The sequence below is a fragment of the Esox lucius genome, chromosome 14 (genome assembly GCF_011004845.1).
Source record: "Esox lucius isolate fEsoLuc1 chromosome 14, fEsoLuc1.pri, whole genome shotgun sequence".
Taxonomy (NCBI): Eukaryota; Metazoa; Chordata; class Actinopteri; order Esociformes; family Esocidae; genus Esox; species Esox lucius.
The window spans coordinates 24,839,284-24,963,798 of NC_047582.1; the positions used below are offsets into that span (position 1 = coordinate 24,839,284).

Here is a 124,515-nt window from a genome sequence, read left to right on the forward strand (position 1 = left end):
CATATAAATGGGCTATGGGGTAGGGTGGCAAGACGGAAGACTTTTCTTACAAAGAAAACATCCAAGGCTGGCTAAAGTCCGCAAAAACAAACATTAAGTTTCCCAAAAGCACGTGGGAAAATGCGTTATGGACTGATGAAACCAAGGTTGAACTTATTGGCCATAATTCCAAAAAGGTATGTTTTCACCCAAAGAACACCATACCCACATTGAAGCATGGTGGTGGCAGCATTATGCTTTTGGGCTGTTTTTCCTTCAGCTGGTACAGGTGCCTTAGTCAGGTTGGAGGGAATTCTGAACAGTTCCAAATACCAGGCAATTTTGGCACAAAACCTTCAGGCGTCCGTTAGAAAGCTGAAGAGCACGACAACTGCCCAAAGCACACATCCAAATCCACAAAAGCATGGCTTCACCAGAGGAAGATTAACGTTTTAGAATGGCCCAGCCAGAGCCCAGACCGGAATCCAATTGAACATCTGTGGGGTGATCTGCAGGAGATGTCCTCGCAATCTCAAAGATTTGGAGCGCTTTTGCAAAGAGGGCAAATATTTCCACGTCAAGATGTGGCATGCTAATAGATTTCTACCCAAAAAGACTGAGTGCTGTAATAAAATCCAAAGTTGGTTCAACAAAGTATTAGTTTAAGGGTGTGCACACTTATGCAACCAGGTTATTGTGAGTTTTTATTTTATGGTCATTATTTTTCTACAAAATTGTTGCGAGTGCCTGAGATATTCCCATTGAAACTTCCTCACAGGTCTATCAGTTTGCATTGACTTGGTGTCTCCTTGTACATATTTGCACACTCAATACTATCCCCCCCAACCACCTTGGCTAGTACTATCCTGGTCTCGTTGGGTAAGGGAAGAGGAGACAAGTCATGTTATTGTTTAAATTCAGTCTTGGAAATGTTAGAATTAAAGGGATACTGTTAGGAATCTAACTGCGCTCACCACTTCCCATAGCGTCCAGTCTCGAACCTTATGTCTTAAGAAAATCCCCTGAGACCAGCTTGTAAATAAAAAATACAAATTCAGATCAGATTAATCAACTAATAGAAGTAGTAATTAGAGACTTATCAAATATGAAAACTGTCATTTTTTTGGGAACCATCCACTCTGAGTGGTATCAGAGTATCTTCGCTTGTTAAGAGTATTAGTCACTATATCAGATGCTTACTCTGTACACTGATGTCGTTCTTCACCCAGCAGATCAGGCCACACCACATGAAAGGGGACTTTGGCCAATAACAGATACCTCCAACCTTTGTCACTATAAAATGATAGTCGAATTCCATGAAACAGATATAAAAATCTGTTAGGTAACGCAGTTGATCTATAGGTTATATTTATATGCACTGCAACATGTCAACAACAATATGTGATAACAGACTGAAGGGATTGGACATTGAGGTGGAAGCTAAAAGTTAGACCAAAATGTCTTGGCTTAGATGGAGCAAATTGCATTGAAGTGAATGTATGAAATCCGGTTTCTGTTGTTTTCATTGTTTTAGCTTTGGGGAAGTGATCCCAGCAGGGAATTCGGAAAACAGATCTGTCAGTTTTGGATAAACAGTAACATTCAAATTCAATGCGGTTTTTCAGACCCATTTTAACATGGTAGAACAAGACACAGCCCTGTCAAACAGACTGCTGAGACTACTCCCTGCCTGGAAACAACATGCGGACACAAGACCAGAGCCAGGCTCAGAGCTGGAGAAGGATTTGGGGAGAGAGCTCCCTGGTGGATCCCTTGACGATGCACAGAGAGTTGTGGCTAGCTCCAAGTGCTGTGGCTGAACAGCCCAGGGCTGCAGTCCAACCCCAGATTGTTAATCCCGCATTGGGGAACCATTCTCTTTTCTTCCTGGAGCTGTGCATTGCTCAACTGTCCCCGTCTGACCCACACGCCAATCAGTACAGCTGCAGTAAACAACAATACATCTCCACTTAAAAAACACTGAATAGAATTAAAGGAACACACAGTCCCAAGAGATCAATGGCTGAAGACTTGTTCTGGTTATATTTCCCATAATTGTACATATTAGGTTGGCCATCACTGTCTTTCTGCTTAGCCATCTTTGGGTCTGCAATTATTTTAAGACTCTCCTTGAGCTAACCTAAAACAAGCAGGATTCCTGGTTAGTAAGCCATCATAAAACCTAAGCAACATAGGCAAAACATTTTATTAGGTCAAAGAAGGGGTAATGTACTAAAAGCTTTTATTTGCACACCGGTTCAATCTGTACATTGCGTCCTTCGGCTTAGAGGTTGCTGTGGTCGGAACTTAAAGTACCGTCATTCTAAGGGTGAGATCAGCCAGCTGATGTGGCACACGTCTTGGTATGCCCAAGACATCGGAGGGGACTGCAAAACAAAATGACTTTCAGCCATATTAGGACCTCCCATATAGCTCAGTTGGTAGAGAATGGCCTTCACAATACCTTCCACACCCACACTAGCAGGCATAATACATTTATAGTCATCACATTTATCAGGTTTAGTGGTACCATAAGAATATCATAACACCATAACATTCATACCTACATCATAATCCCTATCTAAAGTGTTGCAATTCTAATGACCTTAGAAGTACAGGACACAACAATATAAACTCTAACGTAGTTCCGGGTCACAAGATTACACTGACTAGAGTTTAAGCAACAGCCAATAGTTGATAATTTCTATAGTAGCCTCATTAACAGAGTGTCTTATAGCTACCATGATCAAAATAGGCTAGAGGCACCCAACATTAAGACACCCTTGCCTGGGATAGGTAGTACTCCATGATTTATTTCATTGGATAGTGGTTCAAAGACTGTGCATTCAGGAAGTATTCAGACCCCTCCACATTGTTATGTTAGAGCTTTATTCTGAAAGGTGGATTCCAATCAAGTTTTATAAATATCTAGGATGATCAATGGAAACAAGATGCACCTGACCTCAAATTCAAGTGTCATAGCGAAGAGTCTGAATAGTCACCTGAACCGTGTGCTCTTTCAATTTCTTTAATTTACTACACAGGAAAAAAAAAAAGAAAAAATGTGCATGGTCATTGAGACATTTTGGGGAGGCTAATAAAGGAAAATCTATGTTAATGTAATCAATTTTAGAAAATTAGTGAAGAGGTCTGAATACTTTCGGAAATCCACTGTAATAGTGGGTGCCACTGTAATACTGCAAATGGTGTTTTACTGTGATCACCCCATACAGTGACTTAACCTACATAAAAATAGTATGGAAGTCATTCATTTTTGGATGCTGTATTTGATGACCAACTCTAGTGGTTCCAGAAATAATTTGTTGGGGCCCCCTGATTTAATTACTAGAGAATGCACTAAAAACACTAAATGTAATTTCCATGTCTGCAGTACTTAGAGTGATCAGAGAGGATCATGAAGCACTAAAATGGCAAACATTACCCAAGTTACCCTATTAATATGCTGAGAAAAAATAAAACTTACATTCACCATAAATGTTCAGTCGTCATTTGCTGTTTTTCCTCAGATGTTGAGAGTTCTATACATCCAGGATGAATAAAATATCCTGTCATTTGTTATAACAAACTACTATCATCACTGCCCAATCAGAGCAAAGGTTACACAAGCTGAAGTGACTAATCCCCTCATCAGATAGGCATTATTCTGCACTTTGAATTAGGACACTATTGATCAAAGTATACATTGTACAAATCAAAAATAGTTGCCCACTCCACAGTACTCCTTCAGCTGTGTCATGTTTGAGGGCATTCTTGCATTCGCTTAGAGCACCCTAACAGCATTTTGTCAGGACTTGCTTTTCTATTCTTTGTGGACCAGTGTTTCAGATAATGATCCATGTTTGGTTCAGGTTCAGCATTTTGACAGACAACCTCACATCCTCATGAATTTGGAATTAGGCATGTTGGCAGGTTGTCCAGGCTCTGATGCAGTTAAGCAGCCCCAAAGCCACCACCTCAATGCTTTACTGTTGTAATGAGGTTCTTCTGATCGAAGGCAGGATTTAGTTTTATGTTCTCATCCAAGTCAGGCACACACACACCTGACTATGTTGTTCAACTAACTTACACCACAACATGCATAAATATGGTACAGTGGGGAGAACAAGTATTTGATAACCTGCCGATTTTGCAGGTTTTCCAACTTACAAAGCATGTAGAGGTCTGTAATTTATATCATAGGTACTCCTCAACTGTGAGAGACGGAATCTAAAACTCCAACCTCTCCACAATGGCCAAGACCAGAGAGCTGTGTAAGGACATCAGGGACAAAATTGTAGACCTGCACAAGGCTGAGATGGGCTACAGGACAATAGGCAAGCAGCTTGGTGAGAAGGCAACAGTTGGCGCAATTATTAGAAAATGGAAGAAGTTCAAGATGACGGTCAATCCCCCTCGGTCTGGGGCTCCATGCAATATCTCACCTCGTGGGGCATCAAAGATCATGAGGAAGGTGAGGGATCACCTCAGATCTACACGGCAGGACCTGGTCAATGACCTAAAAAGAGCTGGGACCAAAGTCTCAAAGAAAACCATTAGTGACACACTATGCCGTCATGGATTAAAATACTGCAGTGCACGCAAGGTCCCCCTGCTCAAGCCAGCACATGTCCAGGCCCGTCTGAAGTTTGCCAATGACCATCTGGATGATCCAGAGGAGGAATGGGAGAAGGTCATGTGGTCTGATGAGACAAAAATGTAGCTTTCTGGTCTAAACTTCACTCGCTGTGTTTGGAGGAAGAAGGAGTACAACTCCAAGAACACCATCCCAACCGTGAAACATGGAGGTAGAAACATCATTCTTCGGCGATGCTTTTCTGCAAAGGGGACATGACGACTGCACCGTATTGAGGGGAGGATGGATGGGGCCATGTATCGCGAGATCTTGGCCAACAACCTCCTTCCCTCAGTAAGAACATTGAAGCTGGGTCGTGGCTGGGTCTTCCAGCATGACAACGATCCAAAACACACAGCCAGGGCAACTAAGGAGTGGCTCCATAAGAAGCATCTCAAGGTCCTGGAGTGGCCTAGCCAGTCTCCAGACTGGAACCCAATAGAAAATCTTTGGAGGGAGCTGAAAGCCCGTATTGCCCAGCGACAGCCCCAAAACCTGAAGGATCTGGAGTTTGTATGGAGGAGTGGGCCAAAATCCCTGCTGAAGTGTGTGCAAACCTAGTCAAGAACTACAGGAAACGTATGATCTCTAATTGCAAACAAAGGTTTCTATACCAAATATTAAGTTCTGCTTTTCTGATGTATCAAATAATTATGTCATGCAATAAAATGCTAAATAATTACTTAAAAATCATACAATGTGATATTCTGGATTTTTTTTTTATTACATACATCTACATGCTTTGTAAGTGGGAAAACCTGCAAATTTGGCAGTGTATCAAATACTTGTTCTCCCCACTGGTAGTTCATTTTCATAGAAATATAAATCTGCCAGTGGTTTTCCAAACAAGCACTAGGCAGTCTACCCAAATCTAGCTCGTGACTCCTGTTTTAACTGATGCATAGCCTATACACAGGGGACATGGGTGCACTTAGTGTGACAGGATAGGAGGTAGCATCAGGTACACACAGATATATAGAACACAACTCCATCTATAACACTGAAATAATGGAATACAATTTGTATTACTCCATCATGGACTAGATTTAAAAACACACCATCCTGACTGAAAATAAAAAATTATTACACCATCCTGACCGAATATAAACAAAAGCATGACACTTCCCATCGTTCTCTGTGCATCCTTTGTGGAAATACTGCACACTCAGTTGAAGTACATATTTATGTTTAGGTGTGGACAATTTAAGAGTGGCTAAGAGTGACAACATTGCCCCCAAAAAACAGCTGCACACCTGAAATTCACTTTGAACAGTAATTGGTGGTTATCTTAGAGATAAAGTGAGATGACTTAAATGTATGGGTTACATATCCTGTTGTTTACATACACCTACAGCAATCAGAAACATTCATTCAACCTATTTAGATAAGACACCTCACTTTTACTGCCATGATTGTAAACTAAAAACATACAATCTATACAGTACTCAGCTTCTACACACCAAATTACTAGTTGACTGGCAAAAAAAGGAGAACATCTAGTATAAGCTCAAGGCAAACAAATCAGAGATGTGTGTAAATGAAACTGTTTAGGGTTAAATGGTTAACTTGCTCCACACCTGAAAAGTCAGGTCAGTGTCTGTTGGTTGTCTGGTTAGACTCATTGGCAGGTTTACACAAAGGGCTTTCTGATTAATCACTTACATGATTAAATGGTTAAATTTAATTGTGTATCAATTTAAAAATAGGAGATAAATCTATTAGATTGCATGACCAATACACATCCTGTCAATTTAATTCTACATCTTCACTTCAGGATAGTGTTTTACTCACAGGGTGGATGTCTATGAAGAGTCCATGTTGATCCTCAGTAGGGTGGAGTCCCAGTACATAGTCCAGCAGCACAGGGTCAGCGTTGTAGAAGTGCGGGTGGGAGATGAACATGGGGGCGTCTATGATACAATAATACCACTGTCAATACAACAAGCATCTCAATCCACCACCACTGTAATCATCAACACCACCATCATCAAAAAAAACAACTACAACCATCATCGGTAACATTCGTGAGACTGGAGATCGAATCCAAATATGGTTCAGATGGACTCTCTGCGTGTTTTCTTTTTACCTTCTCCGGCACACGTGTATATAAAGAATACTTGGGTCGAAAAGGGTGCATGTAATCTATTTATGTGTGTTTGACAGTAGAACGTGTGCTCCACTCACTGGATCTGCAGCTGCTGACATTGAGAAGTCCAGACTGTCTACAAGGACAGAAGCCCTCGTTTGGCGCGTAGTCTGAGCCGTTGGCAAACATAGTCTTAGGAGCCACGTAACGATAGAGAGGAATTCCCGCCATTATTCCCTCACGTTGGTATATCAGTTCTAATGACCTGAAGACACACAGAAAGGCAGAGTGATGATGGGAGGGTCTCTATAAAAGGTGGGTGTGTGTGGGGTCAGGTTTAGCAGACCGACATTTGACCTTGTAAAAAGTAAAGTCTGGTAGACTTTATGATTGGGATTTGTGTTAGAATTTGGGGTTAGGTTTAGGCATTACAGATTAGACCAGCTTACATTTTGGCACATTGTTCTTTTCTGATCCACGAAAGAATAGAAATACAAACTATACTGTGTGTGTGTGTGTGTGTGTGTGTGTGTGTGTACCTGCAGGCGTCAGGACTGTAGAAGGGCAGTGTTGATTGTTTGGTCATGAAAGGAGGCCACATTTGTCCCGCTGTACCATTGATCATGTTACACTGAGGAGTCCTCCAATTAGTCAACTAGGGACCCAGAGACAGAAACAACCCAAGAGTTCACTCTACGTAAAATTGCAAAGAGTTTGGGGATCTCATCATCAAGGGTACATCAGAGAATCTGGAGGAATCGCTGTAGGCAAGGGACAAGGCTGAAAACCAATATTGGATGGACATCTTAAGGCCACTGCATGAAAAACAGACACGATCTGTAGTGGAAATCAATGCATGGGCTCAGGAACACTTCCAAAAACCATTGTCTGTGAACTCCATCCACATATGCAACTAAAAACTCTACCATGCAAAGAAGAAACCAGACAAGAACCAGAAACACGGTTGCCTTCTCTGGGTTCGAACTCATTTTACATGGACTGAGGCAAAGTGGAAAAACGTCCTGTGGTCTGACGAATAAAAATGTTTAATTTGTTTTGGGAATCATGGACACGGTTCTCTGCGCTAAAGAGAAGAGGGACCATCCAGCTTGTTATCTACACGCAATACAAAAGCCAGCATCCCTGATGGCATGGGTGATTTTCACTTCTGTGAAGGCACTATTAATGCCAAACAATTTATACAGGTATTGGAGCAACCTATGCTTCCATTCAGACAATGGGAAAGAAGGGAAGGCCTTGCTTGTATCAGCAAGACAATGCCAAACCAGTTCAACCAGCATTGGGCAGCGGGGTTGCATATTTAAACAGACATTAGGTTGTAGAGGCTGGGTAAAGAGGGCATACTGTATGACAGGGATGCCCAACCCTGTTCCTGGAGATCGAACATTCTGCTGATTTTCTTTCCAACCCTAACTTAACACACCTGACAGTAATAATTAACTGGACATCAAGCTAAATAAGGTTACTGGCAAATGTTGTTAGAGACAGTAGATCTCTAGGAACAGGGATGGACAGCCTTGCTGTATACAGTTGTATCTTATCTGGTTTTAGAAGTCTGAAGTTATTGTCAAAGAGAACATCCAATATGAATACAATACATAGAAATGTAGGTTTAATATTAGCTTTAATATTTGTCATTTAGTGGTATTCATTCCATTCAGGAATTATTCATAGATTTAAAAAAAAAACTAAAAATTTATGTTCTGATCAAAAAGCTAAAAATAGCTGTGAGTAGCCTAGCATTTGCAACTCACCTTCTACCTCCAACTAGCAAAACTGTACCAAGTCCCCTGACTTCTCACCTTGGTCAGGCCATTCCATGAGTCCACTTTGTGAATGAGATGTATGTTATCCTTCCCAGTGTGGATTGTGAACAGGCCAGTGTTGGAGTTGTTGAACTGAGGGGAGAAACGGGCAAAACCAGATTGTCAAAATGAACATACTGTTGCTCAGTCGCCAAATATATATAATCAATTATCAGACCAACAAAGTCCTGCCTCACTCATCGGAGCCAAACTTGTTTTTGGCAAAGAGAATATTTTGCATAAAGAGACAATTCAACACATTTAGCCATATATAACAGGCCATGTAAAATTCCATTTACTGTTTTGACTCCTGGATAAGCCAGCCGAATCATATTCGGTTGGTGCTAAATAAATACATTCAGTAGCCAGTTTATTACGTACACCCATCTAGTACTGGGTCTGAAACTCCCGACTTCAGAGCACTGATTCTGTAAGGAGCCTAAACATTTCAACAGAGATGTTAGTCCATGCTAGCGCAACAGTGTCATACAGCTGCTGCGGATCGGACGACGCTGGGTTCATGCTGCGAACAGCTCATTGCATCTCATCCCAAAAATGCCCTATTGGCCGTTTTGTGACAGGGCACATTACTCTGCTGGAAGTATCAATATGATAAAGGGATCATTGTAGCAATGAAAGGAAGCACCTGGTCAACAACAAATTTCAGATAAGCCGTGGGTTTCAAACAACCTTAGGCCCATTCCTTAGGCATCTGGTACCTTAGACACCAGGCAGGATACATCCATGCTGCCGCAGTCAGCATGACTTCTGAAGAACTGGGATTATTCAGACCAGGCAATCTTTTCCCACCCCTCAATTGAGTGCTAGTGATCACATGCCCAATGCAGTCATTTCTGATGGAATCCAGTGCAGTCAACTGCTGCAGTAGCCCATCTGTAACAAGGGCTGGTGAGATGTTTGTTTTGAGATAAGGTTCATCACACCACCGTCAGACAACATAGTGATTTGCCCGTTTGTGGCTCAACATTTAGCTTTCATGACTCTTGACATTATCCCTGGACCTCGTCCGACATGACTCACTTCCTGCAGCAGCAATCCTTTTATTTCAATGTGTCTGTGTACCAAATAAACATTCAGCGGCGTGTATATGCAAAAGAAAACTACAAAGAGGCCTGTCTAAGCTACAGGTAATGTCAACACAAAACGACCACTAGCATTCCAAAAAGCTTGTAGTCCCCCATCTAAAATGTCAGAACACCCTGATTATCCTCAGGTGGCCTGAATGGTTTCCAGAGACTTCCTTACGGAGAACTTGGCTACCCTCAAACTTGACCCCTCCTTCAGCCTGGCTTACCTCAGAGAAAAGGCCAAACTTGCCAGTGGAGGGCAGCATACCAGGGAGCCATTTATTGAGGAAGTCCACCAGCTTGCTGTCATAGCCCCACATCAACTCTCCAACAGACTTGGTGAGGAAGGGTCCCTCCTTAAAGGTCTTAAAAGTGGCACTGACCATCAGGCGCACGGCATAAGGCATGTTCTCCATCATCACTGCTGCTCCCTGTGAAAGGCGAGAGGGAGCCAGATAAGAGTCCTGTTCTTATTAGTGTGTTTGTGCAACAGTTTGAGTGTGTCTTACCAGCACCAACATGTTGGGGATGGTGACCACATCCGACTCGTTGCCCACTGACATGCTGGGCTCAAAGAAGTACCTCCTGTATTCCAGATATGACACTGTGTCGTTGGGGTGGAATGTAATGTTCTGCTTCTGAATCCGCTTCCTAAAAAAAAAAATTGAACTTATACCATGGCATGGTTGAATTTAACTGGCTAAAAGGGCATTCATTTCAAATGCAGACAGTAGGAAAGTAGATTGTTAATTAACTGTGTTTTATTCCTGTTCTAAAATACTGCATCCAGCATATCATACAGGCTACAGTTATAAAGCTAGATCAATAACCATGCAAACTAAAATTGGATACATTGTAAAAATGTATGCACTGATCCAAAAGTGGGATTGGAAATGTGTAGGATAGCAGGTAGAAATACGGATTCGGGTTTCGGTGACAGCTAGTGTTCATAATGAGCTGATGCAATAAAATAGATTGTTGGTTTGTCACATGCACTCAGTTCAGTATGGAATCTGTACTGACAATGGAAAAGTTGTACTGGTGCACCCCCACCTGTAAACCTGGTCCAACAAGGTAAAAGTCTAGCTGGCCAGCATTGATCTGAATGTCAAGAAATGATGCATGCCTGGTCAAATACTCCCACGTTTCATCGGCTGTTTGCTAGTTGAAAACAACAGCAAGCTTCCAGACTGGTTGCACATTTGCAATGAATCTCCCTTAATGCAGAGAACACTGTCCTGACGAGGCAGAAATGTGTCTGTGCCAGGCAAGCTCTTGCCTAATCATGATCATTGTTATGGATATGTCCTGATAACAGTAACCAGAACAGCCATTTATCAACCATGGTGCATGCAAAATAAACCTCCAACCCTTATGACTACCACATTTTTTTTTACATTTTCAAATCCTGTAAATATGTTTTGTTGTTCATCCCTTAATCACTAGTTAAAGATGCCTGGACATCCACTAATTGAGGAAAGCATGCTGAAAGAGGGGAAAGATGATATTATCTCTGCTAGCTGACAGTGATCAGTTTCCTAAGTTGCTTACATAGCTAAAATCAATTAAGACTGCATTCGCACACATGCTGTTGTTTCCAAACGACAATTCTTACATAATGCAAAAAAGCTATTCACCTCCACCCAACAATTATCCAGTCAGATTAACACCAATACGCCAGTTAAAGATGCCTTCCAGGATCTTTCATTTCAAGAAACCTCCCGTCTGTTGATTGCAAGTAGAAGACCAAAACAAAACCCATCATTCAGAAATAGAGGTCCTGTAACAGCCTCTGAAAAGCCAGTGTTCAGTCTGGTTGCACTAATGAGCATCTTGACAGAAGTGTATGATTCAACCCCAACATGGGATACATCAATTTATTGTTATTAGGTTTTCATTGAGATTTTCCAGCCGCACTCAAGCAACGTTGCAATTGAGCCAATCTAGTGAGCTCCTTCTGGAGCAAGGCATTTAATTGGGTTGACATATTGTAATGGGTCACTGATTCACACTGGCGCTCCAGCTCTTAAATACATTTGTTTAACACGTTTGGCCAGGCCGAGTGCAGCGTGGGCTGGTCTAATAGGCCAGCCCAAGCCCACGCCTTTTCCTAAACGTAACCTTCTTCTAAACGTGCCACTTTGTTTACCCTAACATGCTTTGTTTACCCTAACATTCCCCAAAACGTCCTAGCTAAAGTATTACACAGGGGGTCATGAAGGCCGACCTGTACACATAGGGTCCTCTCTGCTCCACCATGGGTTTCTCCCCCGCCAGGACTTCAGCGGGGTTGAGGACGTTGAAGAAGTAGACCGACATGAAGAAGGGGACAGGGACGTCCTTCCACATGCTGTAGGTCATTTCATTCTTAGGGTCGATCACCAAGTTCTGAAGAGAGAACAGTGATACAGTCTGAAAAATACTTCAATAGAAAAAGGAAATAAGACAATGCACTCCACGTTAGTGGCCTGTATGACAACGTGAAAAGAAAGCCAATGTGTTTTTTTTCCCTTTCACTAATCCATTCCGTGCAAATAGTCTTAAGTAATACTACTAGACTACATGACAAAGACCCTCACTTTTTATCCCACACTGAAGTCCACAGGTTGACATCAGAGTCAAACCCCCCCTGAATTTCACATACTGTGGTGACAGCATCATGTTGCGTAAGCTTGTCACCGGCAGAAACAAAGCTTAGGTTAGATCTCAAAGAAAAGCACACCTCAGTCTACTGAAAACCTAAACCTATGTGCCAAAGACAAAAATAAGTACGTTTTCAGGGGTGTGCCTGAAAGTTAGTCAGTTCTGACTTCAGATACAAGGCTGGAATATTGCTGTCCATCAATGATAACATTTACTGAGCTTGAGCCATCTTGAAAAAAACAAAGGATGTGAACCCCTAAAGTTGTGCAAAGGCATTAATAAATTGACTAGTATTCCCTCAATAATATAAACAGTTATACTCACCGTTTTTTGCTACATATACATGTTATATAGATGCCTGGCCTTTGTACAGACACAATATACATTAAAGTATTGACACCCTTGATTAATAATCAATAGGAAGCAAGCTATAACAATTCGTCTGCATTAATGGACTGCCATTTTCACTTCAAACCACAGGTTTTCAAAGAAGTCCAGAGACAGATGGACATTGCAAAGTATACATTTTCTGATTAACAATTTCTTTGTCAATTTCATTGTTAGGTTGGGTAACTGTCCAGCTGGAAGATCCACTTGAGGCCAAGTTTCAGCTTCCTTGTAGAGAACCAGGTTTTTGGCAATAAACAAAAACCGGCTTCACAAAGCTGTTCATCTTAACAATGGACCAGTGGAATCAAAACAGCTCCATACAGACTCATCAACGCTTTTCTTCAAATATAGATGTAGACAGGTGCACTAAGTGGCCACTTAGTATAATCTATTTAGGATCGGGCAGGTCACCCTTTTCCCTCCAACAAACTGAATTATTTGGTTCATGAATAATAATTTGGGTCATGAATAAGTGCTGTAAACACTCGTTAGGTATTTTCGTCCATGCTAACTCGATGGCATCATACCTACAGATTGATGCATGTAGTTCCTGCGCTGACATGTCTGGAAAAAGCGTGCTAATGCGAGTGCTTTGATACTTTGTTATAGACCCGGAGTGCACGGCCGCGCAGTTATTCAGTACGTATACTTCTCAATGTTGCCAAACGGACCTCACATTAAGGTTCTCTAAAAGGACTTTAGAGAACGTTTTGGGGAGATGTCTTTCAGAAAATTTCTACGAAACATAGCAAACGTAAAGCAAACTGAACTCCCCTCGAGGGTAGGGAACAGCTCATGTATTTTTTTTTATTTAACCGACCTGAAAGACCAGGTGAGTTGAATTTACGTTCACATTTGCTTCATCTATAAGGTGTCGCGCTTAGTTGGAAAAATATCCTGCAGTACTGCACATGTTTGCCTATCACTGGACTAATAAACAAATAATTTGCCTTAGACATAATGCTACAACGCAATAAATAACGTATAGACAAAAACGATAGCCTATGTTACTGAAATGTACCTTGAATATTATACTTACCTTTACTATTTGGTCGTCAATAATGATAGGTCCAACGAATACAAGAATGGTCCCAAAAACTACCATCAGAGTTCCAGCGACAAAAAGTCCGATGGTTATCTTGGATGTATTCATCGCTATAGGGAATAACTTGAACAGTGAGAGCAAATACGTTTGTACTGTAATCTTTCAATATAAGAGAGGCATTGTAACGGCTATGCCAAGTTTTCTGGCTTTCGTTTAAAGAGCTGCCTGGTTTGGTGAGAACGCGATAGAAATCTGAACAATTTAGACACACACCCCTAATTACCTGACAAGTGGTAAAGGACATGCCACTCGCCAAAATATGACCTCAAAGTCCAGTCCGGTTGATAAGAAAGGTCTCTCAAACAAGCCGAGATACAGCGGAGTCAGACCATCGTGTTTATATTGTTTAAGTCACGCCTCAATACACGCGGAGGCTGATGGGAGCTGTAGTCTATTTTTATTACCGTTCAGATGTCATAAGTCATAACACAGAGGCGGTGTCATCCTATTATAAGTGCATCGCCCGGGAGGAAACCTGATTTCTTTCTGATTACTCCATACCGTGTTCGCCAGGAATATGTAAAAGGGGCATCCACCTCATAAGGTCCAGACTAAAACATTTATTTGCTTAAATTTACAGCCTTGCAGAACACATCTGGGACCCCAATCTGTAACAAATCCTGTAATTTAAAATATATTGGACCAGCAATATTTTTAACCACCTTTTTGTGTTGCAATTGTTAAATATATTAGAAAGACAGATATCAGAGAAAGGATAACACCAACAATGTATGGAAATGTTTAACACTGGATGTGCCATTTATTATATTAATTATGTCTAATACCCATACAATGCAAAGTGTACCAGAGGCATACAAAGGGTGATTTCAATACCATGATCTAAAGCCCTGCCCCTCATCAGACTACAAATTATTAGTGTCATTTAGATTATTTAAGAAACATTAGTTTTCAGTTTGGTCTGCAATTTGAAACAATTTGACCGTGTGCGCAAGGCAGTGTGGAATACATGGCAGTGCAAAGCTGGCGTGAGAGGCACGGGAAAATAGACCGATCCCCTCTATAATACGCAAATTTGAAACGAATTTCGCTAGCAGGCGTTGGGCCATTGTCAATCAGAAAAGGTGTGTTCGTCCTATCCGCAGTATCGGTGTTTATAATAGCTAGTTAATATAATACGTAGTCATCAAATACACAAACGCTACTTTCTTCTTTTATATAATTATTTGTATTAATTGTTAATTAACCTAATTATCCCTTATCCTTACCTGTGCTCATAAAAAGTGGATTGACATCATAATATTGCTAGCCACATAAGCTAATTAATGTAACTTCCTTCCTTGATTACAAAAAACTCAACTTTTTCGGAACAAACACGCCTACAAGCGCCCAGCGAACAGCGAAACAAACGTAAATGCTAAACGCCAAGTGGACACGGCCGGTAGCCGGCCACCGTTTAACAAATGCTATTTCGTGACATATGGGTGTGTTCTAGGTGATAATGAGTACTAACCCTAATTGATTTTTAAGGAACGTTCAGCAGTGTCAAACCTAAGGTTGTCGTTAACACTGTTTTAATGTGCTGTTTTAGTTTTTTAATATTTTCTTGGTATTTGCTAAGGTGTCTGTCATACCAAAGATTTTGTGACAAAGACGGTAATAATCGTTTTTAGTTAATAAGCTACACTTAATGATCTGCTTATTTGATTGCTGCTTTTCAATGTACAGTACAGTTTGTTTTTCATGGCATTTTGTACTACCTCATGTGCGTGGTTGGTTTGATTAATTTGAGATAGATCCAATCGCATTCGTGTTTAACTTGACTCAACGCCCCATGCCCAGACAGTTTTAATTTCTGCTAATATCCATGTAGCGTTTAAATCTAAGTTCGATCTGATCAGGCGGCTTTGCAAGGCTACGTGTTTATGGCATGAGGGATGGATGAAATGAAATCAAACTGTTAGCTTGACCAGGCTTGATATTATCACCGCCCAAGGCGGGTAGAATTTGTCTGTGGCGTGTGACGCAGTCACTATTACCAGTCACTTTGTCGGGTGGCATTCCATCTATACACAGGGTTTTTCCAGCATACAAAACTCAAAAGGCGACAGTCTTCCCAAAATCTAGCACTACGTTCATACAGTCCTTTTGTTTTAGGCCTATTGCCTGGCGTGCCAGTGACTGACAGCGCAAACAAGGTAGACTATGATGTAGCATATCATATTCAACTTTAATTAAATGAAACGTAATTCCCAACAACAAAATTGTAGCTAGTGAAAATGCTAAGTGGCTAGTAACTATGGAAAACCAGTAACCACAGTGGCTGCATGGTGAGCAAAAGAAGTTGCAGTATGGTCTCCCAAGTGCTGCAGTATGGTCTCCCACGTGAGAGACATGGCAGCCATGGAAATACACAACCACTTCCTTTAACTGTGTCAACAGAGATTGCAGGTGTGAATAACTAGTTATAGACCCAGAGGTTTCTGTGCAACTCATGATTAAAGATAAATTGTGACAGCTTTATTGAAGGCTCAACTTTTGCCATTTGCCACCTGTGCTCCAATCTGGGCAGATTAACATTTTTTGTTGTTGTTGACAGTCACTAACCTGTCACTGACCCCACAACATGCCAACTGACATTATGATGACATCTAAGATAATTTAAAGCCACACGTGACCAGTGAACCAGGAGCAACCCAAGCCTTTGGGTGTATGTGTGTCTCAAGGCCGGTTTCACAGGCACAGATTTAGTTGTTTCTGGTTTTAACGCTACAACGATGTTGTAAAAAACTAAGGTGTTCAGCGTTATTACAGAGCAGTTATTACTGCTTGCTTTCTGGGTTTTATGCTAGGTATCGGTATACGCAACCCAGTTATTAGACTGTGACAAAAAAAAGACCAAACATTGACCTTTACGGAATAACAAATTAAGGTATTAAAAAACTAACTAAATGTACAACCACGAAAAAAAAAGTTATGAGCTGTTTAAATAGGCATATCAATCAATCATCAGTCAATCAACCAGTCAATCAAATTTATTTATAAAGCCCTTTTTACAACAACAGTTGTCACAAAGTGCTTTTACAGAAACACCCGGCCTTAAACCCCAACGAGCAAACAACAGTAGTGTTGAATTTCAGTGGCTAGGAAAAACTCCCTAAGAAGGCCAAATTTTAGGAAGAAACCTAGAGAGGACCCAGGCTCAGAGGGGTGACCAGTCCTCTTCTGGCTGTGCCGGGTGAGATATTAAGAGTCCAGTTGAAATAATGCATCTGGGCTAAATCCAGAGTCTGTTTAAATTTTGACTAGGTCAGAAGTATGACCACATGGACAAGGACAGGGAGAGCAACAGGCCCCCCAAACCAGGTACTCCGCAGGGTAAAACGGGAGGAGTTCAAAATGGGAGGAGACTGGGAAGATTCAGGAAATGCATTCCTCATATCAAGAATGATTTATAGTGGAGAAGGAGAACTTAGTGGGAAAGGAGAACTGACCCAATCCCCCAGCACAATAATATAGCAGCGTAAGACCTTGGGACTGAGATGGGGGTGTCCGGCGACACTGTGGCCCTACCCGGGAGAGACCCCGGACAGGGCCCAACCGGCAGGAAATCAATCCACCCACATTGCCAGGCATCAACCAAAGGGACACCCACCAACCGCAACCACCCTGAATGAGGGCCGAGTATTGCCAGCAGAGTACAGCCCAATTGCACAAGTGTGCAACAGAGAGACAACAACAAGCCAGTGACTCTTCTCCCGAAAGGCATTGGAGGGAGGGCATCCCAGTGGCGACGAGAGCCCACCTGGCAAGACAGCAAAGGTGGACAGTATCAAGCCTACTGGTCACCTTCACGCCCCCGGGCCAGGCTACACCTAATCATAAACCGTGCTGTAGAGATTAGTTTTTAGTAGACACTTGAAAGTTTGCACTGAGTTTGCATTTCTAACCTTAATTAGCAGATCATTCCACAGTAGTGGAGCTCTATGAGAAAAGGCCCTGCCTCTGGCTGTTTGTTCAGAAATTCTATTTTATTATTTTTTTTTGCATTTATTTTTTATATTGGGTACCTCTGTGCTTTTATTGTGTTATCTATTTATTTTGTTTTATCTTTTGTGCAGCACTTTGGAAACCTTGTGTTTGTTAAAATCGTACTATATAAATAGTGGATTGGATTGGATTCAAAGGCTTTTTGAAGAGGATCATTGGACTTTTCCATATTAATATTGAAATCGCCAAAAATTAGAATACTATTTGCCATGACTACAAGGTTAGACAAGAATTCTGGAAACTCATTGAGGAACATTGTGTATGGCCCGGGGGGCCTATAAATAGTAGCTATGTAAAACTATTTATCGGCCTGGTTAACTTTCATGAGTAAAACTTCAAAAGAATGAAAATCAGTGGTGTTTGAGGGTACATCTATATTTACTGTCATAAATATTAGCAACACCCCCTCCTTTTCGGGATGCACAAGGGATGTGATCTAGTATAGTATAGCCAGGAGTAGAGGCCTCATTTAAGGCAATGAATTCATCAGGCTTTACCCATGTTTCACATAAACAAATAACATCTAGTTTATGATCAGAGATTTTTTAATTTACTGCAACTGCCTTTGGAGCAAGGGATATAACATTTAGGAGTCCCATTTTGAGATGCGAGGTGATACAGTCATTTTTATTTTCATTTGTGATTGAGGTGGAGGAAGGCTTTATCTTAATAAGGTTGTTTTTGTTAGCACTACTTTGTTTAACGTTTCTCAGCCTGGAACTAGTCACCTTGGCAATAGGTAAAACTGTACTAACTACTCAGGCTATGCTATCGACAGACTCCACTATGCTAGCCGGCTGGCTAACAACCTGCGGCCTGACCTGCACCCTATCTCATGGTGAGGCTATAGGAGTGAGACTCCTGTCAATGTTCCTAGATTTAAAAAAAACATCCCACAACCATCACATATTTTCATAACTTTTGTCATTAACTATTGTCAATAACTAAGGTCAGTATTATGAGTAATGAGGATAAACACTGAAACGTGATATATTTTATACACTACATTTTAGCTATATTTCATGTGTGTCAACAGTGGCTGAGGTCCACATCCTTAGCCTGCTGGAGACCATTAAACAACAACAAGATCAGCTTGTGGCAAAGGTGAACTACCTCAGCAGCAGGCTGAACAGCAACCCGGGGCCAGATGTTGAGATGCCGGACAATATCCAGTTTCCCCTGGAACAATTGGAGGCAGTGGAGGCATTTGAAATGCTTTTAAAGGAACCTTCCAATGGCCCAGCTCGACAGAGAGTGGTGAGTTTTCTTACTTAATATGAATCTTGACATTAGGTTTATTGATTGTCCATGATGATTGCAAATATTCTTTTGAACAGCCCTGAACAGGCCTGTCCTGATCCGCATTTTAAACGCAAGTAAATGGAGTTTACCCACCGCTCAAATGTCAGAAATAGAGTTTATCCATCTGTTAAGAGTTTACCTCCAAATAGAATCTATGTAGGACCCTACCAAACATATAACATTACACAACCACACTGATTTATCCACATACAATTGTGCTCTGATCAAATAACCATTTAATACCACTGATATTGTTTGAACATTTTGGATGTCTTTTTTAAACATCCGATAGCGAAAGGTGCGACAAACCTTACCCTGATCACAAATTCATAGTTTACCCACCTCTTATTTTATAGTTTCTTTTTTTATTTAATCTCCTTAATACCTATCACTTACATTGTATTGTGTAAGCATACTTGGCTTTGGATGCCACATACCATAAACATATCTGTCTGTTTGATTACAGGTGCTGTGAGGAAAAACACAGTGACACGGTAAGCCACGGACGAAGAGGTCACCAAGCACGCAATCAGGTGGTTCAACCTGGCAGCGGATCGGGCAACGAGGAGACGTGTCCCGCCTCAAGCCACACAAACAGTGTAATAGGAGAAATAAGCAATAAACAATATTTTTATTGAACTTCTTGTCGTTCACCAGTTATTAATTTTCTGATATTTTAGCTGTGCATTTCATTGAAGTTTTAGCCTAATGGATAAAATATTTTATGTCTGCACCGACCTGGGCCTATAAAGCACTAAATTAGGTTTTGACCACAAAATGAATGTAAAGCAGCTTAGCCAACGTAGGCTACTTAACAAAAACAGAATAGGAAGAACTTATAACTTTCCATAAATGTAAATGACAATTTTATATTTCCATTGAGTAGTGATTACTTTTGTACAGTAAATTGATGTCTTGACTTGAACCTTTTCTGTTAGGCTTATTGACAATATTGTTAGGTTAAAAATACAAGGCAATGCTGATTTAAGATTAGTATGTATCAATGTATGTAACGAATCCGCACCGAAGGCGTATGTATGTATCAATTTGCCGCGGAGGAAAGGTTTTAATCGCGGATGCGGAGCAGATGCAGCGCGGAGCCGCGGTGGGTCCGCGATCCGCCTTCGTTGCGGATCCGTCACTGCTCGCAAGTGGACGCCGATACGGGTCCGCTTCGCTGGTCCGTTCCGGAAGCTGCAATACCTCCGAGGCGGATTTGCCGCGGAGTCCTTTTGCTGTGTGGGGAGCACCATTCCAGCTGGGATGGAGTCTGTCGCTCCTCAGGAGATCAGGCCTGGCCATATTTCTGGAGTGTATAAGGAGTGTGAAGAGGAACTGTATGGATGATGGTAAAATGTGTTAAGACCACTACATTCCTGTCTGGACTCCATTTTATGTTTCAATTTCATACATTTTCTTCAAACAAAACACAGACACCTACCCAATTTTGTGATATCTTTTAGAATCCTTCACACTATAGGACAAATCAGGCAACTGTATCAAAGTTGTGATTAAGACTGTCCTCATGTGATCTGAACAATAAGCCTTGACAAATGGATACTTTGCTGTCAGATGTGTTCTTAGTCATCTTGCTACTTTGATTAGTAACATACTATGCATTTGCAGGCTTTCTCCCCTTGGCTAATCATAATAACAAAACCGAACTACACGTTACTGTAGATATTCACAGCCTCACCACAGACTTGGTAAATGTAGGGCGATGAAAGGATTTCCTCTTTGTTAGGGGACACATGACCCTTCGTGTATGCATGGCAAATGAGTACCAGGAACTAGTAGTCCTACCACAGTCCCTCATCTGACTGGCCTGTGAAATTCTGCCTGCCCAATGCTGTTCTGCTTTAAGACATCAAAAACAAGCTTGTGCTGCATGATGGGGTGATCAACAGCTGGCATGGTTTCTGTCACATGCCTTCCTGTCCAAACCCTGATGAAATCAGGCCACGTCTCTGGATGACATCCTCTGACGTTCTTTTATGTGACCTTTTGTGAATAAGTCTCTGATTTACTCCAGATACGGATGATTCTGCACAGTAAATGTTTTCATTCTTGACACACTCCACCGGCTAGTTGAAGTGATGCTTTTTATCTAAAGGTCAAAGGAAAGTCAGATCTGCAGGCACGGTTTTCTCATGTCAACCATCAAAATTGATCCGTTAAAAGGGGCTAATTTCCATCCCTTCAGAGCCAACGGAGACATAGTGGTTCATTATGAAGTCCAGAGGCCACGTCCTTTATTAAGACAGGCGTACATCTACTCATTAAGCACACAATGTATAAAGAAATTCAATTTCTTACTGCCAAAAATACAATATAAATTATTTTAATAAATTAGCATTTCATTCAAACTCATCTCAGAATAGTGATGCCTAACTAGGATCAGTTTAGTTTTTAATATTGAAATGAATGGGAAGATCAGAACTCATACACAGCTGCCCACAATGCTGTTGGAATGAAGAGAGGACCAATCAAATCACACAAGGGACAAATATAGTAAAGGATTTCCAATGACCTTCAACAACGTATTGGTTTCAGATGAGAAATTATGTATTGGAATAAAGATGAGAATTTGTCAGCCAGACAAAGAAATGAAGTTCCTATAAACAGTTATGGATTATTTGCTTTGGGTTGGGAGAGAAAGACAAAAAAATATATAATTATACTCGGAAGTCAGGCTACAGTTATCAGTCATTGATCCGTACTTCATACACTACTGTATAAAAGTTTGGGGTCATATAGAAATGTTCTTGTTTTTGAAAGATTTTTTTTTTGTTCATGCCTAGAAGGCCAGCATCCTGGAGTCGCCTCTTCACTGTTGATATGAAGCTGCCAGTTGAGAACCTATGTATCCATTTCTCAAAGTATACACTAATATGTCCTCTTGCTCAGATACGTACCGGGGCCTCCCATTACTCATTCCATTCTGGTTAGAGCCAGTTTATGCTGTTTTGGAAAGCGAGTACTACGTATTACGTTGTATGAGATCTTCAGTTTCTTGGCAAATTCTCGCATGGAATAGCCTTAATTTCTCAGAACAAGAATAGACTGCTGAGTTTCAGAAAAGTCCTTTGATTCTGGCCATTTGGAGCCTGTTATCAAACCCACAAACGCTGGTGCTGAATATACTGAATTAGTCTAAAGGCCAGTTTTATTGTTTCTTTCATCAGCACAACAGTTTTCAGCAGTGCTAACATAATCGCTTTTCCTTGAAAAACAAAAAAGATGTGTAGAACCGGTTACATGAGCTGTTTAGGAAATCCCATGAGGTTAGCATAAAACTTGAGTCTGGAATTCAACGCTTATCGAACACATGTCACTAAAGTGCGACTGGCAATACTTAGGAAAACTACCTTCACCAGAACACGTAATGCAAATCCAGTGCAATTGATTAAAGGTAATGTTCCGCTTTTGACTGTATACTTTTTTTTATATTAACCAACTTTGTGTTTCCTTTATAAATTGCATCTTTCTACTTTACGTATTCGAAAACATGCACTCAACGACTATTCCTACTCATGTTGTCTACTAATCAGTAGGCCTTATCCCTGCACTCCACATTCCACTTCATTTCTTGTCCATAATGATTCTCTAATAGCTTCCAAGCTTTCACTTCCTCAACACAGCTGTTTTCCTTTTCTGAAAACATCACAAGATCTGTAAGTACCAAAATATCAATGAATTGCCCCATAAATATGTATAAATATGTATTTTTCTCTGTGCACAACATCACATGAAGATGGAGAAGTGCACTGCAGGGTACAAGGCTCTCAGCCAGTCCTGACTGCTTTCTCTAGCCAGTGTCAGAAGTGGCTCCAATCCGTCAAATTATACAGGCAACTGCAAAACAAGTAAATCGACAAGAAGTCGGAATGTTTTCAAACTCAAACACCTTTATTCCTATTGACATCAGAGCAATGGATGGAAGTAGATATGTTGAAGGAAGAATGCTTGCGGAAACATTGACATCATCATGACATAAAAAAATAAATACCTCCTGATGTGTTCAGAATTGGGGAGTCAGTTGAGAAATAAATAAAAGTTAATATTATAATTTTGCACTAGAGTTGAACTGGCGTCATGCATTTCCCTTGTTGACCACCCAGTCAAACTTGACCTTTGTTAACAAATAGAGACCAGAAGAAATTACCGGTTCATAGGCATTGGCTTAATCAGTTTAATATAACAACCAATCATGTCAGCACCTTATGCCAAATACCTAAGTAGAAGGTCACCTCCATAGAATTTTATGGTCACTTCCACTAAATTTCATTAAACCAATGATATCCAATGCTTATTCATGGATTGGACGTTGCGTCACAATACTGATCCGAACACCGGTTTTGGGACTGATGTCCAAATGAGTGTTCCACTTAATGCATCCTCAATGGGAACTTATCTAGACGGAGTCTAAAGTGCAGTAACTAAGGCACGAAAACACGATAGCATGTCTAAAGAAAACAAAGAATTAATGGCTAAACCATTATGTCACTAAATAGATTTTAGATGCAGTATAAAGTTAATTAACTAGATCACGATGAGGGGAGTCCACCAAACTAGAACAAACCTTAGCCTGGATAGCTACTCTAGCATTGCAGTCTATTCTAGACTGACTATGCTCGTTAATGACCACATTGCTATCTGTAAAAGTACATTTCATATTATAATGATGACAATGTTGTTTTCTACTAAATATTATCCTACTTTAGGATTTAGTTGTCGTATTTCAAAGCCTGTACAGTTTAATTTTGACAAAGGAGTAATCAGCCCGTTTAACTTCTGGTCATCAATATGGCTGCAGTGTCTATAGATTGTTAGCAAGTTACCATCGCAACGACACAACCAAGTGACGAAGGTGCAATCCATGAATATCGGCTGTGAGCTGTAACCTGGAGACCAGGCAACTTGGGTGGTGACAGTCTGGTAGAAAGAGACAGTGTGTGTGTGTGTGTTTAGTTTTGTAATCATCAAGTTCATCTTCTTCATTCTGGGAGTCAGTGTTCTTCATCCTCTGCCCCTGTTTTTGATTGGGTCAGGCTTGTTGTCTAAGGGTGAAAAAAATCAGGATGTTGAAGCAGACAAATTATTACACAATAAATGAATGCCTTATTGATAACCAAGCAGAAGCTGAGAAATAAACAGTGGGGAAGATGTAGATACCAGTTGAAGGTATTGACCTGGTTTTGAACTGGTTAACAAATCCATGCTTGGACAACCAATTATTTTATTCAAGTAGTTCCCCACATGGTAGAATCTGATCATTGTAGCTAGATATCGCATGTCAGGAAATAAAACACACAGCTATATTATCCGTGACATTTTCAGCCAACCAAATATATAGAACAGAAGAGCAATGGCACCCCACCCCATTTGTTAAATTTCATGAAGATACCTGGGCCTGTATTCACAAACAGTTTCACGATAGAACATTTGGCGTCCTAAGAAGACATTTCACTCATACTGAAGGCCATGCACAGACCTTTCGAGAGGCAAGTGCTGAAACTGAAAACAGGTGCTAAGTGAGTTGTCAGCAATCATGGACAGATGATGCGTTGGAGTGAGTGACGCTTGACACGCAGACGGACAGCCACATGGCAGTGGGAAAGGGCAGCTGTATATAGGTTCAGTTTTGACAACCCGCACATCACAGTCACCATGGTTGTCTGAGGTATCACATCACAGTCACCATGGTTGTCTGAGGCATCACATCACCGTCACCATGGTTGTCTGAGGCATCACATCACAGTCACCATGGTTGTCTGAGGCATCACATCACATCACAGTCACCATGGTTGTCTGAGGTATCACATCACATCACAGTCACCATGGATGTCTGAGGCATCACATCACAGTCACCATGGTTGTCTGAGGCATCACATCACTTCAGTTAGCATGGTTGTCTGAGGCATCACATCACTTCAGTTAGCATGGTTGTCTGAGGCATCACATCAGTCACCATGGTTGTCTGAGGCATCACATCAGTCACCATGGTTGTCTGAGGCATCACATCAGTCACCATGGTTGTCTGAGGTATCACATCACAGTCACCATGGTTGTCTGAGGCATCACATCACAGTCACCATGGTTGTCTGAGGCATCACATCACTTCAGTTAGCATGGTTGTCTGAGGCATCACATCACTTCAGTTAGCATGGTTGTCTGAGGCATCACATCAGTCACCATGGTTGTCTGAGGCATCACATCAGTCACCATGGTTGTCTGAGGCATCACATCAGTCACCATGGTTGTCTGAGGCATCACATCAGTCACCATGGTTGTCTGAGGCATCACATCACAGTCACCATGGTTGTCTGAGGCATCACATCACAGTCACCATGGTTGTCTGAGGCATCACATCACAGTCACCATGGTTGTCTGAGGCATCACATCACAGTCACCATGGTTGTCTGAGGCATCACCTCACAGTCACCATGGTTGTCTGAGGCATCACCTCACAGTCACCATGGTTGTCTGAGGCATCACCTCACAGTCACCATGGTTGTCTGAGGCATCACATCATAGTCACAATGGTTGTCTGGGGCATCACATCACTTCAGTCAGCAGGGTTGTCTGAGGCATCACATCACTTCAGTCAGCAGTGTTGTCTGAGGCATCACATCACTTCAGTCAGCAGGGTTGTCTGAGGCATCACATCACAGTCGCCATGGTTGTCTGGGGCATCACATCACAGTCAGCAGGGTTGTCTGAGGCATCACATCACTTCAGTCAGCAGCGTTGTCTGAGGCATCACATCACTTCAGTCAGCAGCGTTGTCTGAGGCATCACATCACTTCAGTCAGCAGGGTTGTCTGAGGCATCACATCACATCCACCATGGTTGTCTGAGGCATCACATCACATGCACCATGGTTGTCTGGGGCATCACATCACATCCACCATGGTTGTCTGAGGCATCACATCACATCCACCATGGTTGTCTGAGGCATCACATCACATGGTTGTCTGAAACATGCTATAAATGCAGCAGCTGGCAGAGCCTCATACTAATTGGTTTTTCCCCACCATTTGCAACAATGTAAATAATCATCATCCCTTAAAGACACAGACTGGGACTTTTGAAATTCCCAAAATAATGTTTTAAACCTCCCATTTTGAGTTGAATGTGTAATATACTATTTATATGTGTATAATATAAGTAGTATAAAGTAAGTAGACACTTTCATACCTCAGTTAACCATGAAATTCCAAGTCTGAAAATGCATGACTACGATGACATGGCATACAAATCATGTACATGAAAAGGTTTTTACTCAACAACACCACTTTTACAACAAGTGGCCAAAAATCCCAGACTGAATCTTCAACATCATGTTCTTAAAGCTGATTTAGGAACTTCTCTCAGATGCCTTTTGGATCCCACCCTTGGGACCTCTTGATATTTTAATTAGGTGATAAACTGAACCAAACAGTCAGGCTGGTATAGGATTTTAACTATTATAATATCTTACCTTGTCCACCATTTCTTGCATCTTGTGGATGAGAGCGATCATGTGACCGGCATCCTCCTTCAGCTTCTTCTCATAGGACGAGCTACGAAGCTCCACCTGCTCCAGCCTGCTACTAAGACCCTCCTCTTGGCCCTGAGTGACAGCTGCAGCATCCACTGACACAGAAAAAAAAAGACAGAGGGTGAAGACAGAAGGACAGAGAAATAGGCTTGGCAAATAACGGTTGACATTAACAAGATGTATGGAAAACAGCGCGTGTGTGTGTATTACCCAGTGTGTTCTGTAGGGCAGCGACACGCTGCTCCAGGGCCAGCCTTGTCCTGTCGGCAGCCTCCAGGGCCTTAAGCAGGCTGGGGATGTTGACCACACTGCCTCTGTAGGTGACCACCTCAGCCCCTACGCCTGCTGCGGTCCCCCTGGAACTCCCAGACCTCCGGCCGCACGTCTTCTCTTTCACTGGAGCTCCAGGGAACAACCTGCGGTTACCTGAACACACAGACTTGACATCACTGTGTGTCTGTATGCCCCTCCTAGTCACTCACTGGGTCTACAGATGTGATATTAAATATTACAGCATTAGTGTTGGAAGTTACGTATTCACATTTTTACTCATCGGGCATTTAGATTTTTAGACGGCTTACAAGTGAACGTATACTCGGAGTAAAATAAATAAAAAAGATCTGCTGATAATGGGACCCTCTGCACAGGCATGTCACAGGTTAAACAACGCCCCCTATTGGAATGGAGCTGTTTATGCTGTTTGGGCTTATGCAGATTACAGCCCCTAAACCCTACGCCCGCAGCCCTTGAATTACATGTTACAGAATCACACCTGCGTTTACTTGCAAATGCTCTTCCCAAGGTGGAGTGGTGACCGGCATTTGCATGCTGGCCTCCCCTGAGGGAAAGTGGCCAGGGTGAGTTCTAAAGGGCTGTCCACTTTGGAGTGCAGCCTTTTGGATATGTGGAAACCTCAGTGTACACTGTTTTGTACTGAGAAAGTCTCACACCGTGTTTACATTTTGATTCTACCTCATTACTTAGCGTTTTACTGTTGAGAAAGGGAGGATGGTAGGATCAGTCGCTAGTAATCATACTGTGTTTTGTCAAGTAAACCATATAAAATCTTGTTACCTCATATTTTGTATCAAACATTTCTACGCCACCAACTTTAATTCTTTAGTAATTTATCAGTACAGGTCAGGACACAGAACAATAAAAAAGACTCAGTGTGTGTGTCTGCCTAACCTTCCATGCTGTTGTCAGGTTCTGCGTGTTCTGTCTCCTCCCAGCGAAAGGCTAGCTTCCTGTATGGACACAGCCCCTCCACACACACCTTATTCAGCAACACCTGGACCTGGGCGGGTGTTAGCCACAACCCAAGTGACAGGAAGATGTTGTGGAGGTCTGCTTGTCGGAGGGTTCCCGTCAGCTGTCTGTCAAAGAACACACAGGCCAACAACACCCTACGAGAAAGCACCTAAAGAGAGGGAGGAAGAGAGTGGGAGACACAGAGAAAGAAAGGGGGAGACGGAGGGAGGGAGGTCAGGTGGGAGAACATTAGGAATAGTAGCTTACTCTTCTAGTGTTTAAAGTGGTGCCAGATCTTACATTGTGCTTTAGGAGGCAGTCCAAACCCTCACACGGTGGCCCTTGCTTTTCCATATTTTCTGAAAACAGAAATCAAAACATAAAGCAAATTGCGAGTACAGTCCATGTACACACAGCTTCCGGCATTTAACGTTCCTCAGCCCAGGCTTTTCAGATCTCCCCGCCCACCTCTTTCTGGCTCTCTCTCATCCTTGATTTGTTTATCATCCATTTCTTCACCATCATCATCCGTCTCATCCTCCCTATCCTCTGTGGATCTCCCTCTGGTCTCTCCTCTTTCCTGAAATCTTTTACTCCTCCTGTCATCCCTCACTCTGGGCCTATTGACATTCTTTGTCTTGTCATCTTCCTGGAAAACAGATTACAACATAAAGTGAGCAGTAGTACATAGGGTGTATTACAGAAAATGCAATGTGTTTGTGTCTTTGTGTGTACCAAGGGTTTGTGTGTAGGTGGTAGGGAGCAGAGACACTGGTAGAGAACCAGACCAAAGTCCCTCTGAAGCATCTCACAAAACAACTCGGCCAGCAAGCCCACCTGGACAGAGACAGATAGTTTAGAAAAGATAACCATCTTAGTCCAAAGCAGTATTTCAATATATATCTTGGAATAACTCAATGTGGGTTTGGGGCGAACTACCTCAAAGGCCTCCCTAGTTGCGGAAGTGGGCTGCTCCAGCAGTGAGGAGAGGGCAACGGGGCAGAGGGTTAGCCCAGGGGGAGGCTTCACAACCAGGCATGGAGATGCAGGGAGAGTGGCCCCTTCCTTCTCATGAACACACACAAACAGAATGCAGCATTGGAATGGAGTTGTGACTGACTGAGGTCCTGGACAGACAGACAGACAGACACACACACACACACACACACACACACACACACACACACACACACACACACACACCTCCTGTGTCCTGAGTGTGTTCCAGTCCTCTTCTGTAGGTACGATTCGCCAGACATCAGGTAGCAGAAACACCACGGTCTCTACCTTCCCCTCACACACATAGCTCAGCTCTGCCATCTTATACCTGTACATAGACATTTGTTAATTTCAATTCACTGTATGTTTGGAGATGGATTATCATGCACACACGCGCCCCCCCCCGGCCCCCTTTAGTCTATAGGGGCCGGGTCCATGATTCCAAAAAATTTAACATTTTGATTCATCAGACCACAGGACAGTTTTCCACTTAAATGTGGTCAGGCCCAGAGAAGTGTCGTGGAAATCACTAAATGGGAAAGGCACAGAAACTGGAGATTCTTTTCACAAGTAAAGCTTTATTCATGAACTGCAAAACTGGAGTAATTAACAACACTCTCAGCAGAGTCAGGTCAAGAGCTCCCCATTGAAGGTTGAGCTCAGGCCTATATACAATCAGTACAGCCCAATGTGTCCCCCCTCCCATGCATGTTGTTGCAAATTTTGGCAAGATATCTACAGCCCTTGAGAAGTTAGCCAAAGCTATACCTATCTGCCATTGGCACATCCTGTACAAGTGAACAAAGCCGAAACACAATGGCCTTACTAAATTACTTGATTATACTTAGAACAAGCACTGTGATTTCATTGCACTATGGAATAAGAACATTTCTACCACAGAAGGCGAAGGCGGTTGTTTATATACGGTTTCTTCTTTGCCTGGTAGAGTTTTAACTTGCATTTGTGGATGCAGCGACATACTGTGTTCACAGACAAAGGTTTTTGGAAGTGATCCTGAGCCCATGCAATGATTTCCAATACAGAATCATGTCTGAGGGCCGAAGATCACGGCAATCCAATATTGGTTTTCAGCCTTGTCTCTTGCATACAGAGATTTCTCCGGATTCTCTGAATCTTTTAATGATTTTATGTACCGTAGATGAGATCCCCAAACTCTATGCAAGAAACGTTATTCTTAAATTGTTGCACTATTTGCCCACAGTCTTTCACAGAGTGATGAACCCCTCCTCATCCTCACTTCTCACAGGCCCATCCTCCCTGGAATGATCTTTTAAAAACCAATCATGTTACTGACCTGTTTCCAATTGAACCAATTAGTTTAAGGTTTAGTTTTTTTTGCGTTACACAGTTTTTCCAGTCATTTGTTGCCCATGTCCCAACGTTTTTATTTACATTTATGCAGCATCCCAACTTTTTTGGAGAAGTTATTGTCTATCTGGGAGAGTTAAGACAGTACGAGCATGAACAGTGTGTGTGTGTGTGTGTGTGTGTGAAACAGAGAACATGCAAGTGTGTACACTGACCAATGGGAGCAGGAACTGAGGTCCAGTCCAGTCTGTTCCTTCACACACCGCAGGGCAGTTCTCATTAGCGCCTGAGGTTCCTTTAGTGGACCTGGACCACCTCCATCCTTCTCAGGGGACCATGGACCCCCCAGGACCCGAAACTCCCCTCCCACCTGCCCCAACAGGAACTGACAGAGAGCAGGGAGTGGAGAAAGAGACACAGTAGTATGGATCAAATAATATTACCAAAGTTAAGGATAGTTGGAGAATGTCTTCATCATTTTACCAAAGTTGCAGGAAGACGCAGTATTTATCATTTGAATTTGAATATAGCTGAATGTAGCCAGTCACCACATAACCTCCCTCACCTTGATGAGAGAGGCTGGGTGCACAGTGCCCTCTTGTGGTTCGGTCTGATCCTGCAGCCCACAGCACTGTCTGTACAGCTCCTCTGAGCTCGTCATGGACAACAGCAGCACCTGTGAAAGGCAGAGAATCTTAGACACACAGTCAACCAACCAAGACAGCCAGGTGGCGAATGGGCGGAGTCAGTGGCAGAGCGCGCTTTACCTTCACAGTGTACTCCGCTCCCTCTCTCTCTGTGTGTGTGTGTTGGTCGGCCTCAGGCTGGGCGGGGCCTATGTGGTAGAGGCAGGGCTCTGGCAGTGGAAAGGACAGGGGCTGGGACGGAGGGAAGCTGTCAGTCCAGCTGACTGACAGGTGACAGACGGAGGGGGGGAGAGACAGGTGGGGGTAGCGACGCTGCAGCTCCAGACTGTCACATGACATGCTGGGGGGAGACAGAGGCCACATCACCAGACTGAATTCACACAGAGAAGAAAATCTACAGGAAGATAAATGGCCAAACGAATGACATGTGGACTCACCAATCTCTGGAGAAGCAGGAGAAGAGGACGGGACTCTGAGGTGGAGTAGAGATCTTTTTGGGTTGCGCTTCCTTCTCCTCCTCCCACCTCCTACGCTTCAAGTCACAACCCCGGACTCCACTGTCCTCCCTGAGTGACAAACACGTGGCATGATGTCACAGAACAGAAAAATTACACACACACACACACACACACACACACACACACACACACACACACACACACACACACACACACACACACACACACACACACACACACACACACACACACACACACACACACACACACACACACACACACACACACACACACACACACACACACACACACACACACACACACACACACACACACGAGAGAGATGCATCAAAAGCTTACAGAATAATCCTCTGAGGAATCTGAGGTAAATACATGAACAGTCAGTATTTATTACAGTTAAAAGGGGTGTGGTATAATGCTGCCCAGCTGTCCCATGTCAATAATACACATTCCCTTTGTTCTGTCAATACCTAGGTTTTAACCAAGGGGCAGGCTGTCCTCCCCCACATTAACTCTTGTGGGTAATCATTTCAACTCTAAGGGACACACAGCATCTGGACAAACGACAGATACTCTGATGGGTTACACAGATAGGCAGATTTACAAGTAACCCTATAATCTGCTGATACCAGTCAATAATGACTATAAACACCAGCTCCCCCTCTTCTACATTCCTTTTCTTACCTAAATGTGGGGACTCGGTACCTTTCACTAGTAACCCAATTATGCATGTATAGGACTAAGTATACATCAGTTCCAGAATTTCCATAACCACACACACGCACGCCGTGCACACTCACTCACCGGCGGTCTCCCCGTCTCCCGGCGTCAGCGGGTCTCTTCCTGGTGCCTCTTCCCCAGCCCTCAAACTGACACCCCCACGATGGGGTCTGCAGCAGACCCGCTGAGAGACAGAGATTGGCAGAGAGAGAGAGATGGGTCCCTATTCCACACAACGTTTGATTGGCAGAGAGAGAGAGAGAGAGATGGGTCCCTATTCCACACAACGTTTGATTGGCAGAGAGAGATGGGTCCCTATGCGCAGTCTTTCCGCGACCAAACCGTAGAACCTACAGCTAACCACCAAAATAAAGGAAGTGCAGTCATCGTTGCTTAACAGCGTGGATTTGGGTATACCAAATGGACTTTTGTGGATGAAGTAGAATACATCAGATGAAATATATCAGGGATGCAACGGTACGCGGTATGTTATCGAACCGTTTGGTAGGCCCCCAACACTCACACGTCAACCACGGAGTTACGATATGTCGGTCATTTTCAAACCATGCTTACTGCTCTGCAGACTACACGCGCATTGCAGATTCAGATCCACAGAACCAGACGTGTGGCTTGCAGTTGGAAATGTAAGAAAAAGGGGAACAGAAGGTTCAAAAACTTAAGATACTGTACGGTAGGGGTATTCAAATCTTACCCTACGAGGGACGGAGCATGCTGGTTCTGTTCTACCTCATCTTTAATTGGACCCACCTGGGGTCTTTAGTCTGAACGGGTCCCTGATTAGAGGGTTGCAATGAACTGCAATGAACTTCTCCAGTCACCACACCACTGATTTCACCTGTGCGTATATATATATATATATTGGGAATTTGGGAGGATGTGCTTTCAGATGCGTTTTGATGTTTGTAGTACTTCTCTGCCAACTTGTGGTTTCAAACGCTGTGTTCGCCAGTGGAAACATCGCATTCCATCAATGTTCGCATTCCATCATCCAAATGTCTGCCTTTTTTTCCCCTCCCAGTAATAGGAGTAGTCTTAATGAGCCCAGTCAAACCGCTGTCGCCAGGTTAGAGAAAAACTTGAGGTGATTCTGGAATGATCTGGACATGACATTCCTTTTCCACCAATAAACGAGAAAGGCAAACAACTCTGCTAATGTCCCGGTACGCTTCTGATTGGACAAAACACTTAAAACCACCCTTTCCAAAATCCTCCTGTCCAATTATATTAGTGATGTAAGACATTTGTCAAAAAGATAATTTTGTCTCATCTTGTTTTTGTCAACCAAAATGAAAAATATTTTTCACTTAGTTATTGTTTTTTCTGTTTTCTATTTAGTCAATTATGGTCTCGTCAACTGCAATTGAAAAATAGGTGTTAAATGAATATTTTTGTCACAATTCTTGTGGATTCTATACAATGGCGAGGGCAAAGTGCAGTCTGCAAGCATTGCTTTGCCACTGTGGGCTACTCGAGTGGAAACACTTCTAACATGATGACGTCATTCAAACAGAAACCGTACCGTTACCATGACCCACAAACCACGGTACGTACAAAACCATGGGCTCACTGTACCGTTGCATCCCTAAAATATATAGAGAATAGTAAAGTATACCGAGAGGAGCACAGCATACAGAGAGTAATATAGTATATATAGAGCAGTACAGTATATAGAGAAATACAGTATATAGAGTGTATTACAGTATAGAGTAGTACAGTATATATAGAGTAGTACAGTATATAGAGTAGGGTATGACTTAAAACAGATCTACTCACGCTTGGCCACAGTGTGAAGGATGCTGGGGATGAGAGGAGGGATCTTGGGAGATTTGAGGAGAGGCTGTGGCTTGTTCCCCATAATGCCTGGTTTAGGTCCATGTGCAGGCATCATGGAGGGCAGGAGTGGGGGCGGGCACTTGGATGTCTGAAGACCAATGAAGAGAGAGCAAGAATTAGAAGTTTAATTCGGCCTTTTCACCATGTGTCCATGTTGTGGTCCGGTTGTTTCTTCCTATGTGATATGTTCTGTCTGTTATTTGATGAGCATTTTAGTCATTTTCTGTAGTATAGGATCATTCAGGATGTCATGTACCGGTGTGTGTTCTGTTAGGCTTTGTACTCTCTGGGCATTCCAGCTGTGGGAATGAGACAGATCCAAGACAGCCTTCACTAGTACTCTCTCCCCCACCGCTGGAACTCTCCCCTTCACCACACTGCAACACACAGACAGAAAGTTCATTCACATCATTTCAAAATGTTCCTGAAAAACAAAAAGTTACCAGCAAAGTCAGGTCTAAAAGAAAACTATGTTGGGGTGGGGGGGTCTCTAACATTGGGGTGCCAGGCCAGAGGTAGTTAGACTGGGCAGAACAGGAGCTGCACTCCCCTAGCAACAGAGGTGGCAGGACAGAGATTTCAGGTTGAAATGTTGGACTTGAGCAGAGCCTGAAGGTAGGGATGGGCAGATTCCCATATCTCCTCAGTAGGAAAAAACTATGGTGTTTTAATGGAAGCAGCCAGGAATCTGTAGAGGAGCGAGGTGACATGAGAGAACCTGGGACCCCAGAGGGGATGCGTTGTACACAGAGGGTTAACCAACAGACAGAGGCCCTGGTCCCTGGCTCGCTGCACTGCACACCCATATGACACATACGCAAGGTTATCAAATCTAGATATGTGGATAATATGGTGGGGTACCTTTTCTGAAAACGAACTTCCTGGTCCACAATTCCATAATGCTCTTGGAGCTGGGTCACGACCCCAGTGAAGACACGCTGTTTTATCTGAAGAACATAAACAGCCGTCATTACACAGACAAGACAGTCAGTCAGACAGTCAGACAGACGGTAAGCACAGCTGTCGTACCTGACAATCCATGTCTCTGCTCAGTATGGCTCCTTAGCTGGATCAGTCTGGTCCTGCTCCTTCCTGTGTCAGATCTGAGACATGACCATATAAGGAATACAATTATCATTCTAGTCCTAAATACACATGACAATCACACAATCATCCGAACTAGCCTTTTGTGCCCCTTTCCCCTAAAGATTCCATGTCCTATAACTTCAGCGCACTAGTTCAAACTTTCCTACAGCTGTTCACATTCAATCATCTATGACGTAGTTAAGCCTCCCAAAACAGATTTCTGATTTAATAAAGGAGTTTGTATAACCCAGATTCTCTTGAAAGCCTGGTTACATCCCTTTACCTAGCCTCTTTAGGCAAGTACCTGGCTAACTCCTCAGGCTCACTAATAAGTCGTATTGGTGAAATATGACAAGCCCATACATGGCTGGATTGCTTGCTTGGTTACACCTTGCTGGAAAGCTGCAATAGGATATTCCGCCAAGGAAGAGATGCAGGTCGGAGCCCTTTTATGGTGTGTGACTAAAGCCCACAAATGTATCCTTTTATTATCAAATGAGATACACGTGACATGTTCTCATTCAGCCCACACTACAGTTTCATGTGCTCTATGAACAGTGGTAACTTTTTTCTTTATCTTTTTTACTAGCAGTTAACTTCATTTATTTTGTATTAACATCTGGTATATACGGCCGACAAAACAGAACTTTGATCAATTGGACACAATATGTTTAAGGGGAAATCGAGTGTTTCTAGATACTGTTTTTGACCATATACATGAACAATACCTACTAATTAATTCTTGAAGAATACCATTTTTAAATGCCTCTAACTTAGTTCAAATGATTTTCAGTAGCCCAAAGTAAGGTTGTTTTACACCAATGTAAGTCAAAACACGCACGTCAGTACTGTAACTGCATACATGCCTCTGTTAAGGAATGTAAGTGTTTAACTTTTCTTCAGCTTTTAACCAAAACAAGGAAGAAGAAAACTCGTTACGTCTCTAATGCGGATTGCTGCTTAAAATCAATAAATAAAATAATACTGATATTGCACCCAATGCCACGGATGACGTTACAGAATATTATGATAGAACAACCTAGGAAGCTAAAACACGTACAGTAGCTAGCTATCGACGCCCAGGTAGTACTACTCCTGTATACGATCTGTACATGATTTATGCACAATAACCTTAAGCTAGCGAACGTTAGCAGAGTAGCTAGATGAATGAAAAAGGCACTCAACTTTGATAATAAAGCCTGGTACCTAGCTGCATAACGGTAGATAGTTAAATATTTAACCTGCATTTGGATTGTTTTAGTTCAAGCTATAATCTAGCGATCTAGCTACCTTTGGTTAATTACACGAGTACCATACATGAACGGTCATTCTTTGGACACAGGGGATAGCTAGCTAGCTTGTTAGCTAGCTAACATTAGGTCTACGTCTTTAGCTGAATTAGATCTCGAAAAAGGATCCAAAGCTTGCTACTTAGTTTTAACGTTCATACTCACTTTCAGAAAAGTCCTCAATTTCCCCCCGACTAATGCTTTTTATGTTTGTTTTGAAGTGGGGCAGGTCATGTGGTACAGCTAGTACATATTCTTCTTCTAATTGTATTGGCGTTGGCGGATCGCAACCAACTGAAAGTTGGTTACACCGGCGACATCTACCGTACCAGAGTGCGTGGCCAAGAATGTGGGGTGTATTCATTCTACCCTAACAAAACGTCTTAGTTGCAAAACGTTTAGTCAAACTGAACGAAAAGAGAATAAACCTCATACTATTTTTCGCAAAGAAACACTTTATAATATATATATATATTTATGATATTGTTTTACTTAAGCCAGCGTAGAACCAGCCAAGGCCAAATAGGATGTTCTGCTCTGCCCAGTCAAAGCACTTCTCTGTTCCGATACCATTTTCTTCTTAAAGCAATATCCCCAGCCATTTTCCAAAAACCTACGGAATCAACTTTTTTGGCCAACTTCTACTCCACAGTCGCCTTAGTGTACATGCTATTCCAATTACTATGCATGCATCCAATCTACGTTCACGTTATTCTGACACGTTGCCTAATTGTAAAGACCAATAAAGTGCAGTATTCTTAAATTGGTAACGCACATAATAAAATATACATACTATTTTGGTGTGTTTGTTCGGTTAGGCCAACAACAGTATATAAAACTAAACTATTTGAATATCACACGTGTTTGAAATTGACGGGCCACATTTCTGTATTAACCATGTAACCTATTATGTACTCCTTGATATCATACATAAGAACAATAATCTGTTGTAGTACAGTCCTACACATGGGGTCCTCTGCCTGTCTGAACCGGTCTCAATGTCTTGGGGTTCTAAATCACTAGAGTAGGCCGTACCTTCAAATCTAGTCACACCTCTATGAAGCACTGGAAACGTTTGCATTTAAGAAACGGTTTAAATGTAGCGCAGGATCCTAGCTCTAAGATTTCTATTGGATGATACATTTCTAGAAAACCTCTACACGCTTTATGGAGTGGAGGCAGGTTTTTTTTTTTAGTGGAGGCAGGGTCATTGTTGTTCCAACACTTTTCTGACGTGGTGGAACAACTAATGCAGTTGTCCGTTCAATTTGCAACAATTGCTGAAAACACACCCAAAAAATGTAATGCGTGCATTCCGTTTAGGAAGAGATCGCCAAAATGTAGTCAACGAAGACATAATACAACTCATATGCATTGATGAAAAACTCTGTATAAAAGAACCTACCAACTATAGTAGAAGTTAAGTTTACCAAGTATGGCCGACTGTATGCAATGTATTGAAATTAAAAGTGGAAAGTCGTTTCTCCACTGATTTCAGTAATTCAGTGGAGAAACGACTTTCCTTGAAAAACTGTTTGAAACCCCACATTCATTTTTTAGAACCACTTCAAGTAAGGTCCGTGTTTTATGTAGGCTTACATTCCCTCACCCTTTTCATAACTGTGACAAAATAGGAACATTTGACTTTTATCAATTTTGGCTAAATATATTTTATAGAGAAACGTCACCTTGTCCTGACGAGATTTACACCGTTATTAAAACGCTGACCTTACTTGAAGGGATTGCAAAATTCCTTATGGGAAAAAATAATGGTGAAACGCAGAAAGAACCAGTATCTAATTCTGCCGCTAGGTTTTATTATGAGTTCACTATTCCAGATGCCTTCAATGGTGATGTCCATGCTTAAACTGTCCTGTGGTCACTTAAGCCATTTTACCTAGTCTACAGTTTGCACTCAGTTAATTATTTTTACGATCGCTATGGACAAAAAAAAGTCTTGACGTCTTTAGGAGCCTGTTGGCGGAATGCAGCTAACTACGCCGTGCACATACCGCCACCTACTGATAGCTAACGTCATCAATTTGTTCATTTAATGTGTCGTAGATTTCAAGCGACATACACACGTGCAAACCCTATGAGTAGTAGAAATGGCTACCGACAGGCTACAGTTCCATGAAATGGGCTTAGATGATCGCATTTTAAAGGTAGATGTTCTAATATTTGGTCAACATAATGGGAATAAATTGAATGAAGTAAGAAATTATTATATAGAACTGTTAGAACCATTCCCCAGTTGACACTGAAAGCAGCTAATATAATTAACCTAGCCAACGTTAGCTAGCTAGCATTCGAATGTGTTTACTTTTCATGTAAGTCTGCCTGGTTTACTAGTTGAGTCTATATAATATATATATGACTAGTTAGGTGTTACTTGAACACAACTACAACGCACTTAATTTTCCAGTTAGTTCGATAATCAAGTCACATATTTCCCTGCACATAGGCTTTGGCGGACTTGGGCTGGGCTCACCCAACTCTGATCCAGGAGAAAGCCATCCCTCTGGCTCTGGAGGGCAAAGACCTTCTGGCTAGAGCCAGGACAGGCTCTGGGAAAACAGCTGCATACGCTGTGCCCTTGATCCAGCGCATCCTGACATCCAAGCAGGTAAAATTTAGGGGGCTTATACCATTAGATTGTATTTAGTATTTGTGGCATAACATTTTGTAACCAATATTGGATTTAATTGGCCTAAGACGAAATTACGAATCATAGTCGGGGATGTGGCTGCCTCAGTACCTGAGCTAAGAGGGGAGGCATTAACCCGAGAACATCAGAATTGGCATAGGCGCCCCGTACCTGTCACAGATGAGAGCAAGTTCGCACAGAGCACACGTGACAGATTGTGGCGATGCAGTGGTGAAAGTTATGCTGCCAGCATGGTCTGAGGAGGCATGCCAGTCGTGCTGCATGGTGCTGGGCTGTGAACACAGGTCCCACTAGAGGACATCAGGCCCTAATGCCACCCTCACGGAGTCTGTTTTGGACTGTTTGGTTAGAAACAGACCAATAGCCCGCTGGAGGTCCTTTTGTAGGGCTCTGGCAGTGCGCCTCCTGTTCCTCCTTGCACAAAGGAGCAGCAACTGGTCCTGCTGCTAGTTTGATGCTTTTATATGGCCTTGTTCAACCTTTCTTGTGTAACGGCCCGTCTCCCAGTATCTCCTCCATGCTCTTGAGATTGTCCTGGGAGACACAGCAAACCTTCTTGCAACGCCACGTATGGATGTGCCATCCTGGAGGAGCCGGACTACCTGTGCAACCTGAATGGGCTGCAGGTACCGCCTCATGCTACCAGTAGTGACAAGGACACTAGCAAAATGCAAAACCAGAGAAGAATCAGTCAGGAAGGATAAGGAGAGAGCAATTGTCTGTGGCCACCACCTGCAAAACTGTTCCCTTTTTGGGGGTTGTCTGGCTGTTGCCTCTCCAGTGCACCTGTTGTCACTTTCATTTGCACCAAAACAGGTGACATTGATTCACAATCACTATGCTTCCTTACTGGACAGATTGATATCTCTGAAGTTTAATTGACTTGGTGTTATACTGTGATGATGGTGTTCCCTTAATATTTTAGCAGTGTATTTACTTTACTTTCCACAAAGGTGTAAATTGATATTTACTATTGATTTTGACCATGTGGGCACCTCCGATAAAATCCCTTTTCAGGTACAGGTCAGCAAACCAGCAGCTGTGCAGTATCTCAAAATCTAATTATATATTATTATTGGTTGAAAGCACACATGCATAATGGTAGTAATAATTACACTTGTTTTGGCATAACAACAGCAGAGCTGGCCAATGGTAAATCCAATTAAACTACAGGAAGCTCCTTGTAATAAATATGACACACAAGATGAAACATATGAAAGCTCTGCTACAGAGGCAGGGAAAAGCTCAGAGAATGCAGGACAATGTTGTTGAGGATAAATCCTGAGCCGTGTGTCTCCTTCCCAGAGTGTCCGTGAGCAGGCGGTCACAGCCCTCATCCTGGTCCCTACCAAGGAGTTGGGGCAGCAGGTGCAGGGGATGATCCGTCAGCTGACCGCTTACTGTGCCAGGGACGTCAGGGTGGCTGACATCTCCGGGAAGTCTGACCTGTCTGCTCAGAGGTTGGTCTACTTAACTCTCATAACGTCTAACATGTTAGTCCTCAATGCAGTCTTCCTGGTCATTCAGCATCTGTCGTCTCTAACGTGTTCCAGAATGCATTTTTTTGGTCTGCATGTTATGGCTTGTGATGGAGGATGTGTGCTTGCAGATGATAATGTGTGTTTCATGACAGGCCCATCCTGATGGAGAAGCCAGACGTGGTGGTGGGAACCCCTTCCAGGGTGCTGGCCCACCTCAGTGCCCAGAACCTTGACCTGCAATCCTCCCTGGAGACCCTGGTCATAGACGAAGCTGACCTGCTCTTTTCTTTTGGTTTTGAGGCCGACCTCAAGAGCCTGCTGTGGTGAGAGAGAGAGAGATGTATACAGTGCATGTGAAAACTGTCAACCCGATATTAAAATGTGCTTTTTGTATTTTTATATTAATTTAATTCAGCATTCTAATCAAGTGTTTACCTAATTTCTGATTGTTGTGTCTGTATGGAACAATTTCACATTGGAACAGTTGATGTTAAAATATCATTCAACTATTACATATACCATAGTCTACTTATACATGTTCTTCTACGTGAACTAGTCACAAACTGCCACTATTTGAATAGGCATAATGGTTTACTTCAAAATTGTTACCCAAGACTGTGCTGATAGAAACACAATTCCCCAATCTCTCTATACTATGTGAGCGATTTGTGTTGAAATGTGGATAACACTGAGCGTTTTCCAGTGCTTTTTGTGTATGACTGTGAACGTGTCTTCCCATCAGCCACCTGCCAAAGATCTACCAGTCCTACCTGATGTCAGCCACTCTCAGTGAGGATGTCCAGGCCCTGAAGGAACTGCTGCTGCACAACCCTGTAAGACGCTCGCGCCGTGCTATGTTTAGTTTGCCACGGGCTTGCTGTAATCGCACGTTTCCTGTAGGCATTCCTCTCATGCGAGCTCCTGTGTTTCCCAGGTGATCCTGAAGCTGCAGGGCTCCCAGCTCCCAGACAGCAGTCAGCTGCAGCAGTACAGTGTTAAGTGTGAGGAAGAGGACAAGTTCCTTCTCATCTACACTCTGTTGAAACTGCGTCTTGTTCAGGGCAAGACCCTGCTGTTTGTAGGAACGGTGGAAAGGTGCTACAGACTCAAACTGTTCCTAGAACAGTTCAGCATCCCTGCGTGCGTACTCAACTCTGAGCTACCCGTCCACTCCAGGTGAGGATGGAGGGAGGGATGTGGGTGTTGATGGATGCGTGGACTGGATGGAATCTGAGCTATTTGTCCTGTCCTTGGTCCCTGTCCTATTCAGATGTCACATCATCACTCAGTTCAACCAAGGGTTCTATGATTACATCATCGCCACAGATGAGGAGGTTTTGGCCGATCCCGCCACCAAAGGACAGGCTGCCGAGGGGAAAGGAAAGAAGAAAAAGAAGAATCCCGGGTAAGCAGGGAGGCGTGGCGCATGTACTGAACGCTGTTAACCGGGAACGGAACTCTGATCCGTAATGTATGTTGTTCGACACGCACCGTCATCGATGTGTGCTGTTGAGTATGTCATTAAGAGACATGTTATTAAAAAATATATATATATATTATCTTGGCAAAATCTGATTGAATAGTTAATTGTGAATGCACCACACCTCTGACCCCACAGACCCAAGGACAAAGAGTATGGTGTCTCCAGAGGAATCGACTTCCAGAATGTCTCTAACGTCATAAACTTTGACTTCCCCACCACCGTCGAGTCCTACATCCACCGCGTGGGACGGTCAGTGTCATCACAGTACAACAGGCAACAGCTGGGTTGTACAGATGAAACCCAGTCTTGTGTGGGCCCCCCGATACTGTCTGGCTCCTAGGCAGCGTTCTAGAAAGGGTCATTTGGCGATAGCAACTGGGCTCTGAAGGTGCTTGACAAAACCTAGCAATTCAACCTCTTTCTTTCCTTGTGCAGAACGGCACGGGCGGACAACCCAGGCACTGCTCTGACCTTTATCTCGCATACAGAGCTCCCCCTTCTGGCAGAGGTGGAGGATGCGCTCACAGGAGGTGGCTATGCTCAGGCATTGTCTGTGTTTGTACCTAATGTGGGGTCTGTCAGTGTGTTTGACCTAGCTTCTCTCTGACTTAGATAACGCTGAGTGTGCACTGAAGCCATACGAGTTCAAGATGGAGGAAATCGAGGGCTTCAGGTACCGCTGTCGGGTATGTGTACTGTGTTGTGTTGTCAGCTCACACCTTGTGGCAGAGGAGTTTGTATTTTAAGCATGTGTATGTTCCCATTGTACTATCAGATGGTAAAGCAAAGAAAATCTATAAACACTTTGCCGACCCTCACTTGAGCCAGAAGCTTTATCTGACTTGGGGTTGGGGTTAGGTTTAGGAGTTATGGTAGGTTTAGATTGGGTTATTGAGGTTAAGATTAGGGGTTATGTAAAATGGTAAAAAAAGAATTTTTATGTACAGAATTGCTGGTCCTCACATTGATAGTAAGATGTGCGTGTGTGTGTAGGACGCCATGCGGTCGGTGACTAAGCAGGCGGTGAGGGAGGCCCGACTGAAAGAGATCAAACAGGAGCTGCTAAACTCAGAGAAACTCAAGGTGAGTGGTCTTCATCCCCTCCTCTCACCGACTCTGTCCTCGTCTTCCGTGGTCCATTGGTCCCCTGTGCTTTGTTTGCATTCCACGCTAACTGGTTAGTCCACTCATCTGTCACTCAGACTTACTTTGAAGACAACCCCCGGGATCTGCAGCTGCTGAGGCATGATAAAGACCTGCACCCTGCCGTCATCAAACCACAACTGAAGAACGTACCGGAATATCTCAGTGAGACACAAAGTTTAGATACCAGTAATTAACGTCTGCACATTTGGGCTGTTAAATTGAAACATTTTCTCGTTGTCCGTTTCAGTCCCTCCATCGCTGAGGGGTGTGGCCAATCCAATGTCTGGGCGGAAGAGGAGGAGAGAGAAGCCCAAACCTCAAGGGGTTGTCAAGAAACCTTTCAAGGTGTGGCTTTTTTTTCTTCTTACTGTTAGCCAGACATAACCCTTTGCCCTATGAGCATGAAAACGAATCTAGCCGAACAAAGACCTCATCAAAGTGTAGCAAAAGACATTGAAGAATGGATTCTACTTGTTGGTGTTTCTTTCACGCTGGGGAAGCAGAGAGTGAGCAGCCATTAAGCGTAACGACGTGGCAGGTAGCCTAACGGTTAGCGCGTCTGACATGTAACCTGATATCCCTGAGCCTTTGAGGTGGGAATGTCAGTTAACTAACTGTATCTTCTAAATATCTAAAGTGTGTATGTACATTGAAAAGCAAATTGGATTCTCTCTCTTTCTAATGTGGTCTGATCCATCCCTCCCTTCTGTCCACAGAAGGACTACCGTGGCAGGAACCCCCTTAAGAGTTTCCGCTACGCTGTAGGGCAGAGTCGAGGGGGCCGGTCTGGTAAATCCTAACCCGACCCATCAAAGTGCACTCTCTGACGACATCACCCGTTTCTGGATTAGTGCCGATGGAGGGGACAGGGACTGTGGATGCTCTGTTAACCGCTGTGATGTGACCTGTGTCAGACGGGGTCGTGTTCACCAAGCCCCCAATGGAAGAAAACCAACTTAAACTGGGAGGCACTATCACAACATTTCCATTTAGGAAAACACATTTTCTGTTGCAATGTGTTTTGCTCTATTATGAAACTTGTGAACATGAATATAACCTGTGTTTGAGGAACGTCAAGCAACGTCTTAAACTGTCTGATTAGAAGACCTGTCGACCTAACTCAATGAAGTGTCTTGTGGTGATCTGCCCCTCCTCTGAAGTGAATCTCCTTTCTTCAATGCTCAGTGAAATCCTAACTAAAGAATTTACGACTGCAATTTTGTTCCAATATGTCATTTTCTGTGGTGGAATCGGAGTGCCAATCTCGTTTCTCTACTGAAATAGACTCGTCTCAATTTCTGGTATTTTCTATACAAATGCTGTACCATTAAATGCCTTTGGTTGTTTCAGATGTTCTTGGCTACATGTGAGTATTGCATATATAGTTCTTTTGTAATATAAGAAATCAGGAAAGTGTAATGTTTATTATATATATTTCTTTACACTTAAAGGGGTCTTCTATTATTCATTTTCAATCCCGGAGGCTTTTTTTGTCCTTTTGTGACTTGAAGGACGCCCCTTTAAATGTGCTCCTGTTCTCTAGGCTGTTTATATCTGTAACGCTCCATGGAATGTTTATTCCAGAAATGTATTAAAAAAAACTCTACAACTGATTGGATTATTTTGTAAAAACCTACTGAGGTTGCATACGCTGCTTTCTTGAGGGAGCCTTCCCCTCTAATCGAATTGTGTTTTGTGTGCGCTACCTTAAGACTGATGTGCTTCTGTAGGGTCAGTGAGAGGTATACAGTGTCCTCCTGACTCAGAGGCACACCGGAACAAATGTAATTGCTTATCAGATTGATCTTGCACTCAATATAGAGAAAACCCACCTTTAATTTAGGTACAATTGTTCAGAGGAAATCTGTTTTTGTCAAGAGAATCATTCTTCTCAAACAATGTGCAGTCATGATCATCCATCAGAAATCTTCCATCTGAAAAGTCCCATTTTGCAAACATGCAACAGTAAGTGCACAGATTCTAGCCCATTGAAACACATGGCAGTGTGTGCGATGTACAGTATGTCACAGCCAGGGGTTAAATTGGGATTTAGGAAGTGATGGAGCCCTACTCTTCAAACTGCTGCCCAGAGGAAGTACGGGAGCTGAGCTCTCCCCAGGGCTCATTTCAACCATATGTGCCAGGAGCTCAGCGGCTGGCTCCCGCCCAGTTTAACCCCTGGTCACAGGGGTTTATCCAATGCCTGCCTGCTAATTATTTTCCAATTTCCACCCACTTAGACACCACATGGATTAAGCAGGAAACAAGGATCCACTTAATAAGAAGAAATCTCACTCTGACTGGGCTGAATTGTCTTAGTCATAATCAGTGAGGAACGCATTTAGTCTTCACTATACCAGCTCCCACAGGTTCCGAGCTACCTGTTATTTTCCGATCTTCCAACCAAGTGTATCATTACAGAAATGTATTGTAACTATTTACTTTATTAACAATGCTAATGCACCAATATTTAGGGTGGTATATTATCAATGAACAATAAAAGTTGTGTTCTTATTTCTAAAGTGCCTTAATAATATACACAGTTTTATTTATTAACCTTTATTCAAACAGGTAAGCTAAATCAACAAAGAAACTGCATGAGACATTTTAAGAAAATGCCTTAATGTGAAAATACATGAACACACACTATATAGTTCCATCCCCCTGATATTAGCAATATTGTTTAGGAAGTAAATAGAATGTGTTTCAAACAACATTTGAAGCATCCTATTAAGTCAATGCTTATTTCCTAGACATTAAGTTGCTTGAGTAAATAATACCAATGACATGCACTTTACTCCCTGCTCTGCAGAGAGATAACATGACATTTCCTCTGATCTATGTGTGAGCATTACAAAAATATATCATAATCAATTTAAAACCATCATGACATTAGAAGAAGAGCACAGATAAAAGTGTTCTATCACTACGAAGTGCGTTAAGAATATTATCTTTCAGCTCTGCACAGAATATGACATTCTTTTTTTATTCCTCACAGTATTAATAATAGATCTTATCTACGATTGGGTAGTTATAAACTCCAATTTGTTACTTAATTCCTTTTATTGAATTCAATGTAATTCTAAGAAAACTCAGTAATCATCAAACTTGTATTCAAAGTTGTAGTCTTGTGTGGGCTCTGACTCCTGGATCTCTGTAAGGATCTCTTCTGGCGTTGACTCAGTGTTGAGACTCTCCACAGGGAACCATGAGTCATACCATGAAGTGGTGCTTTCTGTCACCAGCTCCACCGTAGTTGTGGGGGCTGGGGTGGTGGTCGTGGTGGCAACTGTGGTGCTGGTGGTGGTGGTGGTGGAGAGACTGTCCTTGAGTCTCTGCTGTTGGAGCTTGCGCTGGCGCATTAACCGTAAGCGACGGAGACGCTGGGGATTCCTGAAGTTGGTCGACGCGCTGCCCGTCCTGCCAGCGCCACCGGTACCTGTCTTTGTGGCGTCTACACTGCCAGCTGCCCCACCGCTGACGTCACTTCCTGCTAGAGGTGGTGCCTTGGTAACTAGTCGTATCGGCTTCTTGCCGTGGAGGGTCATGATCTGCTTGATGCGATCCCAGTTGGACTTGGCCAGGGTGAAGCTGCAGGGGGTCGCCCCAGAGTCGTAGCCCACCATACACAGCCGAGTCTGGGGAGTGTGGCCGTCGGCGCGAGCCGTCACATGGTACTCCCCAGGGTTCAGCAACCGCCAGTAGTCACCAGCTGCCGCTGGGGGGGGGGGGGGGGGGGGGGGGGGGGGGGTGTTATAGGTGGGGTTAGGTTTATGGTTAAGATGCATTTCTTGGGGTTAGGTGAAAGTTAGTTTTAGGTATTAGGGAAAATAGGATTTTGAATGTTTTTGTGTTCCCATGAAGATAGTTATTCTAAAATGTGTGTGCGTGTGTGTGAATGCAGGTTTACCAGTCTTGATATCGTGCTTGATGCCTTCCACAGAGATGGTGGCATTGGCCAGAGGTTTACCCTCTGTGTCCCTCACTATGCCCTTAATCCCACGATGCACCTGGCACAGGACACAGGTAACACTACCTCTATCAGAACCTGACTCTCAGAGGAATTCACTAGTGCAGGACAGTATTTAGTGAGTTTCTTACAAACTAACAAGTAAACCAACAATAAAAAAATAAAAATAAAGAAAGTATAGACATTTTTTCAACTAATAAGATAACTAAAAAGAATACATTCAAGACAAAATAATAAAAAGCATTATTCTATGACATCAGTGTGCTCTCACCTGTTCGATAAAGGTTAGCAGGGCTTCTCGGTTGTTCTCCCACTCCAAAGGCAACTCGCTCTCATGAGGGAACTTGTCACAGCCCAGGAAGATGGACAGCTCAAAGCAGTTAGTGTGCAGATAGCTGAAGTCATTCATACCTGTGGGTTGGCACCAAGTTAGGGAAGGAAACATACACATTCCATCTCCATCGCACACACTCCCTTTCCTTTTCATGACCCTCTCTCTCTCCCTTTCTCCCGCTCTGCCTCCCGCATTTCTCTCGTCCCTCTTTCAGTCCTCTCACATTCGTGTCCTTCCCTCTCTGTTGACACTCACTCCCCACTACAGGCTTCCAGCTGGCCCTGTTGATGATTCCCAGTCCCCCGGTGAAGTCATCAGTGTGACAGGAGCCCCGCTGGGTTTCCGTCATGGTCAGGTGGCTGTGGGCGTAGGACATGGCCAGCCAGCGGAACATGGTGTCATCCGCCGTCTCCCACAGCGCATCCCCGCTCTGACGCTGCATCCTGGCCCACGTCTCCTCGTTTATCTCGTAGTCCACCCCAGGTCGCGGCCCGCGTCGAGACCCCTGACGGTAAGACAGAGGGGTCAGACGTGTTAGAGGGGTCACAGGGGGTGGGTCTAAGACAGAACACTTTTGCTCGGCCTTATTTATCCCCTTTGACTCCTTTTGGACACAGATCCTGTCAGAACAGAACCCACCACTACGGCCTTTGGAGGCCGCTGCATGTCGAATGGATATGCCACCACTTTCTCTCCCCCCTGAAAATTGGCTCCTAACACAAATGGATTCCGCTCCATCCAGTTAATGATGGCCTTGGTCTCCAGGGCAACCTGAAGTACAGAGAACGTGAGGGACAGGATGAGAGAGGTGTAATACCAGAAATGCATAACCTAATTAATACAGTATAATTGGAAAAACAACCACATGAAGTGCATGAAAATAGACCAGACACCCACGGAGCCATTCAGGAAGTTTTCTGGCAGAGGGATATGGTGATTGGGTACGATGCGTGGGACCCAGCCCCTGTCCTCTGCCCCCCATAGAACACTGTTGATGTCCGGAAAGTTCTGGAAGATATCATATCCTTCCTCAGTCCAGTGGCCCAGGCCCCAGTTCCCCATCTCTGAGCCCTAAAGAGGAGACAAGTGGGAAAACATTTTCATTTTCCTGATTAAACCTTTTGCTGTATGTACTGTAAGCTGGTGGGACCTGACTACAAAGAAACAGGATACGGAAAGAAAAGTATGTAACGTAACAGTTGGTTTCATCAATTTCACGTATCTCCCTTGTTGGAGCATCGTTGTGGAAATAGTCGTGGTCTCTTACCATCTCGTAAGCCAATTCATAGGCATCTGGGTTCAGTGAGGGAACAAGGTGTATTCTCACTCCCTCCACCAGGCGGCGCACTCGGGGGTTGTCATCGTTGTATTCCTTACATATAAACTGCATCAGCAGGAGAAGCAGCTCCCGCCCCAGGGCCTCATTTCCATGGAGACCAGCTGTGTAGCGAAACTCTGGCTCACCTAATGAGGAAGATTACATTGTGTTATTGTGTAAATGGGTATGTTCTAATAGCGGTTGAGATATCTGTGCAAGCTAGTCTCCTTACTCCCTCACCTGACTCTCTCTCTCACACACACATACATACACACACCTGTCTCATGTTCTCCTGGGTTGTCAGAGATTTCCATGGCGTACATCTTCAGGCCTGCAGAGCTCTTCCCAATGTTATAGATCCTAGTGATATTAGGACACTCTTCATTTATCACCTTCATCATCTGGGGTGGAGAGAGGGAGGAGGGTGAGAGGGAGAAAAGGAGGTCACAGTGATTGTGGAAGGGATGCAAAGACGGACAATGAGAGGAGGAAGAATGGTTGGAAGTAAGGATGATGGAGGGGGCAAGTGAAGGAGAGGAAGAAGCAAGAGGATAAACACAAGAGAAGGGAACTGCCAGTCACCCACCTGTGCCACACTCATTTCAGTCTCACCTGCCTCATATCCTTGTAGTTATGATGTCTGAAGTCCAGGTCGTCTGTGGGGTTGACCTCATTATCACTGCGGACGCTGCCTGTGAATACACATCACTCATGAGATCACGTGAGGGGAAGTAAAAGGGATGCCTGTTCAGGTCATTTTTATAATTGTAGGTTACGGATGTGACATGATTCTAGAGGAGATGTAATGTGGTTGACGGGGTTGTCACGAGGGCGTGTCAGGGATTTGATGTTGTTATGGATGTGACATGGTTCTGGAGGAGATGTAAAGTGGTTGACGGGGATTGTTATGAAGACGTGTCAGGGATTTGACGTTGTTACGGATGTGACTTGGTTCTAGAGGAGATGTAATGTGGTTGAGGGGATTGTTCTGAGGACGTTTTAGGGATTTGACATTGTTACGGATGTGACATGGTTCTAGAGGATATGTAATGTGGTTGACAGGCTTGTCATGAGGACGTGTCAGGGATTTGACGTATTTTTGTACTCACTGGGCAGTTGGCAGGCCAGGACTTCAGCTCTGAGACACAGGCTGCCGTTCCAGCTCTGGGGAAGGATACGAATGTAACGCGCCACGACGGGCCAGTCAAACTCCACCATCACGGGGGTGTCCCTGTCCACATTCCCATAGAATAACTAGTGGAGAGAGGGAGACAGAGACAGAGGGAGGGTCCAGAAAGGTGGGAGGACGGGAGGGAGGGGAGGAGGACGAAGGATTAGAGACCAATTGTACATTTAATTGACAGTTTATTTGACCAATCTTGAGGTTACTCACCCACTCAGCATAGCCGTCATGAAGCACCGTCCAATCACGACTGTCGTTACTGAACGACACGTAGAATGTGGACACAAAATCCTCCCTAAAATCCAGAAAGAGTGAAACTACAAGTCATATGAATCTCCACATATGTATCTCTAAACATGTGCCTAAACAACACCTAATAAATGTATATTTTTTTATAGACCCTTAAAATCTATTGTTAACAATGCCTTTTAGATCACAACTAAAGCTCAACCAAATGATACATGTGGTGTTTGGCTTTGATTAAGAGCTCGTTTTAAATCAACTGCGTAGGTTAATTGGTATTCCACCTGGATCTAGCTGTGTAAACACCACCAGTGCATTGATCCCTGTGCATTGACACTAGCGCATTCACCCCAGCGCATTGACACCAGCGCACTGATCCCAGCGCATTGACCCCAGGCAGCAGGACTTACGCGGTGTCTGAGTTCCTGCCCTGTACGATAACTCCACTGAACTCAACTTCTTTGCGTGCGTCCACCTCAAACCAATGGATCTTCTCCTCTGGCTCGGCACACCACGCACCGCCATACACACCATCCTCCTCACCAGAGCTCTGGGGAGACAGTCCCATCTCAGGTCAGATTTATTATTGTGCTTTTGCATATTGGATTATTGGAATACTCTAAACTAGTTTTGTTGGCATTGCATTCGTCAGTATCTATGAAGCTGTCTACTATGACGTACAGCCTGTTAGTACAGTGTAGTACAATGTAGTGCAATGTAGTGCAATGTAGTGCAGTGTAGTACAGTGTAGTACAGTGTAGTGCAATGTAGTGCAATGTAGTGCAGTGTAGTACAGTGTAGTACAGTGTAGTGCAGTGTAGTGCAATGTAGTGCAGTGTAGTACAGTGTAGTGCAGTGTAGTGTAGTGCAGTGTAGTGCAATGTAGTGCAGTGTAGTACAGTGTAGTGCAGTGTAGTACAGTGTAGTACGGGTGGATACCTGCATGTTCAGCCTGCCTCTCTGAGCAGCGAAGCCGTGGTGAGACTGAGATGAGGCAAGCAGCTGGTCATCGTCAACACGGTGGGACTCCAGACCCAGGGGAGGGCATTCTGAGAAAAAAACACAGCAAAATAGCTATCTTTGGTTCTCAAATAGAAAACAGTTCAGTCATCTATGGTAAATGTGTTGGTCTGTAGTCGTAGAAAAAGAAACAGGCTGCAAATGCTGACCACATCTGATGAAAACAAAAATGCTTTGCTCTTGTACACACCCACACACGCATGAACAGGCACACACAAACACACACTTTATTTCTAAATGTTTTCAAATTTTCCCACTTCTCACACTATCCACCTTGGGACTAAGGCCTTGCCACATTGCCAGCATGCTTGGAAGAGGACATGAGTCTTCCAGAACAACTCATACAAACTCATGCTGCATTTTTACACACTGCTCGCACAACCAGGAAGTCGGCCAAGACCAACACAATTTTCAGACGACCAGGGAGTTAGCCAAGACCAACAGAAAACTGCCTTCAGGCACCTAACCCTGAACAAAGAGTCGCTAGAGCCTAACGTGAACAGGCAGAATAAGAAGCAATCCTGCAGTAGATGACTTTTGACCACAGCAACACTCAGGGTCGACTTTGGGGAATTCTAAAAGCGTTTTTAGAGGTTTGTGAAGTGCGGCTCAAAAAAAAGAATTTCATCGTATCCTTATTATGAGTTTGTTAAGTCAATAAAATGATTCTCAGATGTGGTTCTTGTAAGAGCAAGACAAAGCAATAGAGAGAAAGCGAGAGAATGTGCTAGTCGTCTCCCGGTCTGAGTGCAAAACTGTAAAACGTTTCTTTCTGGCAGGAGGACCAGAGGGGAGGAAGCCCGGGGAGAAAGACAGTTTCTTACACCCGCCAGGACAGAACAGTCCTACAAGCCAACTGAATCCAGCTGCAGCAGACATTTAAGGGACATTTGGGGGACATTACATTGGGTATTAGGGGGACATGAGGAAGTATTTGATAGGCATTAGAGATATACTTTTCGAGGAGATAAGACAGACATCAGTCGGACATTACATATACACAGATGAGCCAAAACATGTGACCACTCACAGGGGAAGCGAATAACACTGACCATCTCCTAAAAAGGTCATGGTCTGGGAAGGTTAGATGGTAAGCAAACAATCAGTTCTCGTAGTAAATGTGTTGGATGCAGGAGAAATGGGCAGTAGTAAGGACCTGAGCGACTTTGACATGGACCAAATTGTTAGGGCATGACGGCTGGGTCAGAGCATCTCTGTCACGGAAAGGCTTGTGGGGTGCTCCTGGTCAGCAGTGTTGAGTACCTTCCAACAATGAGCCCAAGGCTCACTGATGAAGTCTGGTCCGAACCAACAGATGGTCTGCTGTGGCAGAAGTCACTGAATATTTTAATGATGGTTACTTCACACAATGCTGCGCATGGGTCTGCGTAGCCTACAATGGGCATGCGAACGTCGGAACTGGATCTTGGAGCAGTGGAAGGTTGTCTGGTCCGATGAGTCCGTTCATGGCAACGGTATTCCCTGATGGCGGTAACCTCTTTCAGCAGGATCATGCGCCCTGCCACATTGATCGGGAAGGGTTTGAGGAACATGATGAAGAGTTCAAGGTATTGCCCTGGCTTCCAAATTCACCAGATCTCAATCTGATTGAGCATCTGTGGGATGTGATGGACCAGAAATTCTTATCCACAGCGGCTCCACCTCGCAACTTACAGGACTTGAAGGATCTGCTGCTAATGTCTTGGAGCCAGATACCACAGGACACCTTCACAGGTTTTGTAGAGTCCATGCCTTGGCGGGTCAGTGCTGTTTTGGCGGAGGACCAACTGCATATTAGGCAGGTGGTCATAATTTTTTGGCTCATCGTTGTATATAAGACATTACTGGGACATTGGGTAGACAGTAGGGGGACATTAGAAAGACACTACACATTAGGCAGACTTTAGATAGACGTTAGACATTAGGGGAACATTTGATATACATTAAGGGTCTATTAGACAGACATTAGGGAGACATTAGATATACATTAGACATTAGGGGGACATTTGATGTACATTAAGTGTCTATAAGACATACATTAGGGAGACATTAGTTAGACATTAGACATTAGGGGGACATTTGATGTACATTAAGGTTCTATAAGACAGACATTAGGGAGACATTAGTTAGACATTAGACATTAGGGGGACATTTGATATACATTAAGAGTCTATAAGACAGACATTAGGGAGACATTAGATAGACATTAGACATTAGAGGAACATTAGATATACATTAAGGTTCTATAAGACAGACATTTGGGAGACATTAGACAGACAATAGGGGGACATATGATAGACATTAGGGGGACATTAGATTGACATTAGACATTACAGGGACATTGGTTACATATTATAGGAACATTACATATACAGCTCCGGAAAAAATGTAGAGTCCAACGCACCTTTTTCTTTCCTTTCCCAAAAAGAGGAACAGAAGGGTTAAAATTAAGAGACCACAGCAAATTGAACGCTTCTGTTCCTCACTCAAAACTTTCCTTTTCACCTTTTTTGGAAAGGAAAGAAAAAGGTGCAGTGGTCTCCTAATTTCTTCCGGAGCTGTAAATGATATGGATATTTGGGAATATTAGAGGGACATTAGGTAGCCATTAAAGGAGGCACTGTTATGGTCTGTTGGGGTCACGGTATTTTTGGGGCTCAGGGACTAGACATAGGGGTACAAGTAAGGGGAAGGGGTCAAAAGTAAGGGTTACTGGGGCAACACGAGCCAAGTTCAAGCCAATCATTATTGAACAAAACCATGATGTGATTTTCTTACTCTTTGGTTTGGCTTGTACTGGGATCCGCTTCAGCCTCTCTTCCTCTTCCTCCTCCCACTGCTTCTTCAGCCGCTTCGCTGTAGTGCGTGATGGGAAAGCACAATGTCACTACACATGTTTACACACAGCCATGACTCAAATGCTTCCATATGTGCTACCAGTATTGTACTGTACAGCCAATGCCATTCTATTAACTTTGAATAGTTTTGCCTCTTTTAAGCAGAGGGCTTAGTCTGTTTACCCTATGAAACTGTAAACGTAGGCTTGTGGGGTGACTAATTTCAACTCTATGTAACCATCGTGAAAAATACACTTGAAATCTGTTCTGAAACAGACGCCAGCTCCAAACTGCACACACTCAAAATTAACCCAAACCCCCTCCTTCCCTCCCTCCATTCTCCCCCTTTCTCCCCATTCTACCCTCCCTCCCTTCTCCCCCTTTCTTTCCTCCCTCCCTCCCTCCCTTCTCCCCCTTCTTCCCTCCCTCCCTTCTCCCCCATTCTCCCCTCCCTCCCTCCCTTCTTTCCTGTCTTCATGCCTCCCCTGTCTTTCTCCCTGATACATACAGGCCCAGGGCCCCAACACGTGGCAGATGCTGTTTTAATAAACCCTCTTCTTATCCCCCTCCATAGCCACGTGTAGACGGACTTCCAATTATTTCCTCTCATAGTCTACAGGCTGTGAAGGTCCTCGTTCTGCCGCAAACATGTTCTGTTTGAGAACAGGGTTAAGGGGTTCTGCTTGACAATAAGATTAAAAGGAAACACTTCATAAAGTTAAAAAAAAAACGTTTTCGTTAGGCTTGTCACATTTAAATGAAATCCGGTATTAAAAAAGTTTGATAACTTATCTATAAATGTTCACAGAGCATCTAAGACAAGACAAATATTTATTTTCCTGGACAGAGTACCAATGCATGACACCCAAAATGAAAAATACCTAATGTGCAACAACTGAAAATACGGTTGCATGATGATGCATAAAGGTTCCTCTAACAAACGTTAAAGATGCAGTCTGTGATTTTGGGGTCCCAAAAAATTTATAAACAACATATTACACATCTAGCGCAAAATTGGATGTGTTAATTTTGACTGTTAATCACAACAGTCCCAGACTGCTTCTTGTAAGTTTATTTATAAATGGTTAGTACTTGGAGGTAGTATTTCTAAATGGTTAGTAACTGGATGTGTATAGTGGCTCTCCATTTGGGAAGCAATGAGAAGTTATTTGAAATGTTTCAAGTAACAATGGATTCAAAATGATTTAGCAACTCGATATTTATAACCACTCTATAAACATATCAGACTAAAGGTTTGTTGAAAAGTATGTTAAAAAGTATGCTAATTTATCTTGTGACAAAAGATAATACAGATGACAAAATACTTAAATGAGTAGTTTCAATCAGTGTTCAAAACCCTGTCAATCCCTGAAATTGATTCAGACCTTTTTCCTCCTTCTCCTTTCGAGCTTTCTCCTCCTCCTCCTCTAGCTTCTTAGCAGCCACTGTGAAGGGAGATAGACAGAGCAGGAAGTTAGGGAGGAAATCCTTCTGACCAACACCCTCATAACAGGCTCTTCATATCATAATGATCATGCTTGACCGAACGATTACAGACAGACAGACAGACGGATGGACAGAGACAGACAGAAACAAAGACAGACAGACAGACAGAGAACACAGACTGACAGAAAGGTGGTGTACGTACAGTCTGCATAATCATATTCTTCATACCAGGGAATGGGTGGCACAGTGGTTTCCTCTGAAAGAAGAACAGAGATTTGTTAAAATTTCCAACCATGCTGAACAAGGGGTCTTTTAGAGTTCTGTCCATGAGACCTTTGGTGGGATGGGATTCACTGTTACCTGGCACATACATGATGACTTCAGTGGTGGTCCTCGGTATGTCCGCTGTGACAGATGTAAATAGAAGGTTTGGTGTGTACTGAACTTACACAAACATTCAAAATAGCTTTGACCAAGAGGGTTTGGCTTATATGACAAAGGATTTGGATCTCCCAAGGTCACTCTCCAAAAGCGAAAAGATTAAACGTTAGTCAGACGTACGCCTGGCATCCCAGTAGTCTTGGTCATGCCCTGGCAGAGTCTTGGAGCCAGTAGAGGTGGGTGTGGGTGTAGAGGGTCTCCTGTCTACTGGGCGGAAACAACACACACACAAACCACCACATGGAAATATTGGCTTAGTTGCCTCACGTTTCACTTCATGTAATATCACTGGAGATTTAAAACAATGATTGCATATGGGTACATACGTGATTTCATTAGAGCAGGGGTGTCCAAAGTGTTCCATGGAGGGCCGAGTGTCTGCAGGTTTTCGCTCTCTCCTTGTCCTTGACTGACTAATTAGGTTACTAATTGGTTAGTTTCTAAAAAACCCGCAGACACACGGCCCTCCATGGAATGGTTTGGACACCCCTGCATTAGAGTATCTTCTAAGTGAGTAAAAAACATACAGGTCTTTCCAGAAAATCCTTACTTATTAAATGTGGCTGTATAATAGCCAGCAGAACTTGTCTTTTACAGTGGATTTATTACAACAAAAAAGAAAACATGAATTATATCTCGTAAATAAAACAATGTGAACAATCAATGTATCAGGTGATACATTTATAAAAATAAAAATAAAGTACAAGTACAAAAAGAAACAAGCAAACATTTGTGGAAATTGACTCATGGTGTTTTTAAACTATAAGGAAACTCTTCAACTATAAGCCAACCAGCTACAACATAATTGTGAGTTAGCTTCGTGCCTTACCCTGGTCTGGCTCTTGAGGCACCTTTGAGGTTACAGGTGGAATTACTGAAAACATAGATCAAAGCAACATTAAACATATCGTCCCCCAAGATGTCTGCAACACCCCCCCCCCCTTCTCCAGCTGCACTAGCACATTTACAATAACATACTATTGTGAAACATAGAAACACTAGAAAAGCACTTTACAGTATTAATACAATATCTACATACGTACATCTGTCCCAGCCCAGCTCAATCAGCAGTTTCTCCTCCTCTTCCTCCAGTGTAGGTTTTCTGGTGGCGGGCTTCACCTCCTCCTTCTTCTCTGCTGTCGTCTTGGAGGCCTTTGTGGCCTTGGGCTTCGTAACCTTGGGTGCCTTGGAGACTTTTGGTGCCTTTGTGGCTTTTGGTGCCTTGGGGACCTTGGGTGCCTTGGAGACTTTTGGTGCCTTTGTGGCTTTTGGTGCCTTGGGGACCTTGGGTGCCTTGGTGGCCTTTGGCTTCTTAGGTGCTTTGGTGGCTTTGGGCTTTTTCGAGGGTTTTGGGGCTTTGGGTGCCTTTGTAGGTTTTGGTGCCTTCTGCTTCTTGGCTTTGGCTTCCTTCTCTGCAGCTTTCTTTGCCTTGGCTGAAGAGAGTGTATGTAAAGCTTGTAATTAAAAATTACCATCACAATTTGCCTTATCCAGAAGAATGAATGCAAACAGAAGTTTGGAACAGAAGAAAGGTAAAGGGGAATCTAAAAGAGAGAGGGAAAGGGAAATCTTTCAAAAGGTATTCCTGTTCACACTCTCCTCTCCAGTTTCCTGAAGGACGGGCCTGAACACATTCCTGTGTGTGTGTTTAGCTTCATTACTGTGTTCAGTGGCTCAGTAATGAAGCCGAACTCTGGTTGGGACATACAGGGTCAGTCTGGTCACTGCTTTGTTTTGGTTTCAGACAAGCAGACAGGCGACTGAACTCAAACCCACTGTGGGTTTGAAATTCCTTGGACTCTTTGAGTGTCAACAGCTGTCCAACTGTTCCTACTTGGTAGGTTGAGGCTTGTGGATGAAGCTTCATTTGGTGTATAATAATTTAGCCTTCAGTCAAGGCCCAAATCAAAAATATGAATTAGAGACAGCGCACGATGTTGCTGAACCTCAGACGTACTTCAGACTACTACTATTTGATTTAGGGATTTACAACACTTGATGCCGTTTGTAATCAAAACAGTTCCGAGTGACTTTGCGGACGGAACCGCCGCGGCTGAGGGATGAGACTGGTGCAATTATTGTCGTCCAGACAAATACAGTTCTGAGATACAGAGGCAACATAAACATATCTACTTTCAGACTAGCAGACGTCTGACTGACAGACAGAGCAGGGCTTGTGTTCTCCTAGCAGACCAACTCCTGCAGGTCTGTCATGGTTCCATAATGACATCACAGCATTACCTAGCCGGCTAATGTGTAAATGTCAACATCCACACACACACGCACACACACACACAGACACAAACGGATGCACACACTGCCGGACCAGCTAAACACAACACAGTAAGTGTATCTGCTCTCTCTCTCTCTCTCTCTCTCTCTCTCTCTCTTTCTCTCTCTCTCTCTCTGTCTCTTTCTGTCTCTCCCTCTCTCTGTTCACTCACCTTTTCCGCACACATTCTTTTGGTGAATGCGATGCTTTTTAAGTACTGAGGCTACAAAGTAAGCAAGACTCAGTCCTGAAGAAGGGGGAAGGTTTGTTCATTACGATACTGTACATCCAAATCTAAAATCAAAAACAAGGATCACTCCTAAGTCCCTCTGGGATGTCAGTTACCCAACTATTCATGATATTCTATCAAACCATACATACATTTTACCATTCAAACTCATAAATGTATCTTTCTGCAGAACCATCAAATTAAATATCTCTCAGTGGTTCCCAGTTCTGCTTATTTATGTAACCTATTTCTAACAGTTGTGGATGGCTTTGGAAAGAACTAGTGGGCTTGTGGCTTTGCTTCATGCAGTGGAAAATGTAAGTGAAAGTGTGTGCATGAAACATCAGTTTCATTGTTACTACTGGGCCCAATCATAAAATCTCTCTCCTTGTTTTAGACTTTCACATATTCTACATTATGCACACGTTTGTATTTTACATAGCCTTGGGTATGCAGTAGAATATAAATATATACGTAGATATTTTACATGTTATTGCTTGATATAGAGATAGAAAGAGATAGGATAGAAAGAACAGAAAGATTATACATACATATATATGGTATACATAGATACTATAGATTGACATAGGTATAGATAGATCACATACATCAATATTGCTCGGCAGAGAAAACCCTGAACACAGTCAGACTGCTAAGTGTATATTACAGTAACTCTCTGCCTAATCACTGGATTACTGTAGAGGTAGCCACACATACACGCACGCACGCAAACATACACACTCCCACACACTACGTTGTTGCTGAAAGACCCAGCCACGGCCACATGCTGAGCTGCGAATCCCAACTGCAGACAGTGGGGAGTCTTTCAACATTTCCACTATGACACCCGACGGCACTTCAAATATTTTAACAGTGTAATCGAAGTCAAAGAAACGGTCAAAGAAACTGTATGCCCACTACACGTTCACGTCTTTATGGTAACTGGTCTTTGGGATCCCTGTAACTGTAATGACTACACCTCTGTACACTAGGAAGACGTCCCCCAGTCTCACCAGGAATGTTGACTGATAGCTGCGTGATTTCTCAATGCAAACCAAATGGTGGTCTTCCTTAATGACTGATTGCTGCTTTTCCTGTGTGCGTGTGCAGAGTCGGCCAGCCACTGAGGGGGAAACAGAGCGAGAGGAGGGGAGGGAATCGACAGAGGGGGATGGGCTGGATGGGCGTAGAAGGGTGAAGAGAGAATGTTAGTAAAAAGAAAGATAAAGAGGGGAGGGGATGGAGAGCGTGCGTCCGTGCTCCTGTCATGAGTCAGCCCAGATGGACTGGCTATCAACATAATCACTCGCATGCATGTTTCAAAGCTTTATTGGTCTTGTACACATTACAGCAGATCTTTTTTGTTCTGGGTGGAGGGGAATGCTTGTGCGCACTGAAACCGCGGCTTTGCCATTATCTATGAGTAACTTTGAGTAACTCTGCAGTAGGATTTTGATAAAGTGACTAATATTTAAGAGCACTATACTTCTATACATCCAATTATGACCTCTTCCAATCAGACAGCATCAGGCTTATTAGGGTTGGATGAAGCTCGTGCACATGTTTCAGAGAGGAACCGGGTTGTCTGTTTGCAGCTCATTACTGTCACTGGTGCAGTGTGGGAGTCACGCGGATGTGAGCTCGTCTTCACACCTGTGTTGTCTCTGTCAAGGTCTCCACGCATGTTAGTGAACATGCTCTGACAAAGGAGAACTGGGCCAAGAGTTTGGTAAGTTTGTTCCCAGGAGGTGTATAAAGGGGAACACAGCAAATTATACTTTTCCACCAAAAATGGGAAAAGTACAAGGAAGACAAAGAAGGAAATAAGAATGAATTTAAGAGTCACCTCTTACCTGCCTCCACCTCCTCTGGGGTTTTTTTCTTCTTTGGTTTGCTCTCCACCACCTCCTTTCCAGGGTCGTCCATCATAACCTCCTCCCTCTTGTCCTCCTCCTCTCTCCCATGCTCCGCAGGTCTAGCCTGGGTCACTTGCGTCTGGACTCCTGCACCTCCAGCCCAGCCGAAGACCCAGCAGCACAGGGCAAGAGAGAGCCATAAACCCAACACTGAACCCCTCATTGCCTTATTATTGCTCAAAACCAGGTCCGGACTGGACCGACCAAGGGATCGAACCAGACCTTAAACTTTACCAACACCAGCCTTCGAAAAACCCTTATCTGTTGTTCAAGATAAGCTTCCTTCGTCACTCTGGCTGAACTAACAACACAAAAGCAATATTGCAGACAAAATGGCACACCTCTTGTTTCGGTAAGAACATGCAACAGACAACCCGCAGTTTCTCACAGAGACAACCGAGACGTCAGCTAATTGGCATGCAACAGACAAGCAAAAAAAAGGCCATCCAGCAGTCTTCACTTGAAGAAGTCGCAGTCAGTGGGTCTTGAAGAGTCTCTGAGAGCTTGGAAAGATTTTGTTCTGGTTGCTTCCTTCCAGAGGCCGAGGTGTCTGAAGAAAGGTTTGTAGAAATTGTTGATGTGTGGAAAGCTGTGGCCACCGGGTTGGTGTTCACGTGTTCACACCATAATCCTATCTGGTGTTTTCTCAGAATGAAGAGGAGAGGAGCTGTGGACTCAGGGTTCTGAGTCAGCCTCCTGGCAGAGGCAGAGTTACACAGCACACCTCTTGGCCCCAGCCCCTGTTCCTCTCCCTCCTCCGCAGGCATTCTTCTTTTATCCCCTCTCTCCTCCTCTTCCTCTCCACTCAACATTGGGGAGGAGCTTTCCACACGTCACATTCCAGGGGAGGAGAGAGAGAATTGTAGTAATGGGAAAAACGTTTGGGACAAACTTTAACGCAAAAGATGCCTATAATTTATTTCCTCTGTACTTTCTTTTGTCAGACAACGACAAAAAAGTATTGGGTGAAAGCTTTCATTGAGTAGAGTATTTACACAGGAAATTATTTATTGGAAAGAAACATTCCATGTTTAAAAATGCACCCCAACTATGTGCACATAAGTGTTTTGGCAGACCTGTTTAAAGACACACGGCACACACACACACTCCAGCACACTGACCCAAACAGCCTAGCTCATCTCAACATACCCCAGGGTCATACAGGAGGTGTCAGGGCCTGCCCACGTCTTCTACTCTTCTCCCAAGAAGATGAAGAAAGAGAATTGAAAGATGCAGCGTGGACAGGAGGGGGTGAACTTGAATACTTGTCCCCAAAGGTGGGTCGGGACCAAGCGGTGTGTTGCGCTTCATTCATTCAGATGCCAGGGTTCAGACAGGAGAAACTGAATTAGACCTTGAACTTAGTAATAACAGATTACAGTAATGTATATCGTAATTACAAAGTAATGTTACAGTTGTTATTCAGTCATTATTAAAGTTTACCCACAATCATTTGAATGTAGTACACCACCTATAGGAATCACACCATTCATTAATACTCTGGTTACTGAGTCTTAGAGTCACTGAGTCAGAGGGTTATTTCTCATGAAAGAAAGATGTTTGATGATATCTGTTCTATTTCCATGCCCGATGTGCTTACATGTCAATGCCTGGTTGGAAGCAGTGAGTGTGACACCAGAAGGTTAGCAGAAGGACATTCCCTTTGTATTTGATCATTTTGACTTAATCAAGGCCATGCATCAACACATATCTGATCTGACATACAAAGAGAAAAAGTCTGCTATTCATAGATCATCTGTGAACACTCATTAAAGTGTTATGAACTCTGGAAGGCAATCCTACAGTTGATGTAATTACCATAGCTCTGCATACCTAGTCATTACATTTTGTGATGTATGATCATGTTTGATAGTTACAGATTAATGGTTTGTGGATTCCTGTATAGTTTATGAGTAGGAAAGTTATGTCTCCTAAGTAATGTAAATTTATGTATGTTTTTTTATTTGTTCAATATTTAAGATGTATGTCTCATGTCATGTTTAATTTTGTTTTTCTATTTTTATTTGTACATTTTACTTTACTTTTACAACACTACTGTTGTGTGCTCCTTGTGGTTTAAGGCCGGGTGTCTCTGTAAAGCACTTTGTGACAACTGCTGTTGTAAAAGGAGCTTCATAAATACATTTGATTGACTGATTGATTTTCAGTTTAACTGTTTAATTTCTCCAGTTGTCCTGTAGGGAATGTTCTACAGTGTGTGGTTTAATTTGATTTGATACGTCAAAGCATCCAAAATGAAAAACCCTTCCTTACAGTTGTGTTTAACTAGTCACCAGGTCCATCATGATAATGTTCTGTATAATCAGTATTTCTATGTGTGCCGCTTGTTTTCATCTGTTTGTATGTTGTAGTTCTGCTGTCTCTGAGATCATTTCATGGAGAGCCCTGCATTGCTAAAGACTGTGTCAGTGTTGGCGCTCCATCTGAATGTGGCTGTGTCCAGTTATCAAGGTAAGCAGGAATAGCAACATTTAACTCAATGATTGAGGACATTTTCTTCAACAAGAGAACATCCAGTCCTCACAGATCTCAACAGATCAAATAAAAACATGCCCACTAATTGTGGAACAAAAACTTTGTCCCAGTGTTTTCTGTTCAACGTGAGATTGTGTCTATTTTTTCTAATGTTGTGCAATCGTCAGTGGTGGATCCATATGGTTCTAATTGAGTGGTGGCGGAAGCGGTGCCTGATGACCCAGGAGGAGTTCTGCTCTCTAGAAAACAACAATCATCTTTACTGGAGATGGATGTAGAGTGATCTGTTAGTGGAGGCCTTGTTGTATTAGAGAGCATGAATAGGTCAATACCCCCTTTGGCAACTAAATCAAGTACACAGAAATACCAGTGAAATAACCAAAACTAAAGAAGTATTTAAACCAATTGGTGCATCTATTCAATTGTTGTTGTTCTTTTCAGTTCTGAATAAAATGTCTTCTCACCTCAAAGACTAAGAACATGCTAGATTGACTAGTTGCCATTATAGTCACATCCTCTCCAGCTCTACCACTGTGTTTTGTCGTTGTGTTAATTAATCTCGTGTGCATAAGAAATAACATAGGATTTATTTACTTTTCAGTTCTTTAATATAGAAGTACACTACTGGTACAGTACAAAAATATTTAATCATCGTGAATGGACATAATGGTATTTAAAAAATAATTTAACATCTGCTTTCAATGGTAAGAAAATAAGTATCAATCAAACAGGGCCGGCCCTCACATTAGGTAAGATAAGGCAGCCGCCTATGGCGAAACTTGAATTTGAGGAGCCATTTTGACAATTGGATGCCTCCCTCCAGCGTGACAATTGGCTGCCGCCTTCTGGCGCCCCTGATCAACTGCATTTTTTTTTGTCTTGCCTAGGGTGGCAGAACGTCCAGGGCCGGCCCTGCAATCAACATTTCAAGGAAAGGATCCTTTGGTACAAGGGATAGATTGATATTATCTTCCACTGGCTTTGAAATAGCACATAAATAGTAACTCATTATAAATAATTATATTAATATACAGTGCGGTACATGTACAGAGACATTTATGACAGGTTGTCGTATCTAAACTCCATACAAAACTAAGCGTCTTACATTTAGGCTACATAATTTGGATGTTGGTGGTATTGTGGAACAAGGAAGTTAGGTGGCGTGAACAGCTGAATTTGAGGTCCCTGGTGACAATGCATTGGGTTGAACAGTGGCATGGCCATAGGATAGACGGGAGTAGGTGAGGGGTATCTGACCCCACAATGGAGTTCCTGGTCAGACATCTTCCCCTCACACTCTTTCTTCCACTTGGTGCGTCTGTTTTGAAACCAAATCTTCACCTGGGTCTCGGTGAGGCGCAGCGTTGAGGCGATGGCGTAGCGCTCGAACACGGACAGATAGTGGCTGCTGTGGAAACTGTGTTCTAAAATTCGTAGCTGATCCAGGGTGAAAGCTGTGCGGACCCGCCTCGCCTTGCCCTTTGACTTCTCCGTGCTCTGGCATGTAGACGCAGTGTGAACCCGGTTCACCTCCCGTTCTGCCGACACAGCCGAGTCCACTGAGGTAGAGAATTCACCACCGGCTGGACCACTCTGGAATTCTGCTCTCTTGGAATAGCATTCTGAAATGACTGCAGCATCTGAATATTGAGGGAGGTTAGAGGTTAGAGAAGAACCTTCACCATTGTAACCAGCAACTATGAGTTGAATACTAACAGTGAATAATGATTAGAAAAAATTTGAGCTATGCACTTATCCCTAATGTCCATTCACGAAGATTAAATCGTTTAGAGTAAGATTCTCCAGAGGATCTGTTAAATTACTAACATTTAAATTACTAATACTATTGTATCTACCATATGCTATTCTAAATTGGAGCTCTGAATAAACCAAAAAATAAGAAACAGCTCACACAAGACTGAATATCTTAAAGCCCTTTTTAAGCTTTACAGTGAAACTGATTAACTGGGATCTCTCACCTGTATTCCCTTTTCCAATGTCACTTTCAGCAGTTGAATCATGCCTCAGATGGCTACTGATTGCTTTCCCAGTGAATTTGGACGGATTCAGGATGTCTGTAACAGAGAAAGAGGTTCTGCTGACTTGCAGCAACTTGTCTGGCTGCATTTTTATTTTCTGTTCAGTAGGTTGTTCAGTGAAGGAGATGATCGTATGTCCACCTTGTGTCCCTGTAATCTGAAGCATTAGGCCCTTGCGACCCTTCTATTTATATAGGCCATAGGGGTGAAGCACACGCGCACAAAATTAACATTTCCAAAACAGAGTAAAACATTCCCAATGACAAACGCACGGCTGAGCGTTGCAAGACACGCGATGCTTCCCACGTGTGCCATACACGCACGCACACAAACACGACACCCGCCCGCACCCGCCCTGTGCGTAGAACCCCTGCGCGGCCACTTTAAAATGCAAATGCGCGCGCTCAGCTGGCTGGGTTATTTATTGCTGGGCATCTGGTTAAAATGTGCCCTTTTCTTTACAACCGTGTTCCTTTTTGTGGTTTGCCTTGTCGTTGTTTGCGATTGTGTGATTTTACGCTGGTAGTACACGTGAACGTTGGTTGTGATGCTAATTAATCGACTCCGCTCAGAGGGAAAGTTTTCCTGCTACTTGTGCTGGAATATCAATAGAGGCATTTGTATTTTTTATTGAATGCACTTAAAGTGTATAGCTTTGTTGTTAGTCCAATCCAAAAAAGCACTTAGCTGTGATAAGTAGGCCACACATTTAGAACTAACAAGATTATGAGTGCAATAGCCCATCTGTCTCTTCAACAATATTCAGAAGGAAAAAAAAGTGAATTGTATAATTAGGAAGTGTTGTGTGCCTTTTAGTTGAAACTGACCCTGTGGTAATGTGCTGTTGTAACAGAGTGTTAAGATGTGTTTAGTTTCTGAATCCATTGCTATTGGTTCTGGTGTATCTCGTTTCTGTCCACTTCCAAATATACCTGCTAGGCTCAAACTGGAAACTTACTACAGACTATTATTGTAAATTACATTTCAAACCGACACATACTTAATAGTATTTCTCATCTAGACCAAATATGAATGAAACATTAGCCAGGAGCATAATTTGACCAGATTCAAAGGGACGTTTGTATAATAATAAAGACTGCTGATTAATGCACATTGGATACTTGCAAACACTGTTTTAATGGTCTACCATCATCCAAATAACAGTAATGTATAGTATTTACAGCCTTCATGCTTGAAATCAGCATCCTCTACCAGAAATGGATTTCTAATTGCCTTACACACTTTAAAGCCTCTTTAAGACCCTAAAAAGGAACACTAAAGCCTGAGTAATAGCCATTTGTATTAGTAATATCACCTAAACTGGTCTGTAGTCTCCAGAGAGCGCATAAAGGTGTGGTGGAGGATCTAGCCTATGAGTTGGGTCCGGTGTGTGGGGAGGGGGTATATGAGGGCAGTAATGACCCCGTGGAGCAGGCCAGATCGTAAAGGTACAGTTGCAGGATGGCATCTGCAGGCGTCCTCCCAGCACTGACCCCTATAGAGTTACTGGTATTGAGGGGAGAAGAGAGGCCGGCCCACTGGGACAATTAGCAGATGTCACCAGAGAGCCTGACCCTCCCTGACCCAGGCCTTTGTCTACCAGGACCACAGGAGACCACAACGGAACAGTATAATATGTTGGGAAGAACATCAAACTTTTCAACACACGCCGGGCACTATTTTGTCCACAATCAAGACAGTAGCAAGATCTATTGCATGAGTTTGTTATGAACTTTATGATGTATTATTGACATAGTAAATACTCAGGGGGATTTTGGCTGCTCCACCTCTCCTTGTTTTTGGCTTAAAACAGACATAAAACAGAAATTGACAGTTGTATCTTTTGATTTTTTTAATAGTAAATCTAGCACTTTTTTTGCTGGTTTAACTCTGCCATTGGAATTTGTGACATATCAAACATTGTTATCAAATTTTCCCATTCTCATTGCTGGCTGGGACTGTCATAGTCATTATAAAAGCATGTGACCGTATCCACATTTGGGTGCATCTTTTATATTATAAGGGGTTGGCAAAGGCTGACATCAGGTAAAGAGTTACCATTTAAAATGTAACATATTTCCATTGCATTTCATATTGAGCGTTCATGTTGCTTAAATTGAACTTAAAATGTGATTCTGATCTGAATCTGAAAGGGGTGAGGAAGAAGTGAGGAAGAAGAAAAGACATTAGAAGAGGCCAGGGTTTAGAGATTCTCTGGGTTAAATAGTGCTCTAGCCAGTCCCACCTTTGTCTCCATTAGTAAAGCCTATATAAAGGTTTCATTCAACACTTAACATACAAGATAGACATCATGAACCGTGGTTAGATATTACTAACTCTACACGTAGTACTACAGTGGGTGAAATAATAAGTTAATATCCGTAGCCCTCTCCTTTAGTGAAATGCATTTCTCCTCGTGGTCATGGTATAATTGAGAACTGAATGAGCATACGGGGGGGTACCCCATTTATAACTGCCATCCATTCTTACCCCTTCCACCTCAGCCCTCTCCTCCTTACCCCCCTTGAACCCATCTCACTACAATAAGAGACAGGAGGAGAACCTACAAAGGTATAATCTTGCACCTTAACAACAGTTAAAAGCCCTTCTAACCACACTCAGGGGTGCTCTTAACACACAACAGCAGTAGGAACCCTTTATGGTCTCTCTATGTGCCACACTTTTAGCCACACGCTTTTGCCCAAGGGCTATAATGGTACCCTGAATTAGGTTAAACATTTAGAAAACTGACCATAAACATCTCCATGGCACTACAACTTTTGATGGTGTCAATAGAGATGTATGAGACATGTTTAACAACATATTAGGAGGGGCTTGTCTGTTGTCATAAACACTAACGCTAAAATACTTAATGCAACAGCAAAGAATAGCTATGTTAATGTGCTCTGTGAAATATTTTCTCATTAACATATTTCCAGTTTTAGATCTATAAAATGAACAGGCCATTGAAAAGAGCTGAGACAGAAAAATAATGCATATCCAGATCATAGCACAGTTCACCATCCAAACTTTCAATTCTACAATTTAATATTTTGTAAAGACTTGTTTTCAGGCATTTCTTTCTTGAGTGGCCAGACTCTGTATGACAGAGCTTGACAGGATCTAGGAAGAATGGAATCTAGGTGTGCAAAGCTGTTAGAGACAGACCCTCAAAGCTGTGATCACTTGAACTTAATCAACTTTAACATACAACAGGTAACAAATTAAAGGAAGAACCTATATAAATCAGTGGATGAACATAACAAATGCAGATGTTGCCATGCAGGTGTACTGCATGCTACGATTAAGCAAAAACATCCTATCATGCTCTGTGGAATATATAAAAATGCTGAGCAGGCCCAGATAACCTCCATTTTGGATCAAGTTGGCATGAGGAAAGGATCTTGAAAGAGAGTTCATTATTGTTCCTCCACAGGGCACGAGGGGTCACTAAAAGGTTTGACGAGTATGAAAATAACAAATGCATTTTATACCATTGTCTTCACAGTCACCAGATCTCAACCCAATTGAAAACCAATGGGAGATTTTGGACCGACATGTTGGACAGTGCTCTCCACTACCACAGTCAAAATAACAAATGAGGGAAGATCTATTGGAAGAACGGTGTTCCATCCCTCCAGCAGAGTTCCAGAGACTCTGCAGATTGAAAATGTTCTAGTGGCTCATGGTGAACCAATACCTTACTGAGACTGATTTTTCCTTTCCTTTGTCATTTGTCTATATATCACAACAAAATATGGAGAAAGTGAAGTGGTCAGAATACTTTGAGAATCCACTAGATGGATGTATAGGTAAGGTTTATAGATTGCCATATGTGGTGGTACTTATTAATACAACTGGAATATAGTACTCATCATAGGACATGAACAGAGCTGGGTAAGGTGCTTGGCGGGTGCACTGCTCTTTAGCAGTTCTGAAAGTTGGATAGTTTGAATTTAGAGCTGATTAAGGTGTCTGTTGCAGTTCATTCAAATCAGAGAACTGAAAAGAACGACGTTCGTTGTTTCTATGTAATTCACACTGATCTGGGGTCACATTTTCACTTGAACCTCATTACAAGTACAATGTTTATATGTAAGGCATACACTGACTGCAGATCAGCGCTCGCCGTACACCAAATCGTCTCGCGGGATTTTATATGTAATTGATTTGAAACATGTCGTTGGAGGTTGAAGCAGGCGGTGTTTCTGTTGTTGAACCAGAGACGGGAGAAGGGTAAGTGTCGTTAAAATGGGGGAGGGAAACATTTGTGCTGTTTGTAATATATGTTTGGTGGTAGACAATCAGTCAAATATAAATAAATATTGTAGCTTGCTTCAGGTCCACAATATTCCTCCCTGACCGCTGTCGTTAGCCAGCATCATCATGCTAGCTAGTTGGCTAGCAAGCTAACATCAGCTAACTGGTAGACAACGGTGCCTTGGTTCCTAATGACGTACATAGCTAGCTAGTTGTCCCATTCAAATGAATTACAATTTGTAAGTTAACTTTCGGATAACGAGCTGTTACATTAAAGTATATGTTGATTTCATTGTCCAAATTTAGCATGTAAATACATTTCGCATGCATCCTGCAGAACCTACTGTAGCTAGCAAACCAATCTCTGACTCAGTCTGGCTATGATAAATAGCTAGCTAGTTAGCCATGTACAGTAATCAGGACATTTAGTTAGCTTGCTCTGCTGTGTGTAATGCCGCTCTCTGAGGACACCTTCGTCCACCGGGTCAGATGAACTCATAGTTACTATTTTATGTCTTTGCACGTAGTATGTAGATTATTGAAGTTATCATATCGGTAGCTAATTATCGTTCCTGGAAGTTACAAGGTACATTACCAGCTCCTCACATATGCAGGTACAAAAGACCTTAGTGTACTACTCCAAACTGGGTGATTGGTCATTTATAACCAGGGTGTACTGTAACATTACCTATGTTAAAGTGATATTTTAACTTCCAAAAAGTCGAGAAAGAGACATTTAAACTTTGAATTTCAAGCCAAACATTTGATTTGGGATGTAGCCTATTTATCTTTTTCCTCATAATGGAAGTCTCATAATGGAAATCAAACAAATGCACAACATATAATTAGACATGCCTTTTTTGCATTCATTTAGCAGTCACAACTTCAAGTAGCGAGTACATTTATTTTGCTTATTGATAGTGACCCCCTGAGGGAATCAAACCCACAACTCCGGCGTTACAAGCTCATGCCCAATAAGTTGCACACGTCCTTTTTCTATGGCAAATGCAAAAATAACTGGGCGTTATGGGACTCTACTTTGTGAATGGAGCCAGCATTGATTTTGACTGCCTGAAAGTAGCGGCTGAAGGGTCTAATTAGGTTCTAGTCCTTTGCTTACTTTCACTCTGTCAGCTTTGGGACACATTGTTATCCATGAGGTAATGTGACCCTAGGGAAGTAACTATATACGTCTCAGTTTCCCTTTAAACGCTGATCACCGGATGTCCCTAGAGGGCTGACACACCTTTTCTCTATGTAAATAAACTGTAATTTATCCAGAATACAAATTAACTACCTTTGACACTGTTACAGGTCCCAGGTAGGTGATCAAGACTTCCTCTAGCCCATGTTTGTTAGAGCATTCTTTTTCTCAAGGTTGACAATATGTTAATGGATGAGCAACCTTAACCGTAGCTTGTAGCTAACCAGCTAATATGTTGTCACATCTTTTGTTTGCTTTAAGTGATGCTGGCTTCGGGGACCTGACCGCCAGCATGGAGACCGAGTCATCAAATGGCAAGGAGGCCATGGTATTACTCCTCTTCTACTGTAGTTCTCTGGGGATCTGTGTTGGCACGACGTAACAGTAGGTAATCCGTGTGCCTGTTGTCTCCTCAGGACACGGGGGCTGAGGGCTTGGAGGCAGCTGACCCCCACGCAGGGTCTGGAGATGAGGAGACTGGCAGGCACCAAGGAGAGGTGGAGCTGCAGTGTGCTCTGTGTATGAAGTGGTTCACCGCCGACACCTTCAGCATCGACACCGCGTACGTCTGGCCACCTGTGTAACTCACTATCTGATTAGCCCCTATGAGCCTGACTTAACTGTTTGAAATGAGCATTAAAGGATCCACGTGTATATATATATATTTTTTTTAAATCTTTGGATATCTCCCTCTGTCACCAGGACGTGTCTGCCTTTTATGACCAACTATGTGTTCCACTGTAACGTGTGTCATCACAGCGGGAACACATACTTCCTCAGGAAACAAGCCAGTAGGTGTCTTCCTTCACCCCAGACCTGTGTATGTGAGTTAACATTGTTTGCACTTTGTAATTGATTTGATGTATGACAAAGTGGTGCTGTTTTCCCAGACCTGAAGGAGATGTGTCTGACGGCTCTGGCTAACCTAACATGGCGGTCCAGGACTCAAGAGGAGCACCCCAAGACTATGTTCTCCAAGGACAAGGTCTGTTGTCAGAACCAGCCCAATACAGTAAATATTCTGATAGGGAGTGTGTCAATTGGAGAAACCTGATGTGCGTTATTGGAGCATAACAGCACCCTCATTTTGTGGTGCCCTTGATTTGATATCCAGCATCTCTTTCTTTGTATTTTCTCCTTGCAGGACATCATTCCATTCATTGATAAGTACTGGGAGTGTATGACCACCCGACAGAGACCTGGAAAACTCACCTGGCCCAACAATATAGTCAAGACCATGGTGAGTCTATGAGCAACCACTGATTTACCCAGAGAGACCAAACATTCACAAGTCTTGGAAACAGATCCCCTTGGAAACAGGTCCTGTGACTTCTGTTTCAGAGTAAAGAGCGGGATGTCTTCCTGGTGAAGGAGCACCCAGACCCAGGCAGTAAAGACCCAGAGGAGGATTACCCAAAGTTTGGCTTGCTGGACCAGGTAGGACAGGCAGATGTAGACACAGGCAGACGTAGACACAATGACAGTATTTAAAAAATATGTATTTTTATGTCAGGATCTGGGAAACATTGGACCGTCTTACGACAACCAGAAACAGACAACCACTACTCCTACTCCTGGAGGGCTCAATGGTATGATCTGAACACACGCTTCCCCAAAACACACAAGCACTCGCTCCACACACACTTCCCAAAGCACATAAAATGTTGACCATATACATGTCAAACATTTGCTAAACACGTTAGCACATTATAACCGCACGCATGGTTTGTCCTGGAATTAGTTCTGAAAGTGTCATTGGCAAACTAAAGCCCTAAGAAGTTATCATGTTGTAAATGCTATGTACATGATGTGTTACATTCCAGGTGGACCTACTTTCTCAGGTGAATATGATGTAGTATTATGGTATCTGCCTCTGAGCCCTGTGTTTTGTGCATTCGTAGCTCTCTCCGTGTAGAAGTTGCCCATAGGCACAGATCAAAGATCAGCTTAGTCGACCTAACTCCTTACCCAAACAATTAAAGGGCAAACTGAAATCTGACCTTAGATCAGCATCTCCGGGCAACTTCCCCCTGCTCCACCTGTAACCCCATCCCTCACCTGCTCTCTGCTTCTGTTTGGTACCTTGAAGCTTTCACACTTTTGATCTGGCTGTTGATTTGTGGAGTGATTGAATTCTGATTGAATATTTCCCCTGGCTGTAAGCCCCTGAGTTTCTGGGCTTCATCCCAATACTCTGGAACAGCCTCCTTCTTCCTTTCCTTGCCCAGCGGTGAGTGGTGAAGGACTGACAGAACGAGGCTGTTCCTTTTTGGACGTAGTCACAGTGTGGTGTGAATGAATTCCCTGGCATCCTCCTGTGTGGCTGCTATTCTCCTTTTACCCAAAAATGTGGTGTCCCTCTGCTCAGTCCACGCTTGTGTCCTGGGTGATGTTGTGATGGGGCTGGAGGTGTGTTCTCGAGGGTAACCTGTGTGTTGTGTGAAGGTGGTCTGGCCCCTGGCCCAGGTAAAGGTCGAGGTGCCAAGAGGAAGCAGCAGCAGCAGCAACAGGAAGGAGCCACTCCTGGAGCAGCCAAGAGGACACGCAGGTACGGGGCTGACGGAGACACCTGACCCGGGGACGGGGCTGACGGAGACACCTGACCCGGGGACGGGGCTGACGGAGACACCTGACCCGGGGACGGGGCTGACGGAGACACCTGACCCGGGGACGGGGCTGACGGAGACACCTGACCCGGGGACGGGGCTGACGGGGACACCTGACCCGGGGACGGGGCTGACGGAGACACCTGACCCGGGGACGGGGCTGACGGGGACACCTGACCCGGGGACGGGGCTGACGGGGACACCTGACCCGGGGACGGGGCTGACGGAGACACCTGACCCGGGGACGGGGCTGACGGAGACACCTGACCCGGGGACGGGGCTGACGGAGACACCTGACCCGGGGACGGGGCTGACGGAGACACCTGACCCGGGGACGGGGCTGACGGAGACACCTGACCCGGGGACGGGGCTGACGGAGACACCTGACCCGGGGACGGGGCTGACGGAGACACCTGACCCGGGGACGGGGCTGACGGAGACACCTGACCCGGGGACGGGGCTGACGGAGACACCTGACCCGGGGACGGGGCTGACGGGGACACCTGACCCGGGGACGGGGCTGACGGAGACACCTGACCCGGGGACGGGGCTGACGGAGACACCTGACCCGGGGACGGGGCTGACGGAGACACCTGACCCGGGGACGGGGCTGACGGAGACACCTGACCCGGGGACGGGGCTGACGGAGACAAATGTCCGTTGTGTTCTCATAGTTCTGACAAGATGTAGGATAACATCCATCTCGGTTTGCTCGCTCTGTCACCTGCCCTCCACTACTTTACCCCTTCTGTATACACACTGTCTCATTTCTGTCTCTCTTTAGTGACCCTCTTTTTTCAGCCCAGCGCCTTCCGCCCCATGGTTACCCCCTGGAGCACCCCTTCAACAAAGATGGCTACCGCTACATCCTAGCGGAACCTGACCCCCATGCTCCCGACCCAGAGAAACTAGAGCTGGACTGCTGGGCTGGGAAACCCATCCCTGGAGACCTCTACAGAGCCTGTCTTTACGAGAGAGTGCTGCTAGCCCTGCATGACAGAGGTGCACACCAACACCTGAGGACTATAGACTAAAACAATCAATCACACATTTTCTATGACCTGAACTGTGTGTGTGTGTGTGCAGCCCCCCAGCTGAAGATCTCAGATGACCGTCTGACCGTGACAGGGGAGAAGGGTTACTCCATGGTCAGAGCCTCGCATGGTGTCAGGAAGGGATCCTGGTACTTTGAGGTCTCCATTGATGAGATGCCCCCCGACACCGCAGCCAGACTGGGCTGGTCTCAGCCTCTAGGTTAGACAAACACACACACACACACACACACACACACACACACACACGTGCAAAGTGGAACAGACCTTCTAATAGTGTGTGTGTTGTAGGTAACCTGCAGGCCCCTCTGGGCTATGATAAGTTCAGCTACTCATGGCGCAGTAAGAAGGGCACACGGTTCCACCAGTCTATAGGGAAACACTACTCCTCTGGCTATGGGCAGGGAGACACTCTGGGCTTCTTTATAGAACTACCGGAAAGCACCGAGACAGCCAAGGCCCTGCCTGACACCTACAAGGACAAGGTACTGTATCTATGAAGTATAGATTTTACTATGAACATGTTGCTTTAAATCCTGAATGCTGAAAGCGGTGGTGTGTAAGTAGGGGTGTAACGATTAATTTTAACCACGATTCGATTCGTATCATAGTTGTTGATACGATTCAAGGCCGATAATGGTTCATTTAGAACGATACGATCAGAAACGATTCAGTGACTTGAAATCGATTCAGTATCTTTTCAGCCAAAAATTCAACCGGTTTGACTGAAATAAATACCTGGATACTGGACAGTGCAGGTGAAGTTTCCTAGATTCCTGTTGTTTCTTGTAAGGGAATCAGGTATCAATTAATTATGGATATAAACAAACAAGTAAACAACAATTAATGGCAAATGCATTCACATTTTATTTGAATAAAGTGCAACCAACACTTAAGGTTCAATTAACAGGAAGTTAAAATGTTCTGCTCCCATTTTCAATATTCAATAAATTTTCAATAAAAGTACAGTAAGTGCAACCAACATTTCAACTGTAGGTTTACCTGCTAATTGTGCTTTTGTTTTTCAACATAAAAATACTACTATATTAATATAAAAAATAAAGCGCAACCAACATCTCTTCAGGTTGAATTAACAGTAGGTTTACCTGCTACTTTTGCTGTTGTTTTTCAACATAGAAATAATACAAATACAGTATTAATATCAAAAATGAAGTGCAACCAACACTTTCCACACACTGGACCGCAATGGTGGCTTGATAATTTCTCGCTCGTCGGCTTCTCCTCTGCCATCTGCCATGCTATGTTTTGTTGTTTTTGCGCTGCTGCTGGCCCGGGGCGATGACGTCACGGATATGCAGACTGAATCGAGTAATGTTTATTGCCTTTATCATTAAAAGTGCTAAGAAAAAACATTCCTATAAAGTCTGACGTGCTTAAATCCAATGGGTTATTTCCTAGTATCGATACAATCGATTGATTACATTTTAAAACGATGTTAGATCGATATATGTCGTCCGGAAGGCCAACTTGCTGAGCACAGATCGATGTAGTAGATGGATCGTTACACCCCTATGTGTAAGACTGTATACCATGGGGATTTGACACCATGGCACTTTATTTTGCTTTGTGTCATGCCAAAGAACAGCTCTTAAATGTCCTGAAATATACTGTATTAATCTGTCTCTGCCAATAACAGACAGAAGACATTCACTGTGTATTGTAGGTATGATTGATTTGTCCTGTGTGTGTGTGTGTGTGTGTGTGTGTGCTGTTAGGCGCTGATTAAGTTTAAGAGCTACCTCTACTTTGAGGAGAAGGACTATGTGGACAAGGCAGAGAAGAGCCTGAAGACTGTTACACCCAGCAGGGTGAGGCTCCGGCACAGATCCACAGCCAGTAGATCAGCTATTAATTTTCAAAATGGCAGCCAGTCATTCGGCATAGATGCTTGTTGACATAGTTGATCTGGAATATACCGTTCTATACCTGGAACTGCGCTCTTCCCTTCCCGTCCAGATGCTGTTCTATAAGAATGGGGTGAACCAGGGTCTGGCCTATGAAAACCTGTACGAGGGGCTCTACTTCCCTGCCATCTCTCTCTACCGGGGCTGCACGGTTAGTTGTCTGTCCGGCTGGCTGCCTGATTCTGTAGTCCTTTCATCTCCCTCCAAATCATTGTAACTATTAGAATGTCACTATCAAGTATGGTGCTGTGATGGAGCTGCTCATTTTAATCAGTGTGTTGATTCCCCCCTCCCCCTCCCAGGTGTCTGTTAACTTTGGACCACATTTTAAACACCCCCCGAAAGACATCAAGTACCAGCCAGTAAGTAGCCAAACATTGAGACTTTCTGTTACTAGATAAGCTTTTGAGATGCTTGTATTTCTGCTGGCCCTGTGGAATACATTAGTGTAGAGTCTGATGTGACTTGGCGTGTGTTGCCAGATGAGTGACATGGGCTGGGGAGCCGTGATCGAACACACGCTGGCTGACATGCTGTACCATGTAGAGACCGACGTGGACGGACGTCGCAGCCCGTCCTGGGAAGGATAAACACACACACACATACACACCGAAGGCCAGTGTATTGTTATGTCTGAGGTATTTGGGTGGGCTGATATGGAGGCCAACATCACGCTGTTGTCTCTTGGGAGTCTGCTCAACATTGCTGTCATTGATAACTGAATAAACTGTACCCTAACAATGGGCAAGACATGTGATCCTTAAAATAGGGAGGCTTTGTTGTCGGTTGACAGTGAACTGTTGCGTGAATATAACATTTCTTGCCGTATGAAGCACTTTTGGGTGTTTCCACACTGTAAAGTTGTGTATGAACAGTGAATATATAAGGCACAAATCTGTACTTTGTTTTTCATTTTCAATATTGTAGATTTTTTTTTTTTACCTTAATGTTTGTAAAATATCTGCAGCATTCTGTAAGCATATTAACATTTATATTACGTGTTCTGTTTGTTCCTTTACCCACTAGCTTGTCTGATATTAAATATAGTTCTTTTTGTCTTTAAAAAAATAATCTTTTGTTTTATTCATGCTGGTTTTAATAAAGTAAATCTTTTGAATATTTGTTCAGTTTTTTTTATTATGAGGTTATTATTGCATACAAAACAGGTAGGTACAAAAAATCAGAGTGACGGTTCAAGCTGGTTTGTGGCCTGAGCTGCTGAAAAACATTTCTTTAATGTGCGCAATCTTTAAAGGATGGGGAAAACGGAGTCCAAAATGAAAGATATTCCAAATGTTTTCATTATTCTCTGGCTGTCAGTGTTGTTGATGTCCAGAAGGCCTACAGTATTGACCAGTCTGCTTATTGACTGATGACCTTCTGACTGGCTGTCTTCCAGGGCTGCGGTTCTCCTTTAGTTCCTCCGTGGTGCTGTGACTCAGCTCCTAGAGTGCAGTGCGTATCCGGCCATCTGGCTCCATGGACGTGGCGGTGAGGATTGGTCTGTTGCTGTCTGTATCCTCAGGGTGCTGCAAACAGTACAGAAAAGATCTGTTTCACTCAACACTGTGGGGGGTTGAGGCAATGTTCTCATTTAGGACAGAATTTGCAGTGGAGGCGGTGGTTGACCAGGAAGCCCAAGCGTCAGTGTGCGTGTGTGTGTGTGTGTGTGTGTGTGTCCTACATGTCTGCGGAAGATACGGCTCAGAAGGTTGCGAGAGTGCTTGGGGTTGTCGGGAGAAGGGTTCTGGGTCCAGTCCAGGTCAGCGGGTCTAGAACCCTGAGGCCCGAAAACATTTAGCTCCTTGAAACAACCCATTTCTATCATCTATGGAGAGGGGGAGTGATGTTAATTAGCAGGTGACCTAACCATTCCTAACCTAGTGTTCAAACTGCCACTGAGAGCAGTACAGTTATGAGTTGAACCTAATGTAATAAGCTGCTTGTGGTGGTTACCTCAGTCTGCCAGGGTATGGCAACACGGCCTGTGTTAAACTTCATGTAGAACTCATTGTCTGTCTTCTCCAACATAACTCCTTTCACTGTGGAGAACTCATCGATGTCCTGAACATCCTGGCAGTACACTGCCCTGGGCTGGGGAGTAGAAAGGATGGAGGTGAGAACAGGTGGAGAGAAGTATTCCCAATGGTTCAAGCATCCTGCTGAATAGATACTGTAAGTAGAAAATATAGAGTAATCTGAATTCAGGTGCACAGGGGCCCAAGACCGTGGGGGTATGGCTATCGGCTTCACTTTGCATTGTAATGTCAGGACATGTCCATAATATATCTGCAGTAATAGTGGAATGATGGTGTTTCACATTTATTTGACAGGAATTATTTCCAGTGCATACAGAAGTCATTTTAGGATGTAGAATTTCTCATGGGTGCCCCATCCATCTCCACTGACATCGCTAAGACACATGATAACCTCTCCTCAAACAAACAAAATCAGACAGACATTTTCTGCCTGCTGACATTCACTTAACTCAATTTCTGTTCAAAACGGAAAACACAAAATTGTGTAGGGAATCAATGTGCCATATAAATCGCTTATTTATATTTTTACTTTCTTATGTCAAACAAAATGAAAAATGAATAAAGCGAGTGGGCTATAAGAGGACAGTTGTCTAAAATGAAACCTGATGATACTTTCAGATGTAATTCAGATGACTTCCACAAGGTGGGAACAAATTAAAGTTTAGAATATGAGTGAGGTTTTAATAACAGGGCCTATTACATTAATAACATTAAAATAATACATGTAATTACTAATGACATCCCATTTTAAATAGGTAAAAAATAATGTATACAGTATTTCTCTATATAAAAACAATTATTTTTGGGGGGTGCGCCCTCAGGGTTGGGAAGCAGTGTCTTTTCCCAATTAGACTTCAAACGACAATGCCAAGCAATAGGAGCTAGAAGCTGAACCAATGTTAGCTGGTGCAGCCACCTGAGCATCTTAGTTTTTTGTTACTAAAACTATAAGCCAAAATGACACAATAGAAACACAATAAAAATGCATCCAACAAATGTCCTAGGAATTCCTCAAAGTCACTATATCATTTCGGATAAAAAGACGCTTGAGTACAGAACCAAAACAACACTCATACACTTACAGGACCTTACTGCATCTTCCACCCAAAGTGTAAGGGTTAGGGTAAAGGGTCAAAAGTTTAGGGTATTTACATCAGGCTTGAAGGGTGCTTCAATGACTCCAGCCTCAAGCCTCCTGAAGTTGATGGTTCCAAAGAAGGAATGGGACATAACACCTTCCACGCCACTTTGCTGACACCCCAGCCTCTGTGCTGGGTCTTTGGTCAACAGCTGAGATAGAAAAAGCAGGAAAGAGACAGAGCAGTAGAGAGGAAGAGAGCAGAGAGTGAAAGAGGGAGGGATGGAGAAAGTGGGGAAACAACCATTCATGCTGTTGCCATGTAGAACTTAACTGGTCTGTGGCCAGGTTGGGTACACATCCAATCTAATGAATAGTCTTACAGAGCGACAGAAGTCTTTCGCCTCGTTTCTGAATATCTTCCCATACTCCTCTTCTGTTTCCTGTATCCTTCGCTCCATCTCACTTTCCGTTAACCGTTCGCCATGTCCCTTGAACGGAGGCTTTCCTGCAGTCATTTCATACACAAGGCAGCCTAGGCCCCACCAATCAGGGCTCTTCCCGTAGTAGCTATGGCTAATAACCTCTGGAGCTAATTCGGAAAAGGAGGCAGAAAGTCCGCTCAATGTCAGTCGTTACTACTCATTGACATGCTCACTGAATGCAGACTTTGATGCAAATCTATTTTTCATGGTAACATCTCATATACTCTGCACTTTTGAAGTCTTCCTCTAAGTTTAGAGTCAGTTGGAACAACATACCCATGTAGCCCAGAGTGCCAGCCCTGCCTCGTACCAGACTCCCCTCAGACAGCATTACCGCCAGGCCCAGGTCCGAGATGCGGATGTGCCCTGGGACAGAACGAGAGGAGTAGTGAGGGAATCCGTGGGGCATTCATTTACATAGTATAGGGAAGGCAAAAGTGATTATCAGCCTTTTACAATATTACACTTTATATCATTTTAATATCAGGACAGACCTAAGACATTGGAGTTCCATCTGTCGTTACACACAACTACGAATGGTTCATGCAGATTACACTGATCAGGTTGTACTGACAGTTTGAACTGGTGTTTGTGTAAGTATTTGTATCCAGCGAGATTACTCATTTCTATGCCTGGTGTCATTAACCTGTGACTTATATTTCCTGAACATGCTGCCAAACCTATAGCAGGTCCAATCTGAGTATCTTAAAATAGAACACAATGTTACCCACTTCCTTATTGACCGACTGCCCCGGAAAACTAAATTCTGTAGTACCACAGTGCCAAAAATAAAGATCTGTAATCCAGGATGGAAGCAGCAAAAGACTGTGATTTAATTAAATAGTGCCTACCATTGTGATCCAGAAGGATGTTCTCTGGTTTTAAATCTCTGAAAAAATATATAGAAATCAGCGCAGTGCCTTTCTTATTATTGTCGAGACAGAACAAAGTTGGAAAGTGCTGGAAGATATGGTGACGGTGGGTCAAAGGGCAATCCAATACAGCCGATGCTTCAACCAATCCAATGCATTTCACTCTGTGATGAGCAAATATATATACTTGTAGGATGGAGTCAGAGGCATGGATGCTGACCTGTAGACAATGTTCTGCTGGTGGAGGTGGTGCAGGCCACAGCAGACCTCAGCCGCATAGAACTGGACCCTGTCCCACTCCAGGCCCGGAGTACCAATGTTATAGATGTGGAACCGCAGGTCCCCTCCGTTCATTATAGACAGCACCAGACAGAGAGAGTGTTTGGTTTCATAGGCATACGCCAGACTGACCTAACAGAGGCAGAAAAACAGGGAGGAGGTAAGAACATGGGGGGGCGGATGGGAGAAGAAGACGGAGAAGAAGACGGAGAGACGGAGAACGTGGAATGAGAACAAAAGGCTGGCGGTGTGAAGAACCCCACCACGAATCTGCTGTTCAGCTTCTCCAGTATCAGCTTCTCGTTGAGGGCCATGGCCTCTCCTCTCCTCTTCTTCACATGGGTCTTCTCCAGTTTCTTACACGCATACATCTTCCCAGAGGCCCGTACCTGGCATGCCCACACCTAGATGGGAGGAGGAAGGACACTGAATCCTCAGGGACATTTAAATGGCCGTCACCCGTGTTAATACTAAGTTAGTAGTGATCACAAAGCTGTGTCGTTTTTTCATTTGCAATGAAAGCAGCCTCACCTCACCAAAGCCCCCCTTGCCCAGCAGCCTGTACCATCTGAAGGTGTGTTTGGTAACAGGCTGTCTGGAGGAAGAGAAACACAGTTATAGAGACTGGGGTCAAACCCTTAGTTCGGCTTTTCAAACACACGTCCGTATGCACTGACCCCTCCAGCATCTTCCACTGCAGGAACCGGTCAAAGAACATGCTCTGCTGGTACTGAAAGAAGGGTTCCCCGCTCAGGTACTCATAGACATATCTGTAGGCACACAGGACTGATTGCAGGACTGATTGCACACTGTGTTGGGTGAAGGTGTGAGGGGGTTAAGAGGAATGTCACCATTCAGAGATCTGTGGTTAAGATAATACTCACTCTGCGCATTCAAGGAAGATGTCTTTACTTGGCCACTCCTCCAGGCTCTCTCTACACTGCTGGCTGTAGCTCTCCACAACCTTCACACACTCAGGTGACTGCCAAAACCACAGACACATATAAAGTACATATCTGCAATGACAAACTTTTAGTTTGTTTTTCGTGTTGTGTGTGTTTGTAAGCCTTATAACGCAGTTATAGGGTAGCTCACTTAGTAGATCATGGTGTTTCCAACAGTAAGGTTATGAATGCAATTCCGCTATGGAAGCTATTTAAATGTACCTGTCTATTTAGGAATCTGTTAATGATTTGAATGCCAAAACCCGTCCTCTCCTCATCTGATTTCACCTCATACTCCGCCTGTAAAATGGAAAGATTTCTGGACCTGTTTACCTGTTAAACATGTTCACCAAGTCCCTGTCTTATATATGTCAATGATTGCTAGATTGGACGACACCACCTCCTTCATAGTGAACAGGTTCTATATAGTGGATCTCACCATTTTGTCCAATAGAGAGATGCAGCTCTGCAGCTCACATGTACTTTGACAAAAGAGACGGAACAGTTCTCTACCAATAGGCTGCTCCACACACAGGCTGGAGAATCTTCGCTCTGCAACACACACATGACAACCGTAGGACCCATGCAAAACACGCATGCAAAACACATACAAACATGCACGCAATACTGACCGATGGTGTTGGCTAGTGTCATGCACTGGCTGATGTGAGGGAAGCGGAGCATGTCTCTCCATCTCCAACTCCTGCCTTTTCCTTCTCCAGCTAGAGACAGATGGAAACAGGTAGAGAAAAGTGGAGGGAGAAGTATGAGAAATGGTATGTTTATTACATCCGAGTTTTTCATATCCAAAAGCACATGAATTCATTCAAGCCTTTCATTATGTGTGATGTGTTATAAGAAGGGGCCTCTGAATGAAAACAAACGGATAAAGAAATATAAATAGTAAAATATTTTTAACCGGGCAGAATCCAAATCGTTTCTTACACCATGAAATATTAAGAAATGTGTGTGTTTTACCAGTTGGTTTACCATAGCAGATGGGAAATGGACTACTATCAGTCAACACTCTTTGTTGCTATGTTGTTGTCTATGTGAGTTCAGTCATTCCTTGCCAGTCAGGTTCCAGCTCTGGCATTCATCCACTAAAAAAATTTTCTATAAATAGTACTTGAGCAAGAACAAAGCCTGCGGGACCAGATAACACTGCCCTATGCAACCAAACACACGTGCACATGGAAATACCAGTCAGGTTGAGCAACATTCAAGGTAAAATGAGACAACTTTCACCAGAGGTAGCCTTTAACATTAGTGAATTAGTGATATATTTTTGCACACACAGCACTATTTATTACAGTTTTATTATTTTATATTTTTCTTTTTTATATTTTATTTGAAATTCTGTTTACATTTTTTCAGAGTTAAGTAACTAATTAACATTTCATTTCCTAATTAATTACAAATAAAAAAATATATATTTTAGCTTCTGCCTTAGTCAACATAAGCAATACAGAGAAAGACAAGGTACCTTTAGATCTGACAGGCATGACACATTTGACATGTTAAGTTTAAGTAATATTTTGAAACTGAAAAAATACATTATTGAATGAAGACTAGGTTTCCTGGTTGCTGTCGACGTGATGCTACTGGTAACTGGCGGCCGACCATTGATTTGTGGCTCTTGTAGTTCACAGATTACTTAAAACTCAATCCCAGTTAGAACAACATTTAGAGCTACCTTGCACCCACTCCACGGGGGGGCTACCCCAGAGCAAAAGGTCTGCTCTATTTTGTAGGGATGGGGTAATATAAGATTGGCAGTTCGATGCGTTGCTCTGGGGTACCCCCTCCACAGGTTGGGGTCAAACAGCAGACCAGAGTGGGCCTTATTAGTCAGAATCCCATCAGAAAGGTAGGGGCAGCAGGTAATGTAGCAATCTAACATCTTGCTACAACTTGACCCCACAGTCCAGGTTTGAGCCTTATCTGTCTAAATAGCTCATGAGTGTAAAACATTTAAACACACAGTGCAGCTTGGTTCTAAAAATAGATGTTTCTGACTGGAGGTGTTGTCAGACGAGGATGTTGTTAACTGATCAAAACTAGGTAGCTGCTCAACCTGTTTGTTATGGTTTGTAACATCACTAATTCCACACACACAATCAACCCACACCCACCCAAACACAACACACACACCATGCACCCACACACACACCGTGCACCCACACATACAACCCCCACATACCCTGCACCAACACACACAATTAACACAAACACCTCCTGCACCCAAACACACAACCCGAACACACCCTACTGCCTCACAAACACCAAATAACCCACCTACACCCTGCACCCACACACATACCACATTTTCACATTATCTGTTTTCTGTTTCTTGCCAGTAAGCTATTTTACTGGCAGACCTAAATCTGCTCAACCAAAACTGTTTTGTATAGACTGGAGTATTCTATTGGTTTGACCCTATACAATACTACACAGACTGGAATAGTCTATCTTTTGGACCCTATACTATACTGTACAGACTGCAATAGTCTATCTATTGGACCCTATACTATACAGACTGGAATAGTCTATCTGTGGGACCCTGTACTATACTGTAAATTCTGAAATAGTCCATCTGCTGAACCCTGTACTACACTGTACATTCTGGAATAGTCCATCTGCTGAACCCTATACTATACTGTACATTCTGGAATAGTCCATCTGTTGAACCCTGTACTATACTGTACAGACTGTAATGGTCTAACTGCTGGACCCTATATTACACTATACTGTACAGACTATAATAGTCTATCTGTTAGACCCTGTACTATACAATACTGTACAGACTGGAATAGTCTATTTGTAGGACTCTGTACTATACTGTACTGTCTGTATTTTCAAATGTAAATAAACAAACATAAACAAAGAATGTACACAAAATGATTATAATAATAATAAACTAGTTACAATATTTACAGGGACTACTAAAATATGTGTTTATGGACATACACTGTAGCTAGGTTTAGCAACAGCCACAGTATGTAATGAGTGGGTTTGTTTGTGTATGAGAATATAGTGAATATTAAAGGGACTGTGCAAAAGGGGGACAAAACAGAGAGTTGCTTAAAATGTAGTAATGATTTGTCTGGTTCAACAGTGTTATATGGCTAGACACTACACAGTGTACAGTTTGATGCAGACTGGTATCACAAGCCATACCTGCCATGTGCTTGTATAGAGAATCAGCTATGGTTTGGGAGGTTGGAGTCTCTGAGGACCTTTAGGGACATTTAATGCTGCACACCCAAAGAGATGACTCCTCCTGCAGCATGTACTGTACTGTAGCACCATGCTGCATCAGGCTAGCCCCTACCATGGCAGAGAGGTTATAAGCTTTAAAACTACAAGGTTTGCTCTCTGTGTAATGGCACAATGTGTAGAATTGCAGGAAATCTGCTTTCAAATGAAAAAGACCATCAACTTACTGATGAGTTAGGCATTTAAAATGTTTCTTCATGTTTACACAGAGTTGGTTTGTCCAGTCAATAACATGCTAAAACCCTTTGGGGCAGTGGATCTCGTTTGTGATGGTAAATTCATCAGTCGGAAATACAGTAAGTAATATTCATGAAATCAGTAACCACACATGACATGCCTGTGACTGGATTCCTACTTAAACATTGAACTCTCAATGAAATGACCCCAGGATCAGACTTTTTCTTCAGTATTTATTTAATTGCTTTTAGGCCTGGACTACATGTTCATTATATTGTACAGATCATGAGGTCAAGAGTTCCTGTCACAGGCTACATCATATTTGGCATGTTATGGTTCCTACTAACAACACATATTCACAAACAGAGACAATAATATATATTAAATTACCACAAAGGTTATATTACCCTACAGTAATCCCTACCTGTCTCCTCAGCGAAGTTCTAAGTGTGAAACAATCAACCAAAATACAGTCACGGTGCATGTCTTTCTCCAACTAAAATCACAGTTTATACACAATAGATGAGATTATGTTCAAAGACGGTGCTAGATGGTTTTACTTTGCTAATGCTGGTAAATGACAATGAAGATGCAGGTAGACCCACTTAAACCAGAAAAGTACCCAAAACCTTAACCTAGTCAGCAGCATCAGTTTAAAATGGTTCGAGCCTGACCCGGTGAAGCTGGTCACCAGTTAACCCGCTCAGCTGGTCTAAGCCGAATTATTGCAGCAGGGATATTTTGTCATTTTCATGTTTTCTTAGAAATGCTGAATCAATAATGTGTTAAATTGCAACTAATTTAAAAACAATAAGTAACGAATAAAAGATACACCAAAAGAAAACGTGAGCCCTTGCTTAAACCTATCGTACTATTCTAAGTTGAAGTTACTATGGCTATATAAATATTTTACAGAAAGTTACTGCACCTACTGTATGTATGGTTCTTACCTTCCCTGGCTCTGATGAGTGCGCTGTTCGCCACCATACTCTCTATCTCCATGGCGGCAGTGAGATGTGGACCAAAAACTATAAAAAAAAACGCATCAACTTTTGTTTTTCTCTCTTAGCAATGACAGGTTTAACCCGAGATTATTCAGCCTTGTTCTCTTTATCATACCGAGAAAGTGTTTTTAAACAAAACTCTGAAAATCAAAAACCAAGTAACATACACGAATAAATACTAAGCTTGTGTAAAAAGTGGGATAAAGTATCTTGGATGTAGCCTTGACGCACAACTTTTTGAGAATGCAGTCACTAATTACACAACAATGCATGTGCAAATCTGGTGCACCGCGGCAACGCAGGTGAGTTAATGTCAAAGGCGTGGATTAACCAAAATGAAACTGGCTCAAATTTTCCGTCCTGTATAAAGAAAAGCCTCTTCCATGCCTCCGGTGGTTTTTCTTATTTATATGCCAACACACAAGCATTTGTGCATGCAACGTTCACCATATCTGTCGTAACACCAATCCGTGGGGATGTAGTGTTATTGTAAACTTAATGTTTATATTGGCCTCATATCTGACTACATTAAAAATAACTGAGTAAGCGTAGATATTCTTTAACAGAGCAACAAGGTCCTCTGCTGGTGATATATAACTACTGCACCATCAGCTTGTCCACTGTTTTGCCCCTCGAAGGTTTCCGTCAGTTTTGTTGTCAGCTGGATCAAACACAGGCGCTGTCCACAGTACAGCACGTTCACCACCAACCAAACCCCAGGGCAGGCATTTGAGACAGCCAGGCGGTGGCACATCTGCTGCACGACAGTCTCGTCTGCATTCTGTTGGTCGCTGATCTGACGATATTCACTTGCTAGCAATGCATTTGCAAGGTAATCCGATGCAGTATGTCGATTAAATGGGATATATTCTTCTGTGGATGACACCAATGACAACTAATTGATGGTTCTTCTTTAGCTAACGTGCTACCTAGCTAGCTATATACTGTCTGTATTGAGTGAGGCTGTCAAGACAGCGATGTCATCCGGTGTTAGTTAGACTGCTAGCCTGTCCGGGACTCACTCAGTCACAGTGATTGCAGAAGTGTTGCCAGGTAACGTTACCATAACGTAAACCTATGGAAACATGGACCTATCCGTTGTAATGCCAAAATTAAACAAATTACCTATATAGAGAGCTATCTATCATACAGTACTAGTCTTGACTTTTTTGCTGAAACCTTAATATGCTAGTATGTATAATTTATACTTTAAGGCGAGCTGTATATGAGAGCTGACGCAACCTTTGTCCGTGGCCGGTTGAGCATTTTTACTGAGGAAGCGGACATTTAGTCTAGCTTGAGGTACCGTACCCCTGACATTTAGTCTAGCTTGAGGTACCGTACCCCTGACATTTAGTCTAGCTTGAGGTACCGTACCCCTGACATTGAAGGCACATTGATTGTTTTGGTTACGCTAACGTTAAATTGTAGAACGCGTGGTGACTGGCTAGCTATGCAAAAATCTGTTAATCGCCGTCTGTCGCATTATTTTCGGGATGTGCTTTATTACCGAGCCCTGCCTTGTGGTATTGATTCGTAAATGAGTGATTATTATGAAAAAGTGAAGGTTCAACTCGAACAAATGAAATCTTCCGGCGAGGGTGCAGAGAAGGAGGAGGCATCTACTGAGCCGGATGAGGCGCTGGTTTCATCCCCGCCTGCATCTGTCTCCCCATTCCAGACTGTCCATTCCAGTTGTCCCACCGCAGCTCGACAGAATGGTTCTAAAACCGCTGTCACTGGCAGGAATAGGAGTAAAAGTAGGAGCAAACTGGGTAAAGATGAGAGGAACTCAAGCTATAAGCAGGAGTCAGAATACGCACTGCACGAGACATTAGTAGCAGCAAATGCCAATGTGGGAAAACCCCATAATCGGATAGACAATGAGCGGCAGATGCTTCAAATCCAAGGGACTGGGAAGATCCTGCAGGGGAAGACTGAAACGAACGGTAACACTGTCATACCCAACCAACGGCCAAAAGAAACCAAAGGATTTTCACACAACAAAGAGGATGGAAACAAAGTTGTGAAGCGGAGGAAGCCCGTGACGGTGGATACATCAAAAGCCAAAACCTCTATGGAAGCACTGAAGCTCAGCATCAGGCAGCTAAAATGGAAAGAGGTATTATGACCTTGTTACATTCAAAATGTATACTTTAGATAAGTCAACACTGTATCTATCCTGACTAACTGGATGTTATCCACTTATTTTTCTTGGGTAGAAACAAACACACTCATTTGGGAATAATAATGGCTAAATTATACACATAACTCAGTACAAGGAAACAATGCTGTTGCAGGAGTACTTGGTACGGTAATACACAGGTGTATTTAAATTACATCTGCTGTTCATTGTTATTGCGTTGGCAATTTTAATCTGTTCATAATCTTTCCACCTCCATATCTTGATAAAGAAAAGCGTAGTAGCCTTAAACGTTATTGAAATTGACAAGGGGACACATTCTCGGTTAACACTGTCGCCCCAACCTGCCTTCTCTGCGGCCCAGTATATACAGTTACATGGCACACACCTTTGCCTGTGGTGGCTTAAAGTTGTTCTAAATGGAAATGGATATCTTCAATACATTTATGAGATAGCTAATTGATATGGGTCCATCTGTTCTGCCAGCGTTAAATGTGGACGCAATTAATACCTGCCGACGTCAATTATCAAAAGTGTTGTTCATTATACATGAGGAGCTGTCATGGGTGAAGCCTTGAGACAGTGGCAGGTGAATGTCTCTTCACTTCCACCTTGGATGACCATCATGTTTGGAAACAAAAACCCTTCCAAGTTAGGCTCAACTGATCAGATCTGGTTTCAAAACTTTGTAGATAGTAGCCCTATACATTGCCCTTTGTCCTGGCACATACACCAACACTGAAGTTAAGTGCAAAATGTATCCTCTGTCTGTATTCAGAAAGCTTCTACAATACAGGAGTTTGAATGAAAGCCCATTGATGTAAGTATTTAAAGGCACACCAAGCTCTCAGTGACAGGTAGTATAAATCAGCTTCACGTGTTGTTAGTGTCTCTATAAACCTGGCAGCTATTGCCCATTGTGTGGAAAAGGGTCACATCATTGATGTATTACCTCGTGACCAAAGCAACCCTGAATAGCTGAAACCCCTCTTGTTAGCGGAAAAAACATAAAGGGTTTTTATAACGAATTACTAATATTCTAAACATTTTGCCATGAGGTGGAGAGACCTTGCTATGACGTCTCATGTGTAGGCCAATTTCTAAAATTAAATATTTAAATGCATAAGGAATCAGAGTATTTTTTTACTACTTTGTAGAAGTACCTTTGGTGGCAATGACAGCTTTGAGTCTTCTTGGGTAGGCTTGGTTTTGTGCAGTTTCTGCCATTCTTTATGGCAGATCCTTTTAAAGTACTGGGACCTCTGAATATGTTTTTTCTCAAGGATCTCTCTGTATTTTACTGTGTTCATCCTTCCATCTATTCTGACCAGTCTCGCAGCTTGAAGGATCCCCATGGAATGATGCTTCCACCAACATGCCTTACTGATGGGATGGTATTAGCTAGGTTATGAGCAGTACCTTGTTTCTACCAGACATAGTGCTTGACATTCAGGCCTAATAGTTCGATTTTGGTCTCATCAGACAAGGGAATATCTTTCCTCATGCTCTCAGTCTTTCAGATGACATGTCTTTTTTTCAGGAGTTGCTCCTGTGTCTTTTTTTTTGCAGTAGATCAGACATGAGTGAGCAGACATTATCTGTAAACCATCAATATTAACATCATTTCAACATTTGTCTTTTTAATAAGTCCCCACCTATAGTTTTTTGTCTAATGAGAACAAAGAATCTTTCTCCTTATGCTGTCAGAGTCTTTCAGGCGGCAGCATGTCTTTTGCTCAGGAGTTGCTTTACTCGAGTTGGTTTGGCGATATGGCCAGCTCAAGGATAGTCTGGATGTTTCACACATTCTCATTTCACTGTGCTCTTGGGAATGTTCAATGCTTTAGCAATTTCTTCTAAACTTCCTACGCCTCAACACAGTTCTGTTTTGGAAGTCGACTGACTTCTTGGCTTGGTTTTTGCTTTGACATACACTGTGAAGTGTGGGACTTTAAATAGAAAAGTGTTTTCCTTTCTTAATCATGTCCGAGGAATTGAATTCACCACAGGTGGACTACAATCAAGTTCTGCAGGCATCTCAAGGATGATCAACGGACATAGAATGCATCAGAGATGAATTTGGACTGTCAATGCAAGGGGTCTGAATAGTTATATACATAAAATATTTAGATTAGAAATTATTATGCACATTTTTCTAAAAAACATGATTTTGCTTTATTAATATGTAGTAGTGTATGCAGTTTGATAGTAAATCTGTGGCAAGTTTATTTGGCATGTATAGGCTATTTAATGAATTAGAAATTCTGTCTACAACACAACACTATGGGGAGAAATGGAAGGGGTCTGAAAAAAAAAAATGGTACTGTATTAAAGCAAATCAATTTCATTTCAAATGTATCGTAATTATCAATATCAGAGTAATGCCTTGTGAAAAGTGGTCGGTGTTCGAAATCTTTGGTTTACCCCTCCATTCTAATGTTTTTCAGTGAAACCAGAGAACCAGAGTTCCTAATTCAATTTTGTAGGGACCCATAAACCTCAGTGACCTTGCTCTGGATCCGGATCTCGACTGCAGTCTGCCTGTTAAGTTGGCGTTGTCCACTCCATCTCATTTATTAATCTAAATAGGTCTATGAAAACTCAAAACAGATCTTTCCTGTTTTCTGTTACAGTAATTACTTAATTACAAAAAGGATTATTGGTGTTTATTTCCTTCATTCCCTCGTTAAGCAGCAGGAAGCGTGCTTTGTTAGTGTATGATCTACATTTATAACCACTAAGCATGACTGATTGAGTGCAGTAAGAGTTTTGCTAGGTGCCCAAGATGATGTGCATTGTGTGAATTTATGCAGAAACAATATGGGCATGGCCTTGAGACAAGATGTACCTTAGGAGATTCACATTTTGTTCTGATGTTCTGGATCCATCCTACACTGCAGAGGACCCAGCCTCATGTATGTCCATGGAAATCCCTTTGGTCACCTACAAAATACATGAAATCGATTGTGTGCTGTTTCACCAAAGGCTATTCATGAAGGTAACAATCTAGGTAAAGGCACATGCTGGATATCAAACCTATAGGCGCAGTGTTTTTTATTTTTTACATTTACTTAGGGCCAGCACAAACAACCCAAGCCTTTTTCGAAGGTTGCCCCTGGCTGCTATATGGCTCTGGCCAGTTGATGGTATTTCTCCAGGATTTATCTGGTTCTGCCTGCCTTCAGACAATTAATAGAACCTAAATACATTCTAAGTGTTCTGAAAGGTCCAGAAATGTATTGCTTTGACGAGAACCAGCCTCCTATATGACATTATTAACTATTATTCTGTGATTGGTTAGACAACATCCAATCGCTCGTTAATTTGTTTAGCAAAAAGTCCCTTATTTATGCAACATACAGTTATTGTATCTGGGTGGAAAAGTAGTCGGATCAGTGTATCCAGGTCTCTGCTGCCCATTCACTCCTTCGGTTTCTTGTAGAAGGTTTAGGACAAAAAAAGCTTGGTAACAAATTAAACTTTTGTGCCGAATATCTTATTGTTCCATTTGTTTTGTGTGACATGGTATGATCAGTCATGCAGTTTAAAGACTGCTCTATTTTGTATCTTGGCCCATATTCATTCTTGCAGAGTATGTTATTGTGTTACAGTATAGTAGGCGCTGGGTAGGGTTCTACTCAGGGTTTACTCAGTGAGTTAGGGCAGCCTATAAAGCAGCGCCATAATGTGTCAGCAAATGACTCTCTCTGGCCTGAGTGGAACTGGCCGGTTTTGATGGCACAGCAGTTTTTAGGCCCGCGAGACATCTGCCTGCTGACTTTCAGCATATGGCCTTCTCTTTAGGGTGGGAAATGATTAGATGTAATCTCTGATAATCCAATTGGATTATATTCCTCTCTCAGGAAAGTAGGGAGAGAATAAGAGCGAGAGAATGAGAGAGGGAGAAGGAGGAGAAGGTGGTGGTGGTGGTGGTGGTGGTGTCCGTTTAATTTGGATCTGACACATTACCTTTCTATTGTCAATTTCATGCCAAGGGAGGTGTAAAAAAAGAGCTCTATATATTTTATAATTGACCTATAGCTGATGAGAAAAAAAAATCACCTCCAGAGCTTTGCAGTTAAATTTGGCCTCCTATGCATAGTTTATTTGTCAGTGATAATTTGTCTAACTACTCAAACTGGCAATGAGTTCAGTGGGTTGACAGAGAGTGTACAGATCATAGGTAATAGAACCGCTTTGTATCTTTGGTACAGATCCTGTTATAAAATTGTTGCATTCCCATTGCCAGGCAACCATACCAGGAACGATCTGGAGGAATGACCAGGTTTGCCCAGATGAATCTCTGCATATTCATTCCAATGCCTTATAGCCAAATTGTAAGGGATGTTAAGGAGATTAGGTCCTATCCTTTTCTGATCTTTGGGATTGAGCCAGAGAGGTTTATTGTGGGCTAAAGCCTGAATGGTTTATTATTCGCTTAGTCACGCAATGTCCACGAGTGACCGTTTGTTTGCGTGTGTGTGTTTGTGTGTTTGCACATGCATGCGTGTTGATGTGTTCGATTAAGTTCTGGAAATAACCCAGGGATTGAGCTTTCCCTTCTCTGACTAGCCAAACTCAGTGATCTGATCAAACGTCACACCCAGGAATGTTTCTTCTCAGCAAGGTGTCTGGATCCAATCGCTGACAACGTTTTATTGTATAACCTTTATTTTTTATTTAATCAAAAGTTGAACAATGGTAGTGGCTCAAACTTAAATAGGCCTCTGTAGCCAATAATAGAGCAGCTGAAGAATTCAACTTGAGTTGCCAGGTAATCTTTTTCCATCTCCCTTCCCCTCTCCCATAGATACTGCCCAAATTAATGTGACCTAATTGACTGATGCGATTAAGAGATGGTTAAACATTGAACTCTGGGATTGTATTAATGGCAGGACTTGGCGGTCATACAAGGTCTCTCTCACACATTCCTAGTTTATTTACCCCTCAGGTTCTTAAGGGACAGTCCCACACCTCCCTGTTATGATGGTCGCCATACACCTTTTTTTCATATGCTGCAACCAACGACAACCAATTAGTGAGCTTGTTCTTCAGAACTGGTTTGGGATTTGGGCAGGTAATGTATTTTGGTGTGTGCTGAGGGAATCTGAGCAAGGAGGGAGGGGGTCATGGTGTATTAGGTGTTAGTAGGAGAGAGGGGGTCATGGTGTATTAGGTGTTAGTAGGAGGGAGGGGGTCATGGTGTATTAGGTGTTAGTAGGAGGGAGGGGGTCATGGTGTATTAGGTGTTAGTAGGAGGGAGGGGGTCGTGGTGTATTAGGTGTTAGTAGGAGGGAGGGGGTCATGGTGTATTAGGTGTTAGTAGGAGGGAGGGGGTCATGGTGTATTAGGTGTTAGTAGGAGGGAGGGGGTCGTGGTGTATTAGGTGTTAGTAGGAGGGAGGGGGATATGGTGTATTAGGTGTTAGTAGGAGGGAGGGGGATATGGTGTATTAGGTGTTAGTAGGAGGGAGGGGGTCATGGTGTATTAGGTGTTAGTAGGAGGGAGGGGGTCAACACCTCAACCTTATAATTTATATAAAATCTGATTCGTCACTTTCTTTGTAAACAAGAGGTACAGAAGACTTGGACATTCTTAGTTATGGGGCCATTTTCCAACAATGCAGAATTAGAAATAAAGAATAATAGAAATAATAAGAATAGACAGTAAAAATAAATATGAACACACTGAATAATCATGAATAACAAGAAGACCAAATGTACATCGCAGGATTAGCTCAAACTCACAGTGTAGACCCCCCCCCTTCAAATGTCTCCCTCTTTCCTGCAGTTCCCTGTGGGTAGACGCTCGGCCTGTGACATCTACTGGCATGGGGTGTCCTTCCACGACAACGACAACATAGTGTCTGGGCAGGTCAACAAGTTCCCAGGTAAACACACTTAAACACGCTGTCGTTCATGTTTTTCCTGTGCCTTTTCAACAGAGACCCTTTATCCAAGGCCAACCGGACATCTGAATAAATTAGCAAGTCCCCCGCCTGTGCTCTGGAAGGGAGGAACACTGTTGTCAGGCAGATTTTGCACTTGAATAGTATCCTGGGGTCCTGTTATCTGATTGTGTGAGCCTTGCTGGTCCACCCTGTGTTAATGCCTCCTGCCGCACAAATGAAACCCAGAATGACTGATGATTGCATTAGGAGTGTTGAGGATTATTATTCTCTGTGAGGATCTGGAACATTTAAGACCCGGCTGTCAGTCCTTATCTGATCCGTGGGGGTGGCTAACCATGCCAGTAACAGAGCTTCACCTGTCTCTAATAATACAGCCACCTCCAAAATCAACCTGGATGATGATGAACAAAAAATGACTACAAAATGAACAACACTGTTCTATGTGTTGTGTTACAAAGTACGGGAGTGTATTATTTGTAACAAATTGCTCAGAGGAAATGTTTTCTCCAAACTATAGGTGTCAAAATGACTGTCACAACTTAGGATTCTTATGATTAAAATAGCATATTCATGTACAGTGGATATAAAAAGTTTACACACCCCTGTTAAAATGCCAGGTTCTTGTGATCTCCATCATAAAGGGATAGCTCATCGTAGATTCATATTTGGGTGAAGTAACATTTACTTTGAGTTGTTTTTGAGGCTCTTGGAGTCATTTTTCAAGACAAGCCAGCATGCAATTCTGTCCAAGCCTGAAATTAGCATGATTAGCATTGTTCTAGGGAAGTGTTATTTCACCCAAATATGAATCTATGACGAACTATCCCTTTAAGGACCTGTAGACGGTTCAAGAGTCCAAGAACAATACAAGGACCACAGTTGCCGAGTTACAAAACATGGTTGCATCTTTGGATCATCTTTGGGTATATAATTAGACACCACATCTGTGCCAATAGCCTGTTTGGAAGGGTTGCTGGAAAACAGAGCAAACAAGAAATGAAGCGTCAGGAGTTAAATGTTAAATGTCATTGGCACTTGGAATTGGTCAAATTAGACAAAGTAGAGCTCTCAGGTTACACCATTTAGGGGTGCATTTGGCTTCAAATGAGGGAGGCATATGCAGAATAGAACCTCATTCCTATGGTAAAATATGGTGGTGGATCTTTTATGTTATGTGGGTGTTACTTGGCCCCTTTTTAAGGTCAACACCATCATGAACTCTGTCAAGTACCAGGCTTTGCCAAAAACGGGTTGCCTGTTTTAGGAGGCTGACTCTTAGTCTCGTCTTCTGGCAGGATATTGACTCCCAGTACACTAAGAAATCCATGAAAACATGGTAAACCGATCGCAAAATCTAGTTTTTGCAATGCCCATCTATGATTCTGGACTTAGGTTGAACAAGGCAGTCCATAAGCAGCAGAGCAAAGAGTCTCACAGATCTAGAAACATTATGTTTGGAGTATTTGTCTAAGATCCATTCAAATGTCTTGTCCAATCTCATAGAAAATATAGAAAAAGGAATATTGCTCTTAGGAAGGGAAGGTTACAAAGTATTAAAAACTAGATTACCAATAATCTGACCTGGAATTTGACCTAGCCAATTACCTGTGGTTTGTTTTTTAATCTTTCATTTTTGAATCTTCCGAAGGGTATCGGTTATTCTGGAGGTTGACTGTGTGTTTTTAGGAATGATTGAGATGCTCCGGAAGATTAACCTGAGCCGAGCGGTGAGGACCATGCAGGAGCTCTTCCCTGAGGAGTACAACTTCTACCCCCGTTCATGGATCCTCCCAGAGGAGTACCAGCTGTTCTCCACACAGGTAAGGATGCAGGACAGTAGTTTAATTTCCACAGTGATTTAATTATGAACGGACTGATTGATTAGCCATAGGTAAACCTCTTAGTGAAGGACACATGTTTGTTACCTACTGGATACAGGTACAGCGCTCAATAGAGGAGACACCAATTCAGTTACCACACCTCAGCACAGTACACGCTTTCCTTAGCTCAAGGCATTTCTTTGGCGATTCAGTTATGAAGCAGTCATAATCAAAGCTCCCTTACAACCCCGCATCTCTCTCCCCACCACTGTTTTGAGCTGCATTCTGAGAGCAGAGTTTTTAAAGTGGCGTGTTTTCAGATATTTTCTGAAGATGGGTCCATGGACTCCGCTGTCCTGATGATAGTGTCCAGGAGACAGAATGGTTTGGGTTTGGATGTGGCAGTGACAATACCAACAGAACTAATGACTCATGAGGAACAGTTTTCTTAAATGATTTCTTAAAAAATTGCAGTACAATTTACTCTCCACACACACCCACACACACGTCTGTGTGGCAAGAACAAGCAGTCTGTTCTGGGCATGCTCAGTGCAGGCAGGGAAAGGTAGGGATAAGCAGTTTAGGATGGAGAGCCAACAACGGTTGCTTATAATGAATGACACACTACCTAACAGGCTGTGACACACCTCGGTCACTAACGCTCCACATGATACCATACACACCCATTCCGAAGGACCAGCTGTCTCTCGCGCACACACACACACACACACACACAACGATGGACCAGCTGTCTAAGACACACACACACGCCCCACTTTATCCCCTGTATTTCAAATCCCTGTGTTGCCATTCAGCCTCCTTAGTGAATCCTCTGAGTTGACACACAGGTTTATATTTGACTAACTAAAGGAAAAGGTCAAGGGTCAAGCTGATGAGTATTAATGGTGGCAGACCTTAAGCGGTCACTGTGACTTTAAGTGGATGTGTTCTAGCATAGCATAGGCTGGTGATTCTACAGGCTTTGTAACTTAATTGACAGAATTGCGAAAAATTATCCAGCTCTGCTACTCAAACAGAGGGGGGCAGTAGAGCCCGTTTAATAAGCTCTGAAACTACCACAGTCAGACAGGCTCTAGACAAACTAACCTTGATGGGTCTGTGCCGTAGGATAGAGAGAGGAATGTATTAAGTCTATAAATTTAACTTGGTCTCTTTAGTTATGCTTTAATCACGTTAAGCCAACATAAGAAATAGTAATATTGGCACATTTGTCAAATATTGATTACTGGCTTGTACATACCAAAGACAAGTAAAATGAACCATATTCTACCTCCAACTTCCTTTAAAGTATTAGCAGAGACTAACAAATGGTATACATTTGACTGAAGTAGGAAATCATTTTAAGGAAATATCCCTGAATCCCAAGTTATCACTTTTATCCTAACTTAGTAAATTGCCCTAAATCAGAAGAATTCCGCAGAGATTGTCTTGCTTTTCTTCTGAGCTAAGGTGAATTGTTCCTATGTTTCAATAAATGTAATATTAATATCCATGGATCCCATCTACACAGGTCTAGAATCAGATTTAGAATATATATATATAATTCATATAAGTGCCCAGCAAGATTTTAGAAAACCACAATGGAATCACGCAATTTTATGACATTTGTGGTGACACAAATTGATGTAAGCAGTGTCATGCAGCAGTTAGTGTAAAAATTTTTTTCAAAACCCTGCTGGATGGTAGATTTGATGTCCAAAGCTTCCAACGTCACCAATCACGTGGTATGACCTGACTAACCTGTTTTAAAAAAGGTTTTATTTTATTGGCTATTTAGAAAATAGGTCACATGGTTTAAAATGGAACTCTGGCCAAAAAACTCCGTCAGTAACCTTGTGAATTTGTGAAAATGTAGCAACCTTGTAAGTGTTCATATTTAGTATATTCTAAATGTACAGCAGGGCTGTCTATACACAGAAAAAGCAAGATGAGTGGTCAATAAAACATGGTTGAGCTTGTTTTATGTAAGTTTGCATTGTGCAACTCTGGGCCTAATAAAACATAGTAGTCAGTCCATGAAAGCTATTGTTTTATTAATTAATCCAAGTGAATAATTCTAGATAATGTAGCTAGCCTTGTAAACCCAAGTCTGAATATGAAATAAAGCCTTGTTTCCATGCAATACAGCATAAGAGATCATGTTGTTAGATTCTAGCCAATGTTTTCTCAACTAGTTGGTTATTTTATAACTACAACCATTTTAAAATAACAAATGGCCAAATTATTTGTTAAAAACTACTTTATATTGAGCTTTGGATTTGACGGCAATGATGTGTTTCTGCATATGAGCTGTGATTGCTACGTCAGAAGCTTTGCATATTTTTGTACTTTGCTCTTTTTGATTTACGTTTAGACTGCTACATTAATACATAAAAAAAAAAAAGAAAACCGAAGAGTGAGCGAGCAATAAACACATTTATTTTTTTGCATTAGCTATATCCATTAGTCCAGCTTAAAGTTCATCAAGGCCCCAACATCACTGTTAGCTGTCCCACTAAATAACTCTTTATGGTCAGTATGGGTGTGTCTTTCTAGAATGTAATGCTTGCTTGTAAAAAATAAAATAAAATATAGCATATAAAATGCTGTTCACAGATATTAGTTGTAAGTTTTTTTTCCCCCAGGGTCAGAGACAGGCTAATGTTCTTAACTGAAGATGCAATCATGCAAAGGCAAAGCCTGTAGCTTGATGATCAGCCTTTATATTGCTCAACTTGTATCATCCTGTCCCAGTGTGAGATTAGGTCACATTAGGTGATAACGGGTAGCATGCTACCACTATACTACACCACTAAATGTACTGTGATTAGACTCCTTTACAATCATGCTGATTTGCTCTCTTACACGTCTCTGTTCCCCTCTTAGTAATCAGACCATGCAGCTCCTTCTGTTTCACTCAAACCAACTAGTAGAACTGATATTACAACCATCTACAGCGGCTTTGGCCACTGAAGATGAAGACCAAACATCTTCACAGATTTAGAGTGACGGTGGTATCGCTGTTTGTACCTGAGAGTTGCTGAGTCTGATAGTTCGGTCATTGACAGCTTAATGCTACAGGGTTAACCGTCCCGTGCCTTTCTCTGTCCATAGATCCGTCTGGCCAAGGACAGTGACGCGTCCCTGAAGCCCACCTTCATCGTTAAGCCCGACGGAGGCTCTCAGGGAGATGGCATCTATCTCATCCGCGACCCCAGCGACCTCAGGGTCATCGCTGGGTCGCAGACCAAGCAGTCAGTGGTCCAGGAGTACATCCACAAGCCCCTTCTCATCGACAAGCTGAAGTTCGACATCCGTCTCTACGTGCTGGTCAAGTCCCTTGAGCCGCTGGAGATCTATATCGCTAAAGAGGGCCTGTCACGGTTCTGCACCGAGCCATACCAGGTAAGAACAAACTGGACATTAGGATGCTATAGCACATACATAACCCATACATTCATAAGCAGCTCCTGCATTAAGCCCAACAGGTAGGAACCTACAGAAGAACTTAAGAACATTCCATTTGGCATCTAGGCATTCAAGATTTAGCGTTTAAACATGCTTTTTTCATGTTTTAAAGTGTTTAAATGTAGAATTGTAACTTCCATGTGTCTCCTCTCTCCCTGCCACCCCACCAGGAGCCCAGTCAGAAGAACCTGAGCCATGTGTTCATGCACCTCACCAACTACTCCCTCAACATCCAGAGTGGGAACTTTGTTCACTCGAACAGTCTGTCGTCAGGCAGCAAGCGCACCTTCTCCAGCGTGCTCTACCGCCTGGCCTCTAAAGGAGTGGACATCAAGAAGGTGTGGTCGGATATCATCTCTCTGGTCATCAAGACGGTCATCGCCCTGGTCCCTGAGCTCAAGGTCTACTACCAGGCCGACATACCACCTGGGAAACCAGGACCCAGCTGTTTCCAGGTAAGGAAGGGGGATGGTTGGAGGCTTTTCCAGGATAGTGCCATAGTTAAGACCGCATAATCACTTTAACCATTTGTTGACGACCTCATGCTAGTACGACCCGCCGAATAGCAGACATGAGCGAATCCCTGACTGACTGTTTGGATAATGAACGGAGACTGTGAGAGGAGCGGTCCCTACGTCAGCTGATGTAGCCGAGCCGATGAGCCGCTCGGGTTCCCTGGCTGAATGAGCTATGCTTGTTTGTATTATGGTGAGGGTAGACATTATGGGATGGATAGATCTTCCATACAAATAGATAGTAGTCTAACACATAGCGGGAATAAATAAAGCAGAACTCACAAGATTTCATAAATGATCAAATTACCGGCTCAATCAGTTCTCAGGTTTACTCTCTCAATTTCGTTCCATTAAAGACCCCCAGGGGCGGGGGATACAATGCTTTAAACATGTATTTTAGGGTGCCTATTGCACAGTACTTTGATGTGTGTGTGTAAAATCCATGTCTATGTGGACATGTGGGAACCCAAAGATAGTAAAACCTGTGAATTAGGTTCCCACAAGGTTTTTTGGGGATGTCCCCAGTAGGGACATTTTCATTTACACCTTAGGGGTTTAGAGTAAAACTAATAATTGGGCATACTGTTTGAATACAATCAATCAACTGAATCTGTTTTTACATCAGCTGTGCCTTTACAGGATTGGGATTACTTTTGTACTAAGGCTTGATTTTAGGCATGAAGTTTGGGCTATTGAGGTTGAGGTTATGTTCCCGGTACTCACTTTGATAGCAAAGCCAAGGTGAATTCCTGGTTGAAGCCGTCATTGTCTTTCTGCAGAACTTGGTCAATCTAGAGAGGGATAGGCAGCACTCACAACAAGGGGCTTCCCGATATAGAGGACACTTCCGGAAATGATGTCTGCCAACATGTGTTATTGTCAGAAACAAATACATCAAATTAGACTCACGTGGCACCTTGGCATTTGTTGAAATATATAGGTAAACCATGTTGATGGGACACATTTACATTTCACTTTGATTATAACCCACAGACAACAATGCGTGGAATTTTACATGTCTGTTTGATTGTATCTACAGTAGTAGATGTAACCAACAGGTTTTATAATTAAGAAAATAGTTATTTGTTAGTTATGAGCATGCTGTAATGGCCTTGTCACTACTGTATCAGATATTAGGCTTTGACATCCTCCTGATGAAGAATCTGAAGCCAGTATTACTGGAGGTCAACGCTAACCCCAGTATGAGAATAGAACACGAACAAGAAGTAAGTGAACCCTCATTATCAACATCATTATCATTTTCAAACTCATCATTATCTGCATCATCATCAACCTAACCATCATCATCATGATCACCATCACCATTATCGTCATCACCATGATCGCAATTGTCATTATAGTCATCATAATCACCGTCATTATCAACATGATCATCATCACAATCATCATCACTATGATAACCAACATAACCACAATCACCACCATCATCATTATCATCATTTTCATCACTTTCATCGTCATCACCAAGATCACCAATGTAACCATCATCACTATCATCATTAGCTCGATGTTAAGGTGAGCCTGCGTGGTGTTTTCCAGGTGTCTCCTGGGGTGTTTGAGTACGTCCCCAGCCCAGTAGATGAGGAGGTGAAGGTGGGAGTCATTAGAGACACACTCCGTCTCATGGACCCTGCTCAGAGGAAACCACCAGTGTAAGTCTAATACACACACACACACACTAACACTGAGCAGGCATGCACACATGTAAATTAAGGAACTGGGATATGGACAGGAAGTGAGGGCTCAGGTGTTGGTTGAGGTTAGGGTTGAGCTGGGATATGAACAGGAAGTGAGACTGGAGTGTTGGTTGAGGTTAGGTTTGATCTGGGATATGGACAGGAAGTGGGGCTGGAGTGTTGGTTGAGGTTAGGGTTGACCTGGGATATGGAGAGGAAGTGAGGCTGGAGTGTTGGTTGAGGTTAGGTAGGTTCTGGGATATGGACAGGAAGTGGGGCTGGAGTGTTGGTTGAGGTTAGGGTTGACCTGGGATATGGACAGGAAGTGAGGCTGGAGTGTTGGTTGAGGTTAGGTAGGTTCTGGGATATGGACAGGAAGTGGGGCTGGAGTGTTGGTTGAGGTTAGGGTTGATCTGGGATATGGACAGGAAGTGGGGCTGGAGTGTTGGTTGAGGTTAGGGTTGATCTGGGATATGGACAGGAAGTGAGGCTGGAGTGTTGGTTGAGGTTAGGGTTGACCTGGGATATGAACAGGAAGTGAGGCTGGAGTGTTGGTTGAGGTTAGGGTTGATCTGGGATATGGACAGGAAATGAGGCTGGAGTGTTTGTTGAGGTTAGGGTTGATCTGGGATATGGACAGGAAGTGAGGCTGGAGTGTTGGTTGAGGTTAGGGTTGACCTGGGATATGGACAGGAAATGAGGCTGGAGTGTTGGTTGAGGTTAGGGTTGATCTGGGATATGGACAGGAAGTGAGGACTGCAGTCCAATGTTTGTTTGTGGGGATATTATCCAGCCAGTCAGTGTGACGTGGTGTGTTCGGAGCTCTGGGGATTGCTGCTGGTATGGGAACTCCTGCCCGCCTCTCCCTCTGCCCTCTCTGGCCCAGTGAGCAGCTCTCCATAAGCCTGTTAAAGGGAAACATTTCATTCCGGAACAGACGTGATGGTATTTCACACATGACTGTGCCGTGGGAGTGTGTGGCTCCCCCCCCCCCCCCCCAGTTGATCCTTTTACTCTCTCGCCCTTCCTTCTCTCTTCCTCCTCGTCTCTTCCTTAGTGTTCATCACAAGTCATGGCTTCCACAGCCAGTCAGGCTCTCTTCCACATATCTGTCTGCCTTGTGATCTGTAATGTCTTTTCCCGATCAGTCAGGTTTCCCCCCATATGTATGAATGACTAAATCCACGGAAGTCACGACGTGCCTGATGGAAATGCTGGGACAGTTACATGAATTTTCAGCAGACAATTTGTTTGTTCAACATTGTATTATCTGGAGTCTGTTTAAAATATGATGCCAGAAATGTGATAGAGGTGGGAACAGCTCAAATATGAAATAACCATAAGATTAAAGGAGACGCCCGTGCAATATATTATGTTCTCCTACCACCTTGAAAGACGTGTATTAGGCTACGGATTAAATAAGTTATGATTGATTAACTTCACAGAGTGTTAAGAGTGCAAAGGGATGCAAAGTTGGATGCTTGATGAAAGTGCCTTTTATGTGTTTGTCATCACACATTGCTTCTGTCTGTTTGGTGAACATATTTTCTTTATGCAGCCTTTACAATATTCATATGAAAACTGTTGCCAGTTGGATGGAAAACAGCTAATGAATGGAATAGCTGCAGTGACATAACACCCTGTCAGATATTGCTGTATTCATGACCACAGACATTCTGATTTAATCCTGTGGAAAATATATAATCCTCATTGCCCTCTCTGCATATCTCTTTCTCTCTCTCTGCATACATCACAATTGAATATAGCAGTATTTTCACATTTGTGTGTGTGTGTGTGTTAGTGAGTCAGACTTTAAATGACATGGTTCGTCACCATAACTGAAGAGGAAGAGCATGTCGGGATATCATTTTCCCCCCAACATGGTGTTGTGGTTCTCTACTGACATGTACATAACTTTATGACCTAATAGACACTAACCAGTCAGTCCTACTACTTGCTAAACTCTGCTTAGCTTTGTAGTGGCCCTTCTTCAGTCTGTTGACAGTGAGTTTGGCACTGGTTTGTCATAATTTTTTCACGCATACATTTTGTCAGGATTTCTGCTTCAGGCCATCTGTGTTCTATATTAAATAATAGCTGTAATTCTTTTAAAACCAAATTTGTCTCTGTATGTCTTCAAGCAGGTTCTGTATGATTTAGTGTTTCAAGCTGCTTCAATCTTCTGCCGCCAAAAGTAGTAGAAAATGGCTCTACAAATCAGATTGCTTTGCTTTGACTCCTTTGTGTATTCAGGTAGACACACACACACACACACACACACACAGTAACTACTCTTCCGGCTTATCGTCAGCTGGGAACTGGAGGTTCTGTGTTTCTTCGTGTGAGGCGGGTAGGCAAAGAATATCTCAAGATGTCTTGTCAGCTGCGGAGCCAGGGAGTCTGAGGATTGTTGCCTGCAGGGAAAAACACTAAGTAACCCCAGCTAGCTAGCTGGCGCTAATGCATATTCATTTATTATATTTGATGTATTGAAAATGTAATAAGTGCAGCAACGAACAATACATTAATCATTTATTCTTTATGATCAACTGTGTGTGTGTAACTGACTGTGTGTATGTGTGTTAGTTGCTATGTGTGTGTTTGTCCTAAGCTAGGTTGATCAAGTCTTTGCCAACATCATGGGGCAGCCATGGCAACGGATAGCTTAAAAAGTTGATATCTTAATCTGATAAACCTTCAACTAGCTGTGCTTACAACCCTGCCCCCCCTCCATATGTTGGCGAGCAGCGTAACACGTGATTTCCAGTAATGATCTGTAACATTGAGATAAATGAAGCATAGTAATGAACAGGAGACATTCATTCAGGAATCAGCAAGGGACCAAATGAACAAATAACTTCATTGGAGACCAGGAGAAAGTAACGTGTGCGGTCACATCTCTCTGTCAAACCAGCCGCAGGTGGTTCTTTGACCAGGACCCATTTATGGAATCTGTTTATCTGATATAAAAGGCTAAACTGATCTTAGACTTCTATATATCAAATTGTATTTATTATTATTTGAACAGGTTAGTCGACTTAAGAACCAATTATTTTTGTTAATATCGACTTGGCCAGAGGCTTTTAGTTGAAAGATGACATGACAAATAAACAGAACGAATAAAGAAATTACTACAAATAAACTAAAAAAACGCTGTATACAATTGAACAGATAATAAAATCCAGTTATATTAAGTGCAGTGAGACACTCATATACTGTTCAGCTGGGTTCAGCATGTGGTTTATCGGATAGTAGCTTGTTTATTGTATTTTTTAAGGAGTGAGGTGTGACGAAAGTGTCAAGCTTAAAGGTCTTTAGATCTCTAGATCAACACTCACATACTTTTGGACGCTTTGTGAATTCCAGCCTAGATCTTCCATTCATCCACACAAAGCTGCTGGTACTGCTATCTGTACAGCTCTTCTCTGTTTGTCTTCTATCTCCCGAGGGCTGCTTTTGTAAGATCGCAACAAAAAAGGAAATAACTGTTAAAAACTCAGCAGTTTTCCCTCGATTCTCAGTAACTGGAATGGATACTCTTCTGATGTTGTCCTCTTCTAATATTTGTCTGGCTGGGTTTTAATGAGAAAGAACTACTCACTCTCTCATCCCAGCTCTCATTATCTCGGTTAGTGTTCCAGAAGGCATGTTAAACACTGATCAGGGACTCTTTTAACTCTGGGAATGCAAACAGTTCCTGTCCTATGAGGAGCTAACACACTGTTCACTCAGCAGATGGTCCAGGTACATCCTTAACCCAACATATTGGTGTATAGTGAGGTTTTCAATAAAGGGGCAACTGTTTCATTATGTAAAATGGTAGGATGTAGAGTGGTAGGATGTAGAATGATAGGATGGTGAATGGTAGGATTTAGAGTGACAAGATGTAGAGTGATAGGATGTAGAATGGTAGGGTGTAGGGTGATAGGATCTAGAATGGTAAAATGTTGAGTGGTAGGATGTAGAAAGGTGGGATGTAGAAATGTGGGATGTGGAAATGTGGGATGTGGAATGGTAGAGAAGTAGGATCTAGATTGCTAGGATGTAGAAATGTAGGATATAGAAAGGTGGGATGTAGAAAGGTGGGATGTGGAAAGGTGAGATGTAGAAAGGTGGGATGTAGAATGGTAGAGAAGTAGGATCTAGATTGGTAGGATGTAGAAATGTAGGATATAGAAAGGTGGGATGTGGAAATGTGGGATGTGGAAATGTGGGATGTGGAAATGTGGGATGTAGAAATGTGGGATGTGGAAATGTGGGATGTAGAATGGTAGAGAAGTAGGATCTAGATTGGTAGGATCTAGATTGGTAGGATGTAGAATGGTAGGAAGTAGGAAGGTAGGATCTAGAATGGTAGAGAAGTAGGATCTAAAAAGGTAGGACGTAGAAAGGTAAAATGTAGAAAGGTAGAGAAGTAGCATATATAATGTAAAATGGCAGTATTTAGAATGGTACAATATAGAATAGTTGGATGTATATTCTAGAATTATAATCATTCAGCAGGTAGAATAGAGACAGGACTATAAGTTCTGTATGAATTGGATGTCTGTCTCTGAGACACGAGGAGAGTTAACAGCATAATATGGAGGGAAGGACTGTTGAGGTCTGAGAAGAGGGAGAGCACAGTCTAATGATGGCAGGACCCACTGACACCTAGATAGAACTCACTCAGCATCCTCCCCCAGACCATTAATCCTTCAACACAGAACTGTGCTCTGCTGAGGTGTGTGTTGCAGTGAGCTCAAGTCTGTCTTGTGTCCTGTGACGTCACTGGGTGTTATTTATGAGTCGAAGCAAGATCTGCGTGTGCATGGAGAGGAATGGAAGACAGACATTACCTCACACACATGCCTCTTGCAAATACCCAGGAAGCTTTACCAGAGCCTAAAGTCTCCTTCACTCAATGAATAGGGAAGATGCTCTGTCCATTACCCTCATTTCCAAAAGGATTGGTAGCATTTCCTGTGTCATTACTCTAGCAGTTCTGATTGGATCTGCCGTAGTGTTCTTGTTGTGAAATCAGAGGACTGATTGAGCTCATTAAAGGTTCAAATGCTATTCGCTCTACTTCCTTATTTATGGAGAAAGGGGAACTAGCCGCCTGCTGGGCTGAACCACTATGTCTGTGGAGCTTGGCCACGGGAGCCTTTTCTCTCCCTGGCATAAGACACCCGTCACACAGTAGGGCTCCTTTCATCAGAGCCAAACCTACGTGCGATAGTGACTGCCTGCCGATGTGTTCACGGTGTCCCGGACAGAGAGTGTCTGGCTGCGTCGTCTCTCCTCAACACGCCTGTTCATCTTCAATGGGACGCCGAAAGCTTTCGGCAGCAGCCATTCGGGGACAGGCTCCTGTCGCGCTTCAACGGCTCCTCCCTCTTCCGGGATCTGCATTCAGGATCCGGTTCCCAGTCAGTCAGCCGTGCACGGTTGTTGACAACCGTGACAACGTAGTCACTTCCTCCTCTCTGTAATCAGCCTGGGCTTTATTTGGCTGGCTACAGCGGGATCGGCGGGCCGTGTGGTGGAAACGCCAGCTGCCGGTGATGTCTTTCTGCGGTGTGTTACCGCCGGTTTAAAGGTTTCTGAGGCCATTGCTACCGCCTCATCAGGTTCAGAGGAGAGGACTGGCCGGGGGAGGCTGACAGGACTGTGGAATTAGGTTGTTTCGTCTCCGTCATTGATTAGCTGTAGCTCAACTCTGGAAGGTCTTGGTGGTGGTCACCCCTGCCAAACGGACAGACATCTCTCCCCTTCAGTCACCTCTAATATACCCCAACAGAAGACCCTAGTCACGTTCCTGCACTCTCACTCTTCTTGTCTTTTGTCTGTTTCCTAATTTCCCTCCCTATCCCCCGTGTCTCTCACCATCCATCAACGTCTTGGGCTACCTTTCAAACGGGCAGGTAATATCTTTTCATCCCTCTCCTTGATTAGCCAAATTTAAATGGTAACGCCAAAGCTGAAGGACCGAGATCACAGGTGCTTGTGGAGAGAGATGGAGAAACGGAATAGGCCAAAGCTCAGAAAATCATATCAAATGAAGTTGTTTTGTAGTGCCTCTGGAAAATAAAGGCCAAAGCACCTCTGTTGGTTCAGCGGTTGACTGTTGAGCGGGGCTGTCGAGGAGATAAATGATTTGTGTGGCGGAGAGGTTGTAGAGGGCAAATCGGTCATGTTGTTATCTGGCCTGTCGAACGCTATTGTTGTGTTTTTTCCTCTCTTTTTCTCACCGTTATTCCTGTCTACAGCATTCGTGAGCTCACAGGGACAGAATGTTTTCTCTTCTGTCTACCTTCTGTCATTCATCAAAGTATGGAGCACGCAAAGGTCAAATGGGAAGGTATTCCTCTAGAACTATCTGGAAACAGAAAAGCCTCAAATGGAGTCTGACATAAAACATGACAGTTAATCTGAATTAGTCTGTCAGAGGATATAGGGATACGTTGTCTCTGTTTCTCTGTCCCTCTTTGTTTCCTTCCTGCCTCTGTCCCTCTCTGTTTCCTTCCTGCCTCTGTCCCTCTCTGTTTCCTTCCTACCTCTGTCCCTCTCTGTTTCCTTCCTTTTACTCTCTTATTTTCTGAGTTATAAATGTCAAGTGCTATCTGTTCTCCTGAGCAGCACCAGACCACTCAGAGCTAAACGTGAATCGTTCTCTAATCTGCCTCTACAGCTCTACCCCAGACTGCTGAATTTCTTCCTCAGCCATCACTATCTGACTGGTTATGAATGACTTAGATAGGGGAGCCTGAGGGATTTGTGTGTGTATGTGTGTGCGTCTGAGTGTTCTGTCTCCTTCCAGCTTGTGTGAAGGCTCTAAACCTCTCGGCATTGTCTTTGCACAGACAGCTTTTTTCTAACTGACAACATGTTGCCCTCTCTGAGGTGAGAACCAAGTCTGCTTAAAACTCCAATCCCCTAGCCCAGGTTTATAAAACAAAAAAGAGAGAGTCCAGCTAAAGTAGAACAGCAGTGTCTTCTTTTTGCTATTAACAACAGTACAGTTTCTTTCCCCACTGTGCTGATGGTGCTGGGATTCAATATCCTATGGTGATTAAGGTGAGGTAATATGCAGAGGGGGGTTGGAAAGATGGGTGTTAGTGGAGGGGGGGGGTTGGAGAGAGGGGGAGGTGGGACAGAGGAGGGGGGATGGAGAACGGAGGTGGAGTTGGGGAGAGGATGGGGGTTAGAGAGGTGGGGGGGGTACAGAGATGCGAGAGGTCAGTTTTGGAATGGGATGTTTGGAGAGAGGGTGGAAATTCAGAAGAAATTGTAATCTCAAATGGCACCTTGTAAAAACAATGGTTTTGTTTCCAGAAAATTGTACTCTGCTCTCCTTTTTTCAGTTACATTTTTGGTTTTCAATATTGGCTTCCATTTTATGTTTACATTGTTCATTAAGCACAAGTGTTCTTTAGCAAATGTGTTCTCTTTACAGAGGCAGAATTAAGACAGCCTACAGGCAATGAGGAGAAGTTTGTCAGGCTCCAACCGAGATGTGGCTTCTTTATTCCACACTGAATTACAGAGGTATAGGGGGCAGCCCTGATGACCAATTAAGGCTGTGATTGCCTTGCTCAGGGAATAAACAGAACATTTAGTTTTTCACGTAGACAGCAAGGGGATTTGATGTAGCCACCTTTTGGTTACTAATCAGATGTTCTAACTATTTGGCCACTTGCTGCCCCTTTCAGTAATAATAGGATTTCTAAATTTAGCGGTGTGATGCAAGGATTTGTTTCTAGTATGATTACTTTGTTAAAAGCTAGTTAAGGGACAGAAAAATGACATTTATTAGAAAATATAAAGGTCTGTTTAATATAAAGGTCATTACGTTGAACGACTTTACTGTCAGTAATAGACTTTCAAATCTGGCCTATATTTTTCTTTCCTCAAATAAATATTATACACCGATCAGCCATGACATTATGACCACGTACCTAATATTGTGTAGGTCCCACTTTTGCTCCCAAAACAGCCCTGATACGTTGAGGCATGGACTCACTCAGACCTCTGAAGGTGTGCTGTGGTATCTGGCACCAAGACGTTAGCAGCAGATCCTTTAAGTCCTGTTAATTTGTGAGGTGGGGCCTCCATGGATCAGACTTGTTTGTCCAGCACATCCCACAGATGCTCGATTGGATTGAGATTTGGGGAATTTGGAGGCCAAGTCAACACCTTGAAGTCGTTGTTGTGTTCCTCAAAACATTCCGGAACCATTTTTGCTTTCTGGCAGGGCGCCTTTTCCTGCTGAAAGAAGCCAATGCCATCAGGGAATACCGTTGCCATGAAAGGGTGCACATGGTCTGCAACAATGCTCAGGTAGTTGGTACGTGTCCAAGAAACATCCACATGAATGGCAGGACCCAAGGGTCCCAGCAGAACATTGCCCAAAGCATCACACTGTCTTCGCCGGCTAGCCTCCTTCCCATAGTGCATCCTGGTGCCATGTGTTCTCCAGGTAAGCGACCCACATGCACCCGGCCATCCACGTGATGTAAAAGAAAACGTGATTCATCCGACCAGGCCACATTCTTCCATTACTCCGTGGTCCAGTTCTGATGCTCGCAATCTCATTGTAGGCGCTTTTGGCAGTGGACAGGGGTCAGCATGGGCACCCTGACTGGTCTGTGGCTACACAGCCCCATACGCCATCTCATTTGTCATATCTTTTGTTTCATAATATGCCAAATGTTTTTAATGGGGGACAGGTTTAGCACCCAGACTCTTTTACTACAGAGCCATGGTGTTATAAAACATGCAGAATGTGGTTAAGCATTGCCTTGCTGAAATAAGATGTTGTCTGGATGGCAGCATATGTTGTTCCAAAACTTGTATATATTGTTCAGCATTAATGGTGCCTTCACAGATGTGCAAGTCACCCATGCCATGTGCACTAATGCACCCCCATACCATCACAGATGCTGGCTTTTGAACTGCAAGCTGATAAGAAGCCGGGTGGGCCCTCTCCTGTTTAGCCTGTAGGTTGCAGAGTCCATGATATCCAAAAATAATTAAATATTTCGATTCATCCGACCACAGGACAGTTTTCCACTTCGCTCAGGCCCAGAGAAGGCAGCAGCGGTTCTGGATCTTTCTATATATGGTTTCTTCTTTGCATGGTAGAGTTTTAACTTGCATTTGTGCAGTGGCGTACTGTGTTCACAGACAATGGTTTTCTAAAGTGTTCCTGTGCCCATGCAGTGATTTCCACTACAGATTCGTGTCTGTTTTTAATGCAGTGCCGCCTGAGAGCCCGAAGATCATGGCCATCCAATATTGGTTTTTGTCCTTGTCCCTTGTGTACAGAGATTACTCTGGATTCTCTGAATCTTTTAATGATTTTCTGTACAGTAGAGGATGAGATCCCCAAACTCTTTGCAATTTTACGTTGAGAAATGTTATTCTTCAATTGTTGCCGTGCAGTCTTTCATGGTGTGGCCAACCCCTCCCCATCCTCACTTCTGACAGGCCCTCTCTCTCTGGAATGATCTTTTAATAACCCATCATGTTACTGACCTGTTGCCAATTGACCTAATTATCTGTGTGATATTCCACCAGGTTTAGTTTTTTTGCTGGCATCAAATTCAAAGTGGGCATATATTTTTCAAGAAACAATAAAATATCTCAGTTTCCAGATTTGATGTGTTGTCTTTGTACTATTTTCTATTGAGTATGGGGTCTAAATTGCTCTGTTTTTATTTCTATTTATGCAGGGTCCCAACTTTTTTAGAAACGGGGTTGTATATATATATTTACATTTATTTGCATTATTTTTGTTTTGCAAAACACATTTTGCCGATTTTTACACTGATTGAAACCACAGGCTATGAAGAGTCCCCACTGTGTTTAAATGATTGACACCTCTGACATCCCTCTTATGCTCCCTCTCTGCTCTTCTCCCCCTCTGCTCTTCTCCCCCTCTCTTCTCCCCCTCTCTCTCCTTCTTCTCTCTCTTTTCCTTTATCGGTCAATGAAAGCACCTCTAACAGGATGGTGAGATGAACTCTCCCCTCTCTGTCTCCTCTGTCCTCTTCTGCTCCTCCTTGGTCCCTCCTGCTTCTCCTCTCTAATCCCCTGGTCCTTCTCTGTGTTCCATGCCTCCAGGACTAGCTGGGGACGTGACCTGTATCACATTAACATCATTCACAAATAACTGCTTTTGTTTCTTTCTGGAATGTATTTTCCTGACCCTTTGTTTGTTCTTCTCTCAGTTCAGTTCAGAGGGCTTTATTAGACTGGGAAACATTTGTTTACGTTGCCAAAGGAAGTGGACAACAAAAACAAAACTGTCACAAATTGTAATTAACAGAAGTAAAATAAACCCCCAGAAATTCGAAGTAAACATAACACTTCAAACACCTGTCTCTCTCCTCCCTGAAAACTCTGAAGATGGGCCCAGATGTTTGACTGCAGCCTAGGGAAGGGAAGGAGAGGACAGAGGATGGATGGTGGAGAGAGTGAACAGAAAGAAAGAGGAGAGAGAGGGAGCAAGGAAAGAGAGGACAGAGGATAGAGAGAAGCGTGAGTGGAAAGAGAGCCTGTCACCTTTCAAACAGCCCCGTGATGACAGGCAAAGTTACGCCCCTTCCTGTCCCTTTACCTCCCAAACAGCCCCGTGATGACAGGCAAAGTTACGCCCCTTCCTGTCCCTATACCTCCCAAACAGCCCTGTGATGACAGGCAAAGTAACGCCCCTTCCTGTCCCTTTACCTCCCAAACAGCCCTGTGATGACAGGCAAAGTTACGCCCCTTCCTGTCCCTTTACCTCCCAAACAGCCCCGTGATGACAGGCAAAGTAACGCCCCTTCCTGTCCCTATACCTCCCAAACAGGCCTTGTGTTCACAGACAAAGTGACACCCCTGTTAGATTCTGTCCACTTTTGATCCATGAACAAAATCATAAAATCAGATGGCAGGGGGAAAGTTTCTTTATTAGCATGAGTCCAAGATCTTGATTTTCTATATGTTCTATATGTACGAAGCTCCCGTTCCACCACATCCCAGAGATGCTCTATTGGGTTTAGATCTGGTGACTGTGGGGGCCATTTCAGTACAGTGAACTCTTTGTCATGTTCAAGAAACCAATTTGAAATGATTTGAGCTTTGTGACATGGTGCATTATCCTGCTGGAAGTAGCCATCAGAGGATGGGTACATGGTGGTCATAAAGGGATGGACATGGTCAGAAACAATGCTCAGGTAGGCTGTGGCATTTAAACGATGCCCAATTGGCACTAAGGGGCCTAAAGTGTGCCAAGAAAACATCCCCCACACCATTACACCACCACCACCAGCCTGCACAGTGGTAACAAGGCATGATGGATCCATGTTCTCATTCTGTTTATGCCAAATTCTGACTCTACCATCTGAATGTCTCAACAGAAATCGAGACTCATCAGACCAGGCAACAGTCTTCCAGTCTTCAACTGTCCAATTTTGGTGAGCTCGTGCATATTGTAGCCTCTTTTTCCTATTTGTAGTGGGGATGAGTGGTACCCGGTGGGGTCTTCTGCTGTTGTAGCCCATCCGCCTCAAGGTTGTGCGTGTTGTGGCCTCACAAATGCTTTGTTGCATACCTTGGTTGTAACAAGTGGTTATTTCAGTCAAAGTTGCTCTTTTATCAGCTTGAATCAGTCGGCCCATTCTCCTCTGACCTCTAGCATCAACAGGGCATTTTCTCCCACATGACTGCTGCATACTGGATGTTTTTCCCTTTTCACACCATTCTTTGTAAACCCTAGAAATGGTTGTGCGTGAAAATCCCAGTAACTGAGCAGATTGTGAAAAACTCAGACCGGCCCATCTGGCACCAACAGCCATACCACACTCAAAATTGCTTAAATCACCTTTCTTTCCCAATCTGACATTCAGTTTGGAGTTCAGGAGATTGTCTTGACCTGGACCACACCCCTAAATGCATTGAAGCAACTGCCATGTGATTGGTTGATTAGATAATTGCATTAATGAGAAATGTAACAGGTGTTCCTAATAATCCTTTAGGTGAGTGTATATAACCACAAACACACAGATATAACCACCACAGGATAGGTGAATCTATGGCGTAGACAGCAACAGCTTTTCATGAACACTGTCCTATCCGCCTCACACTTTTCCCCAATAACCCTTGTGCCCCCCCCCCCAGGTCTAACCCTGAGCAGCAGCAGGAGGAGATGTCGGTGGAAGTGGGATCCCCAGAGCAGGGGCCTGGGGAGGGGGGTGTTCTGCCCTCCCTGTGTCTGAAGCAGGTGTTCCCTAAGTACACGAAGCAGTTCAGCTACCTTCGGACAGTGGAGCGGATCACTGCCCTGTTCCTGCGCTTCCTAGGGGTCAAGGGTAACATGCGGCTGGGGCCGACAGGATTCAGAACCTTCATCAGGTACTACTTTGACAATGTTTCCTGCTGTGCGCGCACACACACACACACCCAGTCAGCTATGCTCTTGGTGAATACATGAAATTGATTATGTAATGATGGATTGATTGACTGTAGGAACTGTAAGCTGAGCAACAGTAACTTGTCCATGGCGTCTGTGGACATCCTGTACATCGACATCACCCGGCGCTGGTCCGGCATGCTGCCTGAATCCAGAGAATCAGGTAACACCAGGGCACGGCACAGCCTGGTGAAACCGGCCGAAATCACCGAATGCCCTCTCACACTCGGGTCATTCTGCGGACACTCTCAGCCGGTGTGACTCACGCTAGCGAGCGCGTACATTTTCGTGCGTATGGAAACCACAGCCCCTGGCGCTGTGAACGTCGTGCTCTACCAACTGAGCCTTATTGAAACGAGCTCACAGCAGAGTGACAACATTTGGCTGAGTGTCCCCGTTGAATTATTCACTGGCAAATGTGGAGGGGGGAGGGAGGGAGGTGTGCAGAGGTATGGCTGATCCAGTCCAGAGGTCTCCCCCATTAAGTTTGGTCTGGGAGGGAGGGAATGTGGTTAAGCGGTGCACAACATGAGGAGTCGTGAGCTGAATATTTGGTGGGGTCCCAAAATGACGGGTGGAGAAATTGGTCAGGGAGGGAGGGAGGGAGGGTAGGTCTGGGGGCTGGCTGGGGGGTAAGGCTCGTATTTATTAATAATACAGATTAGAGTTTTGGGAGACAAGGAACACTGATTCAGGGCTTTAGCTGAACATTAAAAGCAATTTAGCACCGCAGGAAAGAATATACGCCTCCCTCCCTGTAATGATGTTTTCTCCTTCTACACCCCCCTGGCGTTTTATTGAGAACCAATAGTTTGATGCAAAGGGATTAGGTGACAGAGGCTACACTGGGAGAACTGTTTTGAAAAGCGACGTTCTGTGTCTCAATAATTTCTCTGGATGTTGTGTCTGGATGTTGTGTCTGGATGTTGTGTCTGGATGTTGTGTCTGGATGTTGTGTCTGGATGTTGTGTCTGGATGTTGTGTCTGGATGATGTGTCTGGATGATGTGTCTGGATGATGTGTCTGGATGATGTCTCTGGATGGTGTCTCTCGATGATGTGTCTGGAAGATGTGTCTGGATGATGTGTCTGGAAGATGTCTCTGGATGATGTGTCTGGAAGATGAGTCTCTGAATTTTACCAACTGCAGGATGTTAGGAATGAAAATACATTTTAACTGCTCTGTCCTTTCAAGGTTTATAGCTTAATTTATTAGTTTGATCTCAACTTGATGAGGACATTTTTTATTTAGATCCAATGAAGTCTAATGTAGATGTTAAACCTCTTCCTGGTTTTAGTGGGGTTTTACCAGTGCATTGGATCTTATTTACTTTCAGATTCTGGTGTGTTAATGGATTCCCATCCAGAGGAAGCACATATGGGGGACAGCTGAAGTAGCTCTGGCTGCCTGCCTGTCCCCTCTCTCCTCTTAAAGTACATCATTATGAGAAATCCCTTTGGTAAAGACTGGTAGAACCTTCTTCAAACTTCTGGTATGATGCAGGCTAGTATCCTTGGCTAGACATTTCAGTTGGCAGTGTTAGTGTTATTTACTGTTATTTGTTCATCAGAATTAGAGAGTGAGTCGTTTATAGATCAGGGGGAGTCAGTGCATGGCAACGCACAGATTTCTGGGAGAGTGAATCACCGATCTCTATCATCAAAGTGTATACAAGTCTATTGGGATCAAACCTCTCTGTCTCTCTGCCCTCTCTCTGTTTTGCTCTCCATCTCCCTCTCTTTTCCACCTCCGCCCTCTCCATCCGGTTTGCCTCTCCACCACTATGTCCTCCATGTGTCCTCCTGTCAGGTATGGGGCTCCAGGCGTTTGTGGAGGCCTTCTTCTACCTGGCCCAGCGCAGGTTCAAGTCCCTCTCCCTGAGGGAGCAGGTGGTTTCCCTTCTGGAGGTGTGTGAGGCGCAGCTGGAGAACCAGGTAGGAGGGGGTCCTGGGGGACCTCTGGCGGAGGACAGCACCTCCTCCGCCAGGCGCTCCGTCAGCTGTAGCAGAACCCAGCCAGGCAGGACTCCACATCCCCACTATGCCTCCACCACCAGCCAGGCACTGTTAGCCCCCCAGCTCTACTCCCCAGCCGTCCAACGCAGGGCCTCGTCGCAGGACTACAGGCTACATCAGAGACTACGGCCCCCTCAGACACACAAGGCCAGTGTGGACAACTGACCAGACTCAGGACTGAAAAGCAACACACACACAGAAAGACTGACTAGCTCCCTCTGAATTGAAGATCTGTAGAGGGCAAAGTGGCATATTGCACGGAGCTGATCTCTAACCTCTGTCATGCTTGCTCCTGGTCTGATTACTTCTCTGTGTGCAGAGGATGCGTGGGATGAGGCCAGGAGAGGTTGAGGACATGGGAGAACAGGGGATGGACATGGAGAGAGTGAAGGTGTGAAAGATGGAGGAATGAGGTGTGGGTGGGTGGTTGGGTGGGTGCATGTGTTTATGCGTGTGTGTATGTGATTGTCCAGTTGCTGCAGGGTAAAGAAAGACACACTACTCTGGAGATAAGAATCCAGAGACACATCTCAGTCAGGGCTTTACAACTCTGTGCACCAGAATGGCCTGCCTTGAGACACAGACACACACACACTGACACCCTGACACAGACACACACACACACACAAAAAGACACACCACGCGCACTAATGTAATGATCACACGCTCAAGCTCTCTCTTCAGGGAAATGTATACACACTGCAGTTTTACAATCCCATACTGTATGTTGCTTTAATGTATCTGAGTATTTGCACGATAGCTTTACAACATATATAATTTGCAAAGATGTGAGTGTGTGTGTGTGTTTGTGTATATGAGTGTGTGTGTTTGTGTGTTTGTGTACGTGAGTGTGTTTGTGTGTGAGTGTGTTTGTGTGTTCATGTATTTTAACGGCCATATAATGGCCAGTGGTTCTGCCATTGGGCTGTTGAAGATGACATATCTCATCATTGTACCTAAGGGAAAAGGCCATCTCCCCTGGCAGTGTTGACCAATCACATCAATCCCGACCCCTACCGATTCTCTGTAGGAGGTCTGAGATTGGATAGAAGACTATGGACAGAGAAAATCCACCTAGATTATCAGAAGGCAAAGTAACAGTAAAGGAAAATAATTACCAAAAAAACTACTTTGCTGTATATACAGTCCCAAAGCATTTTGGATGTCAGCCAGAGTTGTAGTCATTCCTGGAGATTTGAATTGCTTTTTTTGCCTATTTAATTATTGTTTTTGGTCTGGCCACACCACACAGGATGCATAATTTCAATTAAATAAATTCTCCTACATTATTTGTACTACACATCAACCAGAAACATTTCATTTTTAAAATGAATTCCCCTAGAACACATAAAGTCCCTTAATGTTTTTTAAAGTCAGAAAATATATATCAGAATGCATTAGATCAAACACTGAGGTATGAAAGAGAGAAATGTCATGTCAAAGAAAAGTACTGTTTGACATCATTTAGATTTTTAATTAAAAAGTAATAGGATGTGTATTCTTTGCATAAATAAATTGTGTATCCTTTTGATAAAATATTTGTCTCAAATGAACGAAATGTTCATGTTTCATTTCTCAGCTGAATTGATTTGCATTATACTTCATTAAATTAAAATACAATCGAAATTCAGCTTCCTGTAGGGTTGGGGCTAATTCATATTCATATTAAATCCTTGTTTTAACTTAATAAAAAAAAGCAATTTTGACTAAAACCCTGAAAAAATTTAAAAACCTAATACAGCTGAAATTATGTATTACACCATGCAAAATATTTTGGGACAGTAACAGTTAACTAATAAAACAAATGTGCTAATAGCTAATTCTTTCTTTCAGATCTTTACGTACCTAGGGTTTAGGTTGTAGGGGCTTGGCTTGGATTTGTTTTAGGACTAAGAATTGTCTCTCCTTTCATAACAGCAGCTACAAAAACATAGAAGCCTTAGACAAACAGTGGGAAAGAGAAAAGGTTACTCAAAAGGGTATCCACCATCTTTACCATCTTTCAATTTAAAGAACACTAAATAAGTTGAGGATACCCTTCTAATGTTTAAAGAATATATATGTTCACCCTGGTAAGCTTCATGTAGATGTTTAGGCCCTTATAATACTAAATAATAGTCTTCATTGTTCACACAAACATTGGCAAATCAAATCCAGGAACTTTTCAAGGACTTAAACTATTGAAATATTTTCAATCTTATATATTTTTGTTGGCCTAATATCTCCCCTGTGGCATGCCCCATAACATTAACATTTAAGTCATTTGACAGGCACTTCTGTCCAGACAAATGTGATGCGATATTTGGGTGTTAAAATGTCCATGTTCCATTTTTACTCCTGCACATTTACTGGATTGGTTGGACAGTAGAGAACATTCTCCAAGACAGTGACTGGGGGACACGCCTCTGCTATGTTAGGTTATCCTAATATAGAAAAAAAAAATTGCCCAAAATAGTTTGCAAAGAAAGTGTCAAAAAGTGTGCATTATTACTTTGCATTTATATGCATTTTAAAGGCCTTCCCAATACACTATGCATGATGTTTACATTCTTAAATACATCAGAATAACGTAGAGATCGTCTGAAATAAATTGGATGTGTGAATGGTGATTTGAAAGCTGTTCTAGGTTGCTGAAGCAGGTTGTTTAATAAAGCTATATCCCAGTAGTTTCAAGTAGTAGAAACCACACCCTCAAACCTTTCAGATAGTAAGTTATTGTATCATGTTTTTATAAAGTGCAAGCAACCAAAAACTGAATTCTGAGTATACTGGAACCCTTTGTATGTATACAAGCTGAAGGCTACTTTAGATGTTGTATTCTCATAATAAAGGAGAGACAGAAATAATGATCTTATTATCCAATTCATTTATTTAAATTAACAATGTATTTGGTGAAAAATAGCCTAAAGGGCAGATTTGTCCTTTTCCAATGTTTTCGCAGATCACCTGGCACTTTGGAAACTCCTGCTCTATACCCAAATGAATGTACAATAAAGAAACAAATCTTTGAAACAGATGTAGGGCTGTATTAGGAGAATGCTGTTATTTAACACTGCTTGTTTACCAATCTTGTCATCCATATTCTTAGGAATGTTTCAGTTGTATTTCATTGTAATTGTTTGTTTGATTTCCACCTAATTTATTCCCATCAGTCCGTGTTACATAAAGACAGTTGCTGTTCAGTGGTGCCAGCCACAGGAGAATGAAACACGAGGGCTCTACTGAGTCTGTATTGCATTCCAGAAGTGTTTAAGATTGCGTGTTAGAAATGTAAAGGTTGTTTTTGAGCCAACCTGTGCAGTATTTACTATGAAGACTCTCTCTGCTAGCGTTGCTTTTACATTTCAGTCACGCTCTAATGCTGAACTTGTGCAATATAGATTGAATGGAACCCTTTAACTCTGATATTGGCTCCTACAATACGATATGGACCGCTGCTTGTTCACACTGAAGACTGTTAGTTAGACTATAGATGTTTTTGTTCATGATCTAATAGTGTTTTCTACCACAGCTTCTGGGAATATAGATAATCATCCCTAAACTCCACTGGGATGGATGTCTGTTCATAGCCTGAAATACAAAATAAAGGACTTTGTTCAAACCAATTTGAATTTCTTTCCCCTGGATGTCTTCTAATGAAAACTGACAGGTTGTTTACACAATCTCCTGACTCCAAATAGGTTTTTAATGGGCAATGGATAAACATACAGTATTCACCTGTGCCTGTCCAGGGTTTTTGTAGTTATCTAGTGGTCTTCTGTTTATATGTATTTGTGTGTGTGTGTAGTTTTTGGTTTAACAGATCAAATTAGTGCCAGAGGTCCTCACAAGGATGGTCAAGTGACCATCTTCTGGTCCCTACAACAACAAAGTGAATTGTTCGGCTTAGGGTTGGGGTTCCAAGTCAAACTTACAATTTGGGCCAGTGTTAAAATTTGAGTTTAAGGTTTAGGCAATACGGGTTAGGGTTAGGCATTAATACCTAGTTAAGTTAAGGCATTAACACCTAGTTAAGTTTAGGCATAAAGGTTATTGAGGATTGGGAACATATTTTTTGTTTGTTCAGGTACTGTGTGTGTTAAGTTTTAACCCCCGAATTAGGACCACAAGTCCTCACAAGGATAGTAAAACATATAACGTTCTATATATATATATATGTATGTATATACACTACTGTTCAAATATTAACACTACTGTTCAACATTAACAATGTCTAAACTGTATTTCTGATCAATTTGATGTTATTTGAATGGACAAAAATAAGGACGTGTGTATTTATACGCTGCTCCAAAAAATTTAAGGAACACTTAAGTCACACATCAGGTCTCGATGAACTAAATATATTTATTGTACATTGTGTAATTAGTTGAGGACAAAATCACATAACAATTGTCAATGGAAACCAAAATCAACTGATTGAGGGCTTACACTGAAAATCAAAGTAAACAATTGAAATCACTGGCTATCCCAACTTGTGTGAATTTCATCATGGCGACTCATAATGTGACTCAGTATTGTCCATGGCCCCCACCTGCCTGTATGCACTCCCAACAATGTCTGGGCATGCTCATGATGAGACGGTGGACGGTGTCCTGGGGGATCTCCACCAAGACCTGTTTCAGGGCTTGAGTGAGCTCTTGGACAGTCTGTGGCGCTACTTGACGGCGGTTGCACTGATACAGTATGTCCCAGAGGTTCTCAATTGGATTCAGGTCTGGGGAACATGAGGGCCAGTCAATGGCATCAATGCCTTCGTCATCCAGGAACTGCCTACACACTCTGTTCACATGCGGCCGGGCATTGTCCTGCACTAGGAGGAACCCAGTGTAAGGTCTGACGATGTGTCTGAGGATTTCATCCCGGTACCTAACAGCGGTTAGCATGTGGAGGTCTGTGCGACTCTCCAAGGATATGCCTCCCCAGACCATCACTGACCCACTGCCAAACCGGTCATGCTGGATGACGTTCACCATGGCGTCGCCAGACTCACGTCTGTCAAATGTGCTCAGTGTGAACGTGCTCTCATCTGTGAAGAGAACGGTGCGCCAATGGCGGACCTGCCAATTCAGGTGGTCTCTGGTGAATGCCAGAGAGGCTAAGCCCCGAATTTATTGTGATCCTAGCAACGCTTCTGGCACAAAGTGTTTATTTGCTTATGCAAACCCTATATAACATTAGAATAAGTTCAAATAAACATCAATACAATAATTAGTCAAAAGAACTGCAGCATGAGTTTGAATCTGGTCCACTGCTCTTTTAACAAAAAATATTTTCACACTTTCCTGTCAAAAGAAGGCATCGAAATAAATAGCTTTGCAACATTTTCTCAGTGGCCTAAGACTTTTGCACTGTAGTGAATTTATATTAGGTTATTTTGTTGGTCCACGGAAGGAAAGTCAATTTGGTAAAATTCTAATATACAATTTGTGTCAACGTTAGAATTTGCGTTACATTTAGTTTTAGGGGCACAGGTTAGTGTTAGATGTTTAAGTCTAGGTTAAGTTCAGTCATGAATGTCTGTCTGTGCCAATGAAGTCTGGAGGTGTGTTTGTGTGCTCCGTCCTAGTCCCCCACCTGGGAGCAGTGTCCTAGTGTCCTAGTGTTCAGTGGAGCGTCACATTTATCACGGCGTGTGTTGGCAGTCCCTATCCCATGGAGAAGCAAACCACTGGATGACTTATCTCTGATACACAGACACCATAGCCTGTGACCTCACCTCACCGGGCTGGCTCACTCTCCCTCCCTCTCTCACAATCGCTTTCTTCCTAATCCCCCTCTCTCTCTTGCGATCTTCGCAAATCGTTCAACCTTTGCGCCATCTACTCAATGGATTGAATATTGTATACTGACTTGTGTATATCTGCAATCATGCTATTGGGACTGACTACGCTGTCACTCATGAAATTTGTTATTAGAGGGGTCAGGTTAAGGAGGGCAGGCAAATTATCCAGCTTTAAAAAAAAAAGGTTATCCTGTATATGCATGAAACAAAGAACTATGCTCTGGTTAAAGGGTCAATCTGCACATGCTACATTTAGTTTTGCAATGATATATTCATGATATATACTTATTAATGAATACAGTGGCTCTCAAATGTATTCACCGCCTTGGGATTTTCTTTCGTTACAACATGAAATCTAAATAGATTTAACACTGATCAGCACAAAAAGATCAGTCAGTCATTAATAAATTGACTAATTGTAATAAATAAATTACAAATACAATACAGAAAATAACTGATAAATATTCAATTCCTTAGCAAAATGACTCAATGACTCCCATTTGGATTGAAGAGCTTTGACTTGGCTACTCCAGGACATAGACCTTTTTGCTTTTATGCCACTGCAGTGTGGCTGTATGTTTGAGGTCATTGCCTTGCTGGAAGATGAATCCTCCCATTTGCCAAGTCTCAGATTTTCTTCCTGGATTTCTCTGTAGTTTGCTGCATCAATTTCTCAGTCCCTGATGTAGAGAAGCATCCTCATAGCATGATGCTGCCACTACCATGCTTCATAGGAGGGATGGTTTGCTCAGGGTGATGGGCTTGCACCAAACATGGGCTTGCACTTAGCCAAAAAGCTCTATTTTGGTCTTGTGACATATAATCTTCTTCCACTTGGTCTCCCACTTGCTTTCTGGCCATATTTAATATGAGTTGTTTCCTTTTTGCCACTTTCCGATAAAATAAACTTTTGTTAAGCATCCAGGCTGTTGTTTTAGTGTGCACATTGTCTGGCAGCTTAGCCATGGAAGACTGTAACTCTTTTAGCGATGCCATAGGCCTCTTGGTAGGCTCCTTGACAAGTGCCCTTCTTGTTTGGGTGGTCAGTTTTTGAGGACGGCCTGTTCTAGACAGATTCACATTTGTGCCAAATTCTGTTTCTAAATAATGATGTTTACTTGGTGCTTTTGAATAATTTAATTCTGTATTTGCTTTGAATGTGCCTTAGTCTTCATAATGTCATTTTTGTTAGGGACTGGGCTAACCAACTGTGGGACCTTCGAGTATTTAACCGGAAATCACCTTTAATTTCACGTTGTAACACAACAAAACATGTGATCACTTTCGAGAGCCGCTGAAAACCTTTCACTAAGCATTTTGCACAAACAGGCTGGAACAGAGCTTTTCCATTCTCTCTACCGCTTGCCCTTTTAACGATAATTAGAATTGATTGGAGAGAGGGAAATATCCTTCATTAATAAGCGTCCATCTATATTCAAACAGGCAGCCCCCAACCTTAACTTTCGTCCACTAATAGGCCTTCCGACCAATCACATCGGATCTGATCTCGTTAGTGAAATAATCAGAATTGGGCAGCCCCTGTTAACGCAGCCTTGGTGTGATGTAGATCTGACTGAGTGTGTGTTTGATGTGGCCTAAATGCACCCACTCTGACTTGTGGAGACGTTGCTGAGGAAGAGGCTGCTCCAGTCAACCCACCGAGGCAGGCAGGCTGGCGCTAAGTGAGCCTCGCGGGGAGCAATTAGAGACATCACTGTGAAATAAGCATGATGAGGAGGCACTATTAATGAGGTCCGTTCCTTACCCAGTACTCACGTCTCTCACTCCTCACTGCCTCTCCCTCCCTCGAGCTCCCTGGGCCTGAGTCAATGGAAATACATTCATGAGTTCATCAGTTTAAAACAAACAGCCTCTGCTGTATATGGACAGACAAGGCATTCGACTGTGTTATTAAATTCTAAGTTAGCATTAATGCTCTACTTTGCATTGTTTTAGGCCGCCTTTCTTTCATCTTAGTTAGATCTTATAATGGAAATATTCTACATAAGCAATTTCTTTCCCCACGGGGCAGGGATTCTTTACCTTTACCTTTTCAGCATCTTCTTTTGAAGTGTGGGCATACTCTGAATAGTTACTATAAAGCGGGTTGTTTACACACCGAATGCTGATTGGCTGAAAGAGTGTGACATCAGACCGTGTATCGTGGATATGATCACTTTCTCTGTTCCAATTATGTTAGGAATGTGTTTAAGGCACCTCAAGGTTTTGTGGTATTATGAATGTATCCAGGCACTGTTGTGCATAACAATAAACCTCAGCAGTGGTTTTGTGCTTTCTGAAAGCATTTGATCCCCTTCAGTTTCTCAAAACAAAGTAAAAACACATTTCTAGACCTTCTAGCAAATGTATGTAAAATAGATGGCTGTCCGGCCAAGAGACCAGGCAAAGAAGGGCTTTGGACAAGAAAGGGTACAAGAACACTATGGCCACTTTAACAGACCTTCAGAGTTTCCCTGCAGAGAGGGGAAGACCTGTCAGAAGCACAATCATATCTACAGCACTCCATAAATCTGATATTTTTGGTAGAGTGGCTAGACAGAAGGCATATGATATGATGTAAAAGGCATATGATATGCTGTCTGAAAGACTCTATGAGCATGAGAGAAAAGATTCCCTGGTCTGATGAGACCAAATTGAACTATTAGGCCTGAACCACGTGCTATGTCTGGCGAGAAACAAGGTACCACCCATCACCTGACTAATACCAACAGATTCAAATATGTT

The 124,515-nt window shown here is 43.0% G+C and overlaps 8 protein-coding genes across 19 annotated transcripts in view; 3 read left to right on the plus strand and 5 right to left on the minus strand.

Annotated features, from left to right (window-relative positions):
* The window catches only part of scarb1 (scavenger receptor class B, member 1), a 22,070-nt gene extending 7,069 nt beyond the window's left edge, over positions 1 to 15,001 (minus strand). For 5 of the 7 annotated variants that reach the window (XM_010878228.5, XM_010878229.4, XM_020053721.3 and 2 more), the window contains exons 1-9: positions 14,977 to 15,001; positions 13,685 to 13,800; positions 11,840 to 12,000; positions 10,122 to 10,263; positions 9,840 to 10,043; positions 8,522 to 8,617; positions 7,238 to 7,353; positions 6,797 to 6,963; positions 6,404 to 6,522 (exon numbers count right to left, since the gene is read on the minus strand). In XM_010878228.5, coding sequence (XP_010876530.4) covers positions 6,404 to 6,522; positions 6,797 to 6,963; positions 7,238 to 7,353; positions 8,522 to 8,617; positions 9,840 to 10,043; positions 10,122 to 10,263; positions 11,840 to 12,000; positions 13,685 to 13,800; positions 14,977 to 14,986 — 1,131 coding nt within the window. In that variant the 5' untranslated portion in view covers positions 14,987 to 15,001. Of the gene's footprint in view, positions 1 to 6,403; positions 6,523 to 6,796; positions 6,964 to 7,237; positions 7,354 to 8,521; positions 8,618 to 9,839; positions 10,044 to 10,121; positions 10,264 to 11,839; positions 12,001 to 13,684; positions 14,108 to 14,976 lie in introns of those variants that run through there. The other 2 variants (XM_010878226.5, XM_034296989.1) reach the window with 2 other exon arrangements.
* A 7,947-nt stretch (positions 15,002 to 22,948) lies between these two features.
* Positions 22,949 to 36,685, minus strand: ccar2 (cell cycle and apoptosis regulator 2). The gene is made up of 19 exons (XM_010878231.4): positions 36,423 to 36,685; positions 34,912 to 34,985; positions 34,744 to 34,829; positions 34,139 to 34,259; positions 33,823 to 33,970; positions 32,113 to 32,212; positions 31,267 to 31,395; positions 30,950 to 31,169; positions 30,748 to 30,858; positions 30,398 to 30,567; positions 29,058 to 29,181; positions 28,794 to 28,919; positions 28,590 to 28,691; positions 28,323 to 28,503; positions 28,155 to 28,213; positions 27,792 to 28,023; positions 26,814 to 27,029; positions 26,544 to 26,698; positions 22,949 to 24,120 (listed from the first exon to the last, which is right to left on the minus strand). The coding sequence occupies exons 2-19, from the start codon at positions 34,921 to 34,923 to the stop codon at positions 24,070 to 24,072; spliced, it is 2,343 nt and encodes a 780-aa protein (XP_010876533.2). The 5' UTR covers positions 34,924 to 34,985; positions 36,423 to 36,685; the 3' UTR covers positions 22,949 to 24,069.
* A 1,626-nt stretch (positions 36,686 to 38,311) lies between these two features.
* On the plus strand, positions 38,312 to 44,648 carry ddx56 (DEAD (Asp-Glu-Ala-Asp) box helicase 56). The gene is made up of 14 exons (XM_010878233.4): positions 38,312 to 38,422; positions 38,722 to 38,883; positions 40,231 to 40,385; positions 40,559 to 40,729; positions 41,149 to 41,239; positions 41,341 to 41,582; positions 41,677 to 41,811; positions 42,025 to 42,138; positions 42,325 to 42,419; positions 42,502 to 42,575; positions 42,883 to 42,972; positions 43,092 to 43,197; positions 43,283 to 43,380; positions 43,752 to 44,648. The coding sequence occupies exons 1-14, from the start codon at positions 38,366 to 38,368 to the stop codon at positions 43,833 to 43,835; spliced, it is 1,674 nt and encodes a 557-aa protein (XP_010876535.1). The 5' UTR covers positions 38,312 to 38,365; the 3' UTR covers positions 43,836 to 44,648.
* A 937-nt stretch (positions 44,649 to 45,585) lies between these two features.
* On the minus strand, positions 45,586 to 60,986 carry aebp1 (AE binding protein 1). 2 transcript variants are annotated; one of them, XM_010878309.5, is made up of 21 exons: positions 60,182 to 60,986; positions 56,871 to 57,260; positions 56,657 to 56,701; positions 55,948 to 56,031; positions 55,747 to 55,791; positions 55,589 to 55,642; positions 55,326 to 55,385; positions 53,882 to 53,959; positions 51,023 to 51,132; positions 50,494 to 50,633; positions 50,051 to 50,135; positions 49,767 to 49,911; positions 49,270 to 49,349; positions 48,935 to 49,058; positions 48,607 to 48,803; positions 48,237 to 48,410; positions 47,979 to 48,110; positions 47,595 to 47,844; positions 47,277 to 47,416; positions 46,946 to 47,045; positions 45,586 to 46,753 (listed from the first exon to the last, which is right to left on the minus strand). In XM_010878309.5, the coding sequence occupies exons 1-21, from the start codon at positions 60,405 to 60,407 to the stop codon at positions 46,128 to 46,130; spliced, it is 3,285 nt and encodes a 1,094-aa protein (XP_010876611.3). In that variant the 5' UTR covers positions 60,408 to 60,986; the 3' UTR covers positions 45,586 to 46,127. The 2 variants fall into 2 exon arrangements, with proteins under 2 accessions (XP_010876611.3, XP_019908565.3); XM_020053006.3 differs by having other exon boundaries at positions 55,948 to 56,034.
* A 1,917-nt stretch (positions 60,987 to 62,903) lies between these two features.
* On the minus strand, positions 62,904 to 64,949 carry pnx (posterior neuron-specific homeobox). The gene is made up of 3 exons (XM_020053239.3): positions 64,720 to 64,949; positions 64,038 to 64,380; positions 62,904 to 62,979 (listed from the first exon to the last, which is right to left on the minus strand). The coding sequence occupies exons 1-3, from the start codon at positions 64,943 to 64,945 to the stop codon at positions 62,904 to 62,906; spliced, it is 645 nt and encodes a 214-aa protein (XP_019908798.2). The 5' UTR covers positions 64,946 to 64,949.
* Positions 64,950 to 68,903: 3,954 nt separating this feature from the next.
* On the plus strand, positions 68,904 to 76,935 carry ash2l (ash2 like, histone lysine methyltransferase complex subunit). Its single transcript, XM_010878234.4, has 17 exons — positions 68,904 to 69,015; positions 70,505 to 70,571; positions 70,660 to 70,805; positions 70,946 to 71,034; positions 71,134 to 71,228; positions 71,388 to 71,483; positions 71,585 to 71,680; positions 71,757 to 71,832; positions 72,067 to 72,084; positions 72,689 to 72,791; positions 73,634 to 73,851; positions 73,936 to 74,103; positions 74,193 to 74,386; positions 75,638 to 75,730; positions 75,879 to 75,977; positions 76,129 to 76,188; positions 76,309 to 76,935. The coding sequence occupies exons 1-17, from the start codon at positions 68,957 to 68,959 to the stop codon at positions 76,414 to 76,416; spliced, it is 1,785 nt and encodes a 594-aa protein (XP_010876536.2). The 5' UTR covers positions 68,904 to 68,956; the 3' UTR covers positions 76,417 to 76,935.
* A 20-nt stretch (positions 76,936 to 76,955) lies between these two features.
* grk5 (G protein-coupled receptor kinase 5) lies at positions 76,956 to 86,220 on the minus strand. Its single transcript, XM_020053392.3, has 16 exons — positions 85,930 to 86,220; positions 82,156 to 82,245; positions 81,963 to 82,075; positions 81,746 to 81,823; positions 81,464 to 81,561; positions 81,257 to 81,349; positions 81,111 to 81,174; positions 80,843 to 80,983; positions 80,521 to 80,711; positions 80,280 to 80,317; positions 79,705 to 79,794; positions 79,327 to 79,535; positions 79,018 to 79,155; positions 77,783 to 77,920; positions 77,511 to 77,654; positions 76,956 to 77,355 (listed from the first exon to the last, which is right to left on the minus strand). The coding sequence occupies exons 1-16, from the start codon at positions 85,979 to 85,981 to the stop codon at positions 77,272 to 77,274; spliced, it is 1,761 nt and encodes a 586-aa protein (XP_019908951.2). The 5' UTR covers positions 85,982 to 86,220; the 3' UTR covers positions 76,956 to 77,271.
* A 366-nt stretch (positions 86,221 to 86,586) lies between these two features.
* On the plus strand, positions 86,587 to 118,476 carry ttll11 (tubulin tyrosine ligase-like family, member 11). 5 transcript variants are annotated; one of them, XR_002197821.3, is made up of 12 exons: positions 87,396 to 88,105; positions 93,917 to 94,016; positions 95,724 to 95,857; positions 98,972 to 99,262; positions 99,496 to 99,780; positions 100,971 to 101,066; positions 101,401 to 101,513; positions 112,922 to 112,978; positions 113,682 to 113,915; positions 114,030 to 114,136; positions 115,310 to 115,432; positions 115,783 to 115,858. XR_002197821.3 is itself a non-coding variant. In XM_020053390.3 (11 exons), exons 3-11 carry the CDS (start codon positions 95,726 to 95,728, stop codon positions 116,151 to 116,153), a joined length of 1,686 nt encoding a protein of 561 aa, XP_019908949.2. In that variant the 5' UTR covers positions 86,587 to 86,815; positions 93,917 to 94,016; positions 95,724 to 95,725; the 3' UTR covers positions 116,154 to 118,476. The 5 variants fall into 5 exon arrangements, 3 of the variants coding, with proteins under 3 accessions (XP_019908949.2, XP_019908947.3, XP_019908948.3); XR_002197820.3 differs by having other exon boundaries at positions 115,310 to 115,465; positions 115,783 to 115,841; XM_020053390.3 differs by lacking the exons at positions 87,396 to 88,105; positions 115,310 to 115,432 and adding an exon at positions 86,587 to 86,815 and having other exon boundaries at positions 115,783 to 118,476.
* Positions 118,477 to 124,515: the final 6,039 nt, after the last annotated feature.

Excerpts from the sequence above, each read along its gene's own strand:
- ccar2 (XM_010878231.4), bottom strand. Across the intron at positions 32,213-33,822 it reads CCTTCACACTGTGGCCAAGC|CGGGTCTGCTGCAGACCCCA; the intron begins GTGAGTAGATCT and ends TCTGTCTCTCAG. Across the intron at positions 28,692-28,793 it reads CAACTAGGGAGGCCTTTGAG|GTGGGCTTGCTGGCCGAGTT; the intron begins GTAGTTCGCCCC and ends GTCTCTGTCCAG.
- ddx56 (XM_010878233.4), top strand. The coding sequence starts at position 38,366 with ATGGCTACCGACAGGCTACAGTTCCATGAAATGGGCTTAGATGATCGC. Across the intron at positions 42,420-42,501 it reads GGAGGATGCGCTCACAGGAG|ATAACGCTGAGTGTGCACTG; the intron begins GTGGCTATGCTC and ends TCTCTGACTTAG. Across the intron at positions 43,198-43,282 it reads GAACGTACCGGAATATCTCA|TCCCTCCATCGCTGAGGGGT; the intron begins GTGAGACACAAA and ends TGTCCGTTTCAG.
- aebp1 (XM_020053006.3), bottom strand. The coding sequence starts at position 60,407 with ATGAGGGGTTCAGTGTTGGGTTTATGGCTCTCTCTTGCCCTGTGCTGC. Across the intron at positions 57,261-60,181 it reads CCCAGAGGAGGTGGAGGCAG|CCAAGGCAAAGAAAGCTGCA; the intron begins GTAAGAGGTGAC and ends CACTCTCTTCAG. Across the intron at positions 55,643-55,746 it reads AGTCATCATGTATGTGCCAG|AGGAAACCACTGTGCCACCC; the intron begins GTAACAGTGAAT and ends TTCTTCTTTCAG.
- pnx (XM_020053239.3), bottom strand. The coding sequence starts at position 64,945 with ATGCTTCAGATTACAGGGACACAAGGTGGACATACGATCATCTCCTTC. Across the intron at positions 64,381-64,719 it reads CATTGGAAAAGGGAATACAG|ATGCTGCAGTCATTTCAGAA; the intron begins GTGAGAGATCCC and ends CTCAATATTCAG. Across the intron at positions 62,980-64,037 it reads CGCACCAAGTGGAAGAAAGA|AGAGCAGAACTCCTCCTGGG; the intron begins GTGTGAGGGGAA and ends GTTGTTTTCTAG.
- ash2l (XM_010878234.4), top strand. The coding sequence starts at position 68,957 with ATGTCGTTGGAGGTTGAAGCAGGCGGTGTTTCTGTTGTTGAACCAGAG. Across the intron at positions 71,484-71,584 it reads ACAATATAGTCAAGACCATG|AGTAAAGAGCGGGATGTCTT; the intron begins GTGAGTCTATGA and ends CTTCTGTTTCAG. Across the intron at positions 72,792-73,633 it reads GCAGCCAAGAGGACACGCAG|TGACCCTCTTTTTTCAGCCC; the intron begins GTACGGGGCTGA and ends GTCTCTCTTTAG.
- grk5 (XM_020053392.3), bottom strand. The coding sequence starts at position 85,981 with ATGGAGATAGAGAGTATGGTGGCGAACAGCGCACTCATCAGAGCCAGG. Across the intron at positions 81,175-81,256 it reads CAGTGGAAGATGCTGGAGGG|ACAGCCTGTTACCAAACACA; the intron begins GTCAGTGCATAC and ends CTCTTCCTCCAG. Across the intron at positions 79,795-80,279 it reads CATCCTTCTGGATCACAATG|GGCACATCCGCATCTCGGAC; the intron begins GTAGGCACTATT and ends GTTCTGTCCCAG.
- ttll11 (XM_020053388.3), top strand. The coding sequence starts at position 87,524 with ATGAGTGATTATTATGAAAAAGTGAAGGTTCAACTCGAACAAATGAAA. Across the intron at positions 95,858-98,971 it reads ACCAGCTGTTCTCCACACAG|ATCCGTCTGGCCAAGGACAG; the intron begins GTAAGGATGCAG and ends CTCTGTCCATAG. Across the intron at positions 101,067-101,400 it reads GAATAGAACACGAACAAGAA|GTGTCTCCTGGGGTGTTTGA; the intron begins GTAAGTGAACCC and ends GGTGTTTTCCAG.